The sequence below is a fragment of the Kogia breviceps genome, chromosome 1 (assembly GCF_026419965.1).
Source record: "Kogia breviceps isolate mKogBre1 chromosome 1, mKogBre1 haplotype 1, whole genome shotgun sequence".
NCBI lineage: Eukaryota > Metazoa > Chordata > Mammalia > Artiodactyla > Physeteridae > Kogia > Kogia breviceps.
In genome coordinates, this window is record NC_081310.1 from 193210338 (window position 1) to 193349168 (window position 138831).

At 53.1% G+C, this 138831-nt stretch overlaps 4 protein-coding genes, 1 long non-coding RNA gene and 1 other non-coding gene across 18 annotated transcripts; 2 read left to right on the top strand and 4 right to left on the bottom strand.

Annotated features, from left to right (window-relative positions):
- Positions 1-525: 525 nt before the first annotated feature.
- MIIP (migration and invasion inhibitory protein) lies at positions 526-11784 on the bottom strand. Of its 3 annotated transcripts, none has more exons than XM_067021019.1 (10): positions 11692-11779; positions 10138-10333; positions 9563-9889; positions 9046-9127; positions 5237-5345; positions 5099-5151; positions 4210-4339; positions 3953-4049; positions 2846-2980; positions 526-628 (listed from the first exon to the last, which is right to left on the bottom strand). In XM_067021019.1, the coding sequence occupies exons 2-10, from the start codon at positions 10249-10251 to the stop codon at positions 596-598; spliced, it is 1080 nt and encodes a 359-aa protein (XP_066877120.1). In that variant the 5' UTR covers positions 10252-10333; positions 11692-11779; the 3' UTR covers positions 526-595. The 3 variants fall into 3 exon arrangements, with proteins under 3 accessions (XP_066877120.1, XP_066877042.1, XP_066877091.1); XM_067020941.1 differs by lacking the exon at positions 526-628 and adding an exon at positions 2250-2579 and having other exon boundaries at positions 11692-11784; XM_067020990.1 differs by lacking the exon at positions 526-628 and adding an exon at positions 2250-2579 and having other exon boundaries at positions 10138-10378; positions 11692-11774.
- A 7675-nt stretch (positions 11785-19459) lies between these two features.
- On the bottom strand, positions 19460-47921 carry MFN2 (mitofusin 2). 9 transcript variants are annotated; one of them, XM_067017211.1, is made up of 21 exons: positions 47575-47660; positions 47223-47343; positions 46293-46428; positions 43049-43172; positions 41489-41667; positions 36923-37058; positions 33289-33451; positions 32481-32605; positions 31647-31755; positions 31428-31535; positions 29853-30006; positions 29618-29685; positions 29355-29476; positions 27860-27986; positions 27360-27464; positions 26981-27083; positions 26025-26245; positions 25283-25438; positions 23681-23877; positions 22738-22872; positions 19460-21564 (listed from the first exon to the last, which is right to left on the bottom strand). In XM_067017211.1, the coding sequence occupies exons 5-21, from the start codon at positions 41661-41663 to the stop codon at positions 21495-21497; spliced, it is 2274 nt and encodes a 757-aa protein (XP_066873312.1). In that variant the 5' UTR covers positions 41664-41667; positions 43049-43172; positions 46293-46428; positions 47223-47343; positions 47575-47660; the 3' UTR covers positions 19460-21494. The 9 variants fall into 9 exon arrangements, with proteins under 9 accessions (XP_066873312.1, XP_066873276.1, XP_066873305.1 ...); XM_067017175.1 differs by lacking the exon at positions 43049-43172 and adding an exon at positions 46546-46577 and having other exon boundaries at positions 47575-47658; XM_067017204.1 differs by lacking the exon at positions 47223-47343 and having other exon boundaries at positions 47653-47889.
- Positions 47922-48327: 406 nt separating this feature from the next.
- Positions 48328-50113, top strand: LOC136792877 (uncharacterized). The gene is made up of 2 exons (XR_010837438.1): positions 48328-48403; positions 49938-50113. It is a non-coding gene; the product is annotated as an uncharacterized lncRNA (long non-coding RNA).
- Positions 50114-53208: 3095 nt separating this feature from the next.
- On the bottom strand, positions 53209-81861 carry PLOD1 (procollagen-lysine,2-oxoglutarate 5-dioxygenase 1). 3 transcript variants are annotated; one of them, XM_067017215.1, is made up of 20 exons: positions 81687-81861; positions 81170-81508; positions 74177-74268; positions 72332-72465; positions 71721-71884; positions 70436-70548; positions 68509-68572; positions 67088-67185; positions 66094-66195; positions 65395-65526; positions 63493-63614; positions 61685-61789; positions 61106-61231; positions 60655-60796; positions 59923-60036; positions 59172-59237; positions 58420-58524; positions 57048-57194; positions 55950-56075; positions 53209-54306 (listed from the first exon to the last, which is right to left on the bottom strand). In XM_067017215.1, the coding sequence occupies exons 2-20, from the start codon at positions 81243-81245 to the stop codon at positions 54151-54153; spliced, it is 2184 nt and encodes a 727-aa protein (XP_066873316.1). In that variant the 5' UTR covers positions 81246-81508; positions 81687-81861; the 3' UTR covers positions 53209-54150. The 3 variants fall into 3 exon arrangements, 2 of the variants coding, with proteins under 2 accessions (XP_066873316.1, XP_058897813.1); XR_010837435.1 differs by lacking the exon at positions 81687-81861 and having other exon boundaries at positions 57048-58148; positions 81170-81332; XM_059041830.2 differs by lacking the exon at positions 81687-81861 and having other exon boundaries at positions 81170-81523.
- A 4125-nt stretch (positions 81862-85986) lies between these two features.
- KIAA2013 (KIAA2013 ortholog) lies at positions 85987-91662 on the top strand. The gene is made up of 3 exons (XM_059041895.2): positions 85987-87055; positions 89367-90220; positions 90955-91662. Exons 1-3 carry the CDS (start codon positions 86023-86025, stop codon positions 90970-90972), a joined length of 1905 nt encoding a protein of 634 aa, XP_058897878.1. The 5' UTR covers positions 85987-86022; the 3' UTR covers positions 90973-91662.
- An 8088-nt stretch (positions 91663-99750) lies between these two features.
- Positions 99751-99866, bottom strand: LOC131747391 (U5 spliceosomal RNA). The gene has a single exon (XR_009332892.1). It is a non-coding gene; the product is annotated as a U5 spliceosomal RNA (small nuclear RNA).
- Between the last annotated feature and the right edge of the window lie 38965 nt (positions 99867-138831).

The following is a 138831-nucleotide window of genomic DNA, read 5'->3' on the forward strand; positions in this document are numbered from 1 at the left end:
ACTCTTCATTGTGGTGTGCGGGCTTCTCACTGCAGTGGCTTCTCTTGCTGGGAGCACGGGCTCTAGGGACACGGGCTTCAGTAGTTGTGGCATGCGGGCTCAGTAGTTGTGGCTCGCGGGCTCTAGAGCGCAGGCTCAGTAGTTGTGGCACACGGGCTTAGTTGCTCCGTGGCATGTGGGATCTTCCCGGACCAGGACTCGAACACGTGTCCCCTGCATTGGCAGGCGGATTCTTTTTTTTTTTTTTTTTTTGCGGTACGCGGGCCTCTCACTATCGCGGCCTCTCCCGTTGCGGAGCACAGGCTCCGGACGCGCAGGCTCAGCGGCCATGGCTCACGGGCCCAGCCGCTCCGCGGCACGTGGGATCTTCCCGGACCGGGGCACGAACCCGTGTCCCCTGCATCGGCAGGCGGATTCTCAACCACTGCGCCACCAGGGAAGCCCTAGAAATACTTTCCAGTCTTAAAAAGGAAGGAAATTCTGGCACTTCACAACATAAACCCTGAGGGCGTTATGCTAAATGAAAGAAGCCAAATAAGAAACAAAAGACATACTGCATGATTCCACTTGTATGAGGTCCCTAGAGTAGCCGCATTCATAGACAAAGTAGAATGGTGGTTGCCAGAAGCTGGGAGGGGAAAATAGGGAGTCAGTGTTTAACCTGTATTGAGCTCCAGTTTTGCAAGAAGAAAAAAATTCTGGGGATGGTTGGGGGTGATGGTTGCCCGGCAGTGTAAACGGACTTAGGGCCACTGAACCGCACATATAAAAGTGGTAAATTCTGTTATGTTTTATACTATCGAAAATAAATTTTTTAAAATTAATTTTAAAAATTACATGTGGAAGAGACTTTGTTTCTTCAGGTGCTAGAATCAAGGGGCAAACCATGACCTGCTGCTGAAATCTGCCCAGACACATACTTTGGATCAGAGGCATTTGAACTTGAAAGCCTCTGGAGGGGATGCGTGCTTGCCAGGTGGCCCTGAGCCCCCCCACTCCCAGTCACCTTACTCGCTTGGCTCCTGAAGGCACTGGAGGCTGGAACCCCAGATGGAGCAAGGGAAGACTTTTAGGCAAGAGCTGCTCGTAGTGTCTGTTATTTTTGCGAATGGCCTTTGCTGAGCAGGGGGCCTGCCTTGCGGGGACAGAGCTGGTGAAGTCAGGATGTGGAGGACAGTAACGCTCACCCAATACCCCATGAGCCCCCTCCATGTCCCAACTCCTTGTGACTAGTTCTGGCCAGTGAACCATGAGCAGAAGTGACCTGTGTGTCATTTCTGGGCTGAAGCAACTGGTGATGTCCCCCCACAGTGGAGCCTCCATTGGTCTGGGTCCCTGAAAGACGATGTCAAAACAGAGGCCCCATGTGACCCATGACAGACAGGTAGTATGAGCAAGTCAGCAAGAAATAGGCCTTTATGTCAAACCACTGGGATGTGGGGGTTAATTTGTTACCGTGGCATAACCTCGCTTATCCTAATATAAGTGCTGTGCTGGACGGGGAAAGGTTTTCTCAGCTTCACAAGCTCCAGGTGGGAGCCACGGACCACAGCCATAGTTCCAGGGCTCTAAGCTAGAAACCTCAGAAGAAGCACATGCCTTCCCTGGGCTTAGGTTCCCCAGCTATTCCATTTGTATCCTAAAAATCAGGCATTTCATATTGTTCAACCTATGGGAGTATAAAGACAGGTGCAGCTTACTAATCCAGGAGGGCAGATCTGGGCTCTCGGCCCACCTTGCCTCTGACTCCAACCGTCCTGGCCCTGATTCCCCACGTGTCCCTGATGGGGTTCTGGATCACCCGTGGCTTCTAGGGCTGGGCTAGAGATGGGGGTGAAGGGGCCGCCTGGCCCAGGGACTTGAAGAGAGTCCCTCCATCACTGGACCCCAGTGTCAGGGGCCAAGAAAAAGGGAAGAGCTCACTCATTCTGCACTGTCACAGCTTCAGCCTCATCCACGGGGAACAGCCCGAGACTCCAAGCCGCTTGCTGAGATGGATTTTTAATGCTGACCTTGGCCTCAGTCTACTCTGGGGAGCCTCACCCCCACCCGTCTGGTGGGGAGGCCACCTACCCAGAGTTAGAAGCTGCACGGGGAGCCACACTCAGGGCGCTGGATCCACCCCGCCCGGCACAGGTTGTCCGAGGTGTCTTTCTGCAAGTGGGGGGGCGGGCAGGCCGAGGCCAGGGCACCCCCAGGGCTCTGAGGGCATCAGCAGGACAGAGCCGGCACACATGGGAATCAGGAGCTGCAGGGAGTGCTGAGCTTTATTTACAAACGTGTCACAGAATCCCCTCTTCCCAACCCCAGGGTCTCCTCTGTCCCCGGGAAGGAGACAGGCCTGAGGCCACCCACCGGCCCAGCCTAAGAAGGTGGGGCCTGAGGCCACCTCCAGCTGAGGCTGGGCAAAGCTCCCCTCTCGTGGGCGCCCCTGCGGAGGGGAGAGGCTGAAACGACGGTAGGGGCACTGTCCACCTCCCAGTGGCCAGTCCTCAGGGCTTCGGCCGGGGGGCGCGGGGCTGGGGCACGGAAGGTTCTGACCAGATCGGGGTGGGGGCTAGGACCCGCGTTGGCACGGCCTGGAGAGTGGAGGGAAGGGTGTCAGGGGGGCCTCTTTGCGGGTAGCCTCATCCCCTTCTGGGTCTCAGAGTTGGGGTCACCTTCCAGGGTGGGGTGGGGTAGCCAGCGGGGAGCAGTGGTGCCGTGGGTCAGGGTCAGGGCCAGGGAACCTCACAGAGAGACGTTTCCAGGCTCTGCACTCCTACCCCAATCCTGCCCCCCAGGACTCTGCGGTCCCCAGGCTGCTCCAAGGCATCTGTCTCTCCCAGGGCACCCTGTACCGTACCTGGTGAGAAGGGCTGGCGGCTGACAGCTTCCGACGTTGGGCCTCAGAAAAGACACTGGACCAGAGGTCCAGGCTCTTGGGGGCTGAGCTTTTCTCAGACTTCAGAGGAAGAATGTCCCAGCCCAGCAGGCAGTGCTGTGGAGAGCAAAGGGTTAAGGTGCCTGGCCTGGAGTGGGGCTCCCCACTACCTGGGCACACCCCGGGGACGGGCTATACCTCTCCTCTTGGACTGGCAGCATCCTCTAGGACAGGGCTGTGTCCCCCATGAGGGTGAAGGGGCCCCCCAAACAATCACAGTGTCCCCCACGGACTGAGGCTCCCCGAGGGCAGGGGTCTTATCCACCACTGTTACCCCAGGCCTCCCTTTCCTAACCCTGCTGACCCAGGCCCTGGGCCCCGAACACAGATTGGTGGAGGGAAGGCCGTGGACGCAGACGGAGCACGTCCCGTGTGCCAGGTTCTGCCCCAAGCCCCCGACAGGTCATTGACTCACTGACCTGCCCCTTGCCCACCCCATGAGCCTGAGGATAGTACGTCATACCCATTTTACAGATGAGCAAACTGACTTTCCTCAGCACCCCTTCTCCTCCCCGCAACCCCAGCACCTCCGGCCTCAACTGGGAATGAGTGGGGTCCCCAGTGACCCCCGTCCCACCCAGGAGACACAAAGGGCCTAGGTTCAAATCCCGGCTCTTCCATCCGGCTGACCTTGGACAAGTCACCTCCCCTCTGCCTCAGTCTCCTCATCTGTAAAGTGGGATAACAGTAGGACCTGCACTCTGGGTTGCTGTGGCTCCACGAGATAATCGCCGTAAGGACTGTGCATGTGGCCACAAGAGCGCAAGAAATGGGGCCCGTGTGCACTAAGCCAGCGCACTGCACGGGCAGACAGTCCTCCTGGAAGCCAGGGCCTGGGTGGGGAGCCCAGCCTCCCTCAGGGAACAAGCACGGTACATATGACATGAGTGGCCCAGCCCAAACTCCAGAGACTTCGGTCCTTGAGCCCAGCCTCGCTGTGTGGCTTTGGGACGGTCCCTGGCCCTCTGGGCCTCAGGACACGTCCAGTGACCTGGGCCAGACAGGGGGCAGCCCCAAGGCCATCCTCACCCGGGGCAGCGCCAGCGTGTCGGAGGCATCGAAGCTCTTTCGCCGGTGGATGCGGTACCGGTGCGGGGGGTCCAGGACAGACAGCGGGACACTCACCCTGGCGGGGGTAGCAGTGGGGGCATTGCTGCAGGCGCCTCCCGGCTGCTGTGGCCCATCCTGCCCTCCCTCAAAACCACAGGCCCCAGGCTCTGCTCTCGTCCTCAGCTGCGGCTGCCCCTACGGCTCCCCCCGGTGTCCTGCCTACTCTGGCCACTCACCTGACCTGCGCTGGCTCTGCCAGGGTCTCCGGACCCCGCTGGCCCCGTGGTGTCCGGCACAGGCGGCAGGGGGTGCCGGGATCCGAAGGCACCAGAAACAGGCGCCGGTTGACACGGTAACAATACACACCTGTGAGACCCGTGAGACGCAGAAGCCCCCCTCAGCCAGGGAACCTAGGTCCCTGGACCCCAACCACACAGGCCCGCGCACGTGTACATAGAGCATGCACACGCACACGTGCTCACATGCAACAACACTGAGCACCGCCTCTACTCAAGCATGACACACGCGTGCACACACTGGCAACTTCACAAGTGCAAATGTCATCCGTGCAAATACAAAGCACGGCTTCTTACAGGCATATCTGTGGACACACATGAACGTGCCTACACTTGTAATCACATACTAAGCCAGCGCACTGCATGGGCAGACAGTCCTCCTGGAAGCCAGGGCCTGGGTGGGGCCTGTGCACAGGGTGCACACACGTACATCCATATGAACATGCCTCGCACACATATGTACACACACGTATACACTGTATGCTGCTCGTGCAAACCCACAGCAAAGACTTGGGTGCGCACGTGACTGAGCTGGCACCGCCCCCCCACCCCGGCTGCCTACCCAGACGACCCCTGTGCGGAGAGGAGGGGGAGGGAGTGGGGCCACATGGGAAAATGAGGCAGCTGGGAGGAAATGGAAGGCGCGGGCGAGGGGCGAGGTGGGTAGCACAGGGCTGGCCCTGTTCCCCCTGAGGCCAGGCCTCAGCTCACCCCAGGCTCGCGGCCCCCTACCCAGACCCCAGGCCTCCCTCCCCCCGTCCCCAGCTGCCTCCCCAGGCCCCCAGGCCTTAGCTGGGCTACGGGGCGGCCGCCGGGCGTTTACACTCACATTCATGGTCCCCCTCCACAGCACCACTCTCCTGCAGGCCTAGGAACTGGGATCTGTGAGGGCGAGAGGGTGAGCAGGCCAGGGTGACACAGTCCCTGAGCCAGCCGCCCTGCCTGCCCTGCGCCCACCCCTGCTCACTTGGGGTCACTGCAAATACACTCCTCCTTATTGGCTTCCCGGAACTCCTGCAGCTTCGAGAAGAAGGCCTCGGGCTTGCTGGTGACGGGAGAGCTGCCGTCCAGAGACCCTGGAGTGGGCAACACACAAAGGAGCTGCTGTGTGGCCAAGACGCAGGGGACGCTCAGCACTGGCACCCCAGGCCACCTGCTTTGACCCCACCATACCCCGTACAGACCTGGAGGGGACCCTCCACTCATGGGACTGTTGGTTTTGTCTCATGTCTGTCTACCCTCATGTATATCCAATCGTCCATGCAAAAAATATTTATAGAGCCCCTACTATGGGCCAGACGCTGTTTTATGTGCTGGGGAAAGAACAGCGATCTGGACAAAGCCCCTGCCCTCGTGAGGCTTACGTTCTAATGTGGCAACAGACGAACTAGTCACCAAAGAAACCTGTAATACAACATTGAGAGGTGACACCTGCCAGGAAATAAAAGAGAGTCTGGAGGGACTTCCCTGGCGGTCGAGTGGTTGAGAATCTGCCTTCCAATGCAAGGGACGTGGGTCTGATCCCTGGTCAGGGAAATAAGATCCCACATGCCACGGGGCAAATAAGCCCACGTGCCGCAACTTCTGAGCCTGCACGCCACAACTAGAGAGAGAGAAGCCTGTGCACTGCAATGAAGAGCCCGCGTGCCACAACTAAGACCTGACGCAGCCCAAAATAATAAATAAATAGAGAGTCAGAAAACTGAACTTGGTAGGGCAGGGGAGCCAGAGGAAGTTTCCCTGAGGAGGTGACACCTGAGCAGAGACTTGATGGAGGGAGGGAGGGAGCCGTGGGGACATCCCAGGCAGACAGAAGAGCAAATGCAAAGGCCCTGGGGCAGGTGTGGTTGGTACGTTTGAGGAACACCCAGGAGGTAAAATAGGTGTAGGAGTGAAGGTGGAGGAGACGAGGCTGGGAAGCCAGCGGTGGGTTTGGGGACAAGGAGTGACGCAATCAGATCAGCCATGTACTTTTACAGGACCCCCCCCTTCTGGCTGCTGCAAGGTGAGGGGAAGCAGGGGCACCAGTGGGAGGCTACTGCAGGCATCCTGGTGGAGACAAACAGTAACATTCTAGAAATAGGTGGCAGGCAGGACTACCAGGATGCACAGCGTGTGAAAAGGAGAGGAAAACATCAAGGCTGATCTCAGGATAACGGCCATTAGCTCCATAAACGGGGTTGCCACTAACAGAGATAGAACAGACTGCAGGAGGACCAGGTGGGGCGGAAATCAGGACCTTGATTTTGGACATGAGATTAGTCTAACACATCTAATGAGCTCTGCAGAGAAGAAAGCCAGATATACAGGTCTGGGATTCAGAGGAGCAGCGCAGGCAGAGATAAAGTCAGGGAGGAGAGAGCGTGGAGAGCCTCGGCACAGGGTGGGGGGCTCAGGGAGAAGAAAGCGTGGAGAGCCTTGACGGGAGGGGGGGCCTCTGGAACTGGGAACAAGGAAGTGGATCCAGCGGAGACTGGACAGAGCAGCCAGGGAGGTGGGGAAGAGCCAGCAGGGGGGCCCGGGCCTGGAAGTCAGAAGAAGAAAGAGCTTCGGGGAGGAGGGAGTAGCTGCAGTGTCCACGCTACCCAGGGGCCAAGAAAGCTCTGGACTGAGCACTGAGCCTGGAGCTGGCAACGCAGAGGTCACTGCTGACCCGGCCGAAGACAGCGTCGGAGGGTGTCAGGGGCTGAAGCCCAGTTTAAGAAAAAGTCGGGGAGAGAAACTGGAGACAGGGAGTCTAGATGGCCCTTTTGAGGAGTTTTGTTCTAAAGAAAAGCAGAGAACACGGGCAGTAACTAGAAGCAAAGGCAGGCTATAAAGGGAGCGATGCTTCCTCAGGATGGGAAATCACAGACTGCAGCTTTACCCCATGACCAGATGTGACTTTGCTGAGTTTTTCAGTTCTTGATGCCTCAGCCTTCTCATCTGCCAGTGGGGACAATAACAGCATCCACCTAATTAGATTATTGTGAGGAGTCAATGGGAGGGAAGCAGAGGAAAGCTCTTGGCACAGGGCCCGGCACAAAATAAGCACTCACTGAAACCAATTGTCATTAATATTCCCTGGCGTTCGTATGCTGACGGGGCAGAGTGATGGTGGAGGAAGGAGAGGAGAGAATTACAGGGAAAAAACCCTCTGGGAGGGACTTCCCTGGTAGCGCAGTGGTTAAGAATCCGCCTGTCAATGCAGGGGACACGGTTTCGAGCCCTGGTCTGGGAACATCGCGGGGGCATCTAAGCCATACGCCACAACTACTGAGCCCACTAGTCACAACTACTGAGGCCGCGTGCCGCAACTACTGAAGCCTGCGTGCCTACAGCCCACGCCACCGCAGTGAGAAGTCCGTGCACCGCAACGAAGAGTAGCCCCCGCTCGCCTCAACTAGAGAGAGCCTGCGTGCAGCAACAAAGACCCAACGCGGCCAAAAATAAATTAATTAATTAATTAAAAAAAAAAAACTCTGGGAGCCAAGGAGGGATGGGGCCCAAGCACACAAATGCAGGGACAGGACGGGGGCTTGGAAAGGGGGGGGAGAGGCATGTGAGCGCACGCGCGTGCGCACACTCACACACACACACACTCACACACACACACACACACAGGGCAGGCAGGGGGCGACCGCCTCTACTTTACTAGAGACAGGAAGCAAAGCAGTGAGCTGGCAGTCAGGGAAGTCCTTGGGATGGGGCCTGTGTCCCCACCACCGCAGGGTCTAAGCAGCCCCGAGGAGCACCTGCCTTGGGGCAGCAACTCAACTTCTCTGTACACCAGTTTCCTCCTTTGCGAAAGGGAGGGTCCCATAGCACCAACCTCTTAGGGCCGCCCACTCACTCACTCAGCCAGTGTTGGCCGAGGGCCTACTACGTGCCAGGCACCGTTCTAGGCTCAGACTCGGGGAGCACAGCAACAAAAGAGACGGCCAGGCTCCTGCTCCCACCGAGCTTATAGTCCAGGGGAGAAGTCAGACAAGAAACAAGCAAACAAGATGACTTCTGAGAATGAATGAATGATACGAGGAACACACAAACGGCTGATGCAACAGGCAAGGATGCAGATGTGGAGGCCCTACAACGTGGTGCTCGTGGAAGGCCTACCATTGGAGCTGAACACTCAGTGACGGAAAGGAACCAGCAGGTGTGAACCTGGGGAAGTGCGTTCAAAGCAAAGGGCACAGCAAGTGCAAAGGCCCCGAGGTGGCCGTGAGCATGGCAGGTTGAAGGACCAGCGAGGAGACTGGCGTGAGGAGTCAGAAGGTAGATGGTTAGAGGCCATGTCACGGGGCCAAGCGGAAGCCCAATCACACCTCAAAACTCTAGATAAGGATTTTAGATTTTACTCTAAGTGCTAAGTACTCTGAGTGACGTGATCTGCTTCCCGTGTTTAAAAATTCGTTCTGGCTGCTGTGACGAAAACGGATGATAATGGGGGTGAAAGAGGCCAGAGGGGGAGACCAGCCAGGAAGCCACTGAGGTTGTGGGGGGATGGGCAGTAAAACATAAAGAGATGACACGCATACAGAGTTTCACAGGGGCCTGGCACACAATAAATGCCAAAAAAAAATGGCAGCTCTGATTCGTTCATTCATTCAACAAACACTCGGTGAGCACCATCTCTGTGCCTGTCACTGTGCCGAGGGCCAAGACAGGAGACGTGGTACCGAAGGTGCTCACCCAGGGGGGTGGAACAGTCGGAGACAGAGCAGCAGCGCCCCCTGGGGGCGCAGGCAGGGGCATAAGCAAGCTGGCGCCTCCACCCGCGCCCCGGGCACGCCATACCTGCAATCCAGTCGTAGCCCAGGAACGGTCTAAGGCGCCAGCTCTTCTCAGGCACTGGAGACTCCTTGTTGGTCACTCTCGGCTGAGGAGGGAGGCAAAGAGGGGCAAGGGCTAGGCCAGCAGGCCTGGCCCAAAGGAGGTCCCACCTTGCAGGAAGGAAAGGGGCTGTGTCTTAACTCATACCCTGACATGGGCCCCAGGGCTCAGCCGAGGGCTTGGAGGCTGGAGGACAAGAGTTTGGCCCCCACCCCCCTCCATGTGTGACTTTGAACAAGTCTGTCCTCTGAACACCAGTCTTCCCATCTGCATAATGCGGCTGGTCACCTTCTTCCTGAAGTGCTATCTGAGGAACTAATGGCCACAACTTATCAAGCACTTAGGCTGAGCTGGACTTGACTCACGGTACCTCCCAGGAGCCTCGCCCTGGAAGGGAGGCTGCCCATGAGTGCATCTGTCAGGGGGGAAACTGAGGCTCAAGGAAGCGCCCATCAGTGGATGCTCCGCTCTCCCACATTACCTCGGACGGCTTGCTCCGCTGAGCCAGGATGGACTTCGGGGCCTGTGCCTCCTGGGTGTCTAGACTGTCCAGCTCCGCTGAAAGCTCTGGGTCGTTCGAGTCTGAGGTGGCCAGCGAGGGAGCCGAGTGGGGCCTCAGTGGGCCCGGGGACTCCTGGTGGAGGCACTTGGCAGGTGGGAGAGAGATCATCCCGGAGCTGGCCCCGTCCCTATCACACGGGTCACCTTGGTGGGCATCCTGTGGGCAGGAGGCTCTCAAGGCCACTGAAGACGTCTTTTGGGATGACGGCATCTCTGAGTCGTAGCTGCTGCTGGAGTCCAGGCTTGACTGGAACAGAGAGGCCAGGTCACCCAGCCATCTACCCAGATGGCCTGCACTAGGCATGGAGGCCTGTCCTCATCCTTGCTCCAGCCTCTGCATGTCCCATGCCAGTCCCTTCCCACACTGGGCCTCACTCGGTTTTCTCATCATCAGTAAAAGGGGCATGCTGCACAAGAGGACCCGGAAGCCCTGGATTCTGGCCTGAGGGTTAGACAGCCCCTCCCTCACTCCCAGGATCTGGCCAAGGCGCTCACCTCTGAGGCTGCCTTGGCCACGGACCGCCTCACGGCATCCTGTCCAACCCACAGCTGCCTCAGGAGCTCCAGGTTGAGCTGCCGCAGCTGTGCCAGATCTCTGGTCTCCACCATCCCAGGTGTACCCGCTGGCTTCCCACAACAGGTGTCACCGACTCCCGGGCCACAGAGTGCCCTCACGGCCAAGTTCTCCTACCTGAAGCCAAGACGGACAGCACGACATAGCGCTGAGGAGGCTGCCCTGCAGAGCCAGAGGCCGGGGTTCAAATCCCCACTTTGAGACTCCCTAACGGTGCAGCCTCAGACAAGTTACTTAACCTCTCTGTGCATCAATTTCCTCATCTGCCAAACAGATGCTAACAGCACTGATCTCATAAGACCGTTGTAAGGATTAAAGGAGATAATGTATATTAAATTTAGTACAGTGCCTGGTGCACACAGTAAGCACTCAATAAATGCCTATTATTATTACACTGGCCACAGTGTGTTTCCTAACACGTCAAAAGAAATCAATCCCTCTTTAACAACCTTAACTATGAAATTACTAGATTAATTTGTAGAAGACAATGAGGGCAAGTCCACAGATGTAAAGCATGATAACTTTCAAATTCAACACAAATCAGATTTCTGAAGGGCCTCTTCCCTCTCTCCTGCCCTCCCTCCTTCTTCCCTTCCTTTTTTACAAATGAAGAAACCAAAGTTCAGAGAAGTTAAGCTACTAGCCCCAAGTCACACAGCTTGTGTGAAAAGCCAGGATTTGAACCCAAATCGGGCTCCGGGGTACATGGTTATGTCAGCCTTTCCCCAAACAGTGTGGAGGGGGGCCTGGGAAGCTGCCTCCTCCTTCTCCCAGCCTTTGGCCCCCCAGGGATCCAGGCTCAGGGACACACTGATGCCGCTGGAAGGGATTTCTGCAGACTAGGGGAAGAGGCTTACTCTTCCCTCAGAGTCCCAAGCCCCGATGCCTCCAACCAGAAACTGAGTCTCCCCCAGTACACAGGATCCCTTTCTAACACCGCGTCCAGACAGACACCCTACTCTCCCCGCTCCTCAGGGCCCGGTTGCAGGGGCTAAAGCAGAGAGAAGCCAGGCTACCCTGGAGCCGTCCCCATATATACCCATGAAGGGAAGGGGGGCAGCGGAGATGCGAGTACAGACGACTGTGCGGGGGGTGGGGCAGACAAGCGGGGTAAAAAGCCTCATCCGCAGGACAGGGACTCCCGGCCCCCGTCCTTATCTGACTCTGGGCCAGACCTATAGTTCGAGGATCTCTGTTTCCGCACGGTGTTAAAGAGAACACCTCCGGCTCCGGCGGCGCTCTGGAAAGCTAAAGCCGCACCAAAGTAACGGGAAGGCGACGTTCAAAAGAGAAACTGGGGCAGCAAGACGACCAGCTGCGGTGCCGCGGAACAAAGGGGCGGGACCCCCGGGAAAGGCAGGCTCAGCCTCCCTCTTCTTTCCCTTCGCGGGCCCCGGACCCTCCGTGGGGACGTACGTGGGGCAACCCGTCGAGCCCTTCCTCTCCATCCCCGGCCCCGCCACTGCCTCACTCACCGCCTGAAAGCCCCGGAACCGCGAAGCCCACCGCCGCCTGCGCTGCCGGCAGTTCCGCCCAGGCCACCCTACGCTTCGGCGGCCGGGGGCGGGGCCTGACCCGGGAGCCCTGATTGGTCAGATGTGGGGCGGGGCCGGGACGCTCTTGCTAGCTTTACTTCGCCTTCAGAAGCTGCCTTCTCAATATTGAGGCGGGGATAACGACGGCGCTCAACATCCGATTGGTCAACTTCCCAGGTCTAGCGGTCGATAGTCGGAATGGGGCGGGCCCCCAGAAGACGGGCTCCGATTGGTCAGGACAAGGCCGCGGGCTATTTCGCGTTTGGTGACTGCAGAGTCCGAGTCTGGACCTGATGCTTCCGCAGAGCCAAGGGATGCAGCCGTGGGTAGGCGGCGGCCAGTGACCCATGCTTTCATACTTTCTTTCGAGTACTTATGCCTATTTTGTGCCAGGAGGCACTGTACTAAGCACTGGGAGGCAGGAAAGAATTAAGAAGGGTCCCTTCCTGGAGGAGGGGAAGAGAAGCAGCGGGTAAGATATGAACACAGGTAGCTGTGATCCAGTCTGTAAAATATGGGCAAGTTTATATGGAGTGCCTACTTTGCGCCATGTATTTTCCATATGCCAATGCATGCCAGCCTCATAAATGTGCTTTAAGATGAATATAATTGTCCCGTTTTACGGACAAAGCAAAAAACGAGGTCATGAGAGATGAAGTGACTTGACCAGAACCTTTTAGAGGCAGTCAGTATAATTCCCAAATTAACAGACAAAAGGAAAGAAAGAAAAGCCATCTCAATAGATACAGAGAAATCCACCAAGCACTGTCCCTTTTTCTTAGTAGTTGCAGTTGGAGTGCCACAATCTTTTAACTTAAAGAGATGTTCCGGCATTTGACAAAATCCAACACTCATTTCTGATTTTAAAAAAAATCTTCCAGCTTCATACAACTCAATAGCAAAAAAGACCCCAAACAATCCAACTTAAAAATGGGCAGAGGATCTGAATAGACATTTTCCCAAAGAAGACAGATGGCCAATAGGTACATGAAAAGATGCTCAATATCAATAATTATCAGGGAAGTGCAAATCAAAACCACAATGAGTTATCACCTCACATGTGTTAGAGTGACGATTACTAAAAAGGTAAGACATAACAAGTGTTGGCAAGGATGTGGAGAAAAGGGAACATTTGTGCACTGTTGGTGGGAATGTAAATCGGTGCAACCACTATGGAAAAGAAGATGGAGGTTTAGAGATTTCCTCAGAATTTAAAAATAAAGCTACCTTATTATCCAGCAATTACACTTCTGGGTATTTATCTGAAGAAAGCAAAAACACTGATTTGAAAAGCTAGATGCACCCCCATGTTCATTGCAGCATTATTTATAATAGCCAAGATATGGAAACAACCCAAGTGTCCAGCAATGGATGAATGGATACAGAAAGTGTGGTATATATCTATAATGGACTATGATTCAGCCGTAAAAAAGGGGAGATCTTGCCATTTTCAATAACACGGATGGAACTTGCAGGCATTATGCTAAATGAAATAAGTCAGAGAGAAAGACAAATACTATATTTCTCTCTTATATGTGGAATCTAAAAAAAAACAAAAAGCAAGCTCATACATACAGAAAACAGATTGGTGGCTGCAAGAGGCAGGGAGTAGGAGAAATGGGTGAAGTGGGGTTTTTTTTAGTTTAACTAAATTAATAAAAATCTTTAAAAATAAAAATCTTGGGGCTTCCCTGGTGGCGCAGTGGTTGAGAGTCCGCCTGCCGAGGCAGCGGACGCGGGTTCGTGTCCCAGTCCGGGAAGATCCCACGTGCCGCGGAGCGGCTGGGCCCGTGAGCTGTGGCCGCTGAGCCTGCGCGTCCGGAGCCTGTGCTCCGCAACGGGAGGGGCCACAACAGTGAGAGGCCAGCATACCGCAAAAAAAAAAAAAAAAAAAATATATATATATATATATATATAATCTATATGAAGACTTGTATATGAATGTTCATAGCAGCTATATTGTAAATCCAAATGTCCATCGAGGGGGGAATGGATAAACAAATGATGGTACATCCTTCCATACAATGGATACTTCTCGGCAATAAAAATGAACAAACTGCTGGTCCACACACAATATGGATGCATCTCAAAATAATTATGCAGGGAATTCCCTGGCGGTCCAGCGGTTAGGACTCTGCACTTTCAGTGCTGAGGGCGTGGGTTCAATCCATGGTCAGGGAACTAGGATCCCGCAAGCTGCACGGCCAAAAAAAAACCCACAAAATTATGCTGAGTGGAAAAAGAGTACACACTGTATCTTCCATCTATATAAAACTTGAGAAGATGTAAACTCATCTATAGTGACAGAAAGATGAGGGGTTGCTTGGAGACGGGGTGGGCGGGAGGGATGATGCCGGGGCACGAGGAAACCTGGGGGATGATGGGTTTGTTCACTGTCTTGATTGTGGTGATGCTTTCATAGGTGCATACATGTGCCCAAACGTATCAGACTGTACACTTTAAACATGGGCAGTTATTATATGTTAACTGTATCTCAATAAAGCTATTAAGAGGTGTGAAGCAAGCAAGCAAACAATAAAGAACTTGGCCTAGCTGGGTGCAGTATGTTTGCCCTCGCTGGAAATGGACCACTTCCACTCCTAGGCCACGCCGCCGCCTCAGGGATGAAGGTTAATCCTCCTGCTGGTCAGAGCTGTGAGCTGCACACTTGGTCATCCATTCATGAGGAGGGATGAACAGTCTAAGGAAGAGATGATACACAGTCTCCTGGGTGGTGGCAAATGGTGTGGCTGGAGGTCAGAGCTCAGGAGAAAGAGCTCAGAAGACTAGCTCCAAGAACTGGGGAAAGGGGGACGGTGAACCAATGATGTCCCGTACGGGGGTGGCGCACGGGATTACATCTTGGTGTCTCATGTTTCGAATCCATCAGAGGACGTCTGCCACCGGGGAGACGGTCCACGACCCGCTGGAACGGACGATGCAGCTGGTAAATGTCAGCCCCCCTCTCTGCTCAACCACCCCAGTGCAGGTGCGATGGGCCCAGGGACAGAGCAGCCAAGATGACGGGGGGTGAAGTAGCCTGGGCTCCTTTCCTAAAGGCTTGGTCCTGCTGCTGCTGGACCCCTAGTCTGCAGGACCAAAGCTGAGCCCTTGATACGGCATCTCCAAGAGACCAGCCAGCCACTGATCTGGTGGTGGCAGATCAATTACATCAGGTCCCCTTGGACCCTAAAGGGAGCGATTTGTACTTAGTGAAATTGATGCTACTGCATGGAAGGGTTCGCCTGACCCGCCTTCAGGGCTGTTGCCCGCACCACCCCCTGAGGGCTTTAGGCTGCCTGATGTCGTGACGTGGCATGTCACACCACATTGTCTCACACCAAGGGACCCATTTTTTGGCAGAACAGGTGGGACAATGGGCATCTGACGGAAGGATCCACTGATCTTAGCGGGGACCCCAGCACCCGAGTGGCATGGCCTGCTAAAGACATAGCTCAGGGACCATACGCTACAGCTCTGCTCTCCAGGAAGTTGACATATGCAGCTGTGTCCCCTGAGGCTAGATTACACGGGGACGGGAAGCAGAGGTTGGACCCTCTCCCCACTGCTCACAGTGAAGCGCTTGTGGAACTTGCGTTTCCTATCCCTGCAAACGTTGGCTCTGCCAGGTTGGAGGTCCCAGTGCCTGGGGCTGGGAAACTTCTGCCAGGGGACACGATAGGGTTCCACGGTCCCAGTGAACTTGGAGACGTGACCATCACCTGGTCTTTGGGCCTCTCTGCTGGTGGACCTGCAGGCAAAGAGAATTACTGTACTGCTGGGGGTAATAGGTTCCCATCACCATGAGGAGTCAGGACAGCGTGTACAAAATGAGGCAGAGCCTTTTCCAGAACCTCCTCTGGTGTCTCTCGGTGTCTCCACACCCACTGAAAATAGTAAGTGGCAATTGTGGCAGTCACAGCCCCCACAGGGCAAGTCCACCGAGGGCTCAGATCCCTCGGGGATGAAGATCTGGATGACCCCACCCCGAAAGAACCAGACTAGCTGCAGCTTTGGCCATGGAATGGGGGTGGACGAGGGACCGACCATATCACCTCGAGGGAGACTCGGTTCAATGGGACTTAGACCTCCCCTCTCGGGGAAGAAGGGAGGGAAGGCAAGAGCAGATCTGAGTGATCGCACGGGTGAACGCTTCAGACCCTCTTGGCCCTGCCTGCCTTTTGTTCCGGCTCTGCCTCGGCTGAGTGGTCTGATGCACACACGCCACTCGCCCGGCCACACCTCCTGCCTGAGTCCTGGCCCTCTCGCCTCCACCACCCCCGTGGGCCCCACTTGGTGCTCAAGCATTTCGATATGCAACCCAGAAACGCACAGAGTCCATGTTCCATGGGGCAGACCTTCACCAGCTGGAAGAAGGGGGTGGTGAACAAGTTCTGCCCCTTCCTCTCCACCAGGAAAGGGCGTGGAGACTCATCACACGCCTCCTCAGGGCCACGTTTGGCCGTGCACCACGCACACTCCTGCCGGCTCTCCCTCCTTCTGACTGCCCCCCGCCCTCACTGCGTTTCTCCGGGGTTGCCCTGCCGATGAGAACGAGGGCGCACAAGCTTTCTGCTTCGGGCTCTGCGTTCCGGGAACCCTAAGCTGTGGTGGCCACCGTCACATGCCGACTCCCCAGTGAGTGTGTGTCTCTGCACCAGACGTCACCCGAACTCCAAGCTCACATATCCAACTGTGGGAGAGGGACCCTAAGTTCAACACGTCCAAAACAAAACTCCCGATCTCCTCTCCCACCCCTGCTCCACCACGAAGCTTCCCCATCCTGCCACCGACCCAGGGCAAAACCCGAGTCAGCCATGACTGATCCAGTCTATCAGCACATTGCATTGTTTCTGTTTTCAAAAGGTCTCCAGAACTGACCACTTTTCACAGCCTCCATCACAACCGCCCGGTGCCAGGCACCATCCTCTCCTCCCTGGAATATTGCACTTGCCTCCTGAATGGTCCCCCCGCTTCCATCCTTATTCTCTTGGCTACTCTCCCTATAGCAGCCCGGGACCCCTCGAGTGTAAGTCAGCTCACGTCACTACTTGGCTCGGAGCTCTCCGTGGCATCTACCTCGCTCATGGTGAAGCCAAGGTCCTCACAGTGGCCAGCAAGACCCCAGTCTCCCCTGGTTCCTTTCGCAACTGAAGTCCAACTGCTCTCCACCTCCCTCGCTCTGCTCCAGCCACACTAGTCTCAGTTTGTTCCTTGAAGATACTGGCATGCTCGTGCCTCAGGGCCTTTACACATGCGGCTCTGCCTGGAATGCCCCGCCCCTGATGTCCACAGGGCTTCATTCCCTACCGAATTTTCTTCAAACATCATCTTCTCAGCCAGGCCTACCCCAGCCACATTCTTGTTACCCCCTCCCTGACCTTCCCTGCCCCATTTTCTCCCATAGCCCTTGTCTTCTGACATACCGTTTTTCTCAGTGGTTTTGCCTGTTGTCTGCCTTCGCCCACAAGTATGTAAGTGCCATAAAGGCAGGGATTTTTATCCACCTTATTCACTGCTGCGTCTCCAATGCCCAGAACCATGCTCAGCACACAGCAGGCACTCACGTATTTTGATGAATAAACATCTTCGTTTCTACAAAGGGGAAAATCGATCACTAGCTTTTTGAGAGGATTGGAAGTCACGTGTATGCATGTCTGACACAAGCCAAGCCCTCTATAAAAGTTGCCTGTTCTAATCTCTGAGTCTGACTCAGAGACAGAAAAGCCTGTCCTGGAAGTCAGAGTGAACCTAGCTGACATCTGTGAGCAGGGCCCAGTGCTTGGAACGGGGAGGTACATTGCTGGCTACATATTCTGTGATTAAATGGTAAGACTTGTTACTGAAGGGCCAAAAATCTCAGGCTCTTGATTCCCCAGAACTCTCAGTGGGCAGACGAGGTAGTCTGAGGAACCACAGGAATGAGTCTGGCCTTGACCGGGAATAAAGAACTAGGAGGGTGTTGAGTGAGGCAAAGAGGGTAGAACGCCTTTTTTCAAGCGACTGGTCATGACCCAGGAGTGGCTGGGGAGCAATTTAGTGGGTTGCCAACAGCAGCTTCTTCATGAGAAAATACCTGTGTATTGCAGAAAAGGGGCAATGATTGACCTTTTTTTGGTTTCACTCGCACATATATGTGTGTACTCAATCGTGATGAATTTCTAATAATGGGTCAGGGTAAAAAAAAAATGTTCAAAAGCCACGGGGCTTTGGGGAATTTGGATTCGGGCTCCAATCCAGGCTCCATCACCCTCCAGCTGCTGATGTCTGAACTAGTCCCAACCTCTCTGAGCCTGTTTCCACAGTGGAGTGGAAAATGTTCATTACTAAACATGCAACACACTTGAAAGCCCCTAGGTGCCATGCCCACCTATGGGAAGTTTCCAGTAGCATTTGTTACTTCTGTCCCCCAGCGCTAGAGGGTTGATAAATGGTGCGGCCATGTTATCAGGACAGGATTTGTTAATTCAGCAAGTATTTACTGAGTTCTGATTCTGTGCCAGGCACTGGTCTAGACCCTAGGCGTTTACTAATGAACAAAACACGTAAAAATCTCTTATTTTGCTTACGTTCTTAGAGCTTACGCTCTAGCAGGTGCAGACACAAACGCTATTGCTCAGATGATGACCAGGTAGGAGGGTACTCAGAAGTGCCAGGGAAGAGGGGAGAGAGGGATGTTAATAGGGAAGGGTGTGCATGGACCTCAATGAGGTGACATCTCAGCAGACTCGGAGGTAAAGGAGTTAGTCAGCTGTGGTGCATTCTGGACCACGGGCAGAGGGTCAGCCAGGCAAAGGCCGTACGGTAGGGTGTGGGCAGCAGTTTCAAGGAAGAGCAAGGACCAGCGTGGCCGAAAGAGAGGGAGCTGAAGAGGGAGGGGCAATCAGAGGCAGTGGATCCTGAAAGGCCAGCACAAGGACTTGGGCCTCGATTCTGGGTGGCACAGAGAGCCAGAGCTGTATTTTGAGCAAAGGAGTAAGACGAGCTGAGCTCTATTTCCAGCCTACGTCAAGGTCGCGCTGGCTGCTGCTTTGAAACAAGTGTGAGAGGGCCAGGGTGGGAGGAGGGGCTGAGTTAGAGGCAGTAACACGGGTCAGAGCCGTGACTGTGAACGGAGTGGATGAACCGGTCAGGGGTCAGGTGTATGTTTGTTTTGGACGCAGCACGTGCGACAGGGGAGTCCAGGGTCGCGCCCCAAGTTTGTGACCTGGGAATCTGGAGGGACGAGGATGCCCTCCGCTGAGCTGTGGAGGCCCCTGAAATGGATGAGCAGCGCAGACAGTGGGCAGCGCAGAGCCCAGGGGACAGGTGTGCGGGGTCAGCGAAACTGACTAGTCACGCCCGAGCCACTGCTGAGCGCCCTTGAAAAAAAAGAAAAAGAAAAGGTCACATCCAATTTCTCAGAAGGCAAACTAGGGTGAACCAGTCTGAGTCATTACTTTTTAAGTGAAAAATGAATGGTTTAGAGTTATGGAGAAATCTGTAAAGAAATCACTCTAGATTTCCTGGTTCTTAAAGATCAGTTACGCCTTTTGTTCCTCTGAGAGTATCAGATTCCTTCCAAGGGGCAGGAGGAACCCACAGGCAGATTACAGCGGGAACTTCCCCTGAACGAAGTTAAGGTCATTTCAAAATACAGCCTGCAGACTTTGTCACGTCAAAGAGAGTTTGCAGAGGAACAGTAAGCTGAGGAGACATACAAAACACAAACGGTTTCCAACTAGGTTTTATTTTGGTATTCAATATGATCAGCAATGATACAGGAATAACTCAGGCAAATATATCACCTTAAATACATCAGAGAAAAAACCCACCATGTCAAGCACGTCTTGCACTCCAGCAAATGAACGTAAAAACAGAGAACAAAGTCAGCAGCATTAAATTAAAGTGCTTTTTGCCACAGTTCTTTCAGAGTCTCGTCCTCAGTGGTGTAATTTCAATTTTACTTACTGTATAAGAAGCTCAAAATCTCATTCACCGCCCAGAGGCTACATTCAAAAAAAAATTCATGTTTAGTTACTCTAAATAATAACCACCCCCCAAAAAGCACAAGATGCAGTGGAATTGTGTGACACTGATCTCTCCAGACACACTGGGAGGTAACCACCATCCAGGCCGGCAAAAAGCTCAGCGCGTCCTCCCGCCGCATGGCGGCCTCGGCGAAGTCCATCACTTTGTTCCACGCGCCAGGGTAGACTGAGGGTTTGAAGGACAGGCAGGCACCTGGAGAGCACGCCACCTGCCTGCCACCCACCAGTGAGCAGAGGCCACCAAGTCATTTCCCCAAAGTCGGAGGGCGGGTGGATTCGAGAGCAGGACAAGCCCCACCTCTCTGCCTGAGCCTCTTCCTGGGAGAGACGTGCTGCTGGTTTCTAGGAAGTTCTCTGACCTGCCCTGCAAAGGCTGTCACCCGAAGGCTGTTTGCCCCAGACAGTTAACACCTTGGAGACAGGAACCTGCCCCCACTTTGACCGGTAACAATCCACAAACTCAACAACAGGAAACCCTTCTCAAGATCAACACGAGGCCCCATGTGTCAGCCGGAGGCTCTGGGATCAGGGAGGGTGGGAGGCTGGGGGCTGGGCTCCCCGCACTGTCTCTTGGCCACGTGCGGCATTGCTGGCACAGGAGGCTTCATCCAGAGGTCTGGTGGCCAAGGGCAGCTTGGGCCGAGGCGGGGCGAGGTGTGGGAACATGTCTCTTACGGAACGTCAAGCTAGTAGAGTGGGCTCTCAGACCCCACAAGCCCCTCACGGAGCGAGGTCAAATGCAAGGTCCTGCTCTGCATCAGCTCCAGATTCTCTAGCTGTCCTGGGAGGGGCCCACTCCTCTCAGCCTGCCGCCAAGGTTCCCTCCTTCCGCCATCTTTCCTTCTACTACATCCTTTAACTATCTGCACGAGACCATCTTTCATGAATAAGAAACCAGACTGATAGGCTAAGCACCAAAACCAGAACGAGGGACAGAATGAGGAGGAGGCACGTCTCCCCTGCTCACGGCACCGGCCACCCGTGACAGCAGGGGCGTCGGGACACCCCCTCCGCACACCCCCTCCCCTACGCTACTCAGCGTTCCAGCCACCTCTGCACTCTCAGCCCCACCACCAAGACTGAAGGGCTTGTCTGGAAGGCTCTGCAGATGGGACGAAGTGTGAAAGCCCAAGGACAAAACTGACACGTAAGCCACGACCCTCCTGGGATGGCCTTGGCCTTCCTGGAACCGTTCCCAGCGCAATCCAGGCAGAAAATGCAACCACCCCCTAAGGTGGCCTCCCTCTGCGGGTGCGCTGGGGTGCGTGGTAGGCAGGTGCGCGTGGGTCAGTGTCAGCGTTGGCTGGAGGAGGGGGTGTCTGCCTGATTTCCTTAAAGGCCCAACCAGGCCTTCTGCAATGCCGGCCGATCCCAAGACCTCATCAAGCAACCAGATGATTCTCAATCGACAGAGCCCGACAAAACAGCGAAAAGACTCGACTTAACTCCTCAGTATCATGCTACCCAGAGTCATCATTGAAAAAACAGAGTCTCCTTTAGGGGTATGAGCCGGAGTATCTTCCTGCAACAGCAGGCAAAGGAGGGGGACAATAACTAGCGTCTCAGGGCTCAAAACGGTGGGAGACAGCGGGTGCTTTCATTCTCACGGTGGCGGCAACGGACAGGAGCGGCGCGTGGCCCTGGTGGGAGGTCCCTCGCGGCTGGCAGCGCCGCCCCTCCCTGCGCGGGCCCCCGCTCCGGGCTGCCCACCATCTATCTGCTGGGCTGCAGGTACTGGTGCGTGAACATGTTGAGTTCGCTGTCCAACCAACCAGCTTTATTCCTGCAGAGAAACGGTTACCTTGTAGCAGTAACGGCCGATGACAAGGGCACTACGTGCCGAGGCCGAGTGCGGCTCCACCCGACACTTGACTGGTACAGACTCACTTGCTCACTGTCCCTCCAATAAGCTCCACTTCACCGATGAGGAAAATGAGGCCCAGAGAGGTTCAATAACTTCCTACGGTCACGCGACCGATAACCAGCGGTGGAAATAGAATCAGGCTTCTCTGCCCCTCAGGCCCTGTGTTTGCTTCACGCCGGGACCCCGGACTGTCGGGAGCACGGTCTTCCCGCCTGTCAACAGGAGGCTGGGCTGCTCACACGCAGCCCCTTTCAGGCTCACCCTGTCGCTGCAGGTGACGAGCGGCAGACGCCCGCCCCGAACCCGCGCGCTGCGTGAGGCCTCCCCGGGGATGAGCAGCGCGCCTCTAGAACACAGCTGTCCCGGGCAGTGGGCGGGGAGGGCGAGGCCCACCGATGCTCCCCTCTGTGCTGACGTCAGGGCGGGGCCAGGAAGAGCAGAGTCCCCGTGTGCTGCTGTTATCCCGGCCCGAGTGGGCCGAGGACTTCGGCAGAGCACTTTGACACTCAGCTCTGTGACTGTGTCATGAAACCTTACTCCATTTTACAGATGAAAGCAATGAGACATAGGAAGGCGCGGTGATTCGCCCACACGGCGGTGCCAGGACTCCTGACTCCTGAGACCCATCCTCTCCCCAGCAACCTGCTGCTGGAAGCTCTGACTTTCAACAGGGACCCTACGCAGAGCCGGGTTCTGCCCCGTCACTGGCCACCTGGCCAGCTCCCCTGCGGACACGGGCGCCGATGTGCCACGCCGTGGAATGGCGGCAAGTGGGGGCCGGGCGTAGCCCACTGTTCCCGCCGACAATAAAGGCCGATCAACGTGTGGGGTGTCAGAGAGTGCTGGAGCCCAGCACGCCTGGATTCTTCTGCTCCTGGCTTGACCACTTACTGTGGGATCCCAGGTAAGTTACTTAACCTCTCTAGGCCTCGATCTTCCATTTTATAAAGTGAAGGTGATGATACGTCCCTAAAGGGACGCTGAAGATGGGACAGCATGTGTCAAGTGCCTGAGACACCGCGGTTAAGGACGTGCCTGTGAGCTGTAAGCCCAGGGACCAGGCTTCCTCTGCCGCCACATGGCCAACCTCACCTGAGCAGTTTGGCTTTGCTCTGAAGTGAATCGAGAACCTCGATTTTCTTGTTCATGGCGGCGATTTCCTGCTCCAGGTTCTCCCGGGTGACGTCAACTTGCTGGCACAGATGAGCAAAGGTCCCAGACAGTTCCCTGTGGGGGGGAGAGTCAGGATCAACCAGGCCACGTCGCTGGTGAAGCAGCCAGCCCATCTGTCACCTGCGCCTGTCCTGGTTTGTCAGAATCGTCCCCGCCCGCTGCTGAGACGGCAGACATCACAGCCACCACACGCACCAGCATCAGCACAGCGTGAGAACCAGGAGCACAGAGCAAGACGCCCCGGTGTGGGCACAAGAGACCGGGATTCAGCTCCCGGCCCCGCTGCTAACCAGTCGAGTGCAGGAGACACATGACTCCTCTTCAAATCTCAATTTCCTCATTTTGAAAAACAAGGTGCCAGTAAAAACGTCTACCTCAAAGGGCTCGGGGAGAAAATGAAGAGGTAGGTGCAAAATGCCTAGCAGAGGGCCTGCCACATAGCAATAAAAGGCAGGCAGCCAGCACCTTCCTGACCACCACCCGGATCAAGCCATCCATTCCCACCTGCCCTAAGATACGCCATGAAGAATGGGCTGTGGCTCAGAACATCAAAGCTACGCCCACAACCCAAGCCCTTTGAGGTAACCTTTAAAAGATGGCTACAGGTTAACACCCCTCGTCTTCCCATGTCTTCCTTCCTTGGCAGACCAGAGGCCTACTTGGTCCCAGCCCAGGACGTAAGGTGTCCCTGGAGACTCCTCCCCCATCCCTAGCCTCCACGCTGGCACTGCACAGCTGAACGCCAGAGTCAGACAGCGCTCAGGGCCCAGTGGTTTCCAGGCCAGGTTAGGAGGAAACCTAGAGGGCAGTCCTGAACCACGGGGGCCGGCACCGGCCCCTCGGGGCTGACGGGGCCACTCACTGCTGGACTTGGTGGCTGCAATTGGAGCCGGTATAGCTGATGATGAGCTGCAGCTTCTCGCTGGCGTACTCTACAAACTGGCGCTTGAAGGCCCTCTCCTTGGCCTTGGCGGTCCAGGTGAGACGCTCGTAGACGTACAAGAGGCCATAGAGGCCGAGGGAGAGGGCGATGAGGCGCCAGCCCACAGCCTTCCACACCTGCAGAGGCACAGCGGTCAGCGGGCACGGTCCCTCCGCCACCCGCCGCCCAGCCTCTCAGCCAGGACTTTCCCAAGCGCCTCACAGAGCCTTGTGCTTCTACTGAGAACACTCCTTTCGATGTCCTCCTTGCTCTCACTGAGGCCAGAAGGGCAGGGACCACGTCTAGTCGGGAGACGAGGGAAACTTAGTGTGGCACAAGCATGACTTGCGCAAAGGCCCCCCCCCACCCCGCGGCTGTGAGCACCAGAGGCCCAGGCCCAGGCACGGGAGGCCTCGGAGGTGAACGTTAGGGCGCTCTGGACGGCCACTCCGTTCGGGTGGCGCCGACAAGCAGGATGCCGCACGTCGGTCCTCGGTGGACGGCTCCGCTGGCTCTAGTTTGTAACACTCTGGTTGGAGGCAGTGCAGTTACAGTCAAAGAGCACCGGACTTGGAGCCAGAAATCGAGGCTCTGGGGTGAAGCTCTTCCTTGGCTGCGTGACCTTGGGCAAGTCTGTTTACACCTGTTTCCTCCCAAAATAGGAATAATGGCCCCCACCCAATTCTCAGGGATGTTTGGGTAAAATGAGACACTGACTGTAAAAAGGGTTACATAACCGTCAAGTGTCAGCTCCTCAGGTCACCATCTGTGAAAAACCGCCCAGAGCCTGTGCCGTCCACAGGCCAGGAGGGAGGGGCCTCAGCTCCAGCCCGCCCGAGTCTCACAGGCGGAGAAGGCGACTCCTGGCGGTGTTGTCACAGTTACGCTCTGCCACCACTCCACAACTCAAATGACCGGGACAAAGAGAACTCTCCCACATCATCAAGAAAATTCAAGGCACAAATAACTCTAGCTGCAGTGTGTCTTGGGTCAAGACATGCTGAGTACCCCAGTAATCAAGAAGGCAGCCTGTGATCTCAGGCCTTGGGGCGGAAAGAAAGGGCAATCAAACTGTAGCTGGAGAGACAAGGGTTGAAGGCCCAGCCTGGCCTCTTTCTGTCTCAAGCCCTCGCAAGTTTTGCTCTCGGTTTCCTCACCTACCAGTGAGAAACTCCTGGTCACACCCACCTCTCTAGAACCCAGGTTCGTCAATTTCTCAGGTCACTTCCCTACCCTATTGGCCCTACAGGGGAAAGAATATGGTCCTGGAGTCAGATGGGGCCAGAGCTCAAATCCTACCCGCGTGTCCTTGGCAAGCCATGTTCTGTAAAACGGGAACCTAAACGTCACGTTAGTTGAGTGAGACTTCAATTTTAAGTCAATAAATATATGTTAAAGGGCTAAGGCTGCACGGCTCCTGAGATCACAGCAAAAAGTCATCACGGATGTGAAGTGCAGGGCCGATGCGGGGACACCCACCAGACTGTGCCTCTCGTTCCCCCCCACCTGCACCCCCCTTCCCGAGCAGGGCTTGTCACTGACCACTCCTCCAACGACGAGAATGCCCATGGAGGTCCTGGAGGTCAGGGAGGCCAGGCCGGTGACCATGGAAACCATGAGCTCCTCCTGGGTGAGGGAGCCCTGGGGCAGTGGGGGCATGCTGGGGTTGGCAGGGGTCAGGGGCATGGGCCGCTGCACCTGCAGAGAGAAATGAGGAGGGGCTAAGAAGATACCGGCCAGCCTCTCATTCTAGGGTCCAGAACAGGGGCATGGGGAGTGGCTCTTCAATGTCCAAAAGGGAAAAGGAGCTTCACACGTAGCAGAGAAGAATTTAAGCTCCTAACAGACCTGCCGGCCCAAAGGTGAGCACCGTGGGGGGTACCACCGGGCGGGAGCAGTGGCCGCCCTGGAACGCTTCAGCACAGGCCCCCAGGTGTGGGGCGTGGCCCGAGAGCAGCCCGGGCAGTAACGCCAATGGTGCAGAGGTGGGGGGTTCAACATCTACACGTGAAAATGGCGGTATGTGGACAGGCAGGTCATCTATATGTAACAGTTACATGCTCACCTGAACGTGTAATAGAAAAAAAAAAATGCGGCTTGCGTTTGTAATTTCACAAATATTAGTGCTTAGGATACAGCTAGGTTGATTTGTGGCAAAAACCCGACCGTGGTGGTGGCCCACGTGCCACGGCTGTGACCTCAGGGCGCCCCTTTCAGAACAGTCTGTGTGCCTGGGGAGCGGACTGGCCTCCCTGGGTGCCCGAGGGTGCGGGGCTTCGCCTGCCTGGTCGTTGTAGCCCATCAAGGCCCGGCGGCTGGTCTTGGGGCCCAGGAACCTGTTCACCAGCATGGTCCACCCGAGAGAAAAGTGAAACTCGATGTCCTCCTGAAAGTCGGCACACAGCTTGTCGCAGTTCAGGTCGTAGCTGAGGGAGAAGCACTGCCGAGGGACCAGCAAGTCTATCTGACTCCGCATAGACACAGGAAGGAGGGGTTTCAAGCCGTCTGTCGGGAACAGAAACGTGGAGAAAGCACAGCAGCTCAGGCCCGTGCCACGCCGGGGCCGAGCCTCAGAACGCTCGCAGCCGCCCAGGATGCCGACGGTGAGGCCCAGAGGGCCAGGGGCCGGGGGATGCAGACCAAGGCTCCACAGCGGCTAACGTGCGCATTTAAGGAGCAGGCCGAACTCTCCGCCTCTGCTAGTCCCATGTGTTAACGCAAGACACCCTCACGGGGACCCCCCGGCGGTGCAGTGCTTAAGAACCCGCCTGCCAATGCAAGGGACACGGGTTCGAGCCCTCTTCCCCGTGCCGCGGAGCAACTAAGCCCGTGCGCCACAACTACTGAGCCTGCGCTCTAGAGCCTGTGCGCCACAACTACTGAAGCCCGCGCACCTAGAGCCGGTGCTCCACAACGAGAGAAGCCACCGCAATGAGGAGCCCGTGCACCGGAACAAAGAGCAGCCCCCGCTCGCCGCAACTAGAGAAAGCCTGCGCGCAGCAACGAAGACCCAACGCAGCCAAAGATAAATTAAAAAAAAAAAAGACACCCACCCCCTCACCAACCCCTCCCAAGTCTATGTGTGGATGAACTCATGACACATGACCAGAACCCCAAGGTATGGAGCTGACTCATCATAAAAGGTGACAGACAAGGAAAGGCGGTTACTTCTGTAAACTGGCCTGAAACTGATCTTTGGGCAGCCCAGGGACCAGGTCCCGAGGCCCCCGCAGCACTGACCTATCATCTCTTGCTGCATGGTCTGCAGGGAGCTGGTGATGGCCGTGGAGCAGCGGTCTGACATATTCCGGCCCAGTCCTTCCTCTATATGGCGGTGCAGTTCCTGCAGCCAGGCGAGAGGTGAAGGGAAGCGGCATCCTCTGCCAGCGGTTCCCTCTGGGGAGCCCAGGGACGGGGAAATCCGAGGCTGGTCAGCCCAGGCCCACAAGGCAACGGCGGCAGGCAGGCCGCATGGGAGCCTGGGGCCCGTGTACCCGGCTGAGGGGCCCTAACCCAGAGCAGCGGGGGCTGAGTCGCCGTCTGCTTGGTGATCTCTTCCAGCGGCCAACAGGGAGTAAGGGGAGCCCCTGCCCAGAGCGCCTGCCACTGAATGACTCACATTCTTATAAACCTTGAGGACCACTGGGGAAGGGTGGAAGTCCATCTGGTACTCGTCCACCAGCACGGAGAGGCGCCGGATCTCCTCAGCCATCGCCGTGGACACCTACAGCAGAAGCAGCGTGCTGGTAAGCGTCAAGGAGGGACGTGGTTCAATTCTGCAGCACCAGGAGAGAGTCTAACAGACTCTAACACACTGGGTATCTTTCCCCTCACCCACGCAGGGTCCTAAGCTGATCTTTGGAATTAACGTTTTTGAGGGAGAGGGGATGCGAGAGGCCGGCTGGCCAGACACTCCTGTAAGATGCGGAGGAGCGCGCCCAGGGAGGGGCCTCGCCCGGGCTCACGCGAAGGAAGAGCAAGCCAAGGGGGGCGCCGCGTCCTTGGACCAGGGCTGAGGGGCCCCCAGGGAATAGGATGTGTGCGCTTTCGCTCCTCTGGCCCCCCGGCCGCTACGCGGAGCCCGAGTCTCCCCAGAGTGCTTCCCCTGCCGCCTCTCACCTGCCTCTCGACCCCCTCCGTGATCTGCCTGATTCGCAGTTTGTAGTCTTGCGCCAAGAGCTCCAGCTGCTTGTCAATCAATCTCAGGCGCTCCTGCCGCTCTTCGCGCGTCTCCAGGCAGTAAACCCTGAAAGAGCGATGAGCTCCGGTTACGAGACGCGGGTCCCCACACGGCTAAGCAGAGAAGCAAGAGGTGACGCGGGGAAGCCTGTGTGGGCCCCAGGGTGACCCTGGCAGTTCCACGCACGTCCCCGGAGGCCTGCTCGTCCCCTTCCCAGGGATGAGGGAGAGATGGCGCTGACAACTCACTCAAGTTTTCCAAATTTGGAAGATGTGGTGGCGACAGACAGGGGAGGGTGCTTTCAGGGGCTTTAGAACAAGTTCTGCCAATTAATATAGAAAAAAAATCACTAGTATAATCGAGAAAGAGAAAAAAGAGGTACTACGCTACCCAGAAGCCTGGCCAAATTCACCAAGTCTGGATTCTGACGGCGTCGGGGAAATGGGAGTTCCAGCACACACTGCTAGTGGAACCTCGGATGGGCTCAGATGTCAGAAGGCCACAGGTAAAACTGGGCAAAACGGAAATGCATATACCCTAAGAGGAAACGGTCCACCTCCAGGAATTAATGCTACACAGACTCTTGCAGATGTGCACAGGTGGACACACAGACTGCCATCCACTGCAGCAGGGTTTGCAATGGCAAACTAATGAAACCTAAAGATCAATCTACAGGCAAATGAGGTCCATTCACAATGGACTACTCTACAGCCGCTAATAGTCCTAAACTCCATCTACAGGTATCTACAGGGACAAAGGGTAAAAACGACGCTGAGCGCGAAGAGAAGCCAGGTGCGGCACGATCCTCTAGCTGTACATTTAAAGCCCCCGCAGAGCAACAGTCTGCATTCTTCAGAACCTACATAAAAAGCACTGCTTCATGAACGACAGGACCACACACCAAACTCATGACGGCAGCCGCCTCTGAGCAGTGGGCAGAGGGACACTGGGACAGGGCTGAACAATCAAAGGGTTTCTCTGTTGTTCCTGTGGGTTTTTTAACACCTTTATTGGAGTAGAACTGCTTTACAATGTCATGTTAGTTTCTGCTGTATGTCTTTAACTTAAAAATAAAGCAAATATTGTCAATTCTGCGCAATGGGAGCACGGTATGTTATTCTCTGTACTTTCCTATATTTCAATTTCTCCAAAAAGAAGGTATTTTTAAGAAGCATGTCCTGCTGCAGGCTCTGAGAGCGGCTGCAGCGCTCGGCGCAGCACTGGGCCGAGGCTGCCAATGCGGGCTCGCGGGGAGCCTCGCTGCACAGGCCAGGTGGGACAGACAGACGGCCCACGGCCTCCTCGTGGCTCGAACGGGGCCCAGAGGGAACCCTGAGACTCCGACCTGGTGGCCGGCTCTGGCCCTGGGCCGGGTCCAGGCAGGGGTGAGGCGGTCACTGCCACACTCCCTCCTGTCACCTCCGGGGCTCTTACCGCTGCTCCTGCGCCGCGACGTGCAGAGAGTCCATGATGAGGCGAACAGCCTCCGCGATCTGCTTGGCCCGGACCGTGTGCTGCTCAAACTTGGTCTTCACAGCCGACTGGGAGATGCACTCCTGGAACGGACAAGAGGCACAGAGGGAGGCAGAGGCCGCCGGCCAAGGGCCAGGCTCTGGCATCCACTGCCGGGGACACGGCTGGAAAGAGCCGGAGAGGTACAGAATCGCCAGACACCAGGATCAAAGGCTTGTGCTCACCTCAAATCTCCTCTCAAAATTCTGAAACTCAAACATCCTCACTTGAAAGCCTTCTGCAAGAGCGCCCCCTAGGAGAAGTGCACCACATTAGTCCAGAAATAACTCGCAGCCCAGAGCTTCTCACTCAGGGCTCTTCTCACCACCTCGTTCTCAGAACCGTTTCTACTGGCTGACTTAGTATGAGACCCAGCGACTCCAGTGTTAGGGAAAAGCAGGAAGCTGGTTCCATCGTCACCTCCTTCGGGCATGCCCTGGGCCTTCTGGATCCTGGCGTTGAGCGCCTCCTTGGCAGACACAAAGAAGATGCGGTCTCCAGCCTGGCCTCGATCCACCACGCCCAGCTCGTCCACCAGGAAGCCGGTACAGCGCTCCATGTGCTGCCGCCGTACCTGGAGGCCAAGCAGACAGACGGGCGTTACGTGAGCAGGCAGGGTGCGGGTGGGCCCCTCCTGACAGAGCCCGCGGCCCCCAGCTGCTTCTTTCCTAAAACACAGATAATCCATTCACACAGCTCAGGATTCAAAAGGTACAAACACACATGCAGCGACCATCTCCCACCATCTGTTCTCCAGCCACCAGGCTCCCCAGAACTCATGTCACGGGGGTTCCCTGGGGTACAGACTGTCAAAGACAGCTGGTGCATCAACAAGCTGAAATGCTTACATGTGCCCCAAATTGCCTTGTTAGAGCCTACAGAGTGTCTCACTTTGGCGCCCCAGAAGGAAAGGAACCTGGGTGGGGGTGGGGAATGGTCAGGTAACCTACACCTGGACTCTGTACTGACAAGCTGAGTCTTCCCTGGGCCTCGTTTATTACGTGAGTGGCCGCACCCCAAAATCCCTCCTCGCTCTGAAGCCCCAGGGTTCTACTGCTGGAACGTAAAAGTGATGACAGCCTCTTGCGGACACCTGCCATGTGCCAGGCCTTTTCTCAAAGTTCACAGATTCCGTCCTCTCAACAGCTCTAGTATATCCAACCCACAGGTGAGGATTTCCCGGAGGGGTTAGGGAATTTACCAGTCACGCGGCCCAGCATCAGCCTGCTGACTACACGCTTTAGCATCACCCCCATCACCTGTTACTCCTTTTTCTTTCATTTCATGCATAAAAAGTACAGCATTCTGAGCCGTCAGTGAGAACCAATTATTCTTCACTCCTCTTTTAAGCTTCTATCCTGGATGTCTTTCTAAAGCTAAGCCTGTTCTAGAATGATTAATTCTTTATGAACGAAAGAGAGCAAGCAAGGGTGCAGCAGCTAACGTGGTAGGGGTGCTTCTCAGATCTGGAAGAAAGCCTTCTGAAGAGTGGAGGGGTCCGGGAAAGCGAAAGGGAGAAGTGAAGGGTTTGTGTTTTGTTGCTGTTGTGTTTTGTTTTGTTTTTTTTTTGCTGCACCACACAGCAGGCAGGATCTTAGTTCCCGGACCAGGGATTGAACCCGTGCTCCCTGCAGTGGAAGCACGGATTCTTAACCACTGGACCTCCAGGAAAGTCCCAAAGAGTTGTTTTTGTTTTTTCATTTTGGTTTTGTTTGGTTTTGTTTTTGCCACACTGGACGGCTTGTGGGATCTTAGTTCCCTGACCAGGGATTGAACCTGCGGCCTCAGCTGGGAAAGCACTAAGTCCTAACCACTGGACCTCCAGGGAACTCCCATGAAGGGGTATTTTTAAAGCCATCGGCGACCCCAAGGAACACCCGGGACTTCTTTGGTGCTGAAATTCATTCAGGAATGTGGCCTGGGAGAGCATGAAGAAGGCCTGGGTAGACACATGGGGTGGCAATTCCCCAAAGTGCTGGGTAACGAGGCACCCACCTCCTCCATGTACTCGGGCTCCGAGGCGGACGCATCCCAGCGGTTGTTCAGGATGAAGATGTTAGGGCGGGACAAGCGCTCGCTCACCTTGTGGAAGAACTGCTTTTCCTGGATGCGGGGGAGACCTCAGTGGGCGAGGAGCCGTGCCAGCCGAGGCCCTGCCGGCCCGCCCGCTCAGCTGGGCCCTCGGAGTGTGGGAAAAGGCGGAAGAGGGGTTACCGTCTGCATCAAAGTGGACTCTGAGTTGGCCACCAGCACGAACACGTCGGCGTCCAGGCAAAACTTGTCAATCCAGCTGTCCAGCTCTGTGGTGACATCGATGCCAGGGCTGGAGGTGACAAGGATAAACTGTCACCGGACACACAGACCATGGGCCCCATTCTTCCTGCTCTGAACAGACCTGAGGCAGCCAGGCAAAGGAGGAGAAAGCTACAGGAGGGAGAGAAATTGGGCCTGGCCCTTATTGGAGGGATTTTTACTTTTCATCTCATATCCTTCCAGACTGTCTGAAAACGTGGTTTTTGCCATACGCATCTATCACTTTTATAAAAACCGAATGGTCTGAATTTTACTTTGGGGGTATACAATTAAGGTGAAGTTCTGTATTTATGTGAGTCTGGCAAGCACCCTAGTATCACACTTCTTGGTATAGTTACAGCCTGTCCACAAAGCAGGAGCAAAGTGTTCCTTTGAGAAAAATAAAATACAACATGGACCTCACCACCGCAAGCTCCACCACCCCCCCCGCCCCCAATAAACACACTAATGTTGGGTTGAGGCTGAGAACCTTCCCAAATTTCGAGCATCCTCCCTATCCCTCTTTACAGACCATCACTGGGACCTCTTCAGGGCCCTGACACCTGCCCAGGGATACAGGAACCAGACCCTGGAGGAAATCCAAGAGGCAGGAAGATTTGGTTGAGCCAGTTTGAAAAGCAACATACTTAAGCAGAGCAACAACAGGACCTAGGGGACCCTGGCCTGGATGGTCCAGAAGCGGAAACCTGGCGCCCTCCCCGTTTGGACCTCCTGGGGAGGCACCTTCCCTCTTACCTGTCCATTAGTACAAGGTCATCTTTGAGAAGCGGGCACTTGGAGTTGGGCCACATCACACTCACCAGGCTGCCGGCATGCAGCTGCTCGTCCTGGTGAAGGGCATGGGCCAGCTGGTTCACGGTCTGATGGGGGAGAAGGGAAAGAAAGATCAGGGCTGAGCAGGAGCCTCCAGCCTGGAGATTTCCAGTGCCATGCGGCCACAGCACGATGGCCTGAGGCCGCTGCCCGACCTGCTAACCCTTCTTCTTTCATTTCACACATAAAAAGTCAAGAGCTGGGAGCTGTCAAGAAGAATCAACTAGCCTTCACTCCTCTTCTGAGTTTCTTTCTTGGATGCTGGCCTAAAGCTGAGGGTTTTCTGCATTAGTTAATCCCTTATGAACCAAAATGAGCACCTGGCCCCAACCGAGAATGCAGCTGGCTCTCAGAAAAATGAAAACACGCAAGCCCCGAGCTGATGTGTCAGAACCACAGAGCAGATGCAGGGATCGCTCTGTGGCCACACGCCGAAGAACAGGGCACATACGCTCTTCATCACAAAGAGAAAACGCCTGCCCAGCAACTCACAAGGACTGTGAATCCGGACTTCAGGCGCTCCGGCTTTCAGACCCTCCCTGGGGCTCTCGCGACTCCCAAGCAGCCAGGCGAGGACAGGGCCTCCCAGACTCCACAGCAGTGGAGGGCACTGCCTTCTCCTTAGAGCTTCCAGTGGTCCTGGCACAGTGGATGCGCTGGTTGGCCTCCGCCCGGATTTAACCCACCAGCCTGCCCAGGGCTGAAAGCCAGGCCGGCGCCGTCCCCTCACCTTGATGTTCCTCTTCTCCTCCGAGCCCTCCGTGAGGAGGAAGGCCTCGTGGCCATCTGTGCCCTCCACCCGCAGGAAGCAGTTGGTGGTGTGGCCGATCCCGGAGGGCAGCACTTTGTCCCAGAGCATGGCATTGATCACAGTGCTCTTCCCGTTGCTCGTCCTACGAGGGAACCCTGGCTGTCAGTGCAGCTACCGCTATCTGCGTCTCAGGCCGCCACTAAGAAGTTACAGCCTGCAAGTCCAAAGTCTTGTCCTCCACAGTGATGCGTGTGCCCAGACAGGCAGAGAGGGCTCTCTGTGTTTATGAAAATGCTGGACAGACACCCATGACCCACGTCTGTGACGTGCTCCTGGTTCACCACGGCAAACCAGCCTACAAGGGGCTCCCTCGGTGTGGCGCTGGCACGCAGACGCTCTCTGCCCTCAAGGGAGCCCCACCACCGAGCCTGAGGCTCTCAGCATCACTCTGGAGATGACCTGTCTGACTCCGAGGGATAACCCACTCCTCCTCTTCTACTTGGAACCACTGACTCACCCCCAGGGTGTCTTCCTCAGTCTAAGTGACCTCAGCTGAATGACCCCAAAGTCCCCGGTTTTCTACAAAAGGCCGATTTTGCTGCTCTTCTCCCATCATGCTCCTCCCAAACGCGAAGCCCCACCTGTCGGTCCCCGCTGATAAGCGCCTGCTACAGGGCAGATTACTGTAGCAGTCCTGCCCATCACACCCCTTTCCGACATTCTGGTTCTTGAAAACAGCTCTACTCTGCAGACTCATCTCGCCAGCTCACCAAAGCCAGGGCCACAGCTCTGAGGGGAGGACGCAAAATGACAGCCCAGGGGTCCGAGGGCCACCCCTGAGGTGATTAGGGGCAGGGGTGGCAGAGCGCCAGTTCCTCAGGCTACCACTGTGCGCACAGCATCCAACCGCCTGGCTGTCTTTTATTTTTTCCTGTATTGGGCTTCACTTTTTTTAAAGGTGCTGTGGTATGACAAGAAATACGTTCCGTCTTTGTCCCCAGTTCCTGGCACAGAGCTCCTAAAAAACCCTTGGAATTTCCTGAGTGGTAGGAGCGTCTTTAGCTACTCATAAGGAGCCCCTGATGGGCACACCTGTTTATGCTAGTGAGGTGACTCAGGTGGGGCCCCCAGGCAGCCTCAAGATGGGCTGGTCACCAGCAAGGCCAAGTGATAAGAGGGTTGGGACTTTCAGCCCCACCCACTGGCCTCCAGGAAAAGGAAGGAGGGCGCTGTGGATTAAGCTCCACCAAATCTCTCTCTTTTTTTTTTTTTTTTTTTCAGTTCGCAGGCCTCTCACTGCTGCGGCCTCTCCCGTTGCGGAGCACAGGCTCTGGACGCGCAGGCTCAGCGGCCATGGCTCACGGGCCCAGCTGCTCCGAGGCACGTGGGATCTTCCGGGACCGGGGCACGAACCCGTGTCCCCTGCCTCGGCAGGCGGACTCTCAACCACTGCGCCACCAGGGAAGTCCCCAAATCTCTTGAACAATGAGAACTGACGAGCTTCGGGGCGGAAGGCAGTGCACCTCAGTTCCGCAGGGACAGAAGCTGCCATGCTCAGGACCCTCCCAGACCTCACCCTGTGCACCTCTTCACCTGTATCCCGTACAGTATCCCACATTCATATACTAACCAGTAAAGGTAAATAAATGTTTCCCTGACTCTGTGAGCCACTCTAGCAAATTAAGAGGAGGAGGTCGTGGGAACCTCTGATCTACAGCCAGTGGGTCAGACGCCCAGGTTTCCAAATGGCACCTGAAGCGGGGGCGTCTTGAGGGACGGGGCTCTTAACCTGGGGGGTCTGCCACCACCTCCAGGCAGCGTGTCAGAACTGAGTTCACTGTGTAGGCCACCCAGCCAGTGCCCACCAAGAACTGGAGAAGTCCTTGGTACTGTAGCAAACATTCCAGAGGTGCCTACCAGACCTCAAAGTGTAACAAGAAGGATATTTGAGGGCTAAAAGTATAAAGCACTTAGAAGAAAACATAGGGGAAGAGCCTCATGACACTGGGTTTGGCAATTTCTTAGATATGACATCAAAAGTATAGGCAAAATCTATACATAAATTGGACTATATCCAAATAAAATACTTCTGTGCATCACAGGACACAGCAGAGTGAAAAGGCGACCTATAGAATGAGAGAAAATATTTCCAAGTCATATGTCTGATAAGGAATTAAATCCAGAACTCCTACAACTCAAAAACAAAAAACAAAAAAACACCACTAAAATGACATAAAAAAACCCCAATCTAAAAGTGGGCAAAGGACTTGAATAGACATTTCTCCGACGAAGATATACAAATGGCCAACTAACACATGAAAAGATGCTCAACATCACTAATCACTAGGGAAATGCAAACCGAAACTACAAGAGATACTGCCTCACACCCTTTAGGATGGCTACTATCAAAAAAACAGAAAACATGGGCTTCCCTGGTGGCGCAGTGGTTGAGAATCCGCCTGCCGATGCAGGGGACACGGGTTCGTGCCCCGGTCCAGGAAGATCCCACATGCCGTGGAGCGGCTGGGCCCGTGAGCCATGGCCGCTGAGCCTGCGTGTCCGGAGCCCATGCTCCGCAACGGGAGAGGCCCAAGTACCACACACACACACAAAAAAACCAAAACACAAAACAAGTATTGGGAGGATATGGAAAAACTGGAACCCTTGTGCACTGCTGGTAGGCATTAAAATGGTGCAGTTGCTATAGAAAACAATATGGTGGGTAGTTCCTCAAAAAATTAAAAACAGGGGACTTCCCTGGCAGTCCAGTGGTTAGGACTCTGAGCTTCCACCACAGGGGGCACAGGTTGGCAGGGGTTCAATCGCTGGTCGGGGAACTAAGATCCTGCATGCCTGCATGCCGTGCAGCGCGGCCAAAAAAAATTGTTTTTAAAACAGAATGATCATATGGTCCAGCAATTCCACCTCTGGGTATATTCCCAAAAGAGTTGAAAGCAGGGTCTCAAACAGATATTTGTACACCCACGTTCATAGCAGCATTATTCACAATAGCCAAAAAGTGGAAGCAACAAGTGTCCATCATGGATGAATGGATAAACACGATATGGTCTATACATACAATGGAATACTGCTCAGCCTTAAAAAGGAAGGTATTCTGACAAATGCTGCAACATGGATGATTCTAGAGGACATTATGCTGAGTGAAAGAAGCCAGTCACAACAAGACAAATACTGTGTGATCCCAGTTACCTGAGGCACCCCAAGTAGTCAGGCTCATAGAGACAGGAAGGAGGATGCTGGTTGCCAGGGGGGTGGGGAGAGGGGAACGGGAGTTGTTACTTAATGGGCAGAGTTTCAATTTTCCAAGGGGAAGAAGTTCTGGAGATGGACGGTGGTGATGGCTGTACAACAACGTGAATGTATTTAACAAAACTGAACCGTACACTTAAGAATGGTTACGATGGTAAATTTTACGTTATGTGTATTTAACCACAGTTAAAAATAAAGAAATAAGAAGGAGAGTACTGAACTCTGAAGCATGCCAGCTGCTTCTCTGCCTTGGGGCCCTCAGGCTGTGATCCCACACAAAGCGCCTGCCTCCCTGCCTGCCCACAGCTGGGAAGAAAGAAGGTATGAGGGGTTTGAGACTCACCGGCCAAAAAAAGCCACTTTCATGTGCCGCCGGGCCAGCACCTCGCTGATGCCCCTCACTTTGGACAGGTAACCTCTGACGTCCAGAACCTGTTCTTCTGTCGTAACAGGGTCCAGTTCCGCATTCCTGTAGGTGTCTGCAGATGGAGATTGAAAATGGCTCACCCCACGGACAGAGTTTCACAGTCACAAGTCTGGAAGGCAGAGTCCACCACCACGGCTCCCTGCTACTCCCTACTGCGGGCCGCGGTGCAGTTAAGAACACGGCTCGGGGGACTTCCCCGGAGGTCCAGTGGTTGAGACTCCAAGCTTCCACTGCAGGGGGTGTGGGTTCGATCCTTGGTAGTGCTGGTTCTTACCTCTTCCTGGCTCTCTGTGACCCCAGGCAAATGAACCTTCCTGGTCTTAGTTTCCTCACCCTTAAAACACAGACAACAGTACCTACTTCATGTGACTAGTGAAAGAATTAAATGGATTAAAACACAAAATCGCTAAGAATGGGGGCAGGTACCTAATGAAGTTGTATGTTTTTTACTTAACAAATACTTACCAAGTTCTCACTATATGCCACACACTGTTCTGATCACTTTTTTTTTTTTTTTTTTTGTGGTACACAGGCCTCTCACTGTTGCGGAGCACAGGCTCCGGACGCGCAGGCTCAGCGGCCACGGCTCATGGGCCCAGCCACTCCGCGGCATGTGGGATCTTCCCAGATTGGGGCACGAACCCGTGTCCCCTGCCTCGGCAGGCGGACTCGCAACCACTGCACCACCAGGGAAGCCCTCTGATCACTTTTTTAAAATTTTTATTTATTTATTTTTGGCTGTGTTGGGTCTGTTGCTGCGCGCGGGCTTTTCTCTAGTTGCGGTGAACGGGGGCTGCTCTTCGTTGCGGTGCGCGGGCTCCTCATTGCGGTGGCTTCTGTTGTTGCGGAGCGCGGGCTCTAGGCGCGCTGGCTTCAGTAGTTGTGGCTCACGGGCTCTAGAGCCCAGGCTCAGTAGTTGTGGCTCAGGGGCTTAGGTGCTCCGTGGCATGCGGGGTCTTCCTGGATCAGGGCTCGAACCCATGTCCGCTGTATTGGCAGGTGGGTTCTTAACCACTGCGCCACCAGGGAAGCCCCGATCGCTTTTCAAATACGGTCTCATTTAATCTACGGCACGTGCCCATCAGAGTTAGCAGATGGCGGAGCTGGGACTGGGACCGGGTCCCGGTGCACCTCCACGAGGCCCTGCCTGTTCCGGCCCCGCTCACTGCTCCAGCCAGGTCTTGGGCACCCGCTGCCTCGCATGCTGCCTCACCACGTCCCCACGCTCGCCACTGCCGTGGGCTTTGCTCAGTGCTTCCCCACGCCCCTCCCCCACCCTGAAGAACTAACGCACCGCCTCGGGGTGCCTGGCTCTTTCCCACTTAGCCTGCCCTGACCACCCCTGAGTCAGGTCCCCTTGTTTATGCTCCCACAGCACCCTGTACTTCTCCTATCTTAGCCCTTATCTCACCACAGGGTAACTGCCTAGCTCACCTGTCTGCACCACCTACCACGTGAGGGCCAGGCTGTCTGACCCCAGCACGCAGCGCTCGGCAGGTGCACAGCTCTCGCTAAGCAAACAGGTACTAGGATCGCCGCGCTGCCTCCTCCCAGGCCCTGACAGGCAGGTGGGTAACACACTCTGGCAGATGTGGGAGCAGCTGAGCAGGACCCGGACCCCACCCCGTCTAGTGCTTGCACGAGGAAGGTCATGAGCTGGCCGGACAGCAGACGGGCGCTTGCCCCTCAGCACGCTCTTGCTGCGATGGGCTAAATGCTTATGTGCCCCCGTGTGATGACGGTTTGACGGTACAGCTGACCCTTGGACAATACGGGGCTTAGGGCGCCGACTCTCCGCACAGTCAAAACTCAGCATGTGATTTAGTCAGCCCTCCGTATCCACGGTTCTGCATGCACAGATTCACCCACGGATTCTGTACTACTATACAGTATTTGCTACTGAAAACAACGCACACATAAGTGGATCCGCGCAGTTCAGACTCATGTTATTCGAGAGTCAGCTGCATAGAGAGATGGCGACCCCATGCCTGGGATTAGTGCCCTTACAAAAGAGCCCCAAAGAGCTAGCCAGCCCCTCCTGCCGTGTGGTTCCATGTGATGATACAGAGAAAAGACAGCAGTCTAGGAAGCTGGCCCTCGCCAGACACCAAATCTGCCAATACCTTGATCTTGGGCTTCCCAGCCTCCCGAACTGTGAGAAACAAATTTTTGTTGTTTACAAGCCACCCAGTCTATGGTATTTCTGTTACAGCCTCCCAAACAGACTAAGGCACTTGTGAACCACTGGGCTGATAGGCCCCAGCACTGAGAGCACTCCCACAGCATTCAGAACACGACCAGCGCATTTCAGAGATGCCCAGTGAGTTTCCCCTGCAGCTGTTGCCATGAAAGGAAGTGAGCAAACCAACAAGACCTCCCCACATCCAATGGTCACCCCCTACTCAGACCCATCAACATTCTTCCCTTATGTGGGCACCTGGGTGTGGCCTTTGGAATGCGCCCCAGAGGAAGCTGGCTCTTAAGCCTGTGGCGACATTTAAAAGAAACAGTCAGTAGACCAACAAGCTCTTGTTACCTGCCCTTTAAAGAACAGTCCCAAGGCAGTAGCCATCCCCTTCCCTAGCCAGGACAATCCCAAATACATCTCAGGATCGCTCCAGCACTTTCCCTGCTAGTCCACCAATACGAGAGGCTTCATATTTTCACAAAAAGAGAAACCAAAACGCCCACTCCTGATGCCATCACATAAACACCTTCATTATTAAGCACGTGTTCGTCCACAGAACCAGCTGAGTGAGTCAGAGCATCACAGAGGGTTAGTCTGGGCTCCAGCGGGACAGGGGCCTGGTCTGTCCCACCTCTGCAGGCACAGGGCCAGGCACACCACGACTACTGCTAAACAAACAGATAATAAACTGGAATAATTACAACCACCAACCTTATAACCTTGAAATTCAAATTTTTAAATTTAACAGATACTTTGGGAACGCCTCTCTTGCTTCAAGCACCACGCGGAGGGCAGGGCATAAAGAGTCCATTCGGGCTGCGCGAACAAAATACCACGACTGGGTGGCTTAGACACAACAGAAATGTACTGCTCACGGTGCAGGTGGCTGGAAGTCTCAGATCAGGGTGCCAACCTGGTCAGGTGAGGGCCCTCTTCCAGGTGGCAGATTTCTTGTTGTGTCCTCACGTGGCGGAAGGGGGCGAGGGAGCTTTGTGGGGTCTCCTTTATAAGAGCACTAATCTCATTCATGAGGGCTCCACCCTCATGACATAATCCCCTCCCAAAGGCCCGACCTCCTAACACCAACACTGGGGGCCTCAGGATTCCAACACGTGAACATGGAGGGACAAACATTTACACCATAGTACTGGAACTCTTTCCTTTCGTTTTTGTTTGGTTGTTTTTTGTTTTTTGTTTTTTGTTTTTTTTGCGGTACGCGGGCCTCTCACTGTTGCGGCCTCTCCCGTTGCGGGGCACAGGCTGCGGACGCGCAGGCTCAGCGGCCACGGCTCACGGGCCCAGCCGCTCCGCGGCATGTGGGATCCTCCCGGACCGGGGCACGAACCCGTGTCCCCTGCATCGGCAGGCGGACTCTCAACCACTGCGCCACCAGGGAAGCCCTATTTCCTTTCTTTAAAGGGAGCCTAAAGTAGCAGCCTGACATGTAAGCCAAGCAGAAGCCGAGGTGCTCCGGTGGAAAGCAGACAGTGGAGAGCAGTGTGTCCCAGGGGCATTCCCATTGAACTTTTAGGGTTCTGCAGACTAGACTTTAGAAACCCCTGGTCTCACCCGAGCCCCTCTTTCACAAATGAGGAAACCAAGGACAGATAAGATTCAGCTACTGGGTCTTCACTGACAATCCCAGGACCTGGAGCCAAGGTGTGCCTCCTAGAGAGGGAGTCTGAGAAGCCAGTAGCTGGAGCTGGCGCTCAGATCTAGTGGAGCCCTGGGAACCAGTCCTTCTCTGCTGACAGAGCAGGGATTAGAGGTTGGGCTCGAATTAGTAACTAGAGGAAAAGGTACTGGTGACACAAGTTTCTTATTCATAGTCCTGTTGTCTAAAAATACCAGTGAGAGAACACCCTGGTCAGGAGCAACCAACACCAGGACAGCGACCAGACTGACGGCAGCCAGGCCGGGCCGAGGAAAACACCTGGGCTTTGGAGTCAGAGACGCCCGGGAAAAGGCCGCTGTGTCACTGACAAGGTATCAAACAACTCTCAAAACCTCAATCTGCTTGTCTCTTAGATGAGGATACGATTCACCTACCCCTCGTGACTAAATGGAACAGAGTTCGTAGAATTCTTCAATGATAGGTCCCTTGTTTTCCCGGCCCAATCTCCCCGGAGTGCAATTCCACATGCTTCCAAGAGCAGAGCACCCCTGAAGGTGACAACCCACCTGGTCTTGAGCTCCTCAAGGGCAGGGCTGTACCTCCCCATCCCCCAATCCCGCCACCTAAATATTGAGGCTGACACAGGAGTGGGCCTGGCTGACTGGGTCGCCTGTCTCACCTTCAAGGAAGGTGGCGCTCTCCTGGATGTAGGCCCCCAGCTGCTCAAAAATGCCATTGATCTTCTTCTTGGCGGTGACAAAGTGCTTGAGCGGGGAAGCATTCACTTCAGCCATGTGTCTCTTATCTTTCTTGACTGTGATGATGGAGTTGCATCGAGAGAAGAGCAGGGACATTGCGCTGCAAGAGAAAGAAGGCACGTGAGCGAGCGCAGGGACACCCAGCTCAGGACGTTCTGCTGGCGTGCAGTGGGGTACAGAAGGGGGATGGGCACCAGCTCGAGGGTCCATCCAGAACGTGGGCCCTCCAGGATGAGATCAGGGACAGCAAGATCAGAACCAGCACCTCAGGAGTAGGAAGGGACCACTTGGGCCAGTCTCCATGTCACACAGTGTGGGCACCCAGGGCCCTGAGCTCAGGCCTAGCACTGGCTATTCCCTGCCTGGTGAACAGGAACAGGTCTGCCCTCCTCATCTCAGAGAGAGACAGAGGGGAAACACAAGGTAACACACAGAGAAGCCTCCTCAAGCCTTATTCAGAAAAGAGTGACAGAAATCTCACTTATTTCCTATACATCACCCCCCTGAGAAAAAGCACTGATTATTGAAAACAGTGGAAGCATAGTGACACTCAAGGTCAGGCACTCCCACCACCCTGCCCTGGCTACTCTGCTGCCCAGTCCTGATGGCCCTAATTCCTAACTGGTTTTTTGTTTTTGTTTTTATTTTTGGTTGCTGGGCAGGGGTGGAGGAGTGGACGGCAAGGAAGGGTGATCTTCAAACGAGAGAGGTCTACTTCTACAATTTACTTAAAAACGTTTACTGTTCTCTTTCACTTTAAATGTGTACACTGTAGACAATGTGAAAACTAAAGGAAAAAAAAATCCACAACCCCACCATTCTGTGACAGGCACTCTTAACATCTGCTTATCATCACGGTCTGTTTTTGTGTGGGTAGCTCTCCTGCTCTTATTCAATCACACACACATCTTTGCAGGTTCTTTTTCTTCACATGGCAATAACATGTGAGAGGCCGTGAGGCTTAACTCCTAAGCCCTAGAGATCTTTGCTCAAAGTCAAAAGAGGGAGGCAGGCCAGAGGAGGCGGTCTCCAGATGCGGCTGGGCATCCCTGGATCGTTCCCCAGAGCTCCCAGCTCGCACAGTGCCATTTCTCCAGCGGAGCCCTCAGACGCTGGGAAGTCACAGGGAAAAGGCCTTTCTGAGGATGAGGGGAGTGTGCACAGCTGTGTGTGCCCGCTTCTGCCCTCCTCAACACCCTCCTCCTGTCGCCCCCCCCCGCCCAGCCACCCTAATCACACCGCCCTCCACCAGACCTGGCACTCGCTCTAGCTGGGAAACGACAGCGCACTGCCCACTGCCCACGAGTGAACATACACGAGAAACTGTCAAAGCGTGTTGAACCAGTTCCCGAGAAGCAGAAAGGACATCTGGAACAAATGCATAACTGAAAAGTGGCCCTTAGGAACCAACCATCCCAAAGGGTGGGCAGAAAGAGAGACCCACAGGGAAACGGGGACCCACAGATTCTGCCTAAACCTACCCGTTATTTTGCGCTGTTCGTGATTTCTGGGGAGATGAGGGAGGAAAGTGAGTGTGTGTCCTTCCACCCCAGGAATACGCCACAGCTGGGAGATTTTCTAAGCATGGAGCCCACGTGTCAAGGGCTGAAATAAGAAAGACAGCAGAGCTCTGAGAAGGGGAACTAGGAAGAAAATACCACTGGCTCCTCCAAAGCAGAAAAGGAGAGTACATTGAAATCAGGCTTACTGTGGCCCAGCAGGAAAGACTCTTAGAGAAACAGGGGATATGGGTAAGCAGAAGAGGAAAGTCACCGAAAGGAGACCTGGGTCTGGGATGGCATGATGTAGCTAGCATTACAGATAGATTCTGGAATCAGACAGAGCTGGATTCAAATCGTGACTGTACTATTTCTTGGCTGTTTAAACCTCAGAGGCTTGGATTCGTCACATGTACAAGCATGATATCACGTACACCATGAGAAGATTAAAGATGACATGGCACGAACTCAAAGGTAGTTTTACATGTTATAAAACAACAAGAGTAATAAACTCCACCAGCAAGATCACAAGACTTCCCCCTGGAATAGCCAGCCTTCGTGGGAGGGCAGAGGCAACTCCACCACCAGCACCATAGAGGACACAGGTCAGCTCAGGGGTGAGGCTCAGCAGTGCCCCACCCCCAGAAGTGACTTGCTTGCAGGCAGCAAGTTCTCAGAGGGAACTCTTTCAAATTCTGGTCATTGTTTGCAAGTCCAAAGGGTATGACACCAAAGGCGTTAGTGTTCAGTAAATGCAAGATTTAAAAGCGTACACACTAGTTAAAGCTTAGTGCTTCAAGGTTACCTGGTCTGCTCAGAGTGCAGCCCATCCAGGTGCTGCCCTGCTCTCACATTCCCCAGCCGGCAGCTGCATGTCCTGAACCGCCAACCCCTCCAAACTGCTTTCTCTGCCTCTGTTCGTGCCTGAGCTGAGATTCCATGTCCGTGTTACACATGTTGCTTTCATCCTGGAATCCTCTTTCCTTATTCACCCACTTGGCCTACTCCTCCTGTCCTTCTAGACCCAACTCTAGTGTCACCCCCTCCATGAAGCCTTCCTTGACATCTCTCTGGAGGCCATGCAACCTTACCAGACTTTTGGCTTTTTTTTCCTTTGTCATACTTTCTCCCTGTCTAATCTGTGAGCTTCTAGAAAGCCAGTCTCTAATACAGAGCAGTGACCTATTTCCATTTCTACTTTCCTCCTCTACAACTGTAAGAGACATGGTTTGAGACAGTGAATGACCCTAAAGGGGATTACCTTCCTACCCATCCAATCCTGGAATACATATATTTCCTTTTTTCTTAAAAAGCAGCCTTTGGGGCTTCCCTGGTGGCACAGTGGTTGAGAGTCTGCCTGCCGATGCAGGGGACACAGGTTCGTGCCCTGGTCCAGGAAGATCCCACAACAGTGAGAGGCCTGCGTACCGCCAAAAAAAAAAAAAAAAAAAAAGCCTTTGGCTAAGCATCTGTTTCTTAGTATTTGGAGTTCAGTGAGTCAAGAGAGTTAAACAAATCCTTCAGATTCCAGAATGCAATCCTTCCAAAGAGCAAGCTGGGCGTACATACGTGCACAAACAGACCACAGTTGCAAATACACACACACAAGCCAAGATAGGGCCCCAGCTATCTTGGGGTTCCACCTGCTGGCTTCCTATGCTTCTAGAGCTGGGGGAAACAGCTGGTTCCTGTTCCTCCTCTGGAAAGCCCTGACAGCCCCTATTTCACCACAGGGCTCACAGCAGGCATGCAGAGCCAGTCCCCCAAGCACAGCTGGGCCAGAGTTGAGCTCCGGTATCAGCTACACTCTAAGCGGCATGCTTCAAGCTGTTGTGACCGCCTCAAAGTGATCTTCTTTTGTGTGTGTGTGGTACGTGGGCCTCTCCCTGTTGTGGCCTCTCCCGTTGTGGAGCACAGGCTCCGGACGCGCAGGCTCAGCGGCCATGGCTCACGGGCCCAGCCGCTCCGCGGCATGTGGGATCTTCCCGGACCGGGGCACGAACCCACGTCCCCTGCATCGGCGGGTGGACTCTCAACCACTGCGCCACCAGGGAAGCCCTCAAAGTGCTCTTGAGGTCATGGTTTCAGAGAGTTTATGGCAGCATTTCCCAAAGTGTGGTCCACAAAACTGCAGTGGACAAAAATGATTCCACAGTAGAATCAATTTGTAAAACACTCTATGCTACAGTCCCCCTCCACTGGAGTACACGAGCACAGCAAAGCCTTTGGGAAGGAAGGCCTGTTTAACTGTATTTAACGCAGCATTTCACAACTTTATCTGAAGAAACCCTTCTTCTATGTCACAGTTTTTAAAACCCTGAGGGTCACACTTTGGGAAAAGCCTCATTCATCCTAGTAGTCTCCCACTCCCGCCCCAAAAAAGTGCTGGGAGCACAATATTAACAGATATGAACCTAAGACCAGAACGAAACCCAATCCTAAACTGCTATTAGGGACTTTCCTGGCGGTCCAGTGGTTAAGACTCCATGCTCCCAACACAGGGGGCATGGGTTCAATCCCTGGTCAGGGAACTAAGATCCCACTTAATGCAGCCAAAAAAAAAAAAAAAAAAAATTAAACAGCTATCAGCACTTCCAGGTACTGAAAAGCTCTGCCTCAACCGAGGCTATTAGTTAAGCAGGATTAAGTGCCTTGGGTATATGGATAGCAACAGCAAAATTCCCAAGGTGTGTCTGGATCCCAGGCACAGTCCCTGAATCCACACCACCTCTTTACCCAGTTTCATGCACAGCAACTCCTAGCAGGGGAAATAAAATGGATTCACGGATTGTCTGCTGGCACAACTGGAACAGAGGAAAAGCTGAGAAACTGAAACATAAGAGTATGCAGGGTAAAGGGGCAGAGTAGACTCTTAGAAGAGCTGTGATTAGGAGCCAACGAGCCAACTTCTGCTGGGCAGAGAGGGCGAAGGAGGACCAGCACAGCAGAGAACAAACGAGGGAGACAGAGACTCATTCTTCAGGGAGCCCAGAGATCCCAGTCACTTTCTGAACAGTCAATCTTTAAACGGGCTCTCTCGGCAACCAGTGAAATCCTCCATGGACGGTGAATGGAACTACAGCTCTTTCCAACATGGGTTGGAACGCTCCAGCTCTGCGCAGAGATGACCCCATCCAAGAGACCTGCTGCTGGATGGCCAGCAGAGTACACCCCTTTCCACTCCACCCAGATCCAGGGTGCCAGATGTCACAGCCACCCCACTTACTTTATGGATGGTGAGAGACCTTCACAGGGTGGGCATCGTGGACATGGCTGGAGTCAAAAAGACGAAAAGAATCTGAGTTCTCCTTTGTCCTGTCTCAGCCTTAGGTTGGCTACTGATTGTGTTGACTCCACCAATTCTGAGTTATTGGAGAGGAAAAGGGACGTATCAACAGGGCAGGGAAAAAAAAGATGCCAAAGAAGTCTAATCAGGTTTAAAAGCCAAACAAACTCATCCCCGAGGGAAGCTTACTCACGGAGGTATTGCAGTGGTATGTGAGGAAGTGCCCTGGGGAAAAACACAACACACAGGTGCAAGGCCAAGCCCGGGTGTGCACAAACACGTGTTCAGACATGTGCTGGTGAGAAGCAGGGACCCTGGTAAAGGCACATCCAGAGGGGTGAGAGGAGGGGGCAGAACCAGGTCAAGGACTGGGCTTGAGGACTGTGGCACTGAGGATTAGAGACGGGAAGGTGGAGTTGAGAGAGAGAAGTGGAACTTACTGAAAGCCTCTATCTGCCAGAGGCTGTAAAATATCTTACTTAATTCTCAATTCCATGGTGCAAAGAGAGGCTTGGAATACTTAAGAGATTTATGGACTGCTAGTTAAGTGGCCAAGCTGGGAACTGAGATATCACCTCCCGTTGACTGTAAAGCTGACTTATTTTCAATTATGAGAAGCTGCCTTACCCGACCCTTGGGGATGGGAAGGGTGACAGTCAGAGCCCTTTCTGGGAGGAGAGAAAGAGAGTAAACAGAGAAGTTAAAGAAACAGGGCAATCAAGGCTTACAACAGACGGGAATGGGCAGTTTTGGCTTCAAGCATCCAAGCAGCTAATTATTCGACATTTTCTGTCTGCCCTCTGTGCGTGTGTGCTAGGCGCTAGAGTCAGAGATGGATAAAAAACAGTCCCTGCCCTCAAGGGGGCTTACCGTCCATCGAGAAGCCAAACAAGAGACAACTGTGGAGAGCAAGAAATGCCCAAATTTGGGGAAGTCAGAGCAGGGCGCCTACGGTGATGAACGTAGGCACCTCTCATGTGCTGAGTAAGTGCTGGCAAATGCAGAGAACTGGATGAGAAATGGGGAAACGGCAGGGGTGGGATGTGGTGGTGAAGGATGAGAAAGCGGGGGTGACAAGAAGCCTTAGGGTACCCCACTCCCGAGTCCCGCGTCCCGCGTCCCGCCCCCTCCTATCAGGGCCGCTGAGGGCCCGGCGGCGAGGCCGGAACGTGGGGACGCCCGCCGGCCCGGATCCTGAGCCCCCGGGAACCCGTTGTCTTACAGGCCCACGCCGGGGTACTCAGGACTCGCCGTGCTGGCCCGGGCCGGGTCCCACCACCCGACGCGCTCGCCCTCTCACCTTCACCTTCCCAGCCTCCCGGCGGTCATCATAACCCCGACGTCACCAACACGCGCCCCCCGGGGACAGGCGGGAGGAGGAGGCAGGACGCACGCGTCACCAGCCGCCGCAGGTTCGCCGTTCTGGTCCCAGTGAGTCGGTGGACTCCGAGCTCAGCAGGTTCCACCCTACTAACCCTTATGGGTCAGGGGTCAGCTGGCTCAGCGCCTGGAGAGGCGCCTCAGCGATCTTATTCACCTCCCAAGCGTCCCAAGACGATGACGTAAAGTTCGGGACTCCCGCTGCATCATGGGGGCTGTAGTTCCGCCAGGCGCCGGTAAGGGCTGGGGTGGGCGGGGCCACGAGCTGTCAAGGGGAAAAGAAACCAAGGGCGTAGATTAGAGGTTCCCGCTCTTTCGTTTGTTGACCCAGAGCCTGACCCCAAAGACCCTGTCTGCTCTGGAATCCAAGCTTGCGTTTGGTAATTTTAAACAAGAGCTCTCAAGACTAAGACAGGAAGCAAGCCTGGGCCTGCCGCCCTTCAATTGACTTTGAGGAAGTAAGAACAGCAACAGTCCCTGAGCAGGCTACCTAACATACATCGTTTTGACCTTCACAGCGGTCCCAGCTGGCTCAGAGGGGAGATTACAATCCCAGCTCACATATGGCAGCTTACTAGGCCTCATTATGTGCCAGGCACTGGGACACTGCAGTAAACAGGCTCCTGATGGCCTCAGCAACAGCAGGGAAGGCTCCAAGCCTGCGCTCTCAGGTATGGCACCCCCCAGCCATGTGTGCTACGAGCTTCTGAAATGTGGCCAGTGCAAACTGATATTTCTAAGACTCGGTAAGAAAAGGAATGTAAACAATCTCATTGATATTTTTGTATTGTAAAATAATAGTATTTTGGATAAATTGGGTTAAAATATATATATTACTAAAATGAATTTCACCTGTCCATTTTACTGTTTAAAATGTGGCTGCTGGGCTTCCCTGGTGGCGCAGTGGTTGAGAGTCCTCCTGCCATTGCAGGGGACACGGGTTCGTGCCCCGGTCCGGGAAGATCCCACATGCCGCGGAGCGGCTGGGCCCGTGAGCCACGGCCGCTGAGCCTGCGCGTCCGGAGCCTGTGCTCCGCAACGGGAGAGGCCACAGCAGTGAGAGGCCCGCGTACCGCAAAAAAAAAAAAAAAAAAAAGAAATGTGGCTACTAAAAAATCTAAAATTACATAAGTGGCTCGCTGTGATATTGGGGTTTATAATAAGAACTATATAGTTGGTCTTTGTCCACTGTGCCTGCCTAAAGCCCTGGTAATTACCTATATAAGAGGCATAGGGGCATCTTTTGTCATAATATTTAGTTTTGTCCTCAGTTTCTGAAACAGCTTCAGAGCTATGCAAATGAAGGTGAAATGAGTGTCTTTTCGTTATTCACACCTTTCAACCACACCTGAGTTTATGTTAATGAGACAACTTTTGGAAAACTCCTTAAGATGGGGGCTTGTTGCCAGGGGAACCCAATCACAGGATTAGAGGGTTGCAACTTTCAGCCTCACCACCCCTCTCAACCTCCTGAGAGAGGAGTTGGAGATTGACTTGATTACTAATGGCTGATGATTTAATCAACCATGCCTATATTCTCAGTGAAAGAAAGGTTCTTGCCCCATGGCAGAAGGAATTCAGGGATGAGACGGGGAGGTCAAGAAAGTAAATTGAGTACTTATTTAAGCAAAAGTACGCTCTCAAAGGGAGAGTGGGGCTTCCCTGGTGGCGCAGTGGTTGAGAATCCGCCTGCCGATGCAGGAGACACGGGTTCGTGCCCTGGTCTGGGAAGATCCCACATGCCGCGGAGCGGCTAAGCCCGTGAGCCATGGCCGCTGGGCCTGTGCGTCCGGAGCCTGTGCTCCGCAACGGGAGAGGCCACAACAGTGAGAGGCCCGCGTACCGCAAAAAAAAAAAAAAAAAAAAAAAAAAAAAAAAAAAAAAAAAGGGAGAGTGGGCAGACAGGTGAGTAGCTGCCCCCGAGTTTTCTTGGCAAGCCGGTTATGTGGGGTGTACAAATGAAGGGGCGGAATATTCATTGCAGAAGGAAGGCTTGGGGGTCGTGTTTCCTGATTTCATTCCAGCTCCACCTTCCCGAGGGGAGGAGGGATTTTTGTCCTTATTTAACCTTGATTGGAAGTGTTGTGGCGCCAGTGTATGATGCGTATTTCTTATCTGCAAGGCTAATTTTTATTATAATGAGCAAAAGGTTACATCTGGACACCAGAGATTCCCACCTTTTCCCACCTTTCTTTGCCACCCCAGGATATGTGGTTTGCTGTCAGTCCGGAGGTTCCTGCTTTTCTCTGTCTGCCTGTGGACCTCAAGATGCATGGTTTCCTGCCATCTGGCCTGTGCTCCCCTTTCTCTGCTCACATCTAGCCACCTGCCTTTTTTTTTGGTGTATTTTAAAAAAATAATTAATTAATTGATTAATTTTATTTTTGGCTGCGTTGGGTCTCTGTTGCTGCGTGTGGGCTTTCTCTAGTTGCAGCGAGCAGGGGCTACTCTTCGTTGTGGTGCGCGGGCTTCTCATTGCGGTGGCTTCTCGTTGCGGAGCACGGGCTTTAGGTGCATGGGCTTCAGTAGTTGTGGGTCGTGGGCTCTAGAGCGCAGGCTCAGTAGCTGTGGCGCACGGCCTCAGTTGCTCCGTGGCATGTGGGATCTTCCCGGACCAGGGCTCAAGCCTATGTCCCCTGCATTGGCAGGCAGATTCTTAACCACTGCGCCACCAGGGAGGCCCTACCTGCCTGTTTTAACACCTATGTAATGAAGTCCTCATAAAAAGCCCTGAACTATGGTCCAGAGAGCTTCCAGGCTGGTAAACAAGTGGAGGTGCTGGGAGGGTGGCGTGCCCAGAAAGAGCATGGAGGGCTTCCAATGCTCAGGTTCCTTATATAAAATGGCATAGAACAGCTCCTCCACATCCAAATACGTATTTGGATAAGGAAGGCCAACTTTATTCCTACCGGACTGCACTGCTTTATAACCATGGTAGAATCTTGCCTATGGACCCCTCAAGAGGCAGATCGTTAGCCTTCGGACCAACCAGCTTATCAGTTCCCAGTGAGGTTGGTCAGAGGTAGCTGTCCCGCCCTTTCTGTGCTAAGTGAGCTAGTAGCCTCCCATCCTAAGAGTCAGACCCCAGACTGTGAGGCCACACTCAGCCCCTGCCTCAGGGTGTGGCCAGGCCTCTGGATGTGACACACACGGGGGCCTGTACTTGCTGCCTTGTAGAGCAGCTGTCTGTTCTCCTCCTCCAAGCTCCCTGGCCTCCCTAAGGGGACTGTCAGTACTCCAAGGGTACAAAGTGAATTCCGTTTCCCTTCTTCGGCAGAATCTTGTCCAAGTTAGGAGGAGGCCTGGAGGTTCTCCCCCTTAAACATCTGTCCTGTCCATTCCCTCCTGCGAGCTCTGGGCTAGGCTCTGGTCACTTGCCTGGGCTGCTGCAGGAGCCTTGGAATCCATCCCCAGCCTCTAGTATGACCGTCCACCCAGCACCCTGCTTCCTCTCTGAAGCACTGCCTCAAGCTGTGAGACCTCCAATGACAAGGCTCCCCTAGCTTGGCTGGTGGTGTGATTGTGGGGCTGCAGGGCAGGGGTGGGGTGCATTCGCAGGACATCTTTTCCACATTACCTATTTCTATTTCGATGAACTTTTCCACGGTGGACATGAATTGCATTTGTAATCAGAAAAAGGTTAACAATGAAAAACAACCCTAAGACACACACAGACACACACACAGCACAGACCATCTCAGACAGGACACCCAAGAAACTGGTTACACATGGTCACTTCTGGGGAGAACTGGGAAGCAGTGGGGGGGTGGGCGGTGAGAGATGGGAAAGAGATTAAGATTTGCACTGTTTGAATTCACCATGGGTTTTTTAAACACAAAAACTTATCTTTAAAGGGGAGGGATAAATTAGGGATTTGGGATTAACACATACACAACTACTGTAAATAAAATAGATAAGCAGGGCTTCCTTGGTGGCACAGTGGTTGGGAGTCTGCCTGCCGATGCAGGGGATACGGGTTTGTGCCCCGGTCGGGTTCGTGCCCCGGTCGGGTTCATGCCCCGGTCGGGTTCGTGCCCTGGTCCAGGAGGATCCCATAGGCCACAACGGTGAGAGGCCCGCATACCACCCCAGCGTACCGCCCAAAAAAAAAAAGATAAGCAACAAAGACCTAATGTATAGCACAGGGAACTATATTCAATATCTTGTAGTAACCTATAATGGAAAAGAATATACATATAACTGAATCACTTTGCTATATACCGGAAACATTGTAAATCAATTATACTTCAATTTTAAAATTTTTTTTTAAAAAAACTGATCTTTAGTATATATGTGCAAAACCCCTGAATGACTCCAATTAAAGTCCAACTCTCCTTAGCCAGGGAAAATGGGGTTTGCAGTCTGACCCCCTCCACCCCACCCACACAAGCCAGCCTGCTTCTCAGGTCCCACCTGTGCCTTCCCGGCTCTAGCCTTTGACCTAAAGAGTGTCTCTGCCTATTGGATACCTCCCTCCCCTCCAAGGCCCAGCTTAAATGGCATCTGCTAGCAGGCTTCTCAGCCTCAGCACTACTGATACTTTGGGCTGGGTCATTCTCTGTTGGGGGGCAGGGATGCCTCGCAGGACGTTTAGGAGCATCCCCGGCCCCTACTCACTGGTGCCAGCAGCATTCCACCCCCCTTCCCAGGGTGTGACAACCCCAGAGCCCCGCAGACACTGCCAAATGCCCTTGGGGGCAAAATCACCTGCTGGTCCCTCCTACTCCCCACAGCACTTCTACAACCATTGTGGCATTTATCACACCGGTCCACACCACACCGGGTCCAGTGAACTGCATTTGGTTTTTTGTCCTCACCACTGATTACAGGATGCCTGGGCGGGGTGGGGGGGACACGACCAGGGACCAGATTTCTGCTGAAATCATATTCAAATCCCTGTCCTTACCACTTGTGTGACTTTAGGCCAATCCCTTGGCTTCTCCAAGCCTACATTTCCTCATCTATAAAAAGGTGATGGCTGGGCTTCCCTGGTGGCGCAGTGGTTGAGAGTCCGCCTGCCGATGCAGGGGACACGGGTTCGTGCCCCGGTCCGGGAAGATCCCACGTGCCGCGGAGCGGCTGGGCCCGTGAGCCGTGGCCGCTGAGCCTGCGCGTCCGGAGCCTGTGCTCCGCAACGGGAGAGGCCACAATGGTGAGAGGCCCGCGTACCACAAAACAAACAAACAAACAAACAAAAGGTGATGCTAGCCCCTACCCCAGAAGACTGCATGCCGAGCCGGCCTGCCATGCACGATGCCCAGCCCAGAGCAGGGACAGATAGAGGTTACTGCTTATTATTAATAAATGCCCTGAAGTGTTACTGGTGCTACATATCAGCCCAGGGTGTGGTGGGGCAGAAGTTCACTGTTCCCTGACATTCGTGTTTGCAAGAAGGGTGGTCAGCGAAGGCTTCGGAGGAGGGCGGCACCAGATTCAGATCTTAAGAGACGACACAGTATGCCCCAGGAAGCAGTGCCTGGCTTATACGGAGGGTTTATGGAATATACAAATGACATGGAGATCACATGCGACTGGGTGTGGGAAACACAAGTCACCCAATCTGCCAAGTCACCCACGGCCGGCCTTCCTTGCCAATCGTGAGCTGTTAAAGTTTCTCCCTGCAGACACCCGCCCTGACATGTATACACCCGCCCACCCCAGCATCTCCCACTCAGTGGTTTGAATGACCTTTAGTAGAAACTCTCCTGTTTCCGACTGTCTGTCCCTCTCTCTGGAGGCATTCAGGACAGGGTGACGCAGTGCAGTGTGTGGACATACCACTCCCTGCTCTGCGCCCCCAGCAAGGGTCAAGTAGAGGATGGAGCTGTGGCATCCGTGCATTTCCTGTCTCCTAGGAGGTTTTCTCAGTCACCGTCTCCAAGGGACAGAGTTTTGCTCTCATGATTGACAGGAGCCAGGGAGGGTGGGGCTTCAGCAGTCCCACGGTCAGGGTGGGGACTTGAGCCTGATCCAGGTCTCGGTGTCAACCCTGAAGCTCGAAGCAGAAGTCCCCTGGGCTGCCGGGGAGAAGCTCTGGGGCGTAGCTTCTCACCCCGAGAGTCTCTCTGGGCAGCTGCGTCAGCCCCTCTGCTGCTCAAGTGTTGCCCCTTGGAAGAAGCAGAGAAAGTGGGACTGGGTTTTTCAGGAAGCGGGATGGGAAAGGACGAGACGCTACGAAGCAGTGAAAGTGAACAGTTTCTCCCAGGGCTGTGTCCAGAGCACCGGGAAAGTCCCAGCCAAGGAGGTGTGCTCTGCCTCTAGCCTGTGGCCCAGTCTCTCGGATGGCGGCTCCAAGAGCAATGAGAGGTCAGGAGCCTGGAGGCTGGATCTGGTTCCCTGGGACCCCGAGGTCCCAGAGGCTGCTGGGCAGTGGTTGTTGACAAAGAGGAAGAGGTCTGTGGTGGCCGGGCCGGGCCAATTAGGGATCGACGAAGGAGACTGCGATGTAGCGGGTGCCTTTGGTGGTGGGGAGCCCCTCGTGGTAGTGCGTGAGTCGCCCGGGGTGCATGAGAGTCCAGCCCTTCCGTGGGGCTCGGACGGAGCAGTTGTAGCGCAGGAACCGACAGCCCCCGCCCTGGGAGACAGGAGGTGTCAGTTACCCAACAGGAAGCACCAGTTCCCCAATGGGACGCCGGGCCCTTCCCCTACTACCCCCATTCTCCCATCTGAGCCATCACAGCCAAGGGGCTCTCAGCACAGCCTGCCTGGGGATGCCTTGCAGAGCAACGGTCATGAGCTGCCTAAGGAAGACACTCAGCAAAGAGCAAGGGATCAAGAGCACTGGCCTTGCAGGGAGGCAGCACTGGGCAGTGCCAACTAACTCTGTGACCAACCTGAACCTCAGTCTCCCCCTCTGGAAAGTGGGCATTAAACTGTACAGGGTGGTAAGAATTAAATGAGATGATACAAGTAAGAGCTTAGGGTTCAGTTTCTCAACCTCAGCACTGTGGACATTTTGGGCCAGATAATCCCCCCCCTCTTTTTTAAAATTGGGATAAATACACATAACATAAACTTTACCATCATAATCATTTTTTTTTTTTTTTTTTTTTTTTTTTTTTTGCAGTATGCGGGCCTCTCACTGTTGTGGCCTCTCCCGTTGCGGAGCACAGGCTCCGGACGCACAGGCTCAGCGGCCATGGCTCACGGGCTTAGTTGCTCCGCGGCATGTGGGATCTTCCCGGACCAGGGCACGAACCCGTGTCTCCTGCATCGGCAGGCGGATTCTCAACCACTGCGCCACCAGGGAAGCCCTATCATAATCATTTTTAAGTGTACCGTGGTATTACGTACACTGCTGTACAGCTATCACCACCATGGGCCAGATAATTCTTTCTTACGGGGGGGTGTCCTGGGCATTCCTGGCCTCTACCCACTAGATGCCAGTAGCACCCCCATAGTTGTGACAACTTCAGGTATTACCAATGTCCCCCCCAGGGAGGGGGGCAACATCATTGCCTATGAGAACCTTGATACACTGTAAACTCTCAAAAAAATGACAGGTGTTTTTATGGGTGTCTGTGCCTGCTCAGGACTGAGGCCCCAAAAGCTCTTAGAAAACAGTAGCTTAAGGAGTAAATGAATGAATGAATGGCTGGCTCCCTAGCTGATCACACCTAGAGGCCTTCCCTGGAGCCCTGAGGCCCTCAACTGCTCCTTCTAAACCCTCACATCTTCCTGGTTTCCCCAGCCCTCCCATCTGGCCTCGAGCTTGTGCCCCGCACCTGCACTAACTCTGTCCTGTCATTCCCAAAGCTGCCTCTTACTTTCAAGAATGATGAAAACCCCGAGCTTTTGATTGCTAATAGCTGTTGTTCCTTGAGTACTCATTATGGGTCCCTGTAAGCGATTACCTGGATGGACTCATTTACTTCTCACCATTCTGCAGGGGCCCCTCTAGGTTTTCCCATCTAAGACGTGAGGAAACTGAGATGCTAAGAAGCGTGCCTGGTTATATGTTACAGAGAGCTGGTGAGGGGACAGACAGGACCCAGGGCCAGGCATTCTGGTCCTGGTCCTCCTGTGCCGCTGCTCTATTATGTTTAAAGCTTCTCCCTTGCACCAAATTGTGCTCTGAGCCCACCCCTTCCAAGAGGCCGTCCCCATGGACCTGGAACCCCTTCTCTCGGGTTCCCTGGCACCGGCATACCCTGGGCCCCTCTGCCCGACCACACTGTGGGTGCTCCCCAGCCAGCCCTCCCCCCGGCCCACCCTCACCTCGTAATCCACCCCAGCCCGGTTCAGGGCAATGTTAATGGTGAAGGTGGAGGCGTCGTGGTGGGGCATCAGGGAGGGCTGCTCGTCAGGCTTGTAGCGGACCACAAAGGCCAGGTCGAACTGGGCCTGCGTCGAGGAAGCGGGACAAAAGAAGTGGAGTTAGAGAGAGGCCCCCGAAGGCCGGGAAAGAAAGGCAGGGGTGCACAGAAGGGACCCCTCATCCAATCGCTGGAACGTTGGCCGGGAGGGCAGGTCTGTTTATGCTGTGTTCTCCAGTGCGTGGCACAGAAAAGGTTCTCAGTTAAAATGTGGGGAGGAAGGGAAGGGAAAGAAGGGGAGGACATGGAGGAAAGGAGGGAAGAGAGGGAGAAAGCGAGGACGGAGAGGAGAGGAGGGGAGAAAAAGAAGGGAGGAAATGAACTTAATCCTCACAACCCGTTCTGGGTGGTGATTCCTTGAGGGTAAGGCCCAGGCACACTTAGAGCAGGTATTTGGAGAAAACCATTTAAAGAGGAGGTGACTGGGGGCTTCCCTGGTGGCGCAGTGGTTGACAGTCCGCCTGCCGACGCGGGAGACACGGGTTCGCGCCCCGGTCCGGGAAGATCCCACGTGCCGCGGAGCGGCTGGGCCCGTGAGCCGTGGCCGCTGAGCCTGCGCGTCCGGAGCCTGTGCTCCGCAATGGGAGAGGCCACAACAGTGAGAGACCCCGCGTACCGCCAAAAAAAAAAAAAAAAAAAAAAAGAGGAGGTGACTGAGAGAAGGGGTGCAAAAGCCAAAGAGGCAGTCAAAAGACACACGAGGGAGGAGCTAAAGGAATGGGCACGCTGGCCAGCTAACTGGGGCCTTGTCTGGCGGGCTAGCGTAGGAGTCACTGAGGCAGGATTTCAGTACACAGAGAAAGGTGCAAAGGGGTGAGTCAGAGGCTAGAGGCCCAGTGGCCTTCCATTACCCTAGACGCCTCCCGGGGCCCCGCCGCACACCCGATGGGAGGAGACTTCACTCCTGGAGACCAAATAGTCCGTCACTTCTCCCCCAAGCCAGGAGCACCATCCTCCCCACAAGCCCCGGCCACTGCCACGCCGCCGCAGGCACGCCCACCCTGGTGTAGTAGCCCGGGTAGAGCTTCTCCGTCATGGGGGCGATGTAGTCCACCAGAAACTTGTACCACTCCCTCTCAAAGTTGATCTGGTTCATGTGGATGTCTATGGTCGGCACGTTTTCGTAGCCGCCCTGGATGCGGTTGTCCTGGAAGTGACCAAGGAGAGTGTGGTAAGCAGAACTCTAAGGTGGGCCCCCCCAACCCCGCTGGAATCCCAGCCCCCAACCCCCGGTGTACAGGCTCTGTGTAATCCCCTCCCTTTGACCTGTGAACCCGATGGGATGAGGTTAGGTTACAGGACAAAAGTGAAGGGGTTTGGCAGAGGTAACTAATGTAACCAGTCTATTGACTTTGGGTTAATCAAAAAGGCACTCATCCTGGGTGGGCCCTTCAAGGAGGATCTTGAAGAGGGAGACTGTGTCCTGCTGGCCTGGAAGGAGCAAGCTGCCTGAAATTCTACAGCTGCAAAGAAATGAGTTCTGCCACACGAGCATGGAAAAGAACCCCAAGCCTCAGATGAGACCCCAATCCCGGCTGATACCATGACTGCAGCCTTGTGAGGCCCTGAGCCGGACTCCCGACCCACAGAGACCGGGAGATAATAAACGGGTGTTGTTTTAAGCTGATAAACTTTGCGGTGATTTGTTACACAGCGCAGAAAACCAATGCAGAAGGCCACAGGTTAGCTGGGGCACTAGCATCCCAGGGCCGGCCCGGTCAGTGGAGCACGGGGTTCACCAGACCCCACACGTGGGCTATGCGAGTTCCCGGGCTCTGCAGATGAGCTCTGCCACCAAGCACGTAGATTAGGCAGTAAGCAGAACCACCGCTTACTCAAGCTGCCAGCCCGAAGGTGAGCTGGCCTCTGAGGCACACAGGCCCAGGGGCTCATGTGCCTTTAAAAATGGTTCCTGAACTTTCCAAGACGGGTGCAGGTATGAATTCCTCCTTCGGGGAACGCACAGCCTGTCACATCCACCACGCCCCTCGCTTCTGCTGTCTGGTGAACTTGGCGCTGCTGTCGCTTCCTAATTCTTCTGCGTCCCACACTTAACTCATTCCTCCCCCATCTCCATCCACGCCTGATCTGGGGAAGGAAGCTGAATCATTCTAATGAGAAACCAGGAACTGGAAAACTTGCAATGTAAGCTTGAGGCAGCTCAAAGTCACCCAGCAGCAAGGGCGGCTTGGGGACCCACACCCCAACCCATTTCTCAATCCCTCTGCTCCTAAGTGCACCCCTGCCAGTGCCCCCATCTCCCAAGAGTTGCAGAGAGGTTGGCTGGCTTGCCGGGAAAAGAGCCCAGAGGGCAGGCATGGGGGGAGGGGCAGCCTCCCCGCAGTCGCGGTCCAGGCGTCCGGGACCCCTACCTTGTTGTCTCCCAGAGACCACTGGCCGTAGTGCTCCATCTCCTCCACCAGCTCATCACAGGCCGTCTCCGTGAAGATGGGGAACCAGTAGACGTCTGGGCAAGGCTGAGGAGGGCGGGGACTCGGTCACAGGGCCCAGAGTGGCGTCGCCGCGTCCTCCCCCTGCCCCCATGGCCCTCTGCAGAACCCACAGCAGGCAAAGGCCCATCACGTGGTCTACGCCCGGCCCCACACACTCCAGTCTGTGCGCCCTCCATGTCCCCACGAGTGTCCCCAGGGAGCAGGGGCTCAGTGAGCTGCTGAAGGGAGAAGGAAGCAGAACTCAGAGCTGGCCCTTCTCAGCCAAGAGCAGCCAGGGCCAGGGCCAGGAAAGGGACACGCATATCCCCAGTGCCCCCAGGGAGCAGAGGCCCGCAGGCCCCGGGAGAAGAAGAGAAGCATTTGTTTCTCATCCTAGGCCCACGGTCCACAGCTGAGACCACATTTGGGGATATTTTCTTCTTTCTTGTTCAGGCCAGGCAGGAAGCGTCAGGCACCCCAGGCCCCTGCAGACTCCAGCTGGAAAGTGGCAGCAAGAGGAGGGGGCCCATCCCACTGTCCATTCCCTCACCCCAAGCAGTGCCAGAGCACAGAAAGGTGCCTTCTCCCCGCCCAGGTCGGCTGGCTTTGTTCCTCTGCTGTCTGTCCCCCACTGCAGCAGGTGCCAGATGTGAATCCAGCAGCTTTGTTCCCAAAGGGCCTCCAGTCCTTACCATCTCCACCATCTTCCCTGCCAGGGCCTTGGTGTAGTTCTCGTGGATGTACTTCTCCTTCCAGTCCTGTGGGGAGTGGGAGAGGTGGGGTTCTCGGGCCCACCTGGGCCAGCTGGGGCTCACCCCTTGTTCCACCGCATTCGCTGCTCCAAGACGGAGTTCCGCCCCGCAAGCCCCCTGGGGGGTGGGACGGGGTGGCGGGGGAGCCGGTATGTGCCTATGCCACTGGGTCATGTGAGCTGATGGGCCCACAAGTGTGCCTGCAGGAGGGGGTTTCTGCATGTGTGTGTACACGTGTGTGCATGTGTGTACAGGTCAGCCTGCAGGTATGTACATGTGCCCACATCAGCCACAAGCTTGCACGTCTAGGGATGCTGTCACAACTTTCTCCTCCTCTGATCATCACAACACCCTCAGAGGTGAGACAGGCTGGGATAGTACACCCATTTTAGAGCTAAGATAACTGAGGCCCCAAACGTGGAGAGGCTCAACTAAGTCACAGCTGATGGACCACAGACCTCAGCCTCTGACTCCTGGTCCTCCCTCCACCAGATGGCGCTGCCTCTGGAGATATCCTCCTCTCCCCACTGAAATCCTGCCCAACAAGCCCCCTGGGGCAGAGGAAGGCGGCGGGGGTGGGGGTGGCTTGGGGTCCCAGCCAAGGTCAGGCTGTGAGAGGGAGGCTCCTCAGGCCACAGGATCACTGGGGTCTCCTCCACTCCCACCCCCGCCCACCCACGAAGGGCCTCACCTCGGGGTTGCTGAACACCTCCCAGAGGTCGTTATGGAGGTGGGTGGTTTGGTAGCTGTCCAGGGACAGCAGGTGGCCGAAGGCGTGCCGGTTGGTCAGGAACAGGAACACATCCTGGGGAGAACGGGCCGGATGGAAGAGACCCTTCCCCTACCCTGCACGCCCCCAGGGGTGGGGTGGGGGGCACGACTGCAGCCTCCTCTGCCCACCGAATTCGAGTTCACCTCATCTCCCCAGTGCCTGGATGAGGCCTGCCACTGGGGATGCAATCAAGGAAGACTTCCTGGAGGACTGAACAGGAATGAAAGACTGAATGTGCAAAAGTAAAGGATGGTGTTCTGATCCTGGAGTTAGTTGTGGGCACAGGGGAAACATTACCCTCCCGTCATCGTTTTTAAAATAACCACAAAATAATATTGGGTGGGGCATGGGGGTAGGGTAAGGGCATCTTGGGCACATTACTTGGAGTAAAGGTGGAGAGTTTTAGGTAGAAAGTTTTCTTTAGGCTCTGTCAAAAATGTAAATAAAAGAGGTGGTGTGAAAACAGGTGATGTGAAAAAAAATGATCCTGCAGATCCCGAGGACCAGACCTCATGCCCGGGGCCCCAAGTGCCCCCACCAGGGCCTGGCAGCCTTGAAGATGGGATCTCAGAAGCTGCAGGGCCTATGGTGACAAGGTGGCCCATCTTCCCTGTCAACAGGGCCTCTTCTGACTGCCCAGCCCGGGCTAACCTGCTGCCGGATATTGGCACAGAAGGCCATGTCCGGGTCCAGCTTCCTGTGGTGGAATAGGTCCATCTCCTGCAGCTCAGCCCGCAGGGCACTGCCCTTGATCAGGTAGATGTTTGAGATGTAGGGCACGTTCCAGACGCCGCTAAGGGAAAGAAAGGAAGATGGAGGGGGCTACAGGCGATGGCGAGGGGTCATAGTCTGGGGGTCAGGGGGAGGAGGAAAGGGGAAGTCACAGGCTGGGAGGGCACGATGGTGGTGATTTGATTCCCCTACCCTGGGCACATGGGCCCAGGGTAACTATCAGGAAGTCCTCCTGTGCGTCTGACTGCAGTCTTCCTTTCTTCAGTTAAACAGGAATTTGAGAGCAACAGGGCAGGAATACGGGGGAGGGCAGTGCTGTGAGGCTGAGAGGAAAACAGACGGGGCCGCCCCCCACCCTGCAGGTACTCACACACGCCGCCCCTGCACAATGTCCACGTAGTCCTCGGAGCGGGCGTAGTAGCCATCTGCACTCAGTGCCCCCCAGAAGTTCGACCACAGCCTCCCGTGGCGGGCCATCAAAGGGGCGATGACATTTCTAGGGAAGGAAGCGCCTCAGAGAGAGTCCCTCTGCCGCGGGGAGGTTGGGGCAGAGCCAGGTGTGGGGAAGGGGAGGGGGAGTGCCTGCACCCTGCAAGCACCTCCCTAGGCTACGGCCTGGAGCCGGGTCGGCCCATCTGGTGCCAGTTCCCTCCCACAGGGCAGCCAGGAAAGGCTGGCAGGGGGGTTTGGGGGGATGGGAGTGGGGGGGGGGCGAGGCTGGGGCTTGTGGCCAGGAGGTGGGGAACGTCCTAGACCAAGGTAGCCAGGCTGGGAAAAGCCCGGGGTCAAAGGTGAGGCCAAGGTGGAGGAGGAGGAGGAGGAGGAGGAGGAGGAGGAGGAGGAGAAAGGCAGGGGAGGGGCTCCCACCCCAGGGCCAGGGCCAGGGGCATCGTGAGCCCTGGCTCCGAGGGCCTGCTTTTCCAGCAGGCACAGCCCACCCAAGCCTCACTTGTTCTGCTCGATTAGCAGCTGCAGGGTTTTGGGCTCGGTCAGGGCCACATCGGCATCCACGCTGAAGTAGTAGGTGCAGCCACGGTCCTGCCGGCACAAGTCCCTGCAGGGAGGGGGACACAGAGTCAGTGGGGACAGGGTTCTGGCGCCAGCCTCCCCACCCAGGATCCCAGAGCTACCCCCAGGCTGCAGTCCCCAACCATTGCCCGTATCTGCCATCACCAGGTACCACCAGCCAAGGGCCTTTAAGGAGCTCAGGCCGGCCCTGCTGCAGGCTGGGACCAGCCACCTCCAGGTCCCTCCCAACTCGGAGACCCAACCCCTGGGCTACGGAGCTGTCAAGACAAGGCCCAGAGCCTGGCAAGTGGTGTCTAGTGCCCTGAAAACCTTGCTACTGGCCAGAGCAGGCCCACAGATAGGTGCCTTCACTGCCCGGGGCTATGGGTAAACTGTTTCTGCCTTTCTGGAGGATAGTTTGGCAACTTGTACCCGAAGCCTTAAAAATCTCATACTAAGTAAAGTAAGTTAGACAGAGAAAGACAAATGTGATATCACTTATGCGTGGATTCTAAAAAAATAATACAAATCAACTTATTTACAAAACAGAAATAGACTCACAGATATAGAAAACAAACTTATGGTTACTGGAGGGGGAGAGATAGATTACGAGTATGGGATTAACAGATACAAACCACTACATATAAAATAAACAACAAGGATTTACTCTCCAGCACAGAGAACGATATTCGATATCTTATAATAACCTGTAATGGAAAAGAATCTGAAGCTGTACACCTGAAATTAACACAATATTGTAAGTCAACAATAGTTAAATTTTTAAAAGAAATCTATGTTCTTTTTGTTTATCCGGTGCCGGGCTCAGCAAACTACGGGCCACAGTCCAAATCTAGCCCACTGCCTGGTTAGCTCATGAGCTAAGAACTGTTTGTTGGTTTTTTAAAATTTATTTTATTGAAATATAGTTGATTTACAATGTTGTGTTAATTTCTGCTATACAGCAAAGTGATTCAGTTATACATACATATATATATATATACACACACACATACACACACATTCTTTTTCATATTCTTTTCCATTATGGTTTATCGCAGGATATTGAATATAGTTCCCTGTGCTATACAGCAGGACCTTGTTGTTTATCCATCTTATAGATAATAGCTTGCATCTGCTAATCCCAAACTCCCAATCCATCCCTCCCCACCCCATCCCACAAGTCTGGAAGAACAGTCTTACATTTTTAAATGGTTGGGGAAAACAAAAATCAAAAGAAGTCACGTGAAAATCCTATGAAATTCAAATTTCAGTGTTGATAAATAAAATGTTATTGGAGCACTGCCACACTCATTCGTGCTCCAATAGCTGTGCTGAGTGGTCCCGGCCGAGCCCACAAAGCCAATTTACACAGATTTAAGCTAGTCCTTTTAAAAATTTTTCCAGTCTCGGATCTGGACTTTCTAATTCTTTTAGAGTCAACACAAATTACTTGTTTGTTTTAATGATAAAGGAAAAAAAATCAGAGATTGTTTCTCTAATTGTCAGCATTTATCTACTCTGGCCCTCCAGTCCTTCCTCTTTCTCTCATTTGCTTCCTGAATCCAATCGACAGTGCTCAGCCCCTCCCGGGAGCACTGAGGTTGGCTCAACTATTTCCCCATTTGAGAGATGGGAACACTGAGGCCCAGAGAGGGGCAGGACTTGCTGGAGACCACACAGCCTTCTGAACCTGTCTCCCCGCCTGGTGCTCCTGATACCGCAGCCCCTCTGCCGCGACCCCCAACTCACACGCCCATGTTCCTGGCGTCCGCGTTCGCCACCCGCACCTCGGGGCCCAGCAGTTTCACAGACTGGTACTCGCTGCCATGCTCTGCCAGGAACTGCTCCGCCTGAGTCTTATGTTGCTGCTCCTGGGGGTGAGGGGATGGAGGGTGAAGATGAGGCTTCACCCCAGGGACCACAGCACCTTCTGCTACTGCAGGCTGCTCTCCATCATTCCTGGAGCATCCCCGGCCATCTGCTTTCCTATCCCCAGAACTCTGCCCGCGCCAGACCTTCTGACTGGAGTGCCCTTCCTGACCATCCTCCTCTGACCAGGCCAGGCCCACAGGCCTCTTAAGAGCCTCTGTCACCAGGACAGTGCCCCTCACCCCACAAGCCACACATCCATAGTCGCCGATTCTGCTGGTCCAGGGTGTGGCCCAGGAGTCTGCTTTGCTATAAAACGCTCCAGGCGAACTTCAAAGTGCGCTCTGAAAAAGAGTTTATACCTGGAGCCCCTGCACCAGGAAGCGGAAAGAGCAGGGTGTTTAAAAACAAACCCAGGGGGCTTCCCTGGTGGCTCAGTGGTTGAGAGTCCGCCTGCCAATGCTAGGGGACACGGGTTCGAGCCCTGGTCTGGGAAGATCCCACATGCCGCGGAGCAACTAAGCCCGTGAGTCACAACTACTGAGCCTGCGCGTGTGGAGCCTGTGCTCAGCAACGGGAGAGGCCGCGACAGTGAGAGGCCCGCGCACCGCGATGAAGAGTGGCCCCCACTCGCCGCAACTGGAGAAAGCCCTCGCACAGCAACGAAGACCCAACACAGCCAAAAATAAATAAAAATAAATAAATAAATAAAAATTCAAACAAACAAACAAACAAAGAAACCCAGGGTTCAGAGAGAAACCCAGCTCTGCTCTGATTAGCTGCATGAACTTGGACGAGTCACTTCACGCATCTCAGCTTCAGTTTCCTCCTTTGCAAAACGGGAGGGCGATCATGCCTCCCTCACGGGGTCACTGCAAGGAGTCAACAAGTCAGAGCACAGAGTAGGTCCTCAAAGACTGCCTGGAACGGTTCTCTTTTTCTATACAGTCAGAGTGCATGTGTGTGAGGTTTGACGTCTCCAGGGAAGCTGGCAGCCTCCCAAGGGCAGGGCCTACACCCTCCTCCTGTTTCCAGGTGGAACAGTTGAATGAATGTCTGTGACCCACGCAGAGCTGAGCTGAGTGGGGGACCACAGGTCCCTGGGGGTGAGGTGCAGACAGCCAGGGCCGAGAGGTCTCGGAAAGGGGTGACCTAGACGGGGCAGCTGAGAAGACTGGGGAAGACAAGGAGTCTTAACGATTTGGAGAGCGTATCTGGCTTCTCTCAGCAAAAGCTGAGAGGCGGGACTTTATCTGTCTGGGAAGGAGAGGCAGGCAAGGGAGGGAGCTAGCCCTGAAAGCCACAAAGTAGCAGGCCTCCAGGCCCTCCCCGATTCCTCAGAAGGCACTCGAAGACTGAAAACCAAGTTGACTATCACCAGGTCAAATCAGGAAAGACTGCCTGAGGCGGGAAGGGAAACAATGACAATGTCAGCTGAGAGCACCTACTACGCAACTTGTTTAACGCTTGCAGCAATTCTACATGGCCCGCACTAACATGATCCCTATCTAACAGACCTAAGCGATGAGAAAACTGAAGCCCAGAGAGGCTGAATAACACGCCCAAGGTCACACAGCTAATATAAGCAATGATGTTGGGGTTCAAACCCGGCCAGACTGACTCCACAGTCAACCCAGCGACTGGGGATACGGCCCACTGCCCACTTCCGTTTGGCCCAGACAACCCCGGTTCAGTCACTTCCTCAGAGGTCTCAGGGCGTCTTGTGAGGCTGAGCCCTTGACCCAAGCCACACGGCGACCCCACCAAGTGCCTGCTACTCACATGGCTGTGAATGAAAAGCCGCAGCCGTTTCCGGGGGTAGTGGAGGCGCAGGAGCCGCTGGAAGAACAGGGACAGGAACGGCGTGGGCTGTTCGATGAACACGCCAACCAGGACGGTGGGCAGAGCTTCATCCTGCATGGGGAGAGGGCGGCACAAGAGCCCGGCGATGTCCAGCCATTGCGCCACCGCTGGGCCCCGAGGATGGCCTGAGGGATCTGGAGCCACAGGCAGACGCTTGCGGACTTAGCAGGAAAGGGGCCTGGGCCGGGGCCCTCCGAGCAGGATGTGCAGGTGGCAGAGGCAGGGAAGCAGCAGGAGGCTGTCCCTGCCGGGGACGAGAGCAGCGTGAGCCCAGCCTTGGAGCGAGGACGGGTTGACGGCACGCCGTCGGGAGAGCTTGGCTGGCGTGGGGTCTGCAGTGGGCCTTAAGTGAGGGGTAAGTTCCGTGGGATGGGGAGAAGGCTGCAGGAGGAGCACCTGAAGGACCAGGCAGAAGAAACCAGAACGTAGGCATCTGGGGGAATCTGGAGCGTGTAGACCGAGAAGGTTTCCAGGAGGAGGTGTGTGGGTGGGGAGGAAGAGGATGGAACCCCAGACAGGGAGGTGACCCCTTTACCTCCCACCAGAGACAACAGAGCCTCCAGAATCCACCATCCTCCCCTCCCCGAGGGACGGAACCCCGGGGTCCAGCAGCCTCACCCCCAAGCCCTTGAGGCTGCGCAGGCCCTCATCACACACAGCGCATCCCGTCTCAAAGGTCCAGAAGCGTGGGATGTAGTTGCCCAGGTAGTTCAGCTGCAGCTGTGGGGAGACGAGGCTCTGAGAGGAAACAGGCTCAGCCCTCCCCGACCGAGAAGTCACATCTCCCTGGGCCCCTTGTGGGCCTGCACCCCAGCCTCCCCTAAGGGGACAGGAATGTGGCTTTAGTTGGGGTGGGACTTGGAGAGCGTGCCCGTCCCCCTGGAGATCACCAAAGCAGCCCCGAAGGAGGACCCAGGGAGGACTCAGCACTCTGGGGCTTCCTCATCTTTGGATCTCCTGGGAGCTTGTAAAACGCAGATCTTTGGATCTCCTGGGAGCTTGTAAAACGCAGATTCCTGAGCCCCACCCCTGCAGACACTCCAAATGAGCAGCTCTTGGGTGGCATCAGGAAATCTGCATTTTAACACCCTCTCCTTCCCCTCCGTCCACGTGATTCCAACGAGGGTGGTCAAGGACCACACTCCAAGAAATGTGCTGTGATCCATCCAGGGGCCCGTTCCCCAGGGGCCAGCTGGGTCTGGCCTGCTCCCCCGCCCCTTCTGTAGCTCTAGGAGCACAGGGAACAGGCTGTCCTGTTCAGGGCTGGCGAGCCCTCATGCCCTGGTACAAGCACTCAATCGGTGTTTGCTGAATGTAGAAACAAGCCTGCCTGGGAGTGGCAGGGTACAGATGACTCAGGGCAGCCCAGTCTGGGCCTGGATAGGGACAGGAGCCTCCTTTGTGGTCCAGCAGAGATGGACAGGGCATCACCAACCACCACAGTAAGGAGAGAAGGCACCACACTGAACTCAGATGTGAGGTCAGAGGCAATGAGTGGGTTCCAGGTGGGTGGCCCTGACCCCAAGGAGGAGCTGGGGTGTCACAGTGGGAGCATAATTGGGATTCTGGACCCCCATCCCACTCTCCCTCGGGAGCCGGGGCCCCTCCCTACCTTGGTAGGCCCATTGCCATGAATCAGGACTGGGAGGGTGTCGTAAGCCAGGTTCCTTGCTCTCACTTGGCCCATTTCAAACTTGAGCACCACCTCATCTGGGGGGCAGAAAGCAGAGACCTGTCCAGCATCAGGCCCACAGGCCAAGCTCCAGGGCTGACAGGATGGGCTAGAATCCGAAGTCTCCCCCAGTGAGGCCCCGGGCTAGTCACTTCACCTCTCTGAGCCTCAGTTTCCTCATCTGTAAAATGGGGGTTAGAGTGGGAGGATTCCGTGCCCCCCGAGTACTTAGCACCACGCCTGGCACGTGGTAAGCATGGAATCCACGGCAACCCCTACTGTTTGTTGTGATTACTTATTAGAGCCAGAAGCAGAGGACGGGAGCAAGCAAAGACCTGAAACACCCCAGCTCCAGGTGCAGTTCAACCAGCAGGGAGGCCTGGGTCGGGCAGGGACAGATCCTGTCCCGATGGAGAAAGTCCCTGCAGTAGGGTCCCAATACCCAAGCTCTGCCCTGGTCAATCTGCACGTAAGACAGCGGGTAGGACGCTGCCTTGCCTGACAGTTATAAAAGGCAGAAAGGCCTTTTCCCAGAGACCTGAGAAGATGCCGGGCTGGGAGGCCTTTTGTGGTGGGCGATCATGTGATGGGAGCCCCTCTGTGCAAGCTCTGTGCTGCCACCTAAGAGGTGGTCTGGACCCAGCTTCTTAATCTAGGTTCACAAACTCCCAGAACCCACAGGCCAAAGCACGCAATGCTTCTGCACCTCCCTGGGAGGGGAGCCGGAGCTCTCCTCAGTTTCTCAAAGAGGTCCACTTACCCCTTTAAATCACCAATCAATGATCTGGTCCCAATTCTCTTTTCTAAGCATGGGAAAACTGAGGCCTGAGCGGTGTGTGTGTGTGTGTGTGTCTTGCCTGAGGTCACCCAGCAAGACGGTGGCAAAGCAATGTCATCACCAGCCACTGACAGGACCAGGCCAAGAGCATTTGCAGTTTCAAGGGCCAAGTGGCCTCTCTGCTTCCAAAGCCATCCATCAACTCCCTGCCCCCAGCCCAGGAAGTCTTCACCTGGGAGGTGGGAGGGCAGGGGAAGGAGGTGAAGCAGGCTCGCCTCTAAAGACCGGTTATGCAGGGCAGGGATCAGGTACCCGCGGAGGGCATCCCCCAGCTCCTCCCAGGCTGAGCCCCGGTGTCCGGCAGGCTCTCTGGAATGACCTCTTGGCCCTCCTTTCTCCACGCACAGAGAGACACAGCTCTGCCCCCAGAGGACATCCAGGTGGTCTCTGGGGACCTGGGGATGAGGTGGGCGACATCCCAGCACAACAACCCGAGAGGAACCTCCTGGGCTCGGGCCCTGCCTGGAATCCTCATCTCCTTGCCACGCCTCTCAGGAGCCCCCTCCCTGTCGGGGCTGCTCACCCAAGGCTCCATCCAGATTCTGGAAGATACGGCAACGGTGGTCCAGGGTGATATTGATTCCCTCCTGCGGGAAAGAGGGCACCAGGCTGCAGCAGGGACAGGCCCTGGCAGAGGACAAGGCTCCATCACCCAGTGTGGGGAATCCGTACCCCCACTTCCGCCACTTCCTTTCCCCACACCCACTTTGCCCGGTCACATCAGGGCGGCTGGGAGCCTTGGGAAGGGCAGCCAGCTGCCAAGGCCCTGGGATCTACTAGTCTAGTGGCTCTAATCACAGAGAACCAGGGACTCTCAGAACTGGAAGGAATCTAAGGAAACAGCTGGTTCAACTACAACAACCACCATAGTAATAACAAATGCTTGTTTAGCACTTTACTGTGTGCCAATCACATCCTAAGTATTATATGTACATTAATTTAATCCACACAACACCCTTATAGACTTAAAAACAAGGCACACGGACTGCCCTGGTGGCGCAGTGGTTAAGAATCCGCCTGTCAATGCAGGGGACACGGGTTCGAGCCCTGCTCCAGGAAGATCCCACGTGCCACGGAGAAACTAAGCCCGTGTGCCGCAACTACTGAGCCCGCGCTCTACAGCCCACGAGCCACAACTACTGAGCCCGCGTGCCTAGAGCCCGTGCTCCACAATAAGAGAAGCCACGGCAATGAGAAGCCCTCGCACCTCAACGAAGAGTAGTCCCCGCTCGCCGCAACTAGAGAAAGCCCGTGTGCAGCAGCGAAGACCCAACGCAGCCAAATAAGTAAATAAATAAAAATTTAAAAAAAAAAAAAAAAAAAACAAGGCACAGAGAGGTTGGATAACTTGCTCAAGGTCACACACTTAGTAAGTGGCTAAGCTGGCATCTGAGCCTGGCAGCCTGGCCCTGAGGTCTACGTTCACTGCATAATGCTGCCTCTTCGAGATCTGACTGTGTCTCATGGAGCCCTAGGCCAGACCAAGTGACACTCTAGGCTCAGCCTTCATCCCACAGAGAACAGCTCCACTGTTTTGTTTTAGACCATGGGCTTCTGCTAGCAGTGTCACTGGAGGCAAAGGGGAAGGAGGAGGAAGGACTGAGCTAACTAAACGTCAGGTTCATAGTTTCCACGGCACAAGTCCAATTGCTTCATTTCATTATTTCATGGATGACAAAAATCGAGGCCCAGAGAGGGAAAATGAGTTACCCTACGTCACACAGCACAGAACAAACAGGGGTTGGGGGGGTAAACAGGGAAGAATCCAGGAATATTGACCCCCTTCAAGGGCTCCCTAAATTTCCTGCCTGCCCAGAGGACACTGGCTGGCTTTGGGGCTACACTGGCCCAGTTCTACAGCCTCCATTCCCCTCAATGATCTCTGCTTTTTTTTTTTTTTTGGCCTAGCCACGTGGCTTGAGAGATCTTAGTTCCCCAACCAGGGATTGAACCCGCACCCTTGGCAATGAAAGCGCAGAGTCCTAACCACTGGACCACCAGGGAATTCCCCAATGATCCCTGCCTTGAGACAGGCTGAGAGGCCTAGCTTCTGGGGCCCAGGTCCAGCCAAGATCACATCAGCCCCCTAGAAAACCTCCAGGAAGGGGTGGGCAGGGGCAGCTCAGCCTGTCAGTTCCTTTCATGACCATCCTCACCACCTGACATGAGGCTGTAAATTCCTTGTGTCCCCAGCTTGAAGGTCCACGAGGTCAGAGACCCCAACTGTCTTGTTCATTGCCATATCCCTGCCTTACACCTGACAGCGTCTCACACACCACAGGCACTCAATAAATACCTACTGAATAAATGAGTGAATCGAAGAATAGATAAATGGAGTGTCAATGCCCAACCCAGGGGGTCAGGCCTGGGGGCCAGGGGCTGCTCCCAGTGCAGCCTGGTCTGGGGGAATCCGGCATCAAGATCACACAGTCCCACCCACTGCCTCTTACCCTCTTCTCCGGGTCCAAGAAGATCTTGGTGTAAAAGAGCTGGTCACTGTCACTGTCCTGACCCTCCCACTCGGCCACCAGTTTGCTGAGGTTGGGGGCATAACCGATGAAGCCTGGGGGTGGGGGACACACAGAGACAGACACTTAGCTTCCAGCCTCTAAGCCAGGGGCTGGCCTCTTCCCAGCTTCCCCTCTCATCCACCTCCCACTTCCTTACCCATAAGCCCTGCCTCCTCTCAGAAGCCCTCCTGGATTGAGAAGAGGTCATGTCTACAGGTTGGAAACAGCCTGCCAGTTAATGCCACTTGGTGACAAGTTCCCACTGAGCCCAGAGAGAAAAATCGGTGCTGTCCATTAAGCTGCACCAGCTCAGGTCCTGGGCACCACACAGGTGGCGAATAAATGAATTACACCAGAAGCCCAGGAGAGCAGGGCTGGTGGGGCATAGGCTTGGAGCCCCTTTTCGACAATTATCTGAGAAACTTGATCCAGAGAAGGGCAGAGGCTAAGCCAAGGTCACGCAGTACAGGAGGCCTTAGAGGGTAAGGCCCACACAGCCCCCAGGCTACAGTGCAGACTGGTGAGAAGGGAAGAGGAAAAGGAGAAGGTGGGCAGCCAGGGAGGGCCCTGCCCTAGGGGACACCTCCACCCCTGGGCCAGGGCCAGGGCCAGGCCATCTGGACTGTGCTAGCTCTCTTGGCCAATGTGGGAAGAAATTTCTTGGGGAAATGTGGTCCCTGGGGGCGGATCCTCCTTCCCTGGCTGGGCAGAGGAATCCAGAATAAAATATGGATTTTGTTCTCCGTGCAGTAGGAAGTCACTGAGTGATGTGTGTAGACTCGCATCTGGCTGCTGGGTGAAGAATGGACTGGAAGGGGCGAGGGTGGAGGCTGGCAGAGCAGTTAGGAGACTACTGCCTATGCCAGGGGCCCCATGAGGCAACGGCAAGAAGCGTGGACATGAGAGGGCAGATTCCGGAGATCTTTTGCATTGGAAGCGGTGTGACCTGCTGATGGACTAAAGTGCGCGAAGGCAAGGGCGGAATCTGGGGTGACTCCCTGTTTTGCCCTGTGCAGATGGGGAGCTATTGAATGAGACAAGGAAGGTTGCAGAGAAGCCGATTTAAGGGTTAAAAAGTCAGGAGTTCTACTGAGGACGTTCTGCGTTCAGGACCCGTGAGCCATCCGCATGGATGTCAAGCCAGTGGGGATCCGCACCCAGGCAGCAGACGGACCCCGCTGGAGCCTGCCCAGCCTCCCACACACTCCGCACCCGGGCCCCTCACCTCCAGAGCCCAGGAACCTCTTGCCGTCAGATACCACCGGGTACTTGGCCTCCAGCCTGCGGTCTGGGTAGATGAGCTCCTCGGCAGAGAAGACCACCTGGCTCCTGGCCTGCCGGAACTTCTTCAGGAGCTCTCGGGGCCCCGAGGCAAACACTACGTCGTAGCTGTGGCCAGAGCCGGGAGAAGACAGGGCAGGGCAGAGGTGAACAGGGAGGAGAAGGGGCGGGGGAGAGGGAGGCAGGGGCTCAGGAGGGTACAGGCAGGAGGAGACCAGGGATCAAGGCTCTCCCCCTCCTCCCACGCCAGCCCCAGGCCACATCTGGGAAATGGATCTGCCCTGTTGCCTCTGCCCCTGCCCACCACGTTTCCACCCCCTTCCTGGGCAGAGACGTGGTCCCCATAATCTCTGCCCATCTCACACTCAAAGCACAGCTCAGTGTACCTGGGCAGGTCCCCCCACCCATCTATTCGCCAAGAGTGGACATGGGTCTTTTCTGGGGTTCACAGACCCCTTAAAACTTCGGGCAACCTTAGCTAGAGTAACCCCCCTCATCCCTGATGTCCTGGCAGGACCTCCTTCTAGAATATTCTTCTACCTCTCAGCTGCCTACCTGTCTGTGAAGAGAATGACCAGGTTCTCCTTGTCTGCGTGCTTCTCCAGGGCTTTCTTCAGTAGTCGAACCTTCAGCCCTCCCCCTGCCGACATCTCCTTCTCCCCATGCCAGTCCTCCCCCAGCCCCAGCGCCTGCAGAGAAAGGCCCCTTAACATGAGCTTTTGGTAAAGAAAAAGCGGGCCAGCTCAATTTCCAACCCCACCTGGGCAGTGCACATCTTTGCTTCTGTCTGTGTCCAGCACCTCCTCCCCTCCCCGTGGGAAACCATTCTAAGACATATGTGTGGCTGGCTGAGCAGGCTCCTGGTGTGGTCACGTGACCATGGCTGGCCAATCAGAGTCTCCCATCTCTCCCAGAGCCATGAGTTTGAGCATGTAACCCAAGGAGGGCCTATCAGAGTCTTCCCTGGGACTGTTCTGTTAAAAGTAAGGAAAGGTTGGGCTTCCCTGGTGGTGCAGTGGTTGAGAATCTGCCTGCCAATGTAGGGGACACGGGTTTGAGCCCTGGTCTGGGAAGATTCCGCATGCCACGGAGCAACTGGGCCCGTGAGCCACAACTACTGAGCCTGCGCGTCTGGAGCCTGTGCTCTGCAGCAAGAGAGGCCGCGACAGTGAGAGGCACGCGCACCGCGGTGAAGAATGGCCCCCGCTCACCTTCACACAGAAACGAAGACCCAACACAGCCAAAAAATAAATAAATAAATAAATAAATAAATTATTTTTTGAAAAGTTGTCTTGTTCTGCTGAGGTTGTGAAGCTGGGGCATGTGGGTCTATGGCTGGTGGTTATCCTCCCACCATGTAGAGAGAACATGTCTGCAAATGAAAACAAACAGGGCCTAGAGGTGGAAAGACAAGGCCCTTACCATGCTGCTTGAACTCCTAGATCCAGCTGTGCCTGAAGCAACCCACTGCCTCAAGCCCCATTTATGTAAACTAATACACTTTCTTATGATGAATTTTTTAAAATTTATTGTATTTATTTATTTATTTTGGGCTGCATTGGGTCTTTGTTCCTGTACACGGGTTTTCTCTAGTTGCGGCGAGCGGGGGCTACTCTTCATTGCGGTATGCGGGCTTCTCATTGCAGTGGCTTCTCTTGTTGTGAAGCATGGGCTCTAGGTGCGCAGGCTCCAGTAGTTGTGGCACACGGGCTTAGTTGCTCCTCGGCATGTGGGATCTTCCTGGACTAGGGCTCGAACCCCTGTCTCCTCCATTGCCAGGCGAATTCTTAGCCACTGTGCCACCAGGGAAGCCACAAACTAATACTCTTTCTTTCTGGCTTAAAGCCACTAGACTGCAAGCTGTGTAGGCAGTGCCCTGGTCTGTCTCGTCCATCATTCTGTCCCCAGAGCCAACCACGGCACCTGACACAAGGAGGCACTCAGCACACTCAGTGAAATGGAGGAATCTCTCCCTGCAGGGCTCAGCCCCACAGACTGCATGCACCGGACACGAAATCCATGCCACTGATGGACATGGCGTTAGCTTGTGTTTCTTTACAGCAGTGTTGATACAGGTAAGATATCCAGACAAGGGCATCCCCAAATCACCTGGGAGGCCTCGTGGAAATGCTGATCCCCAGGCCCTACCCTCTAAACTAGCCACAGGTCCCCAGGTGAGTCTGATGCACTAACATGAGCACTCCCACATACCTCTCGAGTCTCACCTTCCACACACCCTCTACCTCCAGCATCTCCTAGACTTTGCTTATGTTCCTCCCATCTTGCTTTTCCAGAAGATTTCCCTTCGGGCCCAAGTCAGTTTCGGAAAGGCAGACATCCAGCTCTTGGACTCTCCCACCACCCCTCGGCTATCTCTGCCCCACCTGGGGAGCCCCTTACCTGGATCTTGTAGTTGAAGAACTGGGCTGAGCGCTTGAAGCGTCGGAACCCCTCAGTCTCCTTTGTGGCCACCGTGAGGACCAAAAGGTTGTCTAGGGACAGAGAAGGGAATGAAGGATGAAGAGAGGTGACAGCAGGAATGGATGACCGTGCCCAGGGGATGTGTCAAATCCCACAGGATGTATCTTCATGTCAACCCATTATAGACAAGGGCCCAGGGCCCAGGTAGGAAGAGACACACCTAAGATCACTCAGCTGGTTAATGACAGAGCTGGGACATAACCTGGGTCTCCCAATTCTCCTTCAGGGCTCAGTTCATCTGGTAACTGACCAACGTGGCAGGAAGTACCCAGAGCAGAGGTGTCTGCACCTTGCATTGTGACACTGGGTCTCTCTGGATTTCGGAGCAGAGGAAAGGATTCGCTCTGAATGCTGAACAACAGGAGGACCTCTCTGGCCAATATGACATTAGCCGGGCAACAATCACAGCTCTCCGTGCCCGCACTCAGGGCAGACATTGCTAATCAATCCCAACAGACTTTCTTGCTGAGCCTCACTTGGTCTTGGATTCTCCCAACACTGTGAGAACCAATAAGAGCTAGCCTGCAGTGGAAATTGACTTGAAATCCTGGCCTTTGGCCAGAGTGGCTATGCTACCTTTTTAACGAGGGACCTCTCTGGGCTCTGTAGTGTGGCTTCACCTCTGCAACAGAACCTGCTGGCAACACTCCCAGATGCCATCTCTGGGAGCCGTGAAGAAGCCCCTCCCAGACCATACTTTGAGACTGTGTTCTATCAGAAGTGAAGGCTCTGGGAGTCCCCTGGTGGCCTAGTGGTTAGGATTTCGGGCTTTCACTGCTGAGGCCCTGGTTCAATCCCTGGTCGGGGACCTGAGATCCCACAAGCCATGCTGCACAGGAGAAAAAAAAAAGCATTCCCTGTAGCTGGCCTGGTTAGGCTCCTAGCTCTGCTCCTTACCAACTGTGTGATCTTGGGCAAGTCCTTGACCCTTCTGAGCTGGTTTCCCCCTTGTAAAATAGGGATAGTAGTAGTACCTACTTCGCAGGGCTGCTGGACTAATTCAATGAGATCAGGCCTGTAAAATCCTTGTTGGGATGCTGGTACACACTAAGCTATTATTGGTACTTATTACTGAGAGGCAAACGCCTTGCTCTGGCATTCAAGGCCCCCGTTAACTGGCCTGGTGACACACTCATTCCCTCCATTGAGTGGGCCCTTCTCCTGGTTGGGCTCCTCCCTCCTGCCAGGGCTCCCTCTCTCTGCTCTTTCTCTAACCTTCCTCCAGGTCCCAGGGCCAGTGACACTTCTTCCCCGCCACCACCTCTATGAAGCCTTCTTGGATTTCTCCTGACCTCTCTCTGGGCAGAGGGCAGGACCCCACTTTGCAGCACCCATCATTGTTTCACTGGGTGAGCCTTACTTCCCTGGGGTCCAGGTCTTAACACTTTTCTGGGTGAATAGACTCACCAAGTGGCCAGGCCAGCACAGGCAGGTAAGGTCCTCCCACCTCGACCTCCCCAGAAAGTCAGGAGGAGTCTGGGCTAAAAGAACAAAGGAGTCCAGCCCGACAGAGCTGGCTAAGCCGAGGGGCAGGCTGCTGGTCCCAGAGCAAGGGGTTGGTGCCAGGTGGACCAGCCAGGATTGGCAAGAATCTGCTGCGGGTGGGTCCAGAGACCTGGGGCAGAAGCGGGTGAATTCACTAGGCAGATGTGGAGAGGGGAGGCCTCACCATCTGACCCTGGGGTCCAGGAAAGAGGGGTGCTGCTCACACTTGGGGAAGGGCTCCCCCCAACTCCTGCCAGGATGGTTAAGTCTGCCCTCAGGCAAGGAGAGCCAGAGCCCCAGCTCTGAGGCCCTCTTGTCGACAACAGGGGCTGCTGGGGACAGGAAGAGTGTCACATTTCATGAATGGAAAAAGCCAGCGTGTGTATCTATGTGACATTCTGGATTCTCCATTGGACCAGGGCTCCTGAAGTCAGGAAGTGGGTGAGGGGAAGTGAGGAACCCAAGACTCAGACAGGGTAACCTGCCCAAGGGAGCCATGAAGTGGCAGCACCATGATTTGGACACCGATGCCTGGACCCAGAATCCCCTCTCTTCACCTCTGCACGCACCGCTCAGGCCTGGGACGTGGCCAGGCGTCCATCTCCATCTGTCTAATGAGACTGTCCAGCTCAGGCCATGCTGGACCCTCCCCACGTGCCCCCTTCCTCCTTCCCAGCCTGTCTCCACTCAGTTTTCCTGCCAGGTGCTCGCAATGGCGCCTTAACAAATCCTGGGTTCCTTGGGCAACACAATGCCCACTCTCCTAGCCAAGGACCCCACAAAATCCCCCAGCGCAGAGGGCCCCAAACCTGCCTGCGTATCAGCATCACAAGGGAGGTTGTGAAATCCACATTCTTGGGCCCCAGGACCAGAGATCTGAGATGCACCCAGGAGTCTGGATTTGTCCTACATTTCCCTGGTGATTTCTGATGTCAGCCACGTTTAGAAGCCGCTGGTCCAACCCATCCCTTGGTCCTCTGACTCTGGGCTCCAATGCAGGGGCCTGGGAGGTGGTTCCCAGCAAGAGAACTCAAGGCAGGCCCCTCCCCTAAGGGACCCTGGCATCACCCCTCAACACCCCCATGAAACCGCATCGCTGAACCCAGCCGGCACCCCATTCCTTTGTCCTGCCTGCAAAACTTGCTCCTTCCCCTGAAAAGGCCCCAGGCCACTTCCTCCAGGAAGCCCTCCTCAATCTCATCCCCTTACCCAGTCAGTCCTCGGCCCATGAAGTCTCCGTGTGCACAGTAGGTGAAGTACCAGTACAAACCTGCTCCTCCCTTTGCCAGGCCAGGCCCACGTCTCCATTTCCTTGGTGTCCCTCCCCCTCCCCAGGACTCGGCCTGAGTGTGACTTGGGCCTCAGGTGCAGCGTCTGGCCTTCAGGAGCCCTGGGGAGATGGCTAGTAAGCGACTGTTGAGCCTCTTCTAGATGCCATGCACCTTGTGAGGTGTGTTACATTCATTACCAGATGTAACCATCAACGCCCTGTACGGTAGGTGATATTTCTACTCCCCCTTCTACAGGTGAGGAAACTGACGCCAGAGACGCTATATAACCTCGAGGTCACAGGACCTCGAAGCGAGAAGGAAAAGAGCTGGAATTCCAAATACCTATGCCCTTCACCACTGTTTCCCTGTCCAACAGCCCGGAATGCTGGGAATCCCAGCTGTAGACTGAATCCAGCATTTCCAGCCACCTTCTCTCAGGCCTCCCCGGTGTGGGCACCCGCTGCAGTCACTGACTGAGGTCTCTTCCCAACGCACTGCACAGCCAGGGCTCTGGGCAGCCTACAGGGTGACAGCGTGGCCCAGCGCCCCGCCCACCTGCTTTCTGTCTGGTCCAGCCAGCCGCCTTGGGCTGAGGCCAGGGCCCACATGAGGTCCGACATACAGGGCTCTCGGTGCCCCCGACCTGCTGCTCAAAGTCCAGCAGTGGCTTCCCCAGATGGATGACCCATGATCCAGGGTCAGCAGAGGCAAACCAGAGAGCAGAGTGGAGTGGCAAACGGCCACAGATTGCTGGGAGAGTAACTTAGCCTCTCTGTGCCTCTGTTTCCTTATCTGTAAAATGGGAGTAATAACAATAGTACCAGGGAATTCTTTGGCGGTCCAGGAGTGGTTAGGACTCTGCGCTTTCACTGACAAGGGCCCAGGGAACTAAAGTGCTGCCCTGGGGGGCAGGGATGGAGAGGAGCCGCCTTCCTGAGAGTGAGAATGATGGGGAGTGTCGTGGGGGGCACGGGGGCCTTGCGGGGAGTGCAGACAGCTCTCTGGGATCCTAAGAGAAGCCTGAGGACTCGGGCCCTGCTCGGCTGTGCTCTTTCAGATGCCACCTCCTCTCCCCAAGCAGTGCAGGTCCAGGCAGGGGGGTGTATGGTCAGCGTGTGGCCTTGGCTCTCAAGGCACGGTCATGACACACCCAGTCTGCTCTCTGGGGAGTCGGGAATGAATGAAGCTCCTCTCCCATCCCCCACACCCACCTAGGGCTGGACCGGAAGCCAGGAGTTGTGAATTCCATGGGCTGGAGCCAACAGCTGCCTCTTCCCCAGAAATGAGTGGCCTCCCACTCGTTTCTGCCACCTCAGGTCTCCTCAGACTGCCCCGCCCTGACACACACACAACCAGCTGGGTCTGCCTGCTTCTCCATTTCCTGCGGCGGGAACAGCACGACCTGAAGCTCGCACCCAAGCCCAGCCCCAGCCAGCGTCCCTGGAGTCTCAGATCTCAGTGGCCATCGGGCTCAGGCTGCTTCTTCCCTCTCCATGGCCAGAGGCAGGCCTGCAGGGAGAGGCATGGGCCCGGGGAGAGAGGGGGGCTCAGCTAGAAGCAACTACAAAAAGAAGGGCGGACCACGTTGCTCTTGGACTCTCCCACCCCTTCAGCTCTGTGCAAATTTGCTTGTTTGGATGCTGCTTTGTTGAAGGCCTTTTTCTGTCCCCCACATCAGTCTGGGGGCCCCCCAGTGCAGGGCACTGTCTCCTCCCTCAGGCACACGGCTCTCTGGGGGCAGAGGGCTGTGTCTCCCCCATCAGACGGGGCGTCCACTGGGGTGAGGAGCTCTCTGTCCTCCCTCAGATTGGGAGCACCTTGAAAGGCAGAACCGTCCCTCTTTCCTTCCGTTGCCGAATCCTTGGGTGTTCAGATGGGGGTGGACAAGCAGCTGAGAGCATCTCCGCGCACCACACCCCGTGCAGCAAACCCCCTGCCCCACTTCAGGCTTCACTGGGCCCCTGAGGGACACACGGCACGGTCCCTGCGCCTGCCCATGGAACACTCCTCTGCGGCTGCTCCATCCCAGCCACCGGGGCTGGGTGTCCCCGTCCAGCCAGGGGAAGGAAGGAGTTGGCCTCTGCAGGCAGCTGGGGTGCCCCCTTGCTGACTCCAGTGGGCAGCTTGGGCAAGGCCTGTAGGAAAAACTACCATCCAATGCTGCCTCCTTGGCCAGCAGGCTGAGGGGTCCCAACCACCTGGGTCTGGGACAGTTGGGCAGACTTCCCCAGGCAGCATCTCCCGGCAACACCTGCCCCCCCTTCTGGAGCTGGGGGTCAGCAGCAATGAGCAGAGGGTCTGAGTCCCAGTCAACGATGCCACTTCCAATCAGCTGTGGCAACCTGAGACCAGGTGTTTAACCGTTTAGGGTCTCAGTCTTCCTATCTGCAAAATGGGGCTAATGATTCCTTATGTATCAGAAGGATCTGAATGGAGCAAGGGAAGCACAGGGCCTCAAACTTGAGAGCGGCCTGACTTTTGCCACATGCCTGGGGACCCGCTTACTATCTACTAGGTGCTTTACCTGGATTATCTCAGCAACACCCTGAATCCTGTACCCTCTGTGGGGGCTGCCTTGTGTCTACTCTGTCCCCTCCCATCACCCGCTAGGGGTCAGGGCACCTGAAGCCTTGTCATCAATTTGGTCCCTCCAACTCACCTCCCGGGCTTCATCACCTCCCTGGGCAGCTGGGGTTTCTCTCCTGGGATGGTCTGGGGTGGAGGGAGCCTACGTCAGCAGAAGCAGAGGGAAGAGAGGGCCAGGGGGAAAAAAGCCAGCAACTGGACCCAGGCCACAGGACCTTTGCACACACCACCAACCCAGCCCTGTGCTTAGCACCTCCCTCACTGGATTTTTTGACCTGTCTTACTGCCCTGCTGGGATAGTCCAGGAAACCTGGCAGCGCTGGGCCAAGAAAGAAAATGCCTTTGTGGGCTGGGCATTGAGCTGAACTCTCACCAACAGGCCTCATCCCACGGAATCCTTGTCAAGAGCTCTAGGACGCAGGTACCATCACGCCTGTTTTTCAGGCCAGAACACCAAGCCTCAAGGAGATTAAGCACCACTGTTTTACCACAGGAGACGCATGGCCTTGGGCAGAACCTGGCACAAAGGAAGTACTCAAGAAATGGTGGCTCCCACCCCTTTTCCTGGCCCAAGGGTCTGCTACACTACCATCCTGCCCCACTCTGGTTCCCAGTTTCTCTAGAAGAGTGGGCCAAGGGGAACGGGGGATGATGGAGGGTGGGGTCAGTCTGGTTCTGCTTCGCTGGGACTGCCAGTGGTCTGTGTCCTCCTGGGGCTCTCAGATGCTGACTGGGCGGCCCTGCAGGTGGTCCAGGGAGGGCTGGGGAAGAGAGAAGCACCCGCTCAGGATAGCGGGACACACTTTGAAATCCAATCTGCCTTGGGGTTGTAGGAAAAGCGCTAGACCCGGAGTGCAGCAGATCTGAGATCCCCCACTCCAAAGCTGGATCCCCCTGGCCAGGCACTACACCTGTCTGGGCCTCAGTTTCCTCATGTGCAACCCGGAGGGAGTAAGACCCACCTGGGAGGAGCGGAGCAGACCACTGAGGACACAGGTGAAAGTACAAACGGCTCTGTGATGTGAGCCACCCCTTCTGTCCCCCACCCCGCCCAGGTGCCCCTTACTCCATAGTTACTTGGCCTAGGTGTGAATCCCGATTTCAAAGCCCACAAGCGGTGAGACCTTGGGCAAGTGAATCAACTCTGGAGCCTCAGTTTGCCCAGCTGGAAAATGGAAATGATAGAAGGATGCACTTCGGAAGGTTAGGATCCTGCTTAATCGACGTCTGACTCATCGCCAGGGCTCCACAAAGGTAGTTATCGTCCTTATTATTATGAGTGCTATTATTATTTGCCCCTCTGGGTAATAATGAACGGGACTTGGGCCGTTCCTCCCCTCCAGCTGCCCGAAAGTGGAAAACGCAACCCTAAGAGGGTAAGTGCCTTGTCCAAGCCACCACTGAGTCAGTGGACAACTGGCCTGAACCCAGAACCCCTCGGAAGCCCAGGCCTCCCCTACAGGCCGGTCCTAACGGAGGCAGTCCCCAGACCAGCCCACCTGCCCCCATCCCCCCCACTCCACCTCCGGCCCCGGATCCCCCCTCCCGCCCCACGGCCCGGGGCCCTCACCCTCCGGCTTGGCATCACCCTTCGTTTCGGCCAGGAGCAGCCAGCTCAGCGGGGCCAGGAGCAGCTGGAGCCGCATGGTCCGTGTCTGGGAACGTCCGGCGTGTCCAGGGGCGCCCGCTCGCAGGCTGGAAACTTCCCGACGGGGCCGGTGATCCCGCTGCCACGCACTGGGCCCGCCCCGGGGGCGGTGTCGCGCCGCGCTGCCGGGGGGTGGGGAAGGGTTTCCTGCAGACTCGCCAGAACCCGCGGCCTCTCGGAGTCCGGGCAGCTCCCTGCGGGCCCGTCCCTGCGGCTCCCGGGTCCTTCCGCCGCCGTCCTCCTTCCTCCCGTCTCCGGGGGCTTCACTCCGACCGGAAAGAGGACGGGAGACGGGGGTGAGGCAACAATTTCTATACCCCGGACCCCGCCCCAAGCCTTGATGGTATCAATAAACGTGAGCCTCGGTTTCCTCTCTGGAAAGTGGGGTTTATAATGGTATCTATGCGTTGGGCCTTGCACGGGTTAATGACATTGTTACCTGCAGTGCCCTTAGAACAGCCCCTTGATAAGCCCTCAGTAAGTCTCAGCTATTCAGATTTCATTCGGCCTTGTCCAAAGCCTTGGGCTTGAGGGTCTCAGCCTGGAGCGGGCGGGCGCGGCCTGGCAGGAATGCGTTCAGAGGCATCCACACGCCTGCCGAGACCCTCCTGGCTGCTGCAAGGGCAGAAAGCGCATCACCGCGCCCCCCAAAAAAAGGGACTCACTTAATCTGCCTTTTTGTCCCTGGGAGGCAAAGGGAACCTCTGAGACAAGGAAGGTCTCGTTCCTGAGGTCACATTGTTGAATGAATGGATGAATGAATGAATGAGAGAGAGAGAGAAGAAAGGGAGGGAGGGAGGGAAGGAGGGATGAAGGAAGGAAGGAAGGAAGGAAGAAGTTGTTTAGGGTCTCTTCACAGATGTGGGTCTTCAAAAAACAACTCAAGGGTTTCTAGAACAAGGGTTCCTGGAGCAGATGTCAGCTAGAGGCAGCCATCTCTGGGAAAACAACAACAACAATTTTCATCCTTGGAAGAGACCCTCAAAGGGAGATCCGTTCCAGCAGGTTAGGCTCCAGAGGAGTGGGTAGTGGGTACAACCCTGGGTGGGCAGGGGGTTCCCCACCCACAGGGGAAAAGAGCGGAGCAGGGAGCAATGTCATGATTATCAACGAAGAACATAAAGCAGGCCATGCTAGGTCCTGGGCAAAAGAGAAATCAGCAGTACTCTTAAGACCGATTCAGCCAGGGTAAATGCACCGCCGACATGATGTTACATGCGAAAAGCAGTATATACTGTATGACCCCACTCAGCAAAAATATATCCTTACAGATACAATGCATAGAGATGATGCTAAACGAAAATGACAGCCAAATATTTACAGTCATTATTTCCAACTTGTGGGAATGTGTGTGTGTGTGTGTTATTGCCGGGTAGTTTTTATTTTCTTATTTATATTTTTCATTGTTTTTACAATCATTTTACAATGAATATATACTATTTGTACAATCCAAACAAAGCCAACACATGTTCTTTTTAGAAGATAGGTACAATCCCTGGGAACCTGGGAAATTATCTCACTGAACAGAGATTTAGTCATGGTAAAGATGGTAGAAGTAAGGCCCAGGGGGACCCAACAGCAAGCTCAAATTCGAAAGGCAAGTAAAGGGAAGAGGCATGAGTGCAATCCAGGGCTGCCACCCAGCTGGGACCTGGGACCCAGGGCAGGGAGTTTCTGCAGCTGGGGACAGGACATAGTGCCAGAATCCACCGGATGTTTTTGAATTCAGGAGGATGCAGACTGAAATTCCAGCTCCTTCAAGGAGGAAATGGAGGGATAAGCAGAGGGGAAGAGAAGGAGCATGTGTTGACTGGCTCAATTTTCAAAGCTCTGGCTTATGCCATGTTCCCCACAGCCCTGCCAGTTAGGCAGTATTGCCCCCATTTGTGAAATAAGGAAACCGGGACTCAGAGATGTGAAGCAACTTCCTCGAAGTCACACAGCTGATGGGGGACCACAGTAAGGGAGGCGACTTTGGAAACTGGCTCTAACTTCCCTTTTGCTCGGGCCCAAGGAGAACCTCAATGGTGGCATACTATGGATGGAAAAAAATCCTTGGGCAGTGGAGTTCCCAGAGTCATTGCAAATCGGGAGGGGGAATCAATCTTGGAGGCTGCTGGTCGCCCCTGGAGAAAGGATTCACCCTGGTGAAGCCTGCCTGCCACCCTTCACCATATTGCTGGAACTTGAACTCGGTCCAAGCTTCATCCAAAAGGAGGACTTGTCTCTTTAACCAGGGGTGGCTGCTGCCTAGATGTTACTCAGGGTACGTGCTGCACGTGTTGTGCACAGTTAAAGGCACAGGACTCTGCTTTTCTGGGAAGCAGAAAGGATAGCTGGACTGGAGGATAGTGGTCTGGTGCCACAAGGGGCTTTTCTCCCTTTCATCGTCTGCTTTTCTCCATTTTTACCATTTCCTTTCTTGACCCGAGGAAGAGCGATGGCCTCAGTGGACAGCCACGTTCTGTGCTGCCAGCCGATTCTCGGCATCCTCCCCATTTACACCCATCAGCTAGTCCCACTGGCACCTACCCCCTTTGATGATGATGATGATGATGATAATAATAATAATAATAATGGAATAATAATAATAATGGAATAATAATAATAATAATAATGGAATTTCCAAGCTGTTCCCTTAAATGAAAAAAGTAATATGCAAGAGTATATAATATGCTACAATTTCTGTGAAGGGAAAAGTATAGGTCTCTGTCTATATGGCTATATATCTGTAAGTGAATAGAATTTCTGGAAGAGCATCCAAGGAACAGGAAGCAGTGGTTGCATCTGGGAAGAGGAACTGACTAGCTGGGGCTCCAGGAAAGAGGAAGACTTAATGGCCACTCTTCACCCTTTCATATATGTTGAATTTTGTGTCGTGTACATGTGTTTCCTGTTTCCTAGTAAAAATAAATTTAACGATGAATGGTTATTTTAAGTCAGACAGTTTACTAAACTTTTAACTTGTTTATCTAACTTAAGTCTCAGAGCAATCCTACTCTGTCTCATTATCCCCATTTTATGGATGGAGAAACCAAGGCCCAAGGAAGTTAGCTGACTTGCTAGCAAGGGGCAAGGCCAAGATTCAAAACCCAGGCAGCCTCATGCCAGTGCCCTTACTCTTGACCCCCTGGCTTTGTTGTGGCTGTGTTGCTGATGGTGGGCTGTGATTCCCTCCCCTGGGGTGTTTGAGAGTGGTAAGGGAGTTAAGAGCGCCAGCATGAACCTTCTCTTTAACGTAGGAATCTACTTCCAGGAATTGCTCCCCCGGAAACAGTCTCAAAAGTAGGCCAAGGTATATGTCTATTACACAGACATTCGTAATAGCGAAAAATAATTATGTGGGTTTACATTTACTGTGTACTTACCCCATGTCATGCACCTTGCTTGCTTTGCCTGTATTAACTTACTTATTCCTCAGAAACCTGAGAGGCAGTTTCTCTGGTCATCCCCATTTCACAGGTGGGATCAAGCCTGCTTTAGTCCTTTGCTCTCATCTCACCGTGCCTCCCAAGTGTTTCTGCCTCCCTGAGGGGCTTGGATGGATCCTATCTCTCTAACTGTAGGTTATGGATTCCTGCACACCCATGAAGTTATTCTGTGGGGTTTGTGAAATCCTGGTGGAAATTAAGAATTTTGTGTGTATGTTTTGATAATGATCTTAAAAAAGAAAAAAAAAGAAGGTAAGCATACCGTAGGATCACCTGGACAGCTGCCTTCTTATAGGGTGCTGGCCCTAAGACTTGGCAAACACACATGTGTCTGCTCGCAGCCCACAAGAAGCCACCTCAAATGACCATTTAATTTTCAACAACTGGGAAGCGCTGTCTGGCTTTGGAATGTCCTGAAACTAAAGTGGAAACAATCGCCCCATTGTCTGCCCCTGTGCTCAGATTGAATTTTTTCCCCAGAAACAAAACAAAATTTGTCTTTTGCATTGATAATACACAATTTAAAAGCATTTTCAAAGCATGAGACTTTAGTGTTTTATGTTATTTAATAAGTTAAGACTCACAGTTGACATCAAGAAGACGACTTGGTGTGGTAGAGAAATGGACAGTCCTGGGCCTGATTTGTGTCCTATATGCTGTACATGCAGCCAGACAGGTCTGGACGAGTTGTCAACAAAATATATCCTAGGAAGTTTGGTTGACAGTGCTTACTTTTCTTTTTCTTTCTTTCTTTTTTTGGGGGGTACTATTCTGTACTGTTCTAAGTCTTTTTTTTTTTTTTGCAGTGAGGATCATTTTTACAGAAAAATTTTTTTAATTATTTAAAAAAAATCTTGGGGCTGTTGAATCTATTAGTAGCGAATGGGGGACACGTGTTCGCTTTGGCTAGCGCGGTGGGTTTTTTCGTTTCTGTTTTTATTTCCCATGAATTGGCCGCTTCCAGTCCTCCGCAGACCCCTGTCCTCTTCTGGACTTGACTTCGCAGGCCAGAGAACTGGTAGTCCAAACCCCCGCGGTGCCCGCCCCATCCTCGCCGTGGCCCCGCCTCCTCCTCACGGGCCCGCCCCTCTCCCCTCCCTCCGCCCTCCCCTTTTCCATCTGTCGCAAAAGCGTAGGCGGCGCTTGACGGCCCGCGTCGTTTGACGGCCGGAGGCAACCTAGAAGGAGGAGGAAGCAGCTGTGGCGGCTGCCGCGGCGCCTGTGACGGGGGCTGGGGTGGGCGCCGCGGTCCGGGCCCGGGAGTGAGGCGCGGGCGGCCGGGCCGGTGGGCTGGGCGGCGGGCCCGGCGGCCGCCCGCGCGCCGCGCCAGCGCCTGGCGGCCCGATGTGGCTGCAGCAGCGGCTTAAGGGGCTGCCGGGACTGCTGTCGAGCAGCTGGGCCCGCCGCCTACTCTGCCTGCTCGGCCTCCTGGTGCTGCTTCTGTGGTTCGCGGGCTCCGGGGCGCGGCGGGCGGCGGGCGGTCTGCAGCTGCTGCCCTGGCCCCGCGGCGAGCCGGGCGCTGCCGAGCCTTCTGCCTGTCTGGAGGCAGCCACCCGCGCGTGGCGCGGCCTGCGGGAGCGGGGCGAGGCTGTACCGCTGGGCCCCGGAGTGCCGGCCCTGGTGGCCAACGGCTTCCTGGCCCTGGACGTGATCGCCAACCGGCTGTGGGTGACCCCTGGGGAGCGGGAGCCCGCCGTGGCGCCGGACTTTGTGCCCTTCGTGCAGCTGCGCCCGCTGAGCGCGCTCTCTGAAGCTGGAGAGTCAGTGTTGCTGCTGCGGGAAGGGCTGCTGCGGCGGGTGCGCTGCCTGCAGCTCGGGACTCCGGGTCCCGGCCCTGCGGCCGCCGCCCCGGGCCCCGCCTCGGTCTCCGGCCTCGTCACGGGATCCGGCCGAGACTGCGTGCTGCTGCAAGAGGACTTTCTGGCGCACCGGGGCCGACCCCACGTCTATCTGCAGCGCATCCAGCTCAACAACCCCACGGAACGCGTGGCCGCGCTGCAGACTGTCGGGCCCACTGCCGGCCCGGTCCCCAAGGCCTTCACCAGCACCCTGGAGAAGGTTGGAGACCATCAGTTCCTCCTCTACTCGGGCCGGTCCCCGCCTTTTCCCACGGGGCTGGTGCACCTGCTGGTGGTGGCCGCCAAGAAATTAGTGAACCGTCTCCAAGTGGCTCCCAAGACGCAGCTGGACGAGACTGTGCTGTGGGTGGTGTACGTCTCCGGCCCTCTTAACCCCCAGGTGCTCAAAAGCAAAGCAGGCAAGGAGCTCAAGGTGCTCCAGGACTTGGCACGGAAGGAAATGCTGGAGCTCTTGGAGATGCCGGCGGCGGAGCTGCTTCAGGACCACCAGCGCCTCTGGGCCCAGCTCTTCAGCCCAGGTGAGGCCTGGCGAGTGCTTGGCCCGCCGTCCACACCTTGCACAAGGGTGAGCACGGTCCACCCTGGAGATGCCCCTGCAGAGTCTGCAGAGGTGACACTGAAGGGCGGGGGCCCGGGGTGGTTCAGACTTGGGCTTGGCGTTTGATCTGGGGCTGACTCTTGCTCCACCACTTAGTAGCTGTGTGACCTTGAACCCTATTCTCTCTGCTCCTGTTATCATTGTGTTCAATGATAACAGGAGCACCTACCTCAGAGGACTTTTATGAGGTTGTCGTGAAAGAGGAGTGCGAAGGGCAGGTCTTATTGGTATCCGTTCTTGTGGCTGAAGCCTTATTTGAGCAGCGTGGTTTGGGAGGTCAGTTGGTAAAGGATAAGCCAGAGGCCTGGCCGACCCTGGGATTCTTTTTTTTTAACGTATTTATTTATTTTTGATTGCATTGGGTCTTCGCTGCTGTGCGGGTGCTTTCTCTAGTTGTGGTGAGCCGGGGGGCTACTCTTCATTGCGGTGCACGGGTTTCTCTTGTTGCGGAGCACGGGCTCTAGGCGTGTGGGCTTCAGTAGTTGTGGCTCGCGGGCTCTAGAGCGCAGGCTCAGTGGTTGTGGCACACGGGCTTAGGTGCTCCGCTGCATGTGGGATCTTCCCAGACCAGGGCTCGAACCTGAGTCCCTTGCATTGGCTGGCGGATTCTTAACCACTGAGCCACGAGGGAAGTCAGATCCCGGGATTCTTAACTCAGTTCCCCACAGTTTTCTGGCTGGTGACAGGCATGGGCTTCTTGACATGACTCCTGCTAGCCTGAGCTGTGGCCTCGCTGTTGTGGCTGCAGCTTTTTCATGGGGGAGGGGGCGGGTAGTGGAATCTCTTCAGCAGGTGGGATGCTCCTGTCAAATGAAAACTCCTTCACCCCCTTGACTGCTTAAGAAAAAGAAATCCTAGTGTAGAGGAGAGAGAGATTAAGAGATTTTGGTTTCCAGGGTTCTAGTTGTCTAAATCCTTAAACTTAGTTGCTCAAAGAGTCTTTAATTTAGTCGAGTATTTATCGAATGCTTCTGCCAGAAACTGTTCTTCACGTGGGGCATGCAGAAGCAAGCAGAACGAAGTCCGCTTCTCATGGCTCTTAGATTCTGGGCGGGCGGAAGACAGATATTAGAAAGCGAAAATTTGGATTAAAAAAAGCGAGATAGCTTTTTGGGCTCAAGCATTATAAGGAGAAAAGACAAAAATATGTGCTTGGGGGTGAGTGACTGCAGTGGGTGGGGCTAAGAGTGTCAGGGAGTGTCCGCCGTCAGGGAGGCCTCTCTGAGCAGGAATCGCAGAAGCTGAGGCCTACACAGCCAGAGGAAGCGCTGTGTGGTGGTCTGGAGGGAGCCAGCAGGGCAGAGGCCCTGAGGCAGGGGCGGGCTTGGTTGAGTGGCCAGTGTGGCTGGCGGGTGGTGAGCAAGGGGAGGGTGGCAGTGGCCAGAGAGTAAAGGGCCTTGGGGCCTCGGTGAGGACAGGTGGAGGCGCTATCTGGTGCACATTTTTAAAGGTCCCGGTGCTGCTGCTGCGTCAGAGTGTAGACAGTGTCGGGGAGGGGGAAGTAGAGCGTGGAGACCAGATAGGAGGTTTTGGCAGGAGCCCAGCTGAGAGGACGTGGCTGGGGCCAGAGCTGTGACCGTGGAGCAGGGGTGGATGAGTCGGAAACTTTTGCAGCTGGAGCCACCGGGCGTTCTGTGCACTGGCTGTGGGGAGTGAGAATTTGAGGGTGACTCCTGGATTTGGGGGGAGGGCTCCAGCGGGTGTCTGGAGGTGATTTAGGGAAGGATTAGCATGGGGCTGGAAGGATTCAAACCTCGTCCGTTTCCAAATGCCTGTCAGACATCCAGCTTGAGACACCATGTGGGCGGTGAGCTGTCTGAGTCTAGAGCTCATACAAATCTGGGGGATCCTGTGCCCAGATGTTGTTTAAAGCTGCAGGCCCGGTGAGAGAGAAGCAGCCCACGACTGGCCAGGGCGTTGATGACAGTTCTTGGCGTCGGGGAACTGGCCTTTCTACTTGGCACCCTAGGCTTGGCTAGATCTGTGTTCTTCTGGGCTCTGGCAGGAGCCCCACTGGTGGGATTTTCAGTTTCAGGCCCAGAGGGCTCAAGGTGGTCATGTGAGAAAGCCAGGCAGGATGCTGTTCTCCGTACTGGTGGGAGACTGGAGCCGCTCTTTTCATCCCTGAGGACAAAAACTTCGTGTCTCTGCTGCTCTTGATCTTTGTTTCATAAGCTCAGCCTCTTGGCCATGCCGTTCCTCCTTAATGTACAACCTCTGTGGTGTTACAGGTGTGGAAATGAAGAAGATCACCGATGCCCACACTCCCTCAGGCCTGACCGTGAACCTGACACTGTACTACATGCTCTCCTGCTCCCCCGCACCACTGCTCAGCCCCGACCTGAGCCACAGGGAGCGGGACCAGATGGAGTCGACACTCAACTACGAAGATCATTGCTTCAGCGGCCACGCCACCATGCACGCCGGGAACCTCTGGCCGGGCCGCCTGTCCTCCATCCAGCAGATCCTGCAGCTCTGGGACCTGTGGAGGCTGACCCTGCAGAAGCGCGGCTGCAAGGGGCTGGTGCGGGCGGGCGCCCCGGGCATCCTGCAGGGCATGGTGCTCAGCTTCGGCGGCCTGCAGTTCACCGAGAACCACCTCCAGTTCCAGGCCGACCCCGACGTGCTGCACAACAGTTACGCCCTGCATGGCATCCGCTACAAGAATGACCACATCAACCTGGCCGTGCTCGCGGACCCCGAGGGCAAGCCGTACCTGCACGTGTCTGTGGAGTCCCGTGGCCAGCTCGTCAAGATCTACGCCTGCGAAGCGGGCTGCCTGGACGAGCCTGTGGAGCTGACCTCGGTGCCGCAGGGCCACACCTTCTCGGTCATGGTGACGCAGCCCATCACACCGCTGCTCTACATCTCCACCGACCTCACGCACCTGCAGGACCTGCGGCACACGCTGCACCTCAAGGCCATCCTGGCCCACGACGAGCACATGGCCCAGCAGGACCCTGGGCTGCCCTTCCTCTTCTGGTTCAGCGTGGCCTCCCTCATCACCCTCTTCCACCTCTTCCTCTTCAAGCTCATCTACAACGAGTACTGTGGGCCTGGCGCCAAGCCCCTCTTCAGGAGTAAGGTATAAAGCCACCGCGCCTCCAGAGCCCGGGGCCCTGGCCTCGCGTCTGTCCCGGAGTCCAGTGTAGTGGGGTGGAGGGTACGTTAAGCTCCAGCTCTGTGCTCCCACTCTTTAAAGGGCCCGGACTCAGGAGAAAGGGGCTCTGTGGCTTCTGGTTTGGAGAAGGAAGTAGCACTTGACCTGAAGGAGCGGGAGAAGGGCCAGAGGCAGGTCTGAGCTCCTCAAGCGTGAAGAACCCAGAAAGTCAGATCAAAGGGAAATGTGCAGGCCGCCTTCCCGGGTGGCCGTCACAGGACAGGGGCTGCGTTTGCATCGCGTGGATCTGGCAGCCTCTGTTAAGCAGGCGGGCGAGCCGTTTCTCCCTGCTAGGTGGTGGGCTTCTCTACTCTTAATCTGGCGTATCCCCATTCACCCGTGGTTCCCAGCTGATCGGGGGGACAGGCCAAGCTGCCTTCGCAGGTCCTGCCCAGTGACGTCTGCCTGCCCCTCCAGCCGGGCCTGGCCAGAGCAGGGCCCGTGAACTCGCTGCACCTGTCTAAGGAGGTGCCTGGGCCCCCGAGTCTGTGGCAGCTTTAGTCCGTCCGTCCCTGGGCCAAGCGCTGTCAGCAAGGCGGGCTCAGAGCCTGGGTGGGGTGCCAGCAGGGTTTCTCCTTCGCCTGCTTCCCTTGAGATTGCTGTAGCTGGTCCACCGGGCTCGGCACGAGCAGTAACGACCTGTCTTGTTGATTGAACAGGAAGATCCCAGTGTCTGAGTGGCATCAGTCCTGCTTTCAGTCGCCACTTGCACAAGACGCCCAGCACTGAAAGTCCTGCTGCTGCGAACATGGGATCCTTTGAAAGCACCCAGCCTTTTGTGCCTTGTTGGGGGACACCAGTGACTCGGAAGTGCGTGTGGATGTTCAGGAGTTTGCATCGGGGAGCGGGAGGGGAGGGGCTGGTGGACTTTTTGTAAGCTTTCGACTCAATAAAACGAACCTGTACGGAAAATACTTGAAATTGAACTCACTCTTTCCACTTTCCCCCTTTCTTCTGTCCCAGGAAATAGACCCTCTTTTGAAGAGACTCTTGTCTAGGAAAAAAATGTATTCTTTTCCTAATTTAATGTGTTCTTTCTTGAATGACTTTTTAATTTATTGTTGAGATTTTGCTGGATGGCTTTTGCATCCACTCTCGGTAGGGAATGTTGGCAGTGATTTCCAATATGCAGCACCTCGGGAGGTTTGGAGGCCCGCCTGCCGCCTGCCTGGAGGGGGTGTGTCTCCGTCACCCTCGGGTTTGCACATTGCGTCTTTCTTATCGTGAGCCTATGGAGATCTGTGGTTTTGTACCTCTGGGCTTTAGGGGAGGTGTTTAACTTTCTAGTGATCGATGATTGTTGGCTTTTGGAATACCAAAGTGCTTTTTTGTGTTCTGTTTTTAAATAAATCTCTTTCAAACCTCCACGACCGGTTTGCGTGTGGTTGAGACCTCTGGAGACATTGGACCTTCCTCGGTCACCAGGCTTTTGGGTAGAGTCCGAAGCAAAGGCCCCGCCGTGGTGACAGTATTCTTTTCCCACGTCTTCTCCTCTTCAGAGGAGCCCACTCAGAGGTTGTGCAGGTGGCCCCCGTGCTGCCCGCCTGGGGCACTGCTGCATGTCCCAGCTGAGTGGGCTGCCCGAGGAGCATTACCCTGGCCCCTTCCTGCTGCAGCGCCTCCCCCCCCGCCTGCCCTAAAGAGAGTTGCCTGCCCCGGTTTCGCTGCCCATAGGACCGGGGGCAGGAAAAACCCCGAGTGGGCCTCCTGCAGATTGTTCTCGAAGCTAAGGTCTGAGTCCTTCCTTTGTGGGGAGAATGGAGCAAAGAGGGGGCCGGGCTGAGTGTGGACCATCACGCTCCGTGTCTTGGTGGTTTTCCTGGCTTCCCAGGTGGGCGTTTTGAGCAGCCTGGCTCACCAGGAAGCCTGTGGTGTGCTTGCCAAGCTGCTGAGCGTCCGGCCACACAAGGGTTTCAGGCTCTTCTACGAGTTGCTCTGGTTTGCTGCTGTCGCTCCAGGCCTGTGCGCCTTCCACTCCTGCCCTGAGGGTGCCTCACCCTTCTGGCCAGGGGCCCTTGGCTGGCGGGGGTGTGTGGTGGGCTGTGGTGTATGGCGTGACATGCCCTCCAGTCATTGCATTCAACTGGAAGTTACTTGACCACAGGAGCAGCGCTTCATGGCTCCCACTCACCCCGTTAACTTGGAACCAGGCTCCCATACATGTCAACACGAACCCACATACCTGTGCCTGGAGGATACCGAGCCAACGACGAGAATTTCAGTAGACAAATACTTGCGGATTATTGGTCATTGAAGCGAGCACGTGTGTTAGGTATTTTACATCAACACGGCCTCATGCAGGGAGGAGGTTGCTGAGGGTTAAGATCCCAGTTTGAGAGATGAGGAAATGTGCTCAAGGCCGAGCAGCCCAGGCTGGGTTGCAAACTGGGGCTCAGCCCAGCCTCTGTCTCAGCCCCTGCACTCTGTTTCTCCCCATGCTCTCTCCCCACACACTCCTCTGATGGCTCCCGCAGGATGGGGTGGGTAATGCATTTGCTCTTGCCCTCTGGGATGACATCAGCCCACTCTGAAAGCGGCTGGGCGTCTGCCGTGAGCCTCTGCAGTGCCTCCAGTTCAGCCTCAGTTGGGAGCAGGCCACCCACTAACTCTAGTGGGTCTGCCGCTCACGGTCCGGTAATGCACTGGAGCTTTCTTCTTGGGCTGGATGCACAAAGAGGCTTGGTCAAGTTGCTTTTCAGGGGTAGACACCTGGTATGGAATTGCATACTACCTAGCACTTCCCAACAGCTGGAAAGTTGGTTTGGAAATGTATTAACTCGCTGAAAACCTACGGGCACCTCGGCCTCTCGTGCCCCATCTCACGTCCTCTCAGACCACCTTCTACTCCTGCCGTGGTTGCAGCCACCAGCTCTTCCCAGGTGTGGCTTCCTGGCAGCATCTGACCTCACCTTCTCTCTGACCTTCAGGAAGCTGTTCTGCACTCAGCATGTTTGTAGCCTCAAAGCAGGCCAAGGACATCGCTGCTAGGGGCAGCCCTTCTCCCATGAGAGATGGAGCCAGTGGACCAGCGCTCCCTCCGCTATCCCCTGGGTGGACAGTTCTGTGACACCTTCTACACAGCTCCTCAGATGGCAAGATCAGGCCCCCCACTGCCCACAGTGGTGAAGAACTTGGGAAGACACCCTTGATTCAATTTCCCTCCCTCCATTTTACCCTCCCCCAGCCTCCCTCTGCTGTCCCCTGGGATATCTTCCTAAATAAACTACCTGAACACAAGCTTTGCTTCGGGTTAAGACACTAACCAGCAGGTCTGTGGCTCCTCTGGAGGGTTTTTCCAAGAGGAAGTTGGATTCTCCTGTGGGTGTTGTTACGGACTGATTCACGTGTTGAAGCCTAACCCCCAGTGTGATGGTGTTTGGGGGTGGGGCCTCTGGGAGGTGACTAGATCATGAGGGTGGAGCCCTCACGAATGGGATTAGTGCCGTTATACAAGAGACCCCAGGGAGCTCTCTAGTCCTCTCCCTGCCACGTGAGGACGCAGAGAGACGACAGCTATCTCCAGCCCAGAAGAGGGCTCTCATCAGAACCCGACCACGCCGGCTCCCTGATCTCAGACTTCCAGCCTCCAGAACTGTGAGAAATAGATTTCTGTTGTTTATGAGCCACCTGGTGTGTGGTATTCTGCTGTAGGAGCCCAAACGGACTAAGACAGTCATATTCTTCCAGTGGAGGAATGGAACTTTTCAAGGGTGATACGAAGCCAAAAATCCAGACATTCGTAGGGTCTTAGATTTAAAAAACCTTAGAGATTTTTTTGCTCAAGGGTCCATAACCTGGCTTCAAGTGACCTGTGAACCCCTGGAATTGCAAAATGTATGTACTTTTTTTTTTTTTTTATGAGGAGAGTTTCTGTAGCTTTCCTCAGATTCTTAAAAGGATTCCTGACCTTTAAAAAAACCCTTAAGAACAAGATAACCTGCACTTTGGGGTCTTGTTTTCAGCCCCCCACCCCACCCCCAGGAAGCAGCAGTGATCTGACCTCCAGCCATCTGCTTAGGGGTCTGGTGATTGTGTGGATCACCTCACTTGCTGAGGGCCACTTGCTCCCCTTGCAGAAAGGAGGCCCATCTCAGCTGAGTTGAGCAAACAGCCTCGCTGTGAACAAGCTACCTAGTCTCATAATCCTGCTTCCTGGGAGCCTCTCCTCTGGACTTTGGCTGATGGAAGCTTCAAATAAAACATTTGACTCAGTAAATGTTCATTGTGAATCTTTGGGATTTCCCTGACGGTCCAGTGGTTAAGACGCTGTGCTTCCACTGCAGGGGGCATGGGTTTGATCCCTGGTCAGGGAACTAGGATCCCACATCCTGCATGCCGTGCAGCGAGTCCAAAAAAAAAAAGAACATTGCGAATCTTCTAGCAGGCCATGCATCCGTCCAGCCCTTGGGTGACAAAGGGGGAATAGTTACGATTGGTGAACATATTCTGTATGCTTGGCACTTCCCCACTAGCTCAGGTTCTGTGAAGGCAGTGGCTATATCTGTCTTTGACTCTGGATGGCCAGAGACTACAATGCCTGGCACAGGGTAGATGTTTAAAGAATAATTGTTGAATTGTGTCTGTATGCGTTATGTCATTCGATCCTTGTGTCTCAGTTAAGACAAAGGGGGTTGCAAGTGACAGAAAACGTAATTATAACTGGCTTAAACAAAAGGAAAAGTACTGGTTCCATAACAGTCCAGTCCAGGAGGAGCTTCAGGAATGGCCTGATCCAGGACTCAAATAATTTCAGTAGGATCCATCTCTTAGCTCTGCTTCCTATAGATTGGCTTCCATCCTCAGATTGCCTACCCTTGTGGAAACAAAATGGCCAAAGTTATAAGCCTGCTGCCCTCCTAACCAGGCCATCAGAGTCTGAGTCCCAGAATTCCTACCCCAAATGCCGAGGTTCACCTCTGATTTGACGGCCCATCCCTGAGCCAGTCACAGTGACCAGGGTGCAGGGGGTATATTAATTAGGTTAGACCATTCGGGCCACCTCAGAGCTAGGCATTGGGTCAATCTCAAACCACTGAACAGAGAATAATAGGAAAGGAGTGGTTCCCCAAAGGAAATTTGGGGTACTCTTGTCAGGAAGGAGGGTAAGTAGATGCTTGGCAGCAAAGCACAGCTCTCCAGTATACCCTGTGGGGCAAGCTTTATTCCCATTTTACAGATGAGGAAAGTGAGGATCCGAGATGATAAGGCACTAGGCCAAAGTCACACAAGTCGTGGAGTCTGGGATGTGTCCCAGGTCTGCCAGCCCCAAAACTAGAGGCTCCCACTACTTGCCCAAGTCATGGTGGACACATTTTGGAAATAGCCACTTGCCTATTTGCCCAGAGCTGCACCAGTCTCTTCTTTTTCTTTTTTTAAAAAAAAATTTATTTATTTATTTTTTGGGCTGCGTTGGGTCTTCATTGCGGTGCGTGGGCCTCTCATTGCGGTGGCTTCTCTTGTTGCAGAGCACGGGCACTAGGTGCGCGGGCTTCAGTAGTTGTGGCATGCAGTCTCAGTAGTTGTGGCTTGCAGGCTCTAGAGCGCAGGCTCAGTAGTTGTGGCGCATGGGCTTAGTTGCTCCGCGGCATGTGGGATCTTCCCAGACTAGGGCTTGAACCCGTGTCCCCTGCCTTGGCAGGCGGATTCTTAACCACTGCACCACCAGGGTAGTCCTGCACCAATCTCTTCTGATCAGGAATGTTGTCTTTTCATCTAGAAGTCTCTGGGCAGGACATTAGGTGGACTGTACTTATCTCCAAACCCATTTATCTGATATGGGGTTCTCGGTCCCTGTATTTGACCAAATCCCCTTAGTAATCTCGTTGACTGGAAAGAGGTCAGATACAGACCCTAAGCTGGAGGAATGCACAGTCTAAAGGGGAGACAGACAGAGAAGAAAATGGACAATTATACTGCGATCGGGGCTGTGGAATATGGGGCTGGCACATCTAACCTCCACGGGAGGGTCAGGGACGGCTTCCTGGAGGATGATGAGTGTTCCCTACGTTAAGGTGTGGGAGAGGACCATCCAGGCAGTGGGCAGAGCACGAGTAGACATACAGAAATGGGGAAGTTCAAAGAGGCAATGGACAGTAATACTTCAGTTTGTCTGGAGCGTAGAATCCAGGAAGGGACAAAAAGTAGGTAATAAGCTTAGAGAGTTGAGATTATGGTAAAGGCAAGGGGTAGGTGGGCTCTGGCCCTAACTCATGGCAATGATAACATTACAGGTAATAATTTCTCCCGAGGATTAATCACTTACTATCCCCTAGTTACCGTCATAATTTTAGCCCGTCTTTACAGCTTCCTCCAAAACCAAGGATGACAGCTCATCACCTGTTTTACAAAAGTAGAAACTGAGACACAGTGAAAGAAAGGGACTTGCCGAGGTCACTGACCACCTTGCAGGATTGACACTCTCCCAGTGGCAGGTTAATTATCACCTCTGCTAGTATGTGAAGGAGAGGGCTGGAAGTCAGAGCTCCGGGTTGCCCGCGAGCACCACACGAATCGATGTGACTGTTCAAGGGGCTCCTGAGAGATGACCAAACGGAGGACAGGTGAACTCAGGAGAAAGGCTGTGGCTTCTCTCAAAAGAAAACTTCAAGAAAAGTTAACTAAGCAGCATTTCTGGAGGTGGGAGCTGGATGCGAAAGAGTGGGGAGTGGGCTGGGAGTTAGGGGACCTGGGTTCTGTCGCCAGCTCTGTCCTTATCATTGTGTAACCTCAAACAAGTGGGTTAAGTGCTACACTCGAGGTTCCCACCTGTAAAATGGGTCTAGTAATACCTTCCAACTTCAGAGAGATGGTTAGGAATTCCCGTGAAATAAATGACTCTGTGTGAAGGTGCTTTGATAAATTCAAAGCCTTCTCCCCATACAAGGGGGAACTGTTTGTATTATGTGCCTAGAGGCGAGGGAATGCAGATCAGGACTTCTAAACCTTGGGTCCCTGAACAGAATTCAGGGGGTCTGCGAAACTGGATTGGAAAAAATCTTTATTTTCGCTAACCTCCAACTGAAATTCAGCATTTCCTTCCATGATTAACTTTGGCATTTGCATCATTGTCACAAATAGAAATCCCAGATGCAGTCATGACACGCCCAGTGGTGGCAGGCATCTAGAAATACTGCTCACGTTCATCGTGACTTTGAAATGCTGGTAGTCATGAGACTTCCCACTAGATACCAATAGTTGATCTATTAATGAAGAAGTGCATATGTTACCAACCGCAAAGTTGTTTTTAAAATGTATTCAGGGAATTAATTCCCTGGCAGTCCAGTGGTTAGGACTCCATGCTTCCACTGTAGGGGGCCTGGGTTCGATCCCTGGTCGGGGAACTAGGATCTCACAAGCCGAGCAGTGTGGCCGAAAAATAAAGAAATAAATAAAATATATTCAAAACGTTTAAATTATGAATCATGTTTAACATACACAAAAGTAGACCTAACAGTATAAAGAACCTCCGTGTACTGGTTACCGAGTCCAACAACCATCACGTAAACAAAATTTTATTTTTGTCTTTGTTTTTTTTTTATTTGGGGGGGGTGGGCCTTTTTTTTTCACTCATTATTTTGAAGCAAATCCAATATATAATATTTCATCTGTAGATATTTCCGGGGAATTCGCTGGCAGTCCAGTGGTTAGGACTCCACGCTCTCACTGCTGAAGGCGTGGGTTCCATCTCTGGTCAGGGAACCAAGATCCCACAAGCTGTGTGGTGTGCTTCCCCCCCCCCCCAAAGTTTATATTGTAGATATTCCTGTAGGTACTTCTAAGTATAAGGAGGTTAAAACATTACCACAGTATGATAATCATATCCCAAACCCTTCACTAATTCCTTAATATCATCAAATATCTGGTCAGATTGAAAAATGAAGACATCTCATAAATGTAGTAAGTTCTGAAAATAGTGTTTGTTTAAACCGGGATCCCAGTAAGTTCTGCTTGGTGAGATGGGTTCTTTTAACTCTCTTTCAACATATAGATTCCCTTTTTATCTCCCTCTCTCATTTCTTCTTGTAATTTATTTGTTAAAGAAATCTGGTGGTTCGCCCTGAAAAGCTTCTCGCAGCCAGGACTTTGCTGATTGCGTCCATCCCCGCAGATGCAGACAAGCTCGACTGTGCTCTGCTCTTCTGTCAACTAGTGGTCAGATCTAGTCTTGAGCAGATTCAAGTTCGATTTTCCCGGCCAGACAACTTCATGGGAACAGCGTGCTCTTTCACCCGGAGGCATATAGTATCTAGTTCTCCCGCTGCTCGGCGTGCTCGTTACTCTGGATTGTTGCTTTTGCCGAAGGTGAACAACAAACAAGTTAAAACCCCTACTTTAGGTACACACTCATCCTTCAGAGCCCAAGAAAGCACCTGTCACCAGTATTTCGTTCTCACTGGCCAGATCTCGTCGTGAGGAAAGCAGCGTTTCTAGGGGTACAAGTAAGCTACCGCCCCATTGGGGCAGGGGTAGACGGTGGACAACTGCCTAAGCCTGGGGTTCTGGTTTTCTACACAAGAGAACATCAAAATGGCCTGGGAAGGGGTGATCCCACAGCCGCGTTACAGCCTCCGAGACGTTTCGTGTACACAGATGGGAGCCACACAGAGAAGACCGGGAAGCAGGGAAACGAAACCCAAGAAAAGAACTTGCAAGAAAGAAACATGCGGATGGATTCCCTCCCTCCTTTACTGGGGCAGATGCTGCTAGCTTTCTTCCCCCGTATTCACTTTCTCCCTCCTAGGATCTCTCAATGGTCATGGCTGCCCGGAGAAAAGACTACATTTCCCAGCCTACTGTGCAGCTAGGCGGGCTCAGAAAGTTGAGTTTTGACCACTGTAATCGGTTCAAATATTCACTTCCGTTTGTGTTTTATCAAATCCGTTATAACCGTGAACAAACGTCCTTCTCGAGTGATATTTTTAGCAAACGACACAGTTTTCGTTCTAAAGCTAAATTACCTCATCAGAATAAAACAACGCTTACAAACACGCCGTAGAAGAATCAATGAATCCACACTTGCACCTCTTTCTAAAAAGAAGTTTTTTTAAAAGATTTTCTTCACGGTCCAGCGATTAAGAATCTTCCTTTTAATGCGGAGTACAGGGTCTAGGTTCCTGGTCGCGAAACTAAGATTCTACATAACCTGGGGGAATTAAGCTCGCTGACCGCCATTATTGAATCCCGGGGCGCTGGAGCTTGCACACCGCAGCTTCTGAAAAACTCTCCCACCACCGGCCGTATTTAACGCTAAAGAGCAACCAAGAAATACAAACAAAAACACCACTTTGATTCCAACAACATAAAATGCTCAACTCACCGAACTTCGACCCTTTTTAAAAAAAAAAAAAAAAAAAAAAAAAATTCAAGCCGTTAGGTGGTTAACCGTGAATTCAGACATACTGCCAAAAACAAACGACACCAGAACCAATAACTCTTTCTTTTTGCACAACATTATTGGCCTTGCAAACGCAAGACCTCAAAAAATTGGGTAAAAACTCAGAATTGTTCCTCTCCACGGAAATCTTTAGTAAAAGGCGAAAGATTTATACGATCTGAAGAGAAACCAGAGTATGCCTCTCGTTAGGCAGCACGCATTCCCCGAGTAACTGCTACCCCTAACTCAGTAATGGTGATTTTTTAACTGAAAGAACCATTAACATCTTATTTTTTTCAAAGACAATTCTATGACAGAATTCTCACTCTGGAAAAAAATAGTTAAAGAAAGAAGGAGAATCTAGTCATTTTAAGTCGAAAATTTGTCCTGGGTGCAATGCATTCTGGATATGCAAATGAACCTCAGTCTTTACTCTCCGGTTTCCGGAAATACCTCAAATAGTTCATTCATCTTGTGCTGGGACCGAGACTACCGCCAGGGGGCAGAACGGAGGTGAGACTTAACAGGGATAGAGAGCTGAGGCTGATCCAGCTAGAAAAAGTCTGTTTTATAGGTGGCATTACAAGTAAAAATTTCTCTTGGAGTTAAATAAAGTAAAATAGAATAAAATAAAAATTTAAAAGCTTGAAATAATTATCTTCATTCATTCAACAAAAATTTATTAAACACTGTGTTCCACCCTGTGCCGGCCTCTAGGGATAGAGTGATAACCGTAATATTTCATCTTCAAGGAGTGCTCAGTGTGACGGGGAGCCAGGTGTAAGTGATGAGCACTGAGCACTGATAACAGAAGATGACATCTGGGCAGAACAGGAGCCGGGTGGTGAGGGTATTCCGGGCAGGGAGGCACAGTGCTGAGAGGGCAAGTAACCAGGTGGCCATCAGTGCCAGCTAAGAGCTTGGATCTACCCTGAGGACAGTGGGGAGGCAGTGAAGAGCTTTAAAAATGAATACACGATCAGATTAGCTTTTTAACACAGTGGTCCTGGGACCAGCAGATCAGTGGCTCCTGCGTACATGTTAGAGATGCAGGTTCTTGGGTCCTACTCCAAGACCCACTGAATCTGAAACTCTGAGAGTGGGCCCCAGCAGCTGGGTTTTACCAAGCGCTCCAGGTGCATGTGATGCCGGCTGGGTTGAGAAACACTGTTGGACCAGCACTCTGGTTAAAGTGTGGCTATTGTTGGAAAGCAAGGAGGTTTGGGGAAGCTAATTAGGAGCCTGAGAATTAAAGCAGAGAGAAATACAGTGGCCTGGATGGGGGCCAAGGCCTGGGAAAGGGTCAAAGTCGAGGAGAGAAAAAATTCTAGGGAGATCCTTAGGGGATGGTGGCATTGAGGGGAGGTGATGCAGCAGGAGAAGCATGTGAAGGTCATTAGGAAGAGGCCAGGGAGGCAGAGGAAGACCAGGAGTGGGGACCACCGAGAAATCAAGGGCAGAAGGGAGCAGTGAGTTGTGTTAAACGTCCACCAGAGGTCAATTAAGGTGGGGACTGTAAGGGCCAGTGGATGTCACGGGACGGAAGTCAGTGACCTTGACCAGAGACGTTTTCAGGGAGTGGAAGTGATAGAAGCCCCACTGTGGGGAACTGATGAGGGAGTGAGTGGTGTGGAGAGTGAAGGCTCCAGGGAGACCGGCGGAAGGGGTGTGAGGTTAGAGGAGGACGTTTTCTTTCTTTGGCATCAGGAGAGTGTTAAAGGGGTTCAAACTTTGCTGGGGAGGAGGCAGCGCAGAGGGAGAGAATGAAGATGCAGGAGAGGGGAAGTAAACAAGGTCCTACTGTACAGTGCAGGGAACTATATCCAATATCCTGTGATAAACCATAATGGAAAAGAAGATGAACAAGAATATATATATATATGTATAACTGAGTCACTTTGATGTACAGCAGAAATTAAACAACATGGAAAATCAACTATACTTCAATAAAAATGTTAAAAAGAAAAAGAAAAACAATAGATGAGGGTGGGGTGGGAGATGGGGAGGGGGCAGTAGCTGACCTCAGGTTAGAGGAAGGACCCCAAGTCCTAGGTGGCAGAAGGAAAGGAGGGAGGGGAACATGGTGATCCCTCCATGATACTGGCGTGGATGGAGCCAGTTCCTCCATCCTCCCGCCTGCCCCAAGTTCCCTCCTACTTCCTCAGCTGGGGATACCCCACCCTCTGCATTTTCTGCATCTGCTCTGGGGCGGCTGGACTGCTGGAAATATCAGACGATTGAGCAAAACTCGGAGGAGGGCCTCAGTTTTTTTGGACATTTCTCTGGCTGTCCAACCCCCAGTATGCCCCTTTTAAACTTTCTCCTCTCACCTTCGTGCCCCCCGTCCCTGACTCACTCTCAGCCATGACCTAACAAGGGTTTCATTGAGAGAGCAGGAGCCTTATCTTCCCACCCCCAAATCTCCCAGCTGTTCAGGATCTGCCGCTTGTCAACAGAATGAACAATGCACGCTCGAGGGTTACGATTTTCAGGGGAACTGAGATCCCACATATGGCGCGGCCAAAGAAACCCCAAAATCAAAAAACAAAAAGAGTTGTGGTTTTCAGCGTTCTTCAGGGACCTTACTGAGGACTACAGCCTGGGAAATAGCTCCTCAGATATAGCCCTGAGGAGCTGCTCCAAAGAGGTAGGAGGAGAGGCCAAAATTAAATCAAAAAATTAAAATAAAAACTACCACATGACCCAGCAATTCCACTTCTGGGTATTTATCTGAGGAAGACTAAATCACTAATTTGAAAAGACATATACACCGTTATGTTCACCGCAGCATTATTACAATAGCCAAGACATGGAAACAACCTAAGTGTCCACCAACAGATGAATGGATAAAAAGGATGTGTGTTATACATATATATAATGGGATAGATAGATAGATAGATAGTGGAGTACTACTCAGACATAAAGAAGAGTGAAATCTTCCCATTTACAACAGCATGGGTGAAATTTGAAGGCATTATGATAAGTGATAAGTGACATAAGCCCATCAGAGACAGACAGATATAATACACACTGCATGGTATCATTTATATGTGGAATCTTTAAAAAAAAAAGTCAAACTCATAGAAACAGAGAGTAGAAAAGTGGTTCCCAGGGCTGGGAGGTGGGGGAAATAGGGAGAGTTTCGTAAAAGGTTATAAACTTCCAGCTGTAAAAAAAATAAGGTATAACATGGTGACTATAGTTGATAGCACTGTACTGTATAATGGAAATTTGCTACGAGAGTAGAACTTAAATGTTCTCACGCATGCAAGAAAATATAAATATGTAAGTTGATCGATTTGTTAATTAACCGGATGGGAGGAATCCTTTAGCAATGTATGTGTATTTCAAATTAATGCAACATACGCTTTAAATATCTTACAATTTTATTTGTCAATTATACATCAATAAAGCGGAAACAAATTAACAACAATAGTACTAAAAAAATGACAAAATACTTCTAACTCCACAGAAAATTGTAACAAATGAAAGTGCATTTGACACCTGAATTTAAGAGATGTCAACATTTCTCCAAATATGCTTTAGGTCTGTTTTTATACAGTTGAAACCTGCATTTGCTTCCTCTCCAGTAAAGCTGAAGTGGGTCCTCCAAACACAAAAAACTTTTATCTTGTATTTTTAAAATTCAGGTTTATAATATATTTGATCCATCCTTCTGCAACATGCCTTTTTCATGCAACATTTATATTTTCAATATTTATTTGTGTGGGTATATCTGTAGACCTAGTTCCAGGTCATGCATTTTATCTGTTGTATAACAACCCATTTTAAAATTATTTATTTATTTATTTATTTAAACTTTTGGCTGCATTGTGTCGTTGCTGCTCATGGGTTTTCTCTAGTTGCAGCGAGCGGGGGCTAGTCTTCGTTGAGGTGTGCGGGCTTCTCATTGCGGTGGCTTCTCTTGTTGCAGAGCACGGGCTCTAGGTGCGCGGGCTTCAGTAGTTGTGGCATGCAGTCTCAGTAGTTGTGGCTTGCAGGCTCTAGAGCGCAGGCCCAGTAGTTGTGGCGCACGGGCTTAGTTGCTCTGCGGCATGTGAGATCTTCCCAGACCAGGGCTCAACCGTGTCCCCTGCCTTGGCAGGCGGATTCTTAACCACTGCGCCACCAGGGAAGTCCCACAACCCAGTTTTTGAGTACACCACAGTGCCCAGGTAAAAGTAGGGCAAGCGACTCAAGGTAGAAAATTAGCAGCCTCCATTACATCTTCCAATCCCTGTACCCTGATTTTGGCTCTAGAATGGACAGTAGTGGGTGTGGGAGGCTGAAAAATGGCCTGCAAAGATACCTAGGTCCTAATCCCTCAGATGGCAAAAGAGACTTTGCAGATGTGCTTACACTAAACATCTTGAGATGGTCCTTATAAGGAGGCATGAGAGTGGGATTTGACCACAGAACAGGAGAACGTAGAAGCAGAGATTGCAGTGATGTGCTCTGAAGATGCAGGAAGGGGCCATGAGCAATGAAGTGCAGGTGGCCGCTAGAAGCTGCCAATAGGATGTTGTCGAGAAGCTCTGCCCGTTTAATAGGCGAGAAATGGTATCTTGATGTCATTAAAAAAAAATCTTTTAGATTCCATACATTTTTTAACTGATAGAAAGGCCTTTATTTTATTTATTTATTTTTTAAAATTTATTTATTTATTTATTTATGGCTGCGCTGGGTCTTCGTTGCTGTGCGCCGGCTTTCTGTAGCTGCGGCGAATGGGGGCTACTCTTGGTTGCCGTGCGCGGGCTTCTCATTGCGGTGGCTTCTATTGTTGCAGAGCACGGGCTCTAGATGCACGGGCTTCAGTAGTTGTGGCACGTGGGCTCAGTAGTTGTGGCTCGTGGGCTCTAGAGCGCAGGCTCAGTAGTTGTGCCTCATGGGTTTAGTTGCTCCCTGGCATGTGGGATCTTCCCGGACCAGGGGTCGAACCCATGTCCCCTGAATTGGCAGGCAGATTCTTAACCGCTGCACCATCAGGGAAATCCCCCAATATAGTTTTAATTTTCATTTCTCTTTCTTAAAGTAAAGGTGAGCATCTTCCCGGTTTTTTTTTTTTTTTTTTTTTTTTTTGTGGTACGCGGGCCTCTCACTGTTGTGGCCTCTCCCGTTGCGGAGCACAGGCTCCGGACGCACAGGCTCAGTGGCCATGGCTCACGGGCCCAGCCGCTCCGCGGCATGTGGGATCTTCCCGGACTGGGGCACGAACCCGCGTCCCCTGCATTGGCAGGCGGACTCTCAACCACTGCGCCACCAGGGAAGCCCCATGATCTTTTTTTAAAAAAAATATTTATTTATCCATTTGGTTACACTGGGTCTTAGTTGAGGCAGGCAGGCTCCTCAGTTGCAGCACGAGGGCTCCTTAGTTGTAGCATGAGAACTCTTAGTTGCAGCGTGCATGTGGGATCTAGTTCCCTGAGCAGGGATCGAACCCAGGATCCCTGCATTGGGAGCATGGAGTCCTAACCACTGCACCACCAGGGAAGTCCCAAGATTTACTTTTGTAATCAGAAAAAAAGCCCGGTTAAGGGTGGAAAACGTCAGTGTCCCCCCAAAAAGACAGTGGAGGGCGGAGATGGGAGGTGGAGGGGAGTGTAGGACAAAGGTGCAAATAATGAGCAAACGGGCCAGCCTGTCATGTCTGCCCAGAGAGATCCCCAGAAAGCACTAGGGACAATTTTAGGGGACAGAAAGTAGGATTTGATCACGTAAGGACAGAGGCTGAGAGAAGAGCCATGAACTCCGCACCACAAATCCTACACGGGGGCTTCATGGAGGGCAGGGGGCCTCCGCGAGCGCGCAGGGCAGATGCTTTGGCCGGGCCGGTACCGGGTGTCGCATTTCAGCACCGCGGACAGGAGCCGCCCTCGGAGCCAGACAGGTCCTCATTTTCCGCCGCCCCGCGGCCAAGACAGGTGTGCGGTTTCGAGTCAGGGCAGGGGAGGACCCGTTCTCCCCGACACGCTTGGCCCAGCCCAGACAGAAACGAAGGGTCTCCACTGCCCGACGGGGAGGGAGGGAAGAGGAGGGCGTCAGGGACACCCTAAGGGGAAGCCGAGCCCAGAGCAGGTGAGAGGCTGGAGTCCTTGAGCCGCCAACCTCCCTGGTCCTTCCCAGGGGTGTCCCCCTTTTCAAGCGCAGCCTCGACCAGTTTCCACGCTCTCCCCGGCTTCCACAGGGCTCTGAGCCAGAATATGGACCAGGACAGCCAAGATACCCCCAGTCAGCCCTCCCGTAGACTTGCTGGCTGCAGATAATTAGATGAAGCCCTCCTCCAAGGTGGCCCTTAAATCTGCAGAGTTCAAGTCTCTGGACTGAACCTTGCGCTGCTGGGTGTGAGGGAAGGGGTGGGGGGGGCCCTCCTTCCGTAGCTGCCCCTGCGCTTCTCCCAGTCGGGCGTAGACCCTGGGCCTCCAGGAGAAGGTGGCTTCCTCCTGCTTCACCGCTTTCTCACCCCCCGCGCCACCCAAGCTCCCGCCTACTAACCCAGTGAACTTCCCGTCATCCACAGCGACAGAGTGGGCAAAACAAAAATTTCAGGGAATTTACAGCGTTTTGCCTTGGCTTGGGAGGGCATGCTGTGACTCTGTAGTAGATTTACTTTCCTACTGATATTTGGTTTAGTCATAGATAAAAGAATTCCTCTGCATTTTTCAGAAGATGGCTTGAGAAAGGGAAGGGCTAGTATTAGAAATTTGTTGCTCTTAATGACTCTCAGATCGAGAGAGAATAAGAGCTGATACTGAGATGACCATATGAGTGTTAATTATCTTTAGTTATTTTCACTACTATAATCCTTAAATCAACCCTAGTGTTTGACACTATTCTTACCATCCTCACTTTACATCTGAGGAAACGGGGAAAAGGGACTTCCCTGGTGGTCCAGTGGTAAAGAACTAATATCCCACATACCGCGGGGCGACTAAGGCCGTGTGCCACAACTACTGAGCTCAGGCGCCACAGCTAGAGAGAAGCCCATGCACCTCAACAAAGAGCCCGCACGCTGCCATGAAAGATCCTGCATGTTGCGACTAAGACCCGATGCAGGCAAATAAATAAATATTAACTAGCAAACAAACAAACAAACAAATGAGGAAACAGGCACAAGAGGGGGAAAAGCCCACAGGTAGTAAGTAGCAGAGGCTGGATTTGAACCCAGGAGACTCTCCCCAGAGTCCATGCCCCTCACCACGACACTACCCTCCCTCAGTCATAATCTAAAGATTCCCATTTATTGAGCCCCTCCCCTGGGCTCTACCCACATCCTTTCATTTAATTCTCACCACTTAATGGGATAACTGTTGTCATCATTAGGGGTTTGCAGATGAGGAAATATAACTTGGTCAGGGCCGTCACCTTGGATATAGTCCTGGGGCCAGGACCCCTGCTGACTCTCACGCGGGGCCTTGACTTTCCCATGAATACTTGTCCTCCCTGGAAACTACTGTAAAATTCTTAGCTCCCCCTCCTTCCACTCCTGGACCCCTGGCCTCATTGAGGTGTCCAGCAGCCCATCCCTGGGCATCTCGGTGGGGCTCTCTGTCCCCAGTGCCTCCTTCTCATCCCTGGAGCCATCCAGATGTGGAGGATTCTGGCCACCTGTGCAGTTTCTCCGGTGGCCTTGATGCGGGCTGTCATACCGGACCTGCCTTGGCCAATGGCAGCCATGGACCAGGCCGCTGGGAGCTCTGTCCCGCAGCCATGTCCTCCGAGCCTTGCTGCTCTGCTGCCTCCAAGCAGAGCAGGCCCTCTGCTGCTGGGACACCCTGGGGGATGCTGAGCCCTGGTCCTGGACAGGTGGATGCTCAGAGGTTGGAGGCCCTCTGTCAGGGGGAACCGGGCAGGATATGTGCCCACCAGGCCGAGTGTGAGGGAGAATCAGGCTTAGTCCGCATGCAACACGTGGAGACGGCAGCAGGCTTCCCAGCGTGCCCTCCGAGTCAGGCCCCTGAGCCCAGCTTGCTCCTCTCAGGTGCCACCTCTGACCTGCTTCGGCTCCTGAAAGACCAGAAGGAATCGCTCGCAGCTCTGAAGACCGGCGCTGACTTGGCTGCCGTGGTGGCCCTGACGTTCCTCCTCCAGGCCTGGCGGTGGCAGCTGCCCCCAAGAGGTGTGGGGCCCCGGTACCATGCTGCCATGCGCTTTGTCTATGCTTTGGTAGTTTCTGAGCAACTTCAGGCTTCCTGGAGGGTGGATGTCAACCTAGCCCTCCCCTGGCCCCCGTCTAGAGGCAGCCTTGTCTTCCTCTCTCTGTCAGCCTGCAGGGCAGCGAGCTACTGGTGGCCAGCGTCCTTGGCCCTGTCACCCTGGACGGCCGGTGGCTATCTGTGTGGCTGGATCACACTGACTCTGTTTTGTCACCTCCATCTTGGGACCACAGTCCTCTTTCTGCGTGACTGCGATTTGGCCAACTCACCAGGAACGCACCCGAGCCAGATAAGTTCCTGACCAACTTTAATCCTTGCCTTCATCTGATACGAAAACTGGAAGAATGCATTTTGCTCATGCAGATGGTTAATGGCTCGCGAAGAATAATGGTCCCCCGGTCGGGGGGAGGAATGGCCCCTGGTTCCTGTTGGTGCAAACGTGCTTCTTCTGTAGTGGTCAGGTTCTATTTTTAGCTTTGGCCCCTTTAAATATCCCGTTTGGCGGTGCTGAGTATAGCTGCGAATGCCTCTGGTTCGTCTCCTGCCTGTATGTCAGTTACCCACAATAAACTGCATAATTGCACTTTATGGAGTTGCCGGCTCTGTTTTTCAGTCTCAAAGTTCCTTCTCAGTTCAGAGGATAGTATTCAATATCCCTGCCGTCCAACAGTATCTCCTCCAGGCAGATGACCTGGTGGGTCCACTTTTTCCTCTTCTACCTGTGTTATTTCTAAATTTCTACCTTTGAGCTCACTAATTCTCTCTTCCATATCGTCTGCTCTATTTCCAATGCTTTCTAATGCATTCTTCATCTCATTTATTGAGTTCTTCAGCCCCAGAATTTCTGTTTGGTTCTTTTACAGAATTTCAATCTCTCTCTCTCTCTCTCTCTCTCTCTCTCTCTCTCTCCCCCTCCCTCTTTTGGCCTCACCGCAGGGCTTGTGGGATCTTTGTTCCCTGACCAGATATTGAACCTGCGCCTTCAGCAGTGAAAGCACTAAGTTCTAACCACTGGACGGCCAGGGAATTCCCTAGAGTTTCAATCTCTTTAGTAAAGTATTACTTCTGTTCATTAATTTTATTTCTTAGCTCACTGAACTGCTTTTCTGAGTTTTCTTGTGGTTTGTTGAGTTTCTTCATGACAGGTATTTTGAATATCTTTTTTAAAAAAATAAATTTAATTTTGGCTGCGTTGGGTCTTCGTTGCTGCATGCGAGCTTTCTCTACTTGCGGCCAGCGGGGGCTGCTCTTCGTTGCGGTGCGCAGGTTTCTCATTGCGGTGGCTTCTTTTGTTGCGGAGCACGGGTTCTAGGTGCTCGAGCCCTCAGGCTTCAGTAGTTGTGGCTCTCAGGCTCTAGAGCGCAGGCTCAGTAGTTGTGGCGCACGGGCTTAGTTGCTCCGCGGCATATGGGATCTTCCCGGACCAGGGCTTTGAACCCGTGTCCCCTGCATTTGCAGGCGGATTCTTAACCACTGCGTCACCAGAGAAGCCCTTGAATCCCCTTTTTATCAGGTAGATCACAATATTCTGTGGCTTTACGTTTGCTTTCTGGAGAATTGTCATTTTCTTTTTGTGACATAGAGTTACTGTGCTTCTTCATGGTACTTGATGAGTTGTTCCTCTGACACATTTGAAGTAATGAATACCTTTCTTTTTTAAGTAAAGCTTTAAAAAAAAATTCATTCTAACAATTTAGTGGATTAGAAATTAGAGGCCTTTCTTTAGTTTTCCAGTAGGTGGCGCTATAGTCCACTTTTTTTGGGTTCTCAGCGGCGCTCCGTCTGGTTATATTTGAGTCAGCACTTTCCACCCTCCACTGCCTCTGTCGTAGGTGTCACCTAGTGCCATCATTAGTGCTGCTTGTGCGTCTAGGGGTGGTTGGCGCCTTGCTGCTGCTGGTGTCACTGGCATCACTGTCTGGGGCACCAGAATGGTAGGTGCTTAGTCCAGGACCTCCTGAGTTGCAGGCTACACTGCAGTTGAAAGGGGAAGGAGGGGGGAGTCAGGGTTGCATATACCTTGCCCGTGGGGTTCAGGCTTCACCGCGGTGGCTGGGGACAGGGGGTCAGAGTCATGGATGCCTCTACAGCCAGAGAGATGGATTCACAGACCTCACTGCTGCCCAGTTATCTGTGGCCATGGGAGCTGCTGTAGCCAGGAGGCTGGTGTTGTGTGCCCCACCTCCTCTCTTGCTACTGGGTTCTCTGGGGCTGCGGACTCAGCTGCCACAGCTGGGAGTCTGGGATTGCAGGTGACATCTCCACCGTTCTCCAAGTTCCACCTCCTCTGTGTGTTCCAGTCCACCGCTGTTAGATGTACAAACGTGTGGCGTACTCGGGTGTCCTGGTGACTTGGGCAGAGACACCTGTGTTGAATTGTGGATGTTTTACTGGTTGTCGAGTACCGCAAAAAAAAAAACAAACAGCATTGAGAGGGACTTCCCTGGGGGCCCAGTGGTAAAGAATCTGCCTTCCAATGCAGGGGATGCGTGTTGGATCCCCGACCAGGGAACTAAGATCCCATGTGCCGCAGGGCAGGTAAGCCCAAGTGCCACAACTACTGAGCTCGCACACCACAACTAGAGAGCCCGCGTGCCACAAACTACAGAGCCCATGAGCTCTAGAACCCACGCGCCACAACTACAGAGCCCATGATCCCTGGAGCCTGCGTGCCACAACTAGAGAAGAGAAAACCTGCACACCACAACTAGAGAGAAGCCCGGGTGCTGTGACAAAATATCCTGCACGCCTTAATGAAGATCCCGCAAGCTGCAACTAAGACCTGATGCAGCCAAAAATAAATAAATAATAAACAAATCTTAAAAAAAAAACAAACATTGGGGATTAATTCAAAACTAAAAAATAAGACCAGATACATCTGTAGTCTGGATTTAACCAGTGGGCTGTCAGCAGCATAACCAGTGACATAACTGACTGAATGATAATAATGACACTGGCTAACATTTATGTTCACTTGCTCTAGGCTAGGTGCTGAGAAACGCTGTATGATCCTTTAATACCCCTGCCAACCCTATGAGGTCGATGGAGAGATTTTGTTCAATATAATTAATGTCAGACAATATAAAAATACTAAAATGACACACGTGAATCTAATCAGGCTCGCAGATCTGATGTCCAGTTTACAAGAAGCTTAGGGGATATAGGAACAAATTAAATTTGGAGGAAGAAGTACCTGCCATGAGGGGAGAATTCAGACACATTCACTATGAGGACATTCCTTAGGACAATGGATCCGATCCTTCAAACATCACACACACACACTCACACACAATCATACACAAGGTGTCAGGAAACAAAAGCCGGTGATTAAAAGGGACTAAACAAATCCATAATTACAAAATGCAATATGAGGGTCCTTTTTGGATCTTGATTTGAACTAAACAATGATAAAAAGGCGTTTTGGAGATAACTGGGGGAATTTGAATATACACTGATGACTGCCTTCTCATCAGAAACAACAGAAGCTAGAAGACAATGGAGCGCCCGCATTAAAGAGCTGAAAGGAAAAAGAAATAACCTGTGAATGTAAAATTCTATGTCCAGCTAAGATATCCTTCAAATACAGGGGTGAAATAAAGACTGTTTCAGACCCACAGAAAAAGAGTTGAGACAGTCTGTGTCCAGCAGAACTGCGTGCCAAGATATTCTAAAGCAAGTACTTCAGGCTGAAAGGAATGATACAAGGAGGAAACTGACATTCATGGGGGAATGGAGAGCACCAGAAACGGTAAACACATGGCTAAATATAAAACTATCTTTAATTTCTGTAATCTCTTTAAAAGACTACTGTTTAAAACAAAAATAGTGATTTTGTATTTGGGAGTTTATAACATAGGTCGAATATAACATTGATAGTGCAAAGGAGGAGGTTAAATGAAATTATACTGTTTTCAAGTATCTACTTTTTTTTTATTTTTTATTTTTTTTTATTTTTGGCTGCGTTGGGTCGGGTCTTCATTGCTGCGTGAGGGCTTTTCTCTACTTGCGGTGAGCTGGGGCTACTCTTCATTGCACTGCATGGGCTTCTCATTAAGGTGGCTTCTCTTGTTGCAGAGCACAGGCCCTAGGCACGTGGGCTTCAGTAGTTGTGGCACGCAAGCTCAGTAGTTGTGGCACACGGGCTTAGTTGCTCCGTGGCATGTGGGATCTTCCTGGACCAGGGCTCGAACCCGTGTCCCCTGCATTGGCAGGTGGATTCTTAATCACTGTGCCACCAGGGAAGCCCCTCAAGTATCTACTTTTTACCTGAAGTGGTAAAATAGTCATTCTAGGTACACTCTGGAAAACCAAAAATGCATATTATAATCCCTAAAGCAATATAAAAAGGTATAGCTAAAAAACTAGTAAAAGAAATAAGATGGAAGGTAAAATTATTCAATTAGCCTAAAAGAAGTCAGGAAAAGAGTAACAAAGAAGAAGTAGAATAAATAGAAAACAAATAGCAAGACGCTAGACTTAAACTCTACCATATCAGTAGTCACATTAAATCTAAATGAATGAAATCTTCCAAGTAAAGGCCAGAGGTTATCCAATAGGATAAAAATAGTAAGACTCAACTTTGTGCCGCTGTAAGTAATACACTTTAACCTTTTTTTTTTTTTTTTTTTTTTTGTGGCACACGGGCCTCTCACTGTCGTGGCCTCTCCCGTTGCGGAGCACAGGCTCCGGACGCACAGGCTCAGCGGCCATGGCTCACGGGCCCAGCCGCTCCGCGGCATGTGGGATCTTCCCAGACCGGGGCACGAACCCGCGTCCCCTGCATCGGCAGGCAGACTCTCAACCACTGCGCCACCAGGGAAGCCCCCACTTTAAATATAAGGACACAAATAGTTGAAACTAAAAGGATGGAAAATTATGCATTAGTAAGCATTATAAAGCTTGTGTGGTTGTAGTAATATGAAACAATGTATAATTTAAGACGTGGAATTTTACCAGAGATAAGAAGGATAGTTCATAATGATAAAAGGGTCAATTTATTTGGAAGACATAACAATCCTAAATGATTATTCACTTAATAACAGAGTTTCAAAGTGCAGTGAAGCAAAAACTGACAGAACTAAAGGAAGAGCACTAAAATCTTACAGAATATGTTGTCTGACCACAAGAGAATTAAATTCGAAATAACTTATCTAGAAAAACCCTAAATATTTGATAATTAAACATTATCCTTCTAAATAACCCATGGTCCAAAGAAGAAATCAAAAGGGAAATTAAGAGCTATTTTGAAATGTCAGGGATAATAAAAACTAACACATCAAAACTTGTGGGGTGAAGCTAAAGTAGTCCTTAGAAGGAATTTTGTAGCTTTAAATGAAACATTTAAAAACAAATATTCTATTTTTCCATCTTAAGAAGCTAGGAAGAGAAGAGCAAATTAACCCCAAAGTAGGGATTAATATAGGTCATAAACTTAACTATAAAAGGTATAACCATAACATTTCCAGAAGAAAACATAGAATATCTTCATGACCTTGGCATAGGCAAAACTACTTGTAAAAAGGTAAGCAAAAAGCATTAAATAGAAAAGAAAGTAGATAGTTTGCATTCCACCAACAGTGAAACTTCTGCTCATTAAGTCAATGAAAATGAAAAAGCAAGCCACAGACAGGGTGATAATATTCACAATACATACATCTAGAAAAGGACTTGTATGCAGACTATATAAGGAAATCCCAGAAATCCATGTATAAAAACAGAACCCAAGAAAAAAATGGGCAAAAGACTTGGATGGTCACTTCCCCAAAGACGAGAGATGAAAGCCCAGTAAGCAGGTGAGAGTTGCTCAACATCATCTCTCATCGGGACAGTGAAAACTAAACCGCAATGAAATACCACCCTTTAGAATAGCTAAAATTAAAAATATTTACTTCTCCAAATGTTGGTGAGGACTATGCTATTGGCTAAACTAAAGCTGTTAATGTTAAAGTTATCATCACCAACAGATACTAAAATAGTGTGGTATTGGTGCAAGGATGGTCAAATGGAACAAAATAGTAAGTCCAGAAATAGAGCCACGTATATACAGTCCCCTGATGTACAAGAGTCACATATGTTAGTCAACTAATGTTATTTCTTAATAGGTGGTGCTGTATCAACTGGACATCCCAATGGAGAAAAAGAACCTTGACACCTGTCTTACACTATACACAGAGACCAATTCCAAGTGGACCATAGACTTACAAGTCAAGGTAAAACAATAAATCTTCGAAAAGAAAAACTAGGAGAGTATTTCACGACCTTGAAAGATTTCTCAAACAGGAGTCTAAAAACACTTTTCCATAGAGGAAAAGAGCAATAAACTGGACTACATTACAGTTAAGATCTGCTTAGACATCATTAAGAGGGTTAAAAGGTAAACCACCAAGTGGGAGAAGACAGTTGCAATGCATATATTGAACAAAGGATTTTTATCCAGAATCTATAAAGTACTCCTACCGATCAATAAGGAAATGACAGCCTACTAGAAAGACAGGCAAAAAACATGAATAGGTGCTTCACAGAAGAGGATATGAAAACTCCTCAATGTTGTTAGTCATCAGGGATACGCAAATTAAGATCATTTTGCAATGAGATACCATTGTGCACCTACCAGAATGGATAAAATGTGTGTGTTTGTTTGTTTATTTATTTATTTATTTATACCCAGCAGTGAAAGCCCTGAGTCCTAACCACTGGGCTGCCAGGGAATTCCTGATAAAATGTTTAAAAACGGACAAAACCAAGTGTTGGCGAGAATGTGGAGCAAGTCTCATATTCTGTAGGAGAGAGTGACAAGGGATGCAATCACTTTGAAAAACTATATGGGACTTCCCTGGTGGCGCAGTGGTTGAGGATCTGCCCGCCAATGCAGGGGACACGGTCCGGGAAGATCCCACATGCCGCGGAGCAACTAAGCCCGCACATCACAGCTACTGAGCCTGTGCTCTAGAGCCCGCGACACAACTACTGAGCCCGCGTGCCACGACTGCTGAAGCCCGTGCGCCTGGAGCCTGTGCTCCACAACGGGAGAAGCCACCACAATGAGAGGCCCACACACCGCAACGAAGAGTAGGCCCTGCTCACCGCAGCTAAAGAAAGCCCGTGCACAGCACCAAAGACCCAACGCCGCCAAAAATAAATAAATAAAATAAATTTATATAAAAGAAAAACTACAGGGGAGCATCTAATGAGGCTGGACATGTACATGTCCTATGATCCAGTATTTCCACTCCTAGGTGCATAACCAAAATCAAGTGTGTGTATACATAGGTACCAAAAGACATGGACAAGAACGTCCACAGCAGAATTGTAACAGAAAGCATCCCAAATGTTCGTGAACATTAGAATGGATAAATTGTGATACATTCCTAAGTGTAAACACAGTGAGAAAGAACCACAGAGCACGCAACCATGTGGATGAGTCTCCCCAACTTGACGCCGAAAGTAAGAAGACAGGCACGAAGGAGCATGCGCACTGGGTGATTCCATTTTTGTAAATTCCCCCAATCGGCAACACTAATCAATGATGACAGAAGTCAGAATGGTGATGACCCATGTCTGGGAAGGGCCATGAGAGAGACTTCAGGGTGGAGGTGGGGCGGCTGGAAATGGTCTATATTTTGATCTGATTCACTGAAGAATCCATCAAGACGTCTACTTTATGTATGTTTCTTTCAGTAAGAACATTTTCTACGTGTATAATGCTTTAACAGTAACAAAAGGATCAGGTGATCTATGGCAGAATAATGATGATGGATCTGTGGGCACTCTTACATAGCATGTTCTCCACTCTCATGACCTTTGACATTTTTATAATACAAAAATATTGGAACAACCGTATGACACAGTCACCAGTCAGAATTGACACTTGGCTGTGCCAGCTAGGGGATCGGGAGCCCTGGGTATGTGCCGTTACAACCTCTATATCAGAGACAGGGAAAATGGGGCTCAGAGAGGTTAAGTAACTTGCTCAAGATCACACTGCTGATCGGTGATGACCAGACAGGCAGTCTGGCTCTGGAGGCTGCCCGCTTAACACTCCAACCATGCTTCTCCTTTTGTGGCCTGAACAGTGGAAGGTGGTCAGCAGGACTGGGTCCTGGAGGCCTCCATCTAGGCAGGGGGCTGTGGACGCTGATGCCTTACTCTGGCTATGAGCTTCCCTCCCTCACTGGCCAGAGCCATGGTCAATGTGACCCTGTGTGTTGTGTGTGGGCACCGGATTTGACATTAAGGACATGCTTGATAGATGTTAGCTATGGGGAACAGCCTGGATCTCTTCCTTTCCCTCCCTAGGGCTGAGCTGCCTGCTTCTCCTGGGTTCCTGAGGCCAGTCACCCCAGACCCCCCTCAGAGGAAGCTCTGGGGACACTTAGGCTGGGAGAGGGAAGCTAGGGGAAGTTTATAGTGGCAGTCGCCACAGGCTCATTAATAGTCATGATTGTTGTGAAAATTTCAGGCTGATCAGAAATAGAGATGACGTGAGGCTCCAGCTGGCCTGTCCAATCTTCTCTCTGGACTCAAACAGCCAGGGCATTGTTCAGAAAATTGCAGAAAATTGCCTTGTTTCCATGATACAACAATTAGCCAACCTTCCTCCTAGCCTGGCCCTCAGCAGCTGAACCACCTCCATCTATCATCCATCCATCCATCCATGCATCCGTCCATCCATGCATCCATCCATCCATCCATCCACCCTTGCAAGGTCAGGTACCTACTTTGAGCTCCAGGTGCAGCTTTCTGAGGTTCTGGCAGGAGGAATACCCACACCCGTTTATAGGGTCAAGTATAGGACTAATCTCCTGAGAGGCAGCCTGGCTCTGCTCCGTGCCTTCCTTCATATCTCACCCTCAATTCCCTCAAGCGGCCAGGGATGCTGGATGACATGCTCTGGGGATGCAGGGTCCGCTGGAGGTGCTGCTACAGTATCTCCAGCAGGTGGCGCTGAAAGGCCTCTCTTCACCTGGGTGACACTGCCCGTTTCGCCCTTGCTTCGGGAAGCAGCAGGTGGGCCAGATGTGGGAACACAGGGCAGTGGCTCAGCCCCAGGCCAGCAGACCAGGCAGGGAAACTCTCATATGAAATTTTAGTCCTTGCGTGGGCATTCCTAGAAAGTGCAGGAGGGCTCGTCTCCCTTCTGGTCTGGGATCAGCTGCATAGCACTCAGAGCCAAACTCACCCTGTCTTCCCAGAGTCATGCCCGGTGCCTTGAAAAGGCACAGACCTTGCAGTTACACAGACCTCAGTTCAAATCCCAGCTCTGATGTTAAGGGCTGTGTGACTGTGGGCAACGTGCTTCAACTCTCTCAGCCTCAGTTTAGTCACCAGTAAAATGGGGTAATAATGCTCAGGTCAGCGTCAGGATTAAATGGGTCAGCACGTAAAAGCACCGAATCGTTACAGGTCGTCGGCGAGTGCTGGTTCTCTCTCCATCTGCAGGCCTCGTGTGGGTGACCCTGTCAGCAGTCAGAGCCCAGCATGGGCCTGTATTTCTTACTACTCTATGCTGTCCCCTGAGCCAGTATAGAACTGGGCTCCTGCTAAGAGAGAATTGAGGGGCCAGGCAAGGAAAGTCCCAGAAACTGCTTCCTCAAGCCCACTAATGGCCACACTAGCGTCTGCCTCCACTTTGGGAGACCTGGGTGCATCACCTTGATTTTCCAGTAACTCTTGTTTCTTTCACAACAGGCTGGAGGCAAAATGCTACTTCAAAAATCATTGCTGGGCTTCCCTGGTGGCGCAGTGGTTGCGAGTCCGCCTGCCGATGCAGGGGACACAAGTTCGTGCCCCGGTCCGGGAAGATCCCACGTGCCGCGGAGTGGCTGGGCCCATGAGCCATGGCCGCTGAGCCTGTGCGTCCGGAGCCTGTGCTCCGCAACGGGAGAGGACACAACAGTGAGAGGCCCGCGTACCGCAAAAAAAAAAAAAAAAAAAAAAAAAAAAATCATGCTTTCTAGAAAAAGCCCGGCAAGGCAAACATCATAATGTTAACATGTGACGTTAAAACATAATAAAATATCAGGGATTTCTTTAAAAATCAACAAAACCCAGTCCTAGAGGTGGGGATTCAGTTTCGTTCCCTTGGAAAGGCTGGGTCGGCCCCACGGGTAAACCCGTGGTTCTTGGGGCATGTTTCCCAGCAGGGACAGCAGAATGTCAGGGGCCGGCCAGAGCCCCCAGCGAGGAGAGCACGAGAGTGACAGGAGCCGTGACAGACCCTCGCCGGGGGAGCGGCAGTGAGTGATTATCCTGGCGAGGGTGAGCAGAGAGCCACGAGTCCAGAGCCAGGGAAACAGGTGTTGCCGAAGTGTTTGTGTCTTGGGCGTTCAGAGGCCGGAGCCTCTCGTATTGGTGGGTTGAGCTGGGGGGGTCCCAAGTAGCTTCTCTGGGGTCTCCTTTAGGGCACCAGAAATGCCATCTGGTCTCAGAGACAGGATTCACTGCAAACGTGTTTGCTCCCGTCTTATGGAATGGATGAGTCCAATTGAAGGCATCTGGGATCTCAGGGCTGTGGGATCCCAAGAGGCAGGCAATACCCAGTGGTGTAGGACCCTTTGGAGGGCGAGGAACCAGGGCCGGTCAGACCCAGGAAACTCACGGATGGCCCTGAAAGTGAGGCGGGTCTCAGCATGGAGCCCCTGGGATCGACACTGGAATCTGCCCACCATGGGCGCCCTGTCCATCACCTGACCTCCTCTTCTGCATTCCTCCAGCCAGCCGGGGAGGGTGAGGGCCACCATCGAAGCTGCAAAACTCTTCGTGTCACATGCCCCATTAGCACCTCGACAACCTTATCTCCACCTTTAGCTCTTCTCGGGGTCCTGAGAGCAGGGAACTGGGGGTTCAGGTAACAAGGTGGGTTCAGCTGTGCAAAAGTGCAGACAGTCGCCCCCATTTCCACAGGCAGCCGCACCCCTTCCCTCCCCACACAGCCTCACCCCTTGGGGTCAGAGAGACCTGAGTTTGGGTTCTTCGTCTGCCACTGCTGTGTGCACTTGCCAAGTGCTTCACTCGTGTGGGCCTCAGTTTCCCTAATCTGTCAGATGGACACGGCAGACCTGCCCACCCTGCTCACAGGGTCGGGGTGACAATTACACAAGACAATGTACTTTGTAAACAAGAAAAGCGCAATCTCACAGCAAATGCTGACTCCCCAGCCCTCTCCGTAGCTGGATATGGCCTGCAGACATGTTTTGTTAGAAGCTCTCAGCAGTAAAAATAATAATAATAATAATAATAATAATTTTTGGCCAAGATTAAAAAATCAGGTTTTCACAGAAGATTTTGAATTTACTTCCGCATCTGACAATAGAGGTGCCCCTCTCAAGACAGCTCTCAGGCAGGCTGAGCTGCTCTTTCAGAAGAGTTTCTCTGGGTCCCCGCAGCCTCAACACTGAGGTCAAAGGTCAGGCCCTATTTGTCACCTGGCTTGCTTCCCTCCTTACACTACCCAGCTGGCTCCTATAGGGGTTTGATCATCAGTCCCTGTGACCTTTCAAAGCTTGGCCCCTGAGTGTGGGACCCCTGGCCTGGTGGGCGCTGAGCTTCCCTGCTTGAGGAGAGCCCTCTGGGCTGGGTCACCAGGAACTGGCCACTGGGACGTGAGTCCCTCCACCGAGACCCATACAAGGCGGTGGGCCTGTGCTCACCAGCCCGGATCACGGGGACACAGGGGGTTCACCTTCTCCAAGGAAGGCGCAGGGACAGGAGGGAAAACAGGGAGCTATTTCGAGAAGGTGTCGAAGGCTGGGACACTAAAATTAGACCCTTGGTTCCTAAAAAGACATTGGCGCCAACCAAGGCCTTGGAGAGGGGCTCTTCAGCGCGGAATGTGACCCCAGGAAGGGCTCCGCGGGCCTGGGCAGTGAGGTCAGCCTGCGGGACCAATGACATCGCGCGATGGCCAGTGGTCAGGGCGCCTCTCCCCCAGCTGCGCTGCCTGCAGGATTCTGGAGCTGGTTCCAACCGCTTCCTGTCTGCGCCCGGTGCGCGGGAAGGGAGGGGGCAGAGCCCCCCAGCCCTGGAGCCGCCGTCCGGCCCTCCAGGCTGCATTTTTCCTTTTGTGACTGTCCCTTTGCCTTCTGTGCGTTCTTTCTGCTCCATTCCAGGGGTGTGTGTGTGGGAGGGGGATTGAGGGTTGCTCAGAAGAAGCGACCGTCTTGGAACTGGGGCTCCCAGGCCTGGGCTGAGAGTGTGAGCCAGTGAGGGGTCTGGGCCTCCAGGTCAGGGAAGCCCACTGCACGGGGCTTTCTTTTTTTCTTTTTTTTTTTTTTTTTGTGGTATGCGGGCCTCACTGTTGTGGCTTCTCCCGTTGCGGAGCACAGGCTCCGGACGCGCAGGCTCAGCGGCCACGGCTCACGGGCCCAGCCGCTCCACGGCATGTGGGATCTTCCCGGACCGGGGCACGAACCTGTGTCCCCTGCATCGGCAGGCGGATTCTCAACCACTGCGCCACCAGGGAAGCCCTGCATGGGGCTTTCTTTCCTTATCTCCTTCTTTGGCCCCTGGGCTTCAGCTCAATCGTCAGGGATGTGGCTGCCGAGGAAGCTGGGGGTGAGGCTTCATGGGCCTCAGCCCCTGAGATGCCTCTTCTCGCTCCCTCCCCGGCGCCCTGGCCTGGGGTCCAGGACTTCGTCACTTGGGGCCCAGGACTCCGTCACTTGCCTTTGCTCTTGTCCCAAGTTGTTTTCTAGGACAGCGAAGGTGACCAATTAGATCCTGTCACCATACCTGTCTGGATTCCTTTAAAAATTGCTCGCGGCCCTTGGGTCTGAAAGGCCCACGAGGTCCAGCCCTGCCTACCTCTCACCCCACTCCTAGCCGCATGGCCTCTCTCCCATTCCCTAGCTTGCCAGGTTCCTTTGATGAGGCCGGCCCCCCTCTCCTTGCCCTGCTGAGCCTCGTACACTCAATTTCAGTGTCACTTCCTCAGAAAGGCCGGCCCAGACCTGACACTAGGTCAGAGCTCCTTTCTCTCTGTGACCCTCTCCCCTTTGCTAATACGAGAGGGCAGTGCCCTGGTCGCTCTTGGACGACAGGGGTCTAGAAGTCAGGAAAGTGGCTGTGTCCTTCTGCAGGCCAGCTGCTTGGGTGGAGGAGGATGGGTGCCCCGAGGGAGGCCTGAAGGGGACGTAGGGGGAGGGCGCAGCTGGACAGGGGGCTGCGGCCATGTCCACAGGGCTCACCCACGGCAGAGACTTGTCACCTACCAGCCAGCCCAGTTCCCCTCTGAACCCGCACCGTCTCCCCCAGGAGTCTCTCAGATGTTGGGACTGATGGCTCAGAGACTGAGGGGACCCAGAGCCTGGCTTGAGGTGTGTCCCACCCCCAGGCCTCCTGTTGCCTGCTTGGAAATACGTGAAGCACTCAGAAACGATGTGTTCATTCACCGATCTATGTTCAACTTGGTTCTAGCTGGATCCTGCTCACGACTCCTTCTAAAACGTGGTTGTCCAGGCTGTCCTGTTGACACGTCCATCACCTGGTTTAATTCCACCTGTTTCATGCTCAAAAGCATCCTGGTTTGGACCTTATGGTACGTGATTATGTCATTAGGTCTATATATGATCATATAGAATCATCTCTATGATAATTTGATAATTGGTAATTGTGTAGCTTAATAATTTAAGTAAAAAAGCAGAAAAATGCAAAATGCTGGAGCACAATTAGACACAGACGTGTGTGCTCGTGTGTGGATGAGATACCCACGGAAGGAGATGGAGGAGAATGATGAGGGCATGTCCGGGAGGGGAGTAGAAATGTGGCACGAAATCGGGAGAGATGCATCCTTTTCAAAAGTTTGATTTCCTCTTTAAAAAAATATTTATTTGTTTATTTATTTATTTTGCCTGCGCTGGTCTTAGTTGTGGCACTTGCAATCTTTAGTTGTGGCATGTGGGCTTCTTTGTTGCGGCATGCGTGTGGGATCTGGCTCCTCAACCAGGGATCGAACTCAGGCTCTCTGCATTGGGAGCGCGGAGTGTTATCCACTGGACCACCAGGGAAGTCCCTGATTTCCTTTTTATTACTGTGAACGTGTGTTACTTTTTCTCAAACAGTAAAATTAAAGAAAACAAAAGGCTGGTCATCTGCTATGACCTCCTCATCCCCACTCTGTCCCCTACCCCAGCCTGTGTTCCCAGTTTTTATTCTATGGTGTGGGGACTTCTTTTTTTTTTTTTTTTTCTATCACTTATTTCTGGGTTTCGTCCAGAAACTTTGTGAGATCTGGCCTTTGCGTTTAATAATGTAGCAAAGTAAAATACAACAAAAAATGTATTGGTCTTTCCCTCTTTCTTGACTACAAATTCCTTGAAATTGGGGACATTTTGGGGGTCCCTTTTGCTCAACAGAGTGTCAGGATCATGGTCAGTGTTAATAGATGTTTGTTGAGTCCCGGGGATGGGAGAGGACCCAGCCTGTCTCGCGGAAGCAGGAGGCCCAGGAGGATCTCTTAAGGGCACCAGTCATTGACTGTCCTCCCTAGCAGGATGGCAAATACGGTCCCTCTGGTAACAGGTTCTGGTGGGAGCAGCCCTGGGCCCGGTTAGGACTCCTGCTGGGATGTGGGATGGGAGAACGATGTACCACAGGGGGGCAGGTTATTCTGTGCGGGGGGCAAAGCCATCCTGTGTGATGGCAGCCCAGGCTCTCATCAGACTGCACACTCCCCTGGGTCCCACACGGGCTAAAGAATTCCTGGAACGTGGCAGAGCTGCTGACAGCACTTCATGCCCTGCGTGTGATCACCATGTGACTTCCTCTGGGAACCGTGTGAAGAAAAGTGTGCTGGGCGGGCCCCGGCACCTCGATCCTGAATCTCCAAGGTCTTCTTAGGCCCAGCTCTGAGAAACATGGCAGAGCACTGGAAAACAGGGCAGGGGGCCCCAGAGATGAAATTCAGTCATCGTCAATAGCCACATCTCTCGGTCTTCCTGGGACCGTACGATACAGTCATATTAATAGTAATAATAACAATAACAGCTAGTTACTGAGGGAGTACAAAGTGTCAAAAATTGTGCTGAGCAGTTCATAAGCGTGATGTCACTTAATCATCATGAAAACCCCATGGGGCAGACACTAGTTTTGCACCCATTTTGCAGACTGGGAAAACTGAGGCTGGAAGATCCTGAGAGATTTGCCTAAGAGCACACTGTTGGCTGGTGGTAGAACTGGGATTTGGACCTGCGTGTGTCATTCAGACCTCCAGAGTCCAAGTTCTACTCCCAATGACTCACCTACTAGTGTTCCTACTAATCACATGGTCCTGACGAATTATTCATCACAGTAAAAACCATCCTGCCGCAAGCAGCCTGGGGTGGTGCTTACTTACGTGATTGTATATTATTTAGCAGCATTATGTTAAAAAGGTTAATGAGGGGCTTCCCTGGTGGCGCAGTGGTTAAGAATTCGCCTGCCGGTGCAGGGACACGGGTTCGAGCCCTGGTCCGGGAAGATCCCACATGCCGCTGAGCAGCTAGGCCCGTGCGCCACAGCTACTGAGCCTGAGTTCTAGAGCCCGCGAGCCACGACTACTGAAGCCCGCGTGCCTAGAGCCCGTGCTCCGCAGCAAGAGAAGCCACCGTGATGAAAAGCCCGCACACCTCAACGAAGAGTAGCCCCCATTCGCTGCAACTAGAGAAAGGCTGCACTCAGCAACAAAGACCCAATAAAGCCAAAAAATAAAAATAAAAATAAATAAATTAATTTTAAAAAACACAAGAACTTATTTTAAAAAAAAGGTTAATGAGCAGCAACCCAATGAAACTTCTGGAAACTGAAGCCTTACTTCAAGGGACCTGCTGAATGCCGGGGCACCTGCCCCAGAAGAAATAATGGAAACGTGGTCAGAGGCTGCCTGAGTTGGACAGGTCTGAGCTCCACAGTGGGCCCACCCCTAGGAGCTGTGTGACGGTATTAGCCTGCTAAGGGCTGTTGTACAAAGCACCACAAACTGGTGGCTGAAACAACAGAAGTTTCTTGTCTCCCATTTCTGGAGGCTAGAAGTCCAAGATCACGGTGTCAGCAGGGTTAATGCCTTCTGAGGGCTGCGGGGGAGGGTCTGTCGTTGTCTCCCCTGGCTTTTGGTGGTTTCCCGTCAATCTCTGGCATTCCTTGGCTTGTACACGCAGTGCCCTGATCTCTGCCTTTAGGTTTGAACGTGTGCATGTCCCTGCGCAAATTTTTCCCTTTTATGAGGACGGCAATCCTATTGGATGAGGACCCACCCTAAAGACCTCATTTACATTCGATTACCTCTGTAAAGACTCTACCTCCAAATAAGGTGATTCTGAGGTACTGGGGTTTGGGACTTCAACATGACCATAACAGTGACCTTGGGTAAATCAGATAACAGCTCTGAACCTCAGTTTCCTGACATGTAATATGGGGTTGGTAGTAATCCCTCCATCCCATAGCTGCTGTTTAGAAACACAGCGCCCAGATCATAGTTCGTGCTCAGAAAAACAGCTACTAGTATTTCTTATGTCTTTCCTAGGCTGAGATCAGCCAAGGGGCTGCTAGTCAAGATGTAGCTGAATTTGATGCCTGAGGGAAGGGCAGGGTCTGGTGGGGGTGGGGTGGGGGGGTGGGGGTGGGTAGGTGGTGGGTGGGGGTGGGGAGCCAGCTCTGGGGAGATGTGGCAGTAGTTTGTTGGCCTTTCCCGAGCCATTTGGTACCTGAGGGTAGGATCCCTGCCCTGCTCTGGTCCAGGCTCCCAGGCAGTGCGTGGACTTGGCTTTTGCATCTCTGGGTGAGGCATTTGGAGGTCCAACTTCCAGGCTTGCCCCTGCGTTGCCCAGCTCAGGGTTTCTCAGTCTCGACGCTGTTGGTATTTGTGGCCAGATAATTCTTTCTTGTGGGGCTGTCCTATACACTGTAGGATGCTTAGCAGCTTCCCTGGCCTTTACCCACTAGAAGCGGGTAGTACCCCCTCCCTAGTTATGACAACCAGTAATGTCTTGGACATTGCCAAGTCTTTCTGGGGTCAAGACCACAGCCCTGGTCTAGCTGGCTGCCTTAGGAAGGGCCAGGATGTGTCTGCACCTCCCTGTACAATCAGAATCCCACACAGACCAGTCTGCAAGTAGGGGCCTGAACAGCACGGGGTAAAGAATACCTCCAGCACTGAGGACCCACTCCATGTCCTGAGCAAACTGTCCTTCTTAGTCCTGCAGCTGCAAGCCTGGCTCCCTGGGGTCATCTCAAGGTGACTGGGGCCTGGCCTAGGCACGGTGGCCAGGGCTTGGCTGTAAACAGGCAGCAGGAAGCCCAGCGCAGGGGTGGGCTCGCAGAGGCCGGGCCAGGAGTAGGTGCGGACACAGTGCTGACAGGCCCAACTTATCAGGACTATAAGCCCAGGCTGCAGGCGAGCGGGTCGTGGGGCTTTATCAGCCGTTAGAGTGACAGAGTTTGCAACAATCCTGCTGGCCGCAGGCGCTGACAGCCAGGAGCCCGGCCCAGCGGGGGCGCAGCTTCCGCTCAGAGCCTCGGGTTCCCGCTACAGGGCGTTCCCGCTACAGGGCAGAGGGTGCGCATTGCAGGGACAGGAGAGCAGAGGAGAGGATGGCAAGGATAAAGAGAGATGAGCAGAGGACTTGCTTTGTTTCCTGCTTTTCTTGCTTTCAAAGACTTCAACTTGTGTGTACGGTTTCAAAGCTGATGCCTGCTTACTAAAACAAGTTAAATTATTTTAAAACGTGTTGGGGCGCATGAGAGAGAGGCGGGAGGAGGTGAGTGAGAGGAGGGTGGGGGAGATGCCCCAGGACGAAATCCGAACCTCTTCCCCCACCCCGGCCGCCTCCCTGATCTGTCCTGCAAAGCTGGGCTCTGCTCACTTCCTCCTCCCGTAAGTGAGATGCTTCCTTGGCGTGTAGAACTGGTCAGAGCCTGTGGGACGTGCTCAGTAAATGTTGACTCGTTCTTGGTGATTTCAGACGTATGCAGCAGGAAGTGGCAGCTTTTGCAGTAGCTGGAAGTGAGACCTTAGTTCCCTGACCAGGAGTCCTAACCGCTAGACCACAGAGGCCAGCAGCTAGGGCCTAAATCCCCAGTTCTTGCCTGCCTTGTCAAGGAAGAATTCAGGCAACGAGGCAGAAGGTAAAGAGAAAGGTAAAAAGTTTATTGGGAAAGCGAAGTACATGCGGAAAGATGCATGGGCGGACTCAGAGAGACAGTTTGAGCCTTTGGGAAGTTTAAATCCTTTATAAGGGGGTTGTTTTCTGGGCTAAGCCAGGGCATTTCTCTCTCCTCATGTGGCCTCAGGGCTTTTCCACGTGGGCTTGAGACAGGCTGGGACCTGGGACATGGGACCGTTGGTTGCAGCGCTTGCACCTGGACAGACATCTCCTTGAACAACAAAATACAAAGAAACTATAAGGGACTAAAAATAACTGCGTGCTTGCATAGTTGGGGCAAATTATGGACAACAAGATACAAAAAGACCAAAAACAAAACAAAACCCAACTGCCACTTCTGAAGAGCTGGGAGCAAAAATCGGGTGTCAGGAGCAAAAGCGGGGTACTGCACATGCCCCCTGCACACACCACCACCTCCAAAGGGCTGGGCAAAACACCTAAGCTACCCCTCCAGCCCCAGCCCTTGGACACACCCCTACCCTCATGCCATATAAGGAGGCAGATGGCCCCCACCTCAGGGAGTGAGGAATTGTTACTCGTTTTTTCTCCCCACTGCTGCAGCAGGGGCCTCAATAAACTGTTGTGTTTTTTTTTTTGCGGTCCGCGGGCCTCTCACTGTTGTGGCCTCTCCCGTTGCGGAGCACAGGCTCTGGATGCGCAGTCTCAGCGGCCACGGCTCACGGGCCCAGCCGCTCCGCGTCATGTGGGATCTTCCCGGACCGGGGCACGAACCCATGTCCCCTGCATCGGCAGGCGGACTCTCAACCACTACGCCACCAGGGAAGCCCAGGGGCCTCAATAAAGCCTTGCCTGAATTTCTTGTCTGGCCTCTTATCAATTTCTATTGATTGGGAAAGGCTAAGAACTCTGATTAGTATCAGGCTAGTCTGAGCTTCCTCGCAGCATGGCAGGCAGCCTCGGGGCTGCCGGACTCCTTGCACGGCCGCTCAGGACTCCAGTGCAAGTGTTCCGCAGGGCAGGCAAAGCAGAAACTCCTTCACCTTTTATGACCCAGCCTGAGAAGTCACAGAGCTTTACTTCTGCCATAGCCACAAGCCTGTCCAGGTTCAAGAGGAGGGAACATGCACCCACTTTTCAATGGGAGGAGAGTCCAAGTCCCACTGTAGGAAGAGCCTGGAGGGTGGAGGATCATGTGGCCCTCTTTTGAGATTCAATCTAGTAAGAGGGGGCACTGAAATCTGAAGGCCGGCAGGCTGACTCCTGGACCCCAAACTCTGCCTTGCTGTACTGTGTTGTCCCATTAAAGGCTAAGTCCCCCAGAGACCTAAGGCATACACCTAAGGATGCAGGAACCCAGACCAAAGACGCTTCGCAAGTACAAGATGCCCGTGTCCTTTCTTGGGGCCGCTGCAACAAAGCATCACGAACTGGGTGGCTTAAAACAACAGAAATTCATGCTATCCCAGTTCTAGAAACTGGGAGTCAGAGATCAAGGTGTCGGCAGGGCCACGCTCTCTCCAAAGGCTCGAGGCTCTTCCAGCTTCTGGCGTTTGCCGGAAATCGTTGGTGTTCCTTGCTTTGTAGACACGTGGCTCCAATCTCTGCCTCTGATTTTACATGGCTTCTCCCTGCATGTCTGTCTGTATCTGTGTCTCTCCTCTTCTTATGCGGACACCAGTCACGCTGGACTTAGGGCCCATTCTAGTCCAGTATGATCTCATCTTAACTAATTACATCTGCAAAGATCCTATTTCCAAATAAGGTCACATTCTGAGGTTCTGGGTGGACATGAATTTTAGGGGACACTGTTCAGCCCAGTACAATGCCCCTTTCTGATTTTCCTGTCATACTCTGGCTATTTTCGCGGTCTCTCTCATTGCTCTACGCAGCCTTTTCAAGGGGGGAGCATGGCTCCAGGTCCCGGCCACGTCCAGGAGGACGCAGCTAGCGCGCATGGGGATGGCCACCTTCCCTGGGGAGCAGCATCAGGAGAAGAGCCGGCCAGGGCAACATCAGTGCCCTGCCAGCGCCTCCCCTACTTCCCACAGCGGCCTGCTTCCCGCACACCAGCCCTGCTCCTGCGTCGGACCCTGCCCAGCACAGGGTGTCCTCTCCCGGGACGGCTCTATTAATATCCCTCATGTGGACGTCGCGGGACGGCCATCCATGAGCTCGTCCTCACGTGTGGGCCCCCCTCCACGCCGTTCATGAATGTGGCCCTCCAGGCTGGGCTGGCTCCCTCCCCGTCCCCTGTGCCCTCTCTCCGTTCTCTGCTCCTTCCCTCCCTCCCCTGATCTGTTTCCAGAGCGTCTGCAGGATCTAAGCCACCACGTGCTTATTCTTGACAATGAGGCCACCGAGTTAGAGGCACTGTGTTTACATCTTATGCTGAACGAACAATGTCTGCCTGGATGCGTGCCCTGAGCAGCCCTTCCCAGGGGCTTCAGTGTGAAAGGCGCCCGTGCAGGGGTGCGAGCAGCAGTGGGAAAAGCCACTCTTGGTCCCGTGTGTAAGGTCTCCTCTTTCACGGGTGTCCCTGAGGATCCCTGATCCCATTCTCCTGACCCTCGTGAAGAGGCTGTGAGCTGCTGGAGGGCCGGCCGCTGGCTGGCCTCGAGATCCATGAACAGGTTCTTAGCCTCTAATTCAGTGAATCTCATTCTTGGGAGTTTATCTTGAGTAAAATATCTAAGACCGTGGCTCTCAGTAAGGTGCAATTTTGCCCCCAGGGGACATCTGGCAACGTCTGGAGACATTTCTGGTTGTCACAATTTGGGTAAAGGGGGGTAGAGACCGGGGATGCTGCTTAGCACCCCACAGCACATGGACGGCCCCCCGACCCCAGCAGAGGATTATCTGGCTCCAAATGTCTATAGAACTGAGGTTGAGGAGCCCTAATCTAAAAGGACGAAAAGCCTACATAGTTAAAGACTTTTATTGCAGCATTATTAAAGCTAACGAAAAAAATCTACACACTATCAAATTAGAAAATAATTAATTATATTCAGAATATTAAACTCAGAGAACTATAAAACAGCCATTTAAAAAGATAAATATGATAGCTCTTTGGCAACGTAGAGAAGTATATTAAAATTATACATGAATATTATATATAATTATATAGATGAATTCCTCAAACAATTGAATGAACATTACTGTATGACTCACCAATTCCACTCCTAGGTATATAACTGAGAGAGGCGAAAACGTATGTCTACATAAAAGCTTGTACATGGAGGTTCATGGCAGTATTATTCGTAATAGCCTAAGGGGGAGGCAACTCAAATGTTCATCTGTGGACAAATGAATAAACAAAATAAACAAAACGTGACATGTCCACACGATGGAATATTATTTGACTATAAAAAGGAGTGAAGTACTGATATACATGCTACAACATGGATGAACTTTGAAAACATTACACTAAGTGAAAGAAACCTACCACAAGGGGTCACACAGGTTATGATTCCATTCGTATGAAATATCCAGAATAGGCAAATCTATGGAGACAGAAAGAAGATTAGTGGTTGCTTAGGGCTAGAGGTGATGACGGGCGGTAGGGGATAATGGCTAAAGGGCATGGGGTTTCTCTGAGGTGATGAAAAAGTTCTAGAATGGTCTATGACGGTGGTTGCATATGTCTGTGAATATACTTGAAGCTATTGAATGATACACTTTAAATGGATGAATTGTATGGCATGTGAATTATATTCCAATAAAGTTGTTTAAAAAATACAGACACATATGGATTAAAAGATGTGGATGCAAAAAGAAAAGTAAACATATATATGCATCATTCAGTCTTCACACGTCTGGCGAGGCCCCTTCCATGTGTCCAGCCCTGCACCAGCCATTTCTTGTGCATCTGACTCATATCCTATGCAGCTCCCACCCCAGTGGGGGAATCAGACAAGCCATGGGTAATTAATTATGCTACAGTGTGAGGAGCCTGTTGATAGAGGTCCATACCGGTCTCCGGGAGGAGCAGGGAAGGAGGAAGCAAAGCTCAAGAAAAGTGACCCAGCAATCCCACTACTGGGCATATACCCTGAGAAAACCATCATTCAAAAGGAGTCGTGTACCAAAATGTTCATTGCAGCTCTGTTTACAATAGCCAGGACATGGAAGCAACCTAAGTGTCCATCAGCAGATGAATGGATAAAGAAGATGTGGCACATATATACAATGGAATATTACTCAGCCATAAAAAGAAATGAAACTGAGTTATTTGTAATGAGGTGGATAGACCTGGAGTCTGTCATACAGAGCGAAGTAAGTCAGAAGGAGAAAAACAAACACTGTATGCTAACACATATATATGGAATCTAAGAAAAAAAAAATGTCATGAAGAGCCTAGGGGTAGGACGGGAATAAAACACAGACCTACTAGAGCATGGCCTTGAGGATGTGGGGAGGGGGAAGGGTAAGCTGTGACAAAGTGAGAGAGTGGCAGGGACATATATCCACTACCAAATGTAAAATAGATAGCTAGTGGGAAGCAGCTGCATAGCACAGGGAGATCAGCTCTGTGCTTTGTGACCACCTAGAGAGGTGGGATAGGGAGGGTGGGAGGGAGACACAAGAGGGAGGGGATATGGGAACATATGTATATGTATAACTGATTCACTTGTTGTAAAGCTGAAACTAACACACCATTGTAAAGCAATTATACTCCAATAAAGATGTTAAAAAAAAAAAAAAAGAAAGGTGAGGGGTGGGGTGTGAATGGTAGGGTCAAAGCCAGGGTCATGGTGAACACGACACCAAGCTGAGCAGAGCTCTCCAAGTCGTTGTGAAGGGCCTGTCTATCAGTCAGTTCAAGGGAGCAGCTTGTGCTGCAGAGAATAAAAGTGGAAAGTGAGATGGGCCAAACTGTGGAGGGACTCAGGAGACTGGGTAGGAAGTCCGGGTGAAAATGAGCAGAGAGCTGGGGGCAATAAGACCAATAGTGGGCAGTGGGGCGTGGCGGTCGTAAAGGGTTGAATGGTAGCCTCCAGAAAGGTATGTCCGTGTCCCAACCCCTGGAACCTGCAAATGTGACCTTACTTGGGAAAAGGGTCTTGAGATGAGATCATTCTGGATATGGGGTAGGCTCTCAAGCCAATGACAGGTGTCCTTATAAAAGAAAAAGAGGAGGTGATTTGAGACTCAGAAATCCAGAGGGAGAAGGTGATGTGAAGGCAGAGGTAGAGATTGGAGGGATGCTGCCATAAGCCAAGGAATAAACACCTGGAGCCACCAGAAGCTAGAAGAGGCCAGGAAGGATCCTCCCCTAGAAACTTCCGAGGAAGTGAGACCCAGCCAACACCTTGACTTTGGACTTCTGGTTTCTAAGAATGGTGAGAGAATCAATTTCTGTTGTTTCAAGCTGAGGGATTTGTGGTACTTTCTTTTGGCAGCCCTGGGAAACTCATGCTTGCAGTGAATATGAGGGAAGGCGTTTTCTCTCTCATCACCTTCAAGTCATCCTCAAAGCTAGAGATTGGGTCTTGTTCACAGTGGAAGGTCCACCATCGAGGGTACAGCTAGGGGCCAGCTGAAACAGTCGCCACTCCAGTTATTTTAACAGAGAGAATTTAACATATAAAAATGTTCATTAGGCACGAAAACCTGAAAAATTAAGAGAACTCTGGGTGTCAAGGAGGGAGTCAGCGCAAGAAGAAGTTGTGGCCCCGGACCGGAGTAACGAAGGGTTGAAATGCTTAAAAGTAGACGTTTGGAGGAGGGGCCCCATGGGGCTGGGACCCAGACCTCTGAGGAGGAAGGAAAATAAACAGAAGAGGTACTTGGCGCCAGCTCTTTGGGACAGGCAGGGTCCCACTGAGTGTGAAGTCATGAGTCAGAGAGCAGCCCTCTTTGGCCTTAAGCACCCCATTGGCCCCATCTTACTCGGAATAAATTTAGCCTAAGTCCTAACCAGAAGGCTCCGCTCTGTCCAGCCCTCAGCACCTCTCTGAGCTCATCTCCTCTCTCTCTTTTCTCACCCACTCCACTCCCTAATGCTGGCCTCTTTGTCATTCGTGGACATTCCAACACGCTGTAAGGCTGCCTGACCCACTCTTCCTGTAAATATGATTGAGGCACGCTCCTCACCTCCTTCAAGCCTTTGCTCCAATATCACCTCCCTGATGAGTTCTTCCTGCAAACAACCCCTAACACAGCCATCCCTCTTCTCTGCTTTATTTTCCTCCTTAGAGTTATCACCTTCTACTATACTAAATATTTCAGTTATTGGGGGTTTTAAAAATTTATTTATTTTTAGTTTTGGCTGCACTCAGCCTTTCTCCCGTTGCGGCCAGCGGGGGCTACTCTTCGTTGTGGTGCGGTGGCTTCTCTTGTTGCGGAGCACGGGTTCTAGGCACGTGGGCTCAGTAGTTGTGGCTCGCGGGCTGTAGAGCGCAGGCTCAGTAGTTGTGGCGCATGGGCTTAGTTGCTCCGCGGCATGTGGGATCTTCTCAGACCAGGGCTGGAACCCGTGTCCCCTGCATTGGCAGGCGGATTCTCAACCACTGCGCCACCAGGGAAGCCCATAGTTATTTGGTTGTTCTGGTCTATCTCCCTCTATTAGAACATAAGCTTCCAGGACTTCTCTGGTGGTCCAGTTGTTAAGACTCCACGCTTCCAGCGCAGGGGGCATGGGTTCAATCCCTGGTCAGGGAATTAAGATGCTACATGCTGCGTGGAGTGGCCAAAACAAAACAAAACAAACAAACAAAAACTCCCCCAAACCCCATCATCTTCCCAAAGACAAGGCTTTTGTCTCTTATGTCCACTGCTGTATCCTCAGCACCCAGGAGAAAGCAGGCATTCCATGAATGTTTGTTGAGTGAATGAATGAGTAAGAACCGTGCCCAGTTTAAACGCAGCTGCTATAAAAAGAGAGCGAGTGTCTCCTCACCTCTGAATGGCCCGGCCACCCGGCCTGCCCTTCCGGCCCCTGTCAGGAAGCCGTCTGCTGGGGTTGCTCTGTCCTGGACAAAACTTGAGACTGGCCCGTCACTCCCGACCTGTGGCCATCTAGTGCCTCCAAGCCCCCATCAGCCCCTTCCAGCAGGAAGAGAGTGTGGTTTCCTGGGGTTGTTGGCCGGAGCCTGCCAGGCCAGCGAGGAGAGCTTGGTACAAAGTATGTGTGTCACCCGTCACCCTCCGAGCCTTCAGGTCCTAGAAACCTTGTGGGAGATGGTAGCTGAAAGCAGGTGACAGGCCAAAGGGCTGCCTTAAAATAAGTTCCTCGCAGGGCCTTGTGACTGTCCTGGCTTCTTCTGCCCCATTTTCGGGCCTGGGGTGCCTTCCTCCCCCTCGCACAGAGGGCTCAGCTGAACCAGCCGTGACCTGGACAGGCTGTGAGACCTGTGTGAGGAGCAGCCGTAAGCCGGAGGAATAAGCACCCAAGGTCAAAAACATTAGGTGATGATGATGGCGATGAAGATAAAGGGTAACCGTGAGGGTGGTAGCAGAAAGCAGCAGACTCAGAATAATTCAAGGAGGGTTAGTAAAGGGGGCTCTTGGGACTTGCCTGGCAGTCCGGTGGTTAAGACTCCACACTTGCAATGCAGGGGGCATGGGTGCCATCCCTGGTCGGGAAACTAAGATCCTACATGCCACGTGCCGCAGCCAAATAAAAAACAAAAGGAGGGAGCAGTTTCTGAAGGTGTGCACACACAGTACAAAGGCCTGCCCACGAGCACTGCTTACAACAGCCAAGACGCGGAAGCAAACTAAGTGTCCATCCACAGAGGAGTGGATAAAGAAGATGTGGTACATCTATATGATGGAATATTAGCCACACAAAAGAATGAAATAGTGCCACGTGCAGCAACATGGATGGACCTAGAGATGCTCATACTAAGTGAAGTAAGTCAGAAACAGAAAGACAAATACCATATGATATCCCTTATATGGGGAATCTAAACTATGACACAAATGCATTTATTTACAAAACAGAAATAGACTCACAGATATCGAAAACAAACTTATGGTTACCAAAGGGGAGGGGGAGAGGGATAAATTAGGACTTGGGGATGAACATATACACACGACTATATATAAAATAGATGACCAACAAGGACCTGCTGTAGAGCACAGGGAACTCTACTCAATATCTTGTAATAACCTATAATGGAAGCGAATCTCTCTATATAAAACTGAATTGGGCTTCCCTGGTGGCGCAGTGGTTGAGGGTCCGCCTGCCGATGCAGGGGACGCGGGTTCGTGCCCCGGTCCGGGAAGATCCCACGTGCCGCGGAGCGGCTGGGCCCGTGAGCCATGGCCGCTGAGCCTGCGCGTCCGGAGCCTGTGCTCCGCAACGGGAGAGGCCCGCCTACCGCAATTAAAAAGAAAAAAAAAAAAAAAAACCAGAAAGAGGAGGACAGGAAAGAGGAGGGAGCGGACAGCAGAGCTCGTAGACAAAGTGTAGGCAGAATTGCTCCTAGAAAGAGTAAGTCCAGCTGTGTGTCCAAATACTGATCCTGGGTCTGGGACTTGGTGGTTCACCGCACGAGCTACAGGGAAGGGGCTTGAAAGTGAGTAGGTCAAAGGTGGCAGCTTCGACAAGGCAGCGCTTTGGGGAGAGAATCCCATTAACAGATGTGGTGGCTTATCTCCAAGATGCTCGCCGACGATTCCTGCCCCTCCTATAGATGCCTGCCTCTCTCCCGTTGTATCCGTGCGCTGGGGCTGCTGTAACAAAGTATCACCGGTCAGGGGGCTTAACCAGCAGAAGTTCATTGTTTCACAGTTCTGGAGGCTGGAAGTCCAAAATCAAAGCGTTGGCAGGGTTGGTTCCCTCGGAGGTCCATGAGGAAAGGGTCGGCTCCGGGGCTCTTCTTGGCTTGTGTCTAGATGGCTGTGGCTCTCCTTCCTGTGACTCTTCACCCTCTCTTCCCTCTACACGTATCTCTGTGTCCCAATTTCCCCTTTTGATAAGGACACCTGTCATATTGGATTAGGGCCCCCTTGAATGACTTCATTTTAACTGGATTTTCTCTGTAAAGACCCTATTTCCAAATAAGATCACGTTCTGAAGTAGTGGGGATTAAATTTTGAGGCGACACAATTCAATTCATAACCCCCGCTGGGAGCTGGAATCCATTCCTCCTTATATCTGAGGGCGTCTGTGACTGTTTTAACCAATAGAAAATGATGGAGGCCACACCTTCCGGGCCTAGCTTATCAGAGGGGCAGCTTTCACTTTGGGGCCACTAGCTGCGGGGAAAAGCACTACTGCCGGGGAAGCTCGAGCTGGCCGCACGGAGAGGGAGATGGACTCGGCTGGCCTCCTTATTCCAGCCGCTCCAGCTCAGGGAACAGCAGTGAATGAATGAAGTCTCCAGACCACTCATCTCAGCCATCATCTTTTTTTTTTTTTTTTTGGCCCCGCTGCGCGGCAGGCGGAATTTTAGTTCCCTGACTAGGAACTGGAGATCAAACCCGCGCCCCCTGCCGTGAAAGGGCAGAGTCTTGGGCTTCCCCGGTGGCGCAGTGGCTGAGAATCCGCCTGCCGATGCAGGGGACGTGGGTTCGTGCCCCGGTCCGGGAAGATCCCACGTGCCGCGGAGCGGCTGGGCCCGTGAGCCGTGGCCGCTGAGCCTGCACGTCCGGAGCCTGTGCTCCGCAACGGGAGAGGCCACAACAGTGAGAGGCCCGCATATCACAAAAAATATTTTTTTTAAAAAAAGGGCAGAGTCTTTACCACTGGACCGCCAGGGAATTCCCGTCGCCTCAGCCATCATCTGAGGATAACCCTTTGAGGTACCTCAAGTGAGAGCAAGGAAGCTGAGCCTCATCAACCCCTGGGACCAGGAGATACAATAAAATGATGGTTATTTTAAGCCCCTGTATTCTGGGGGGTGGGTTTGTTATGCAGCAAAAGGTAACAAAACGATAGAGAAATGGTCCTTGGAGACACGGCAGTGACTGGAGGGAAGTAAGGGGGTGCTAGGGTTGAACTGTGTCCCTTCAAAATTCGTATTTTGAAGTCCTAACCCCAAGGACCTCAGAATGTGACTGCATTTGGAGATAGGGTCTTTAAAGGGGTGATTAATCTAAAATGAGGTCATTCAGGTGGGACTAATCCAATAGGACTGGTATCCTTATAAGAAGAGGAAATTAGGACACAGACATGCACAGGCAAAGACCATGTGAAGATGCAGGGAGAAGACAGCCACCCACAAGCCAAAGAGAGAGGACCTCAAAAGTAACCTACCCTGAATGTAACTTGATACAGCCACTACGGAGAACAGTCTGCTGGTGGGTGGGAGGTCGACATATGTGTCCTTAGCCCTGCTTCTTGAGGAGCCCTCTTCAGCCTGCTGAAGGGGGACGTCTGTCTGCCCATTTAGACTGTAAGCAACTTGAAGGCAGGCTTTGGACCCTCTAATTCCTCCATCTATCCCCACTGCGCCAGGACAGAGCTCCTGTAGGACGTGGATTCTGAGGTGTGTCTCTCATCCTTCCTCCTGCATCTCTCCCACCAGCTGATCGAGCTCCGACTTTCCAGCCTTTTGGAAAGTTATTGAACATCTTTTCTGTTTTCTGTCTGACTGTGGGGATGAACCCCCATTACAAGAGGAGAGACTCAAATTAGACAGTGCCCAGCAGTTTTGTCTGCGAAGGCTCTAGATCTTGGGCTGTTACCAAGGGCTGAGATAGTTTGTTCTCAAGATACATTTCTAAAAGAAAGGCATGCTGTTTCTTTTGGGGACTGTGTCAGTTAGGAATCTTTGAGACAGAAGTGATAGAAATCTAACTTAAATTGGTCTAGGCCAAAAAAGGGGGGCATATTTATAAGTTCACATAACCAAAGAGGCCAAAGTAGATGGACCTCAAGCATTGCTGAGTCCAGGGGCCCCAATGATGCCACTAGGATGTCAGCCATGGGGACATATAATGAGTACAATCCTTTTGGGAGGTGGTGGGAGGGATAAGGGGACCCTTTCAGAAATCTTTTTTCCTTATGAGGTTGTAGCAATGCGAAGGAGAGAGGAAAGAAAGGAAAGAGAGAGAGAGAGACTATTATCCTGCAACACATAAGCAACCCCTCCACTCTAGTCAGATGCCTTGAATATTGCTGGCGAGGCTGCACATGGGATGGGAAGAGTCAATAGCTCTTTTCTTCCAGGCTGCCAAACTCCGACCTTCCTCTGTTAACCATCAGTCTAGAGATTCACTTCAAGAACAGAGAAGATCTACACACTCAGACTGGTTTCTAAAGAACCCCGAGCGCGCGCGCGCGCGCACACACACACACACACACACGCCTATCACAGCTGTGAAGGATCTGATGTCCCTCTGCAGGTGGTTCCTGGCTTTTGGAGAAGGTCTAAGGGTCACAGAAGACGGAGGTATTCCTGGGCGCTGGGAGCCGGCAAGCAGACGTAACCATGAACTAGGGGCAGTTGACGGTAACAACACTTTTGTGGCTGGGAGAATTCCTTGTCTGATTCCTTCTTCCTACACAGGGGAAACAGAGTGCCAGGGCAGAGAGAGGACTTGCATAAAGCCACCCAGTGAGACAGCAGTAGGCAGAGGTTCGCCACCAGCTCACTCCTGGGGCAGTGCTCCTTGCTCCTTCTTTCCCCTTTTCCTAGGTGCCCAGGGCTCTTATGCTGCCCCATAGCTGTCCAGGGCTGGGCTAGAGATGGGGTGAGAAGGGGAGCTGCAGAGAAGTAGCTCAGTACAATTGCAGCTGAGCCATGCTACCTGACGGGCCCAATGGCCCCAAACATTTCCTTACCTGCATCTGTCTTCTGCCAGGAGCCTAGGTGCTCTAGACTGAATGTCTGTGTCCCCCACAAAATTCACATGTTGAAACCTAACCCCCAGTGTAAGGGTGGAGCCTCCATGAATAGGATTAGTGCCCTTATACATGAGACCCCAGGGAGCTCTCTCATCCCTTCTACCATGTGAGGTTACAGTGAAAAGAAAGCTTGTGAAAGAGGAAGGGGGCTCTCACCAGACGCTGAATCTGCCAGCACCTTGATCTTATATTTCCCAGTTTCCAGAACTAAAAGAAATAAATTTTTGTTGTTTCATCCATCCAATCTGCGGTATTTCTTCTATTACAGCAACCTGAATGGACTAAAACCCTGGGGGTGGTAGCTGAGCAGTTCACCGGTCCCCCAGCTCTGCCCAGAACACTCCTCATCTTCCCTCTTGTGGCCGATTCCTTCTTATCCCTCAAAGCATTAGCCCGGAACCACCTTCTCCAGGAAGCTCTCAGAGCACCCACGTCTCCGTGCTGGATCAGTCACCACAGTCACCCTAGGGGCCTGTGACCGCGTCTGTTTCTCTCCCTACACTGTATGCTCCTCAAAGGTGGGATCTGTCTTGCCCACTCCGCATCCCCACCTCCCAGCCGAAAGCTTAGTTTTACCTGCACAGTCCCATTTCATCTTCACAGCAACCCTATGAGGTGGACATGAAGAACCATGAGAGATGAAGCAACTTGCCTGAGTAGCAAAAGGCTGAGGTAGGATTGAACCCAGGCAGTCTGATCCCAGGGACTGGACTCCAGGCCATTGTGAGCCCAGACCTTCAATGAAGACTTGCTGAGTGAAGTAAGGGTCTTCCTTCTTCCTCTGTAGCCAGCACAGCCAGCACCTAGCGCCCCCCTAGGGTCTGATACTGGAGAGAACCAACACTGCCACCACAACCACCTTTACGGGGGAGGGTCACCAAGTGCCACACGCACTGTGCTCGGTATTTTACGTATGTTGTATTAGTTTCCTGTTGCTACTGAAACAAATTACCCTGAGAGTAGTGGCTTCAAATAACACAAATTTATTTTCTTACAGTTCTGGAGCTCTAAAGTCTGATATGTATTTCATTGGGTTAAAATCAAGGTGCTGGCAGGCAGGCCTGTGTTCCTTCTGGAGGCTGTGAGAAGAATCCATTTCTTTGCCTTTTCCAGGCGCT

What these genes read in the sequence shown, in the direction of transcription:
- MIIP (XM_067020941.1), bottom strand. Translation starts at nt 10,251, where the DNA reads ATGGTGGAGACCAGAGATCTGGCACAGCTGCGGCAGCTCAACCTGGAG. An exon ending in TGGCCAAGGCAGCCTCAGAG is followed by an intron (nt 9,890 to 10,137) that starts GTGAGCGCCTTG and finishes TCTCTGTTCCAG; the next exon opens with TCAAGCCTGGACTCCAGCAG. An exon ending in CCGCCAGCCCTTCTCACCAG is followed by an intron (nt 2,580 to 2,845) that starts GTACGGTACAGG and finishes TCCACTCTCCAG; the next exon opens with GCCGTGCCAACGCGGGTCCT.
- MFN2 (XM_059041822.2), bottom strand. Translation starts at nt 41,663, where the DNA reads ATGTCCCTGCTCTTCTCTCGATGCAACTCCATCATCACAGTCAAGAAA. An exon ending in TTCTCGTCGTTGGAGGAGTG is followed by an intron (nt 23,878 to 25,282) that starts GTCAGTGACAAG and finishes GTGCCTCTGCAG; the next exon opens with GTGTGGAAGGCTGTGGGCTG. An exon ending in TGCAGCCACCAAGTCCAGCA is followed by an intron (nt 22,873 to 23,680) that starts GTGAGTGGCCCC and finishes TCCCCCCCACAG; the next exon opens with GGAACTGTCTGGGACCTTTG.
- PLOD1 (XM_067017215.1), bottom strand. Translation starts at nt 81,245, where the DNA reads ATGCGGCTCCAGCTGCTCCTGGCCCCGCTGAGCTGGCTGCTCCTGGCC. An exon ending in GCAGCCTCAAGGGCTTGGGG is followed by an intron (nt 65,527 to 66,093) that starts GTGAGGCTGCTG and finishes CTCCCCATGCAG; the next exon opens with GATGAAGCTCTGCCCACCGT. An exon ending in GGTCTCTGGGAGACAACAAG is followed by an intron (nt 57,195 to 58,419) that starts GTAGGGGTCCCG and finishes GGTCACTTCCAG; the next exon opens with GACAACCGCATCCAGGGCGG.
- KIAA2013 (XM_059041895.2), top strand. Translation starts at nt 86,023, where the DNA reads ATGTGGCTGCAGCAGCGGCTTAAGGGGCTGCCGGGACTGCTGTCGAGC. An exon ending in GGCCCAGCTCTTCAGCCCAG is followed by an intron (nt 87,056 to 89,366) that starts GTGAGGCCTGGC and finishes GTGGTGTTACAG; the next exon opens with GTGTGGAAATGAAGAAGATC.